The sequence below is a fragment of the Dendrobates tinctorius genome, unplaced genomic scaffold (genome assembly GCF_039654945.1).
Source record: "Dendrobates tinctorius isolate UK_male_01 unplaced genomic scaffold, ASM3965494v1 ptg000196l, whole genome shotgun sequence".
Lineage (NCBI taxonomy): Eukaryota > Metazoa > Chordata > Amphibia > Anura > Dendrobatidae > Dendrobates > Dendrobates tinctorius.
The window spans coordinates 18,783,039-18,921,009 of NW_027361863.1; the positions used below are offsets into that span (position 1 = coordinate 18,783,039).

General features: G+C 43.6%; 1 protein-coding gene across 1 annotated transcript; it reads left to right on the top strand.

Annotated features, from left to right (window-relative positions):
* The first annotated feature begins 26,020 nt into the window (after positions 1 to 26,020).
* On the top strand, positions 26,021 to 106,947 carry LOC141056094 (alpha-2-macroglobulin-like protein 1). The gene is made up of 22 exons (XM_073552751.1): positions 26,021 to 26,041; positions 26,171 to 26,308; positions 27,475 to 27,624; positions 29,522 to 29,615; positions 33,158 to 33,263; positions 35,649 to 35,874; positions 38,215 to 38,344; positions 43,356 to 43,477; positions 43,561 to 43,612; positions 46,654 to 46,743; positions 46,997 to 47,173; positions 47,259 to 47,340; positions 49,916 to 50,072; positions 84,392 to 84,466; positions 84,768 to 84,930; positions 89,442 to 89,632; positions 89,707 to 89,922; positions 98,461 to 98,573; positions 100,656 to 100,746; positions 102,874 to 102,942; positions 104,973 to 105,078; positions 106,753 to 106,947. The coding sequence occupies exons 1-22, from the start codon at positions 26,021 to 26,023 to the stop codon at positions 106,797 to 106,799; spliced, it is 2,616 nt and encodes an 871-aa protein (XP_073408852.1). The 3' UTR covers positions 106,800 to 106,947.
* The last annotated feature ends 31,024 nt before the right edge of the window (positions 106,948 to 137,971 follow it).

A 137,971-nucleotide genomic window follows, 5' to 3' on the forward strand; every position in this document is an offset into this window, starting at 1 on the left:
AGAATATGTTAGCGCTATATAAAAATAAAGATTATTATTATTATTAGTTATATTCTTGTACAGAGGGGAAGTATTATAGTAGTTACATTCTTGTACATAGGGAGCAGTATTATAGTAGTTATATTCTTGTACATAGGGAGCAGTATTATAGTAGTTATATTCTTGTACATAGGGGGCAGTATTATAGTAGATATATTCTTGTACATAGGAGCAGTATTATAGTAGTTATATTCTTGTACATAGGGGCACTATTATAGTAGTTATATTCTTGTACATAGGGGGCAGTATTACAGTAGTTATATTCTTGTACATAAGAGCAGTATTATAGTAGTTATATTCTTGTACATAGGGGCAGTATTATAGTAGTTATATTCTTGTACGTAGGAGCATTATTATAGTAGTTATATTCTTGTACATAGGAGCAGTATTATAGTAGTTATATTCCTGTATATAGGGGCAGTATTATAGTAGTTATATTCTTGTACATAGGGGCAGTATTATAGTAGTTATATTCTTGTACATAGGAGGCAGTATTATAGTAGTTCTATTCTTGTACATAGGGGCAGTATTATAGTAGTTATATTCCTGTATATAGGGGCAGTATTATAGTAGTTATATTCCTGTATATAGGAGCAGTATTATAGTAGCTATATTCTTGTACATAGGGGGCAGTATTATAGTAGTTATATTCTTGTACATAGGAGCAGTATTATAGTAGTTATATTCTTGTACATAGGGGCAGTATTATAGTAGTTATATTCTTGTACATAGGAGCAGTATTATAGTAGTTATATTCTTGTACATAGGAGCAGTATTATAGTAGTTATATTCTTGTACATAGGAGCAGTATTATAGTAGTTATATTCCTGTATATAGGGGCAGTATTATAGTAGTTATATTCTTGTACATAGGAGGCAGTATTATAGCAGTTGTATTCCTGTACATAGAGCAGTATTATATTAATTATGTTCTTGTCTATATAGAGCAGGATTATATTAGTTTTGTTATGCAAAAGGCAGTAACAAAAGTGGCAACATCCCTACACAAAGAGTACATTAATATATTATATACTTCTACTTAAGGGAAGTAGCGATATTATTGTCCATTCATAGTAGACTGACAGTCCCTGTTTCCTGCAGATTCATGTATAACATTGCTGTGTAGACTCGGATACAGTTACCAAAGTTATCTGAATGTAATAGTTAAAAATTAAGTTTAACGAGAGATGAGAGGCTTATTGTACAGCAGGAGGCTTGGAGGAGACTCTTTCTTTTGTCACTCTTTTGTCTTGGGGAGCACTGTTCTTCATTTTTGCTGAAGACTCCCATGTCAAAGAATCCTATGTACCATAACGCATTCACCTACAAATACAATGGAGAAAAAAAGTATGTGCTTTATGTGCTCTTATAAGTACACCCCTTGGGAAGGTTCCTAAATAAATAATAATTACATTGTTTGCATACAATGTGCCAGCTACATCTATTCTTCTGATCGTTTTGTCTCACAGATTATAGGTAAAAATGGGATCATGCTCTATGGACAAATAACAATTATAGCGGATGAATTTTCCCGTAAGTGCATAAAGAATATAAGATAGCAAACTGTATGTAGTAAGGTATGGTGTTGATAATAATAACGAAGAAAACTGTATGTTATTAGAGATGTCATAATAAAAATATGTAATTATGATTACATAATCGTTTATACTATATACCGTACATAGTATATAATATTAATGGAGGACCCTGTATGTGATAAAGGATATACATAATAAGGGAGGACACTGTCTGAAACAAGAAAGGGCACTATTGGTAATAAGGGGGACACTTTATGCAAGAGATAATGCCATACAAAATAAGGGAGAACACTGTATGTAATAAAGGAAATGCTTTACCAAAAATAATAAGGAATGGCCTTAAACTAATAAGCGAGAATACGGAATGTAATAAGGGACTGCACTTTATATAATAAGGGACAGCACAGTATATATTAAGGGACAATGAAGTAAAAAGCAAAGGAAGTCACTTTATGTAATAAGAGATGTGATCCTAATCTTAATAAGGTAAAGCATTGTTTGCAATAAGGGATAAGGAGAAGAGTATTTTATAAAAAAAAATATTATTCTTAATAAACGAGGACACTGTATATAATAATTGAGAGAAATTTACATAATAAGAGACAATATTGTATATAATAAGGGACAATGCTGCACATAATAAGGCAGGACACTGGGTGTAAATACAGATGATGTGATGCGTAATAATAGAGGATACTGTATATAATGGACAACACAGAAGTTAATATCAAAACTAGGAACTGAACGGAGTAGCAACAAACCACCAGATCAATATATATTATATATATATATAAATAAAACTAGCTATTAACCCGTTCTATGCCCAGGTGGCGAGCATTTTTATTGGTATGTGGTCTCCCATCCTGGTATGTGCTGCACCCCTCCTATCCTGGTATGCATGGCCCCCTCATCCCTATGCTGGTATGCATGGTACCCCTTCATCCCTATCCTGCTATGCAAGGCCCCCTCATCCCTATAATGGTATGCATGGTCCCCTCACCCCCCCCAATCCTGGTATGCATGGTACCCCTTCATCCGAATCCTGGTATGCATGGTACCCCCTCATCCCTATCCTGGTATGTATGGTCCCCTCACCCCCCAATCCTGGAATGCATGGGTCCCCTCACCCTCCATTCCTGGAATGCATGGTCCCCTCACCCCCCTATCCAGGAATGCATGGTCACCTCACCCCCCAATCCTGGTATGCATGGTCCCCTCACCCCCAATCCTGGTATGCATGGTCCCCCCTCATCCCTATCATAGGATGTATGGTACCCCATCACCCCCCAATCCTGGTATGCATGGTCCCCTCATCCCCAATCCTGGTATACATGGTACCCTTCACCCCCCTATCCTGGTATGCATGGTCCCGTCACCCCCAATCCTGATATGCATAGTCCCCTCACCCACCTATCCTGATATGCATGGTCCCCTCACCCCCCTATCCTGATATGCATGGTCCTCTCACCCCCCAATGCTGGTATGCATGGTCCCCTCATCCCCCAATCTTGGTATGCATGGTCCCCTCACCCCCCTATCCTGGTATGCATGGTCCTCTCACCCCCCTTTCCTGGGTGTGCATGGTCCTCTCACCCACCCTATCCTGGTATGCATGGTACTTTCACCCCCCAATCCTGGTATAAATGGTACCCCTCATACCCCTTTCCTGGAATGCATGGTCCCCTCACCCCCAATCCTGGTATGCATGGTCCTCTCACCCCCTATCCTGGTATGCATGGTCCCCTCACCCCCTTTTCCTGGTATGCATGGTCCCCTCACCCCCCAATCCTGATATGCATGGTCCTCTCACCCCCAATCCTGATATGCATGGTCCTCTCACCCCCCAATACTGGTATGCATGGCCCCCTCACCTCCAGTCCTGGTATGCATGGTCCCCTCACCCCCCTATCCTGGTATGCATGGTCACCTCACCCCTATCCTAGAATCATAGAATCATAGAATCGTAGAGTTGGAAGGGACCTCCTGGGCCATCTGGTCCAACCCCCTGCTCAAAGCAGGATTCGCTAAATCATCCCAGTTAGATGTCTATCCAGCCTCTGTTTGAAGACTTCCATTGAAGGAGAACTCACCACTTCTCGTGGCAGCCTGTTCCACTCATTGATCACTCTAACTGTCAAAAAGTTTTTTCTAATATCTAATCTGTGTCTCCTCCCATTCAGCTTCATCCCATTGCTTCTAGTCTTTCCTTGTGCAAATGAGAATAAAGTTGATCCTTCTACAATGTGACAGCCCTTTAGATATTTGTAGACAGCTATTAAGTCTCCTCTCAGTCTTCTCTTTTGCAAACTAAACATTCCCAAATCCTGCAACCTTTCCTCATAAGACAGGGTTTGCAGACCGGTCACCATTCTGGTCGCTCTTTTCTGAACTTGCTCCAGTTTGTTGATGTCTTTTTTAAAATGTGGTGCCCAAAATTGGACACAATATTCCAGATGAGGTCTGACCAAAGAGGAGTAGAGGGAAATAATTACTTCACGTGATCTAGACTGTATGCTTCTGTTAATACATCCTAGAATTGCATTTGCCTTTTTTGCTGCTGCATCACACTGTTGACTCATATTCAGTCTGTGATCTATTAGTATACCCAAGTCTTTTTCACATGTGCTGTCACTTAGCCCTATTCCTCCCATTCTATATATGCTTTTTTCATTTTTATTGCCCAGATGTAGTACTTTGCATTTCTCCCTGTTAAAAACCATTCTGTTAGTTGCTGCCCACTTCTCCAGTTTATTTAAATCTTTTTGAATCCTCTCTCTCTCTTCTCTAGTATTAGCTATCCCTCCTAGCTTTGTGTCATCAGCAAATTTAATCAGTTTACCCTCAATTCCTTCATCTAAATCGTTGATAAAGATGTTGAACAATACAGGGCCCAGGACAGAGCCCTGTGGTACCCCACTTGAGACATTCTTCCAACTGGATGTGCAGCCATTTACGACCACTCTTTGGGTCCGATCACTAAGCCAGTTATGAATCCACCTAACAGTTGCCTTGTCCATTCCATACTTAGTCATTTTTTCAATAAGGATTGTATGAGAGACTTTGTCAAATGCTTTGCTGAAGTCAAGATATACTATATCTACAGCATTTCCTTGATCCACCCAATCAGTAATACCATCATAGAAGGAAATTAAATTAGTCTGACATGACTTATTAGTTACAAACCCATGCTGACTCTGTTTAATCACTTCATTCTTATCCAGGTATTGACATACATGTTGTTTAATAATTTGTTCAAAGATCTTTCCTGGTATAGAAGTCAGACTCACCGGCCTATAGTTGCCTGGGTCCACCTTCTTCCCCTTTTTGAAGATAGGAACAACATTTGCTCTTCTCCAGTCTTCTGGCACTTCTCCTGTTCTCCAGGAATTTTCAAAGATTATGGAGAGGGGTTCAAAAATTTCTTCTGCTATCTCCTTCAGTACTCTGGGGTGTAATTCATCTGGACCTGGAGACTTGAATACATTTAGGTTAGCTAAGTGTTTCCTCACTATGTTTCTGTTTATAGATATCCTGGATTCTACTATTCCCTTAATAGGACAGTGAATAACAGTTGATGTTACATTTCCTTTCTGAGAGAAAACAGATGCAAAATAGGAATTTAAAAGTTCAGCCTTCTCAACATCCTGTCTTACCATTTCATCATTTTCATCCTGTAAAAATCCTATAGCATCTTTGACTTTTCTTTTACTTTTGACATATCCCCAAAATCCTTTATTATTGCTTTTGACATCTCTTGCAAGCCTCAATTCATTTTCAGCTTTAGTTAATCTGATTTGTGCCTTGCAGGTTCTGCAGACAGCATTATATTCTTCTTTAGATATGCCTCCTTCTTTCCATTTTATAAACATTTTTTGCTTCCTTTTTAGCATGTGCTTAAGTTCTGTGTTCACCCATCCTGGTTTCCTTAAATGCTTCCTATTCTTCCCTCTTTTCGGAATTGTTAACAACTGTGCTTTGAGAATTTCATTTTTCAAGATTTCCCATCCTTCCTGGACATTTTTGTCTTTAAGGATATCCAGCCATTGGATCCCTCCAATTCTCTTTCTGAATCCCTTAAAATCTGCCTTTCTGAAATCTAACCTTGACGTCTGAGTCTTCACAGGTCTTCCGCCTCTAGTTATCCAAAATTCTAAAATAGCATGGTCGCTACCTCCTAGGGTCCCAGCCACTTTTACCTCCTCAACCATTTCCTCCCTGTTTATAAGGATTAGATCCAAGGTAGCAGATCCCCTTGTTTTCTCCTTTACCTTTTGGAAGATAAAGTTGTCAGCAAGAGAGGATAAGAATTTCCTTGACCTGTTAGTTTTGCCTGAGAGAGATTCCCAACAAATGTCTGGATAGTTGAAATCTCCCATGACAACTATGTCATATTTTTTGGAGAACTTGGCCATTTGATGCATAAAGAGTTCATCCATATCTTCAGCTTGCACAGGCGGCCTGTAGTAAATGCCTACAATGGTGTCCTTTCCATTGTTCTGTCCTTGTATTCTTACCCAAACAGTTTCCACAGAACTCCCAGTCTCTGAAGCTTCAATCTCTGTGCAGATATACGCATTTCTAACATACAATGCAACACCCCCTCCTCGTTTATCAAGTCTGTTTCTTGCAAATAAGTTGTATCCTTCTAGTCTTGTATTCCAATCATGTGTATCATCCCACCAAGTTTCAGTGATTCCAATGACATCATATTTCTTTTCCTGTGTTAGTAGTTCCAATTCTCCTTGTTTGTTGCCCATGCTTTGTGCATTAGTATAGAAACATTTTAGTTTGTGATTGGTTTCTCTTTCTCCAATATTTTTTTTAATTAGATTCTTTCGTCTTTGTTCTGCTATGCATGGCCCCCTCATCCCTATGCTGGTATGCATGGTACCACTTCATCCCTATCCTGCTATGCAAGGCCACCTCATCCCTAAAATGGTGTGCATGGTCCCCTCACCCTCCAATCCTGGAATGCATGGTCCCCTCACCCCCAATCCTGGAATGCATGGTCACCTCACCCCCCAATCCTGGTATGCATGGTCCCCTCACCCCCCAATCCTGGTATGCATGGTCATTTCACCCCCCAATCCTGGTATGCATGGTCCCTCACCCCCCAATCCTGGTATGCATGGTCCTCTCACTCACCCTATCCTGGAATCCATGGTAACCTCACCCCCTAATCCTGGAATGCATGGTCCCCTCACCCCCCATCCTGGTATGCATGATCCCCTCACCCCCCATCCTGGTATGCATGGTCCCCTCACCCCCTTTTCCTGGTATGCATGGTCCCCTCACCCCCCTTTACCTGTATGCATGGTCCTCTCACCCCCAATCCTGATATGCATGGTCCCCTCACCCCCTATCCTGATATGCATGGTCCTCTCATTCCCAATCCTGATATGCATGGTCCTCTCACCCCCCAATACTGGTATGCATGGCGCCCTCACCCCCCAATCCTGGTATGCATGGTCCCCTCACCCCCCTATCCAGGTATGCATGGTCACCTCACCCTCCTATCCTGGTATGCATTGTCCCCTCACAGCCCCTAACCTGGTATGCATGGTCCCCTCACCCCCCAATCCTGGTATGCATGGTCACCTCACCCTCCTATCCTGGTATGCATGGTCCCCTCACCCCCTTTTCCTGGTATGCATGGTCCCCTCACCCCCCTTTACCGGTATGCATGGTCCTCTCACCCCCAATCCTGATATGCATGGTCCCCTCACCCCCAATCCTGATATGCATGGTCCTCTCACCCCCCAATACTGGTATGCATGGCCCCCTCACCCCCCAATCCTGGTATGCATGGTCCCCTCACCCCACTATCCAGGTATGCATGGTCACCTCACCCCCCAATCCTGGTATGCATGGTCCCCTCACCCCCCAATCCTGGTATGCATGGTCTCCTCACCCCCCAATCCTGGTATGCATGGTCAACTCACAGCCCCTAACCTGGTATGCATGGTCCCCTCATCCCCCATCCTGGTATGCATGGTCCCCTCACCCACCTATCCTGGTATACATGGTCCCCTCACCCCCCTATCCTGGTATGCATGGTCTTCTCACCCCACTATCCTGGTATGCATGCCACCCCTCTCCCCCCTATCCTGGTGTGCATGGTCCCCTCACCCCCCAATCCTGATATGCATGGTCCTCTCATCCCACCATCCTGATATGCATTGTCCCCTCACCACCCAATCCTGATATGCATGGTCCTCTCATCCCACCATCCTGATATGCATTGTCCCCTCACCCCCCAATCCTGATATGTATGGTCCCCCTTACCCCTATTAAACTGCACACATACAAAAAAAAATGTATACTCCCCTTTCTTCCCTGTGCTCCAGCGCTGTCCCATATTGCCGGAGGAGGAGTGTGGCACTGGAGTACGTGCATGCCCATACCGCGCTGTCCGGCGCCATATTGCTGAAGACACACTGTAAATGTGTCTTCAGTTAAATGGCGCCGGATAGCGCTATGCGCATGCACAATTCCGTCAACGAACTCCTGCCCCGATCTACGGCGAGAAGAGAAGCGCCGCGGCAACGCTCCTCCCAGTCAGGAAAGTATGTAAGTATGGCGCAGGAGATTGCGGTATGCATTCATTGTCTACGTGTACCGCATCTCCGGCGCCATACGCTGGGTGCCTTATTCTGTCAGGAGCCAGTCTGCGCAGGCGCATTGCGCTTGTGCAGTTTTTTAAAGGCTTCGGACAGAGTGATGCTCCCAGCGTTATATTATAGATATATTTATTATGGAAAATCACATTAAAATGAGACTAAACATGATACATATAAACATAATAGGCACAAATGGAGGAGACATAAAGGTTGGCAAGGGATAGGTTAGGGGTAGTGTTGAGCGATACCAGCCGATACTGAAAAATATTGTATCGGAATGGATTGGCCGATCTAAAAAAAAGTATCGGGTATCGCAGATTCCGATCCCGGAAGTCCCATTCAAGTCAATGGGACAGAAATATCGGAATTGAAAAAAACCCTCTCTTGCCTTGTACAGCCTGTTCGGGAGGGGGGAAGAGTGTGGGCGGACACTGTGCGTGTCTGTGTGTGCGGGCGGGGTCTGTACGGGCCTGTCGGGGGCCTGTGCCGGCCTGTCGGGGGCCTGTGCGGCTGTCGGTGGTCTGTATGGGCCTCTCGGGGGCCTGTGCCGGCCTGCCGGGGGCTTGTGCCGGCTGCCGGTGGTCTGTACGGGCCTGCCGGGGGTCTTGTGTGTGTGCAGGCATCGTCCGATAGGACTACAAGTCCCATCGAGTGATGCCTGCTACACTGACAGTGATTGACACATTAGCCAATGATGGGACAGTAGTAGTCCCATCATCCGACTAATGTGTTGAATGTAAGAAAAAAAAAAACTTACTACATACATACTACATATATACATACTACATACATACATACTACATACATACTACATATATACTACATACATACATACTACATACATACTACATATATACTACATACATACATATTACATACATACTACATATACATACTACATACTACATATATACATACTACATACATACTACATATATACATACTACATACCACATACATACTACATATATGCTACATACATACTACATATATACATACTATATACATACTACATATATACATACTACATATATACATACTACATATATACATACTACATACAAACTACATATATACATACTACATATATACAACATACATACAACATTTATACATACTACATACATGCTACATACATACTACATACATACTACATATTTACAACATTCATACAACATACATACATACATGCTACATATATACAACATACATACATACTACATACATGCTACATATATACTACATTCATACAACATACATACATACTACATACATGCTTCATATATACTACATTCATACAACATACATACATAGTACATACATACTACATATATACTACCTACATACTACATATATACTACATTCATACAACATACATATATACTACATATATACTACAGACATACAACATACATACTGCATACAATACATTCATACAATACATACATAGACATACTGTACATATAACACAGAGTACATACTCACCATTACTTCTCACTTTGATCCCCGAAGCCAGTGTCATCTAAGGAAAAATATGAAAATAACAAACCACCAAATACTCCCTGATCTGCAGAAATCCACGAGTGAGTGTCCCACGCCGATCTTCCGTGGAGAGCAGCAGCATCAGCTGATGCGACCGCTCTCTACGGGGCTCAGGAATCCAGTGTCGGGAGGTAGGTATCCTTCCGCACTGTATTCCTCTGCCACTGTAAAAAAAATAGTCCCTGGTCTCACTTTATGGCAAATGCTGCGTGGGAACTTTTTCACACAGCAATGCCAAAAGTGAGACTAGGGACTATTTTTTTACAGTGGCGGAGGAATACAGTGTGGAAGGATACCTACCTCCCGACACTGGATTCCTTGAGCCCCTAGAGAGCGGTCGCATCAGCTGATGCTGCTGCTCTCCACGGGAGATCGGCGTGGGACACGCGTGGATTTCTGCGGATCAGGGAGTATATGGCTTGTTTGTTATTTTCATATTTTTCCTTAGATGACACTGGCTTCGGGGAACAATGTGACAAGTATTGGTGAGTATGTACTCTATGTTATATGTACTGTATGTCTATATGTATTGTATGAATGTATGAATGCATTGTATGTAGTATGTATGTATTGTATGAATGTATGTATGTTGTATGTCTGTAGCATGTTGTATGTATGTTGTATGAATGTAGTATATATGTAGCATGTATGTAGTATCTATGTATGTTGCATGAAAGTAGTATGTACGTAGTATGTATGTAGTATGTATGTATGTAGCATGTATGTAGCATGTATGTAGCATGTATGTAGCATATATGTATGATGTATGTATGTAGTATGTATGTAGTATATATGTATGATGTATGTATGTAGTATGTATGTACGTAGTATATATGTATGTATGTAGTATGTAGTATGTATATAGTGTGTGTAGTATGTATATAGTATGTATGTAGTATATATGTATGTATGTAGTATATATGTATGTAGTATGTATAATATATGTAGTACGTATGTAGTATGTATGTAGTATGTATGTATGATGTATGTATGATGTATGTATATATGTAGTATGTATGTAGTATGTATATATGTAGTATGCATTTATGTAGTATGTATGTATGCAGTATGTTTTTTTTTTTTTTACATTCAACACATTAGCCGGATGATGGGACTACTACTGTCCCATCATTGGCTAATGTGTCAATCACTGTCAGTGTAGCAGGCATCGCCCAATGGGACTTGTAGTCCCATCGGACGATGTCTGCACACACACAAGACCCCCAGCAGGCCCGCACAGACCACCGGCAGCCGGCACAGGCACCCGGCAGTTGGCACAGACCCCCGAGAGGTCCGCACAGACCACCGGCAGCCGGCACAGGCACCCGGCAGGCCCGTACAGACCACCGGCAGCCGGCACAGGCCCCCGAGAGGCCCGTACAGACCCCCGCAGTCAGCACAGACCGCGCATCATGATGCGCACAGACCGCGCATCATGATGACGTCATTTCAGCAGCCAATCACAGCCATGCCAATAGTTAACATGCCTAACAGGATGTGCCCACACTTCTGATGATTCCCATTGGCTGAATCAAATCGAGCAGGCTGATAGCTTTATGGGAACTTCCGATTCAGGTATCCGATACGAAAAAAGTATCGGAAGTCAGTATCGGAATTCCGATACAGCTAATATCGGCCGATACCCGATACTTGCGGTATCGGAAAGCTCAACACTAGTTAGGGGTCTAAAATAGAACCTGGGGAACCTGAACCACAGGGGAACCAGTCATGTTTGAGGGCAACCGGAATTGAATTGGGGCCACACGATTCCATACCTTATTTACATTTTATAGCACTATATTTTAACGCATACCTGGGCCTCATATATGTGTCTCCATTGTTATGTGGAGACAAATATAAGCCGGTATGAGACAGGACATGCTATCTACTCCCCTTTGAGAAAGCAAGCACGAGAAACATGCGTCAGGGGCCGCAAGGGAGGCTGTAGTGGTCAGGACCTACTAAGGGTAAGCAGCTGTTCACGTGCTGTGGCTTTTCATGTTATTGACATACAGGTACATTCTAGTAGTATCTACATTGTCCTTCATTTGGTGTCACTTATATGTGTAACGGTCAACGTGTGACTGGACACGGCGCCTCCAGCAGGGCGAATTTATGACACACGTGACCCTGGATACAGCGCCTCCAGCGGGGCGAATTTAAATAATACCGGGACGTGCAGCCGGATACACTGCCTCCAGCTGGCGAATTTAAAAAGTACACGTAAAACTGGATACCCCGCCTCCAGCTGGCGAATTTAAACAATAAGGGGAAACACAGGAACAATTACAGTGGTGGGCCCTGTAATAGGAAATAGGGACGTGGAGACCTCCTGAGCTCCCCTGAGGCAGCGTCCCTGCACTCCTTACGTTCCCTATACAGGCTCCGCACCTGTCGCCGCACACGAACCTTATGCCCTGACTCGCCCTGAACCTAGTCCCTCGCTAGGGCATTGGCCGGTGCGGAAACTAATCCCACCACTGCACTAGATCACACATAAGGAAAGTCACAAACAGGGGAAATAGAAAACTTAGCTCTCTCTGTGCAAATGCTCCAGCACAGAGTCCAGCAACCGATTGCAGCCTTCCTCCTGAATAGCTGCCACCAAGTTCCGTCAGCGCTGCAAAGAACTCCCCTCTGTGACTCCTTCCACACCAGGACACAGACTGAGCTGAGCAATCTCTCCAGCTCCTTCCACCACCAAGGTTGGTTGCAAATGAACAACTATCACCAACCCTGATTGCATACCCTGAGACTCATTTATAGAGCCTAACACCTGATTTATAATTACAAATTAAACCTAACACTAAGGTGCGATACCACTCTCCACCACCAGGCAACTTAGAATGAAAGACACCACGTGTGATAATTCTAATGGCCACCGGGGGCAATCACGTCACACTTTGCACTTGACAAAGTAAAAAAAATTCACTTTGTCCAATTTAAAACTGTCAGATCATGACAATATGTATTTGTAATAATTATTTATCCAGCTTTCCCAGGTTTTATTTTTGACCCATAAGCTATACCTTGCCAACCTTTATGTCTCCTCCATTTGTGCCTATTATGTTTATATGTATCATGTTTAGTCTGATTTTAATGTGATTTTCCATATTAATTATTATATGTCTACTGATCTGGTGGTTTGTTGCTACTCCGTTCAGTTCCTAGTTTCGATAAGTTATTTGGAGTACTCCGCTGTTGCACTTATATTCTGTTTACACTTTGGGAGAGCTTGACCTTAATATGCTCTCAGCCCCAATACATATATCGTGCCTTTTGATTACTGTTTTAGACAGTAGATAATATGCCAGAACACTGACAAAAAATTACTTCCCTGGCTGTATGGTGTTTCCCTCGGCGTTCTCACTGCTGCCTGGTTCTCTGTGTTCTCAGCAGCGCCTAGTGAGTCCCAGCCGATAGCTGGGAAGCATCCTGTATAAAAGTCACCCTCCCCAATAGGGAGTTGCCGAAGCAACATTAAGTCGTTAGTGAGGGAGGTGTTCTAGTGGATTGTAAGGTCCTCTGGTCCTGGGGCGGCTAGTGTACTGGACCTGAAGTCCCTGGTCCATCCTTTGCCAGTTTAAACCTGTAGCCCCTGGTCCTTGCATGGCCAGTGCCTGAGCTCTTAAGCCGCTTTGGGGTACCTGAAGATGTATTCTAGACCTGAGTGTCTGATCGTGTGCCTATCCAGGTATTCGGTGTGTCCTGACTGCCAAAACCAGTCTCCAAATCAGCCCTGTCTGAGACACAGTGTCAGTAACCATTCTGTCTGAGGATCCAGAACCTAGTAGTCTGAATGGAGCCCAAGTCCTAATCCATGTCTGCAGCTTCAGTACTGGGGACTGCCTAGGGGTGGTACCTGGTAGCTATCTGCAGCCAAGCCTGACTCCACCATCAGAAGTTTCAGGTAGCCACTTATCTACACCCCTCCTAGATAAACCCAGCCCTGTGGCACAGTTGGTCCACGAACCACATGCGCCACCTGCGTGCGTGAAAAATCTCCATCAATGAATTGCACAATAACATGTGAATATATAGTTACAACCCATGGTTCCTTCCAAGAGCTCCTTCACATCTGAACTTCACCTTTACACCCCAGTATTACATTTAGCATCCTAGAATCTCAACCAATGGTCCCCAATAGAGTTGAGCGACTTTTGTTTTTTTAGGGTCGCGTTTCGTTTCGTGAAACCCGACTTTTCCAAAAGTCGGGTCGAGCAAGATCGTCCGATTATAGGGAAAAGTCGGGGTCGTCCCGAAACACGAAACCCAATGTAAGTCAATGGGGAATAAAAGTCGGCAGTGAGAGGAGGACAGGAAACACACCTACAGTGCCCATTTGAATGCCAAAAGCATCAATTCTTCTTTCTTAAGCTTGTCAACCTTAATTAACTTCATAATACAAGTTACGCACTGAAAAATGGGGGTTATTTGGCTAAAGTTGTGGGGGGGGAGGGCTGGCTGCAGGTTTTCATGTGCCCTGGGCGAAAGAGCGCCCCTTTAACACATACCACAACTCATCATGCTCCGATACGGCAGAGAAATAGCGGTATAGTACAATGAAAAATACCTCACTTTTTACATCTCATGACGAGGCCCATCTATTTCTCCATACAGAATCATTGGTCCCATATAATGTTTGAAACCGTATATGATGAGCTCCACATAATGCTACAGTATATGTTGGTCCCCATGGATGAAGCTCCACTATCTTATGGGCCCAAATAATCCTCCAAACATAATGGGCCCCATTTCTAATGCTCTAGTGTATAATGGGCCCTGTAAATGCTGCTCCAGTGTCTGATGTCCACCTTTGGAATGTTCCAGTGTATGGTGGGCCCCATCTATCATTCTCCAGAGTATAGTGCTCCCCAAAAATTGCTGTCCCAACATTGAAAACAATCAAATAAGTCTCCTCGCTAGGGAATCCCTGTACTTGTCTGGACAGGTGCTGTAGCTTGCTTAACAGCTCGCCAGCCGTTCTCACGCCCAGTATGGATTACACGTGATTGCACAAAGGTGAGAAAGGGTACCGTATCCCCAGATAACATGTATGGATAGCGTACACATTCAAAATATATGTCTCAGGAGGCAGGCTCAGACGGTGTTAGGCCCAGTATGGATTGCACGTGATTGCACAAAGGTTAGAAAGGGTACCGTATCCCTGGATAACATGTATGGATAGCGTACACATTCAAAATATATGTCTCAGGAGGCAGGCTCAGACGGTGTTAGGCCCAGTATGGATTGCACGTGATTGCACAAAGGTTAGAAAGGGTACTGTATCCCTGGATAACATGTATGGATAGCGTACACATTCAAAATATATGTCTCAGGAGGCAGGCTCAGACGGTGTTAGGCCCAGTATGGATTGCACGTGATTGCACAAAGGTTAGAAAGGGTACCGTATCCCTGGATAACATGTATGGATAGCGTACACATTCAAAATATATGTCTATACAGCATGAGGCAGGCTCAGACAGTGTTAGGCCCAGTATGGATTGCACGTGATTGCACAAAGGTTAGAAAGGGTACCGTATCCCCGGATAACATGTATGGATAGCGTACACATTCAAAATATATGTCTCAGGAGGCAGGCTCAGACGGTGTCAGGCACAGTATGGATTTGACGGCCCAGATTACACAGCGGAGGAGCAGGGAGAGGTAAAGATTGCAAATGCTGGGGCCCTTCCCAAGCAAGGGGGGCCCACTCGTGGGCGTCGGTACTGGCACTGGGCCCCTCATAGTACAGCGGTGTGTCTGACGGCGGGTGTGCACCACCACCGTCAGAGACACTTGATTGCACTATGAGGGACCCTGTGCCAGTGCCAAGAGTCGGCCTACCCACCTGTCCAGGGCAACGGCACTCGTGCGGTAGGTGGTGACCCCGGCCATGGGGGGGGAGGCAGCACAGTTAGGGAGTTTTAGAAAGTGGCATATGTTGATGTTGGACATTCAGCTGATGCAAAAGGCGAAATAGGTGAAGTACCAGGAAGAGGTGGACCAAAGCAAGCCATTTTTCTGTCACCCTATGTGTCATCAGGGGAAGGTGGGACAAAATCCTTGGAAAGCCATGCGTGGTTCATTTTAATGAAGGTTAGATCATCCACATTTTGGGTTGACAGACGGGTCCTTTTTTCTGTCAGGATTGATCCAGCTGCACTGAAGACTCTTTCCGATAGCACACTTGCAGCTGGGCAAGCGAGCTCCTGTAAGGCATATTGTGCCAATTCAGGCCAGGTGTCCAGTTTAGCGGCCCAATAGTCAAAGGGGAATGACCTGTGTGGGAGAACATCGATATGGGAGGAAAAGTAGTTTGTAACCATAGTTGACAACTGCTGTCTCCTGTCACTTTCCATCGATGCAGTATTACCAGTTGTGTGAGCGGTATTTGAAAAATCATAGAATCATAGAATCGTAGAGTTGGAAGGGACCTCCTGGGCCATCTGGTCCAACCCCCTGCTCAAAGCAGGATTCGCTAAATCATCCCAGTCAGATGTCTGTCCAGCCTCTGTTTGAAGACTTCCATTGAAGGAGAACTCACCACTTCTCGTGGCAGCCTGTTCCACTCATTGATCACTCTAACTGTCAAAAAGTTTTTTCTAATATCTAATCTGTGTCTCCTCCCATTCAGTTTCATCCCATTGCTTCTAGTCTTTCCTTGTGCAAATGAGAATAAAGTTGAGCCTTCTACAATGTGACAGCCCTTTAGATATTTGTAGACAGCAATTAAGTCTCCTCTCAGTCTTCTCTTTTGCAAACTAAACATTCCCAAATCCTGCAACCTTTCCTCATAAGACAGGGTTTGCAGACCGGTCACCATTCTGGTCGCTCTTTTCTGAACTTGCTCCAGTTTGTTGATGTCTTTTTTAAAATGTGGTGCCCAAAACTGGACACAATATTCCAGATGAGGTCTGACCAAAGAGGAGTAGAGGGAAATAATGACTTCACGTGATCTAGACTGTATGCTTCTGTTAATACATCCTAGAACTGCATTTGCCTTTTTTGCTGCTGCATCACACTGTTGACTCATATTCAGTCTGTGATCTATTAGTATACCCAAGTCTTTTTCACATGTGCTGTCACTTAGCCCTATTCCTCCCATTCTATATATGCTTTTTTCATTTTTATTGCCCAGATGTAGTACTTTGCATTTCTCCCTGTTAAAAACCATTCTGTTAGTTACTGCCCACTTCTCCAGTTTATTTAAATCTTTTTGAATCCTCTCTCTCTCTTCTCTAGTATTAGCTATCCCTCCTAGCTTTGTGTCATCAGCAAATTTAATCAGTTTACCCTCAATTCCTTCATCTAAATCGTTGATAAAGATGTTGAACAATACAGGGCCCAGGACAGAGCCCTGTGGTACCCCACTTGAGACATTCTTCCAACTGGATGTGCAGCCATTTACGACCACTCTTTGGGTCCGATCACTAAGCCAGCTATGAATGGACAGTTGCCTTGTCCATTCCATACTTAGTCATTTTTTCAATAAGGATTGTATGAGAGACTTTGTCAAATGCTTTGCTGAAGTCAAGATATACTATATCTACAGCATTTCCTTGATCCACCCAATCAGTGATACCGTCATAGAAGGAAATTAAGTTAGTCTGACATGACTTATTAGTTACAAACCCATGCTGACTCTGTTTGATCACTTCATTCTTATCCAGGTATTGACTTACATGTTGTTTAATAATTTGTTCAAAGATCTTTCCTGGTATAGAAGTCAGACTCACCGGCCTATAGTTGCCTGGGTCCACCTTCTTCCCCTTTTTGAAGATAGGAACAACATTTGCTCTTCTCCAGTCTTCTGGCACTTCTCCTGTTCTCCAAGAATTTTCAAAGATTATGGAGAGTGGTTCAGAAATTTCTTCTGCTATCTCCTTCAGTACTCTGGGGTGTAATTCATCTGGACCTGGAGACTTGAATTCATTTAGGTTAGCTAAGTGTTTCCTCACTATCTTTCTGTTTATAGATATCCTGGATTCTTCTATTCCCTTAATAGGACAGTGAATAACAGTTGGTGTTACATTTCCTTTCTGAGAGAAAACAGATGCAAAATAGGAATTTAAAAGTTCAGCCTTCTCAACATCCTGTCTTACCATTTCATCATTTTCATCCTGTAAAAATCCTATAGCATCTTTGACTTTTCTTTTACTTTTGACATATCCCCAAAATCCTTTATTATTGCTTTTGACATCTCTTGCAAGCCTCAATTCATTTTCAGCTTTAGATAATCTGATTTGTGCCCTGCAGATTCTGCAGACAGCATTATATTCTTCTTTAGATATGCCTCCCTCTTTCCATTTTATAAACATTTTTTTCTTCCTTTTTAGCATGTGCTTAAGTTCTGTGTTCACCCATCCTGGTTTCCTTAAATGCTTCCTATTCTTCCCTCTTTTCGGAATTGTTAACAACTGTGCTTTGAGAATTTCATTTTTCAAGATTTCCCATCCTTCCTGGACATTTTTGTCTTTAAGGATATCCAGCCATTGGATCCCTCCAATTATCTTTCTGAATCCCTTAAAATCTGCCTTTCTGAAATCTAACCTTGACGTCTGAGTCTTCACAGGTCTTCCGCCTCTAGTTATCCAAAATTCTAAAATAGCATGGTCACTACCTCCTAGGGTTCCAGGCACTTTTACCTCCTCAACCATTTCCTCCCTGTTTATAAGGATTAGATCCAAGGTAGCAGTTCCCCTTGTTTTCTCCCCTACCTTTTGGAAGATAAAGTTGTCAGCAAGAGAGGATAAGAATTTCCTTGACCTGTTAGTTTTGCCTGAGAGAGATTCCCAACAAATGTCTGGATAGTTGAAATCTCCCATGACAACTATGTCATTTTTTGGAGAACTTGGCCATTTGATGCATAAAGAGTTCATCCATATCTTCAGCTTGCACAGGCGGCCTGTAGTAAATGCCTACAATGGTGTCCTTTCCATTGTTCTGTCCTTGTATTCTTACCCAAACAGTTTCCACAGAACTCCCAGTCTCTGAAGCTTCAATCTCTGTGCAGATATATGCGTTTCTAACATACAATGCAACACCCCCTCCTCGTTTATCAAGTCTGTTTCTTGCAAATAAGTTGTATCCTTCTAGTCTTGTATTCCAATCATATGTATCATCCCACCAAGTTTCAGTGATTCCAATGACATCATATTTCTTTTCCTGTGTTAGTAGTTCCAATTCTCCTTGTTTGTTGCCCATGCTTTGTGCATTAGTATAGAAACATTTTAGTTTGTGATTGGTTTCTCTTTCTCCAATATTTTTATTAATTAGATTCTTTCGTCTTTGTTCTTCCTTTCCACTTCTATTAGCAGAGTTCTCAATAGCATTTGTCAGGTGTATGGCTTTTTCTGGTCTTTTGCTTCCCTTCCCATGTTGTTCTAGTTTAAAGCTCTCCTTGCAAGTGTAGCAAGGCGACTTCCAAATACATGCAGTCCACAACATTGTCATGAAACCCCTGTCTCCAACGCCACTTCTGCTGTGTGCACCACGAACACCTCTGCCAAGCTGCCCCTGGCCCGTACGGCTCGTGTGAGAACCATCACCGCTGCTGTGTGCTGGGAATGCCTCAAGCAACCGATTTACCAGAGTTGCTTGTTTATTAGCCAATATTAGGTCAAGGTTCTCCTGTGGCATGATGTTTTGTAATTTGCCTTTATAGCGTGGATCCAGGATGCTGGCCAACCAGTAGTCGTCATCGTTCATCATTTTGGCAATGCGGGGGTCCCTTTTTAGGATCCGCAAGGCATAATCTGACACGTGGGCCAATGTTCCCGGTGTCAATGATGCACTGCGAGTGCTGGGTGGAGGAGCACTTTCTGGCAAATCCACATCCCTCCAGTCACGCACAAACCCTGTACCAGACCTTGCCACGCCAACATTTTCACTTGCCCCACGAGATGCATCCTCCTCCCCTAAGTAATCATCCCCATCATCCTCCTCTTCTTCCTCCACCTCGTCCAGGAGAGGTCCCTGAGCAGACAATGGCTGAATGTCATCAAGGATTCCCTCCTCCTCTTCCTCCTCATCAACATTGGCTGCAGACGCCTGCTCCTTAAGGTGCGTCAAAGTTTGCATGAGCAGACGCATAAGTGGGATGCTCATGCTTAGGATGGCGTCGTCTGCGCTTACCAGCCGTGTGCATTCCTCAAAACACTGAAGGACTTTGCAAAGGTCTTTCAGCTTCGACCACTGCACACCTGTCAACTCCATGTCTGCTCTCAAAGTGCCTGGCCGTGTATCCTGCCACAAATGCATTATGGCCTGCCTCTGCTCGCACAGCCGCTCCACCATGTGCAGGGTGGAGTTCCACCTTGTTGCAATGTCGATAATGAGGCGGTGGTTGGGAAGGTGGAGCAATCGCTGCAGCTTCTGCATACGAACGGAGTGTACAGGCGACCGGCGGATGTGCGCGCACAGTCTTCGCACCTTCTGGAGCAGGGCTGTTAACTCCGGATAATTTTTGAGGAAGCACTGCACCACCAGGTTCAAGGTGTGAGCCAAGCAAGGTATGTGGCTGAGTTTTGAAAGGGCTATGGCTGCCACAAAATTACGGCCGTTATCACTAACTACCTTGCCTGCCTCAAGATGTACACTGCCCAGCCATGACTCAGTTTGTCGCTTCAAGTACTCGGCCAGCACCTCGGCGGTGTGTCTGTCGCCCAAACACATCATCTGCAACACAGCCTGCTGACGCTTTCCACTAGCTGCTCGATAGGGGGACACATCGTGTGCAACAGTGGCAGCTGCAGATGGAGTGCTCGTACGACTGCGCTCTGTGGACGAGCTGTCGCTTCTGGAGGAGGAGGAGGAGGAGGAGGAGGGTCGAACGCCTACAGCCAACTGTTTCCTAAACCGTGGACTAGGCAGCACTGTCCCACCACCGCTGTCCCCTGTGGACCCTGCATCCACCACATTAACCCAGTGCGCAGTGATGGACACGTAACGGCCCTGGCCATGCCGACTGGACCATGCATCAGTTGTGAGGTGCACCTTTCAGCTCACTGACTGCTTGAGTGCATGGACAATGCGGTCTTTCACATGATGGTGGAGGGCTGGGATGGCTTTGCGAGAGAAGAAGTGGCGACTGGGTAGGTCATAGCGTGGTACTGCATAGGCCATGAGTTCGCGGAAAGCTGTGCTTTCCACCAACCGAAAGGGCATCATCTCAAACGAGATTAGTTTGGCAATGTGGGCGTTCAAACCCAGTGTACGCGGATGAGAGACTGAGTACTTTCTTGACCTACTCATAGTGTCTGGGAGGGTGAGCTGGACTTGAGAGCTGCATATGGTGGAAGTAGCGGTGGACAGGGCGGACTGAGAGAGGGTTGATGATGGTGATGGAGTTGGTGTTCTTTCTGATGGCCTAGAATCAGTCTTTCATTGATATAACAGTGGGATTCCCTGACTGCTGTGGTCTTGCAACGACACCTCAACATTTGCTGCTGTGCTAACCGGTGGGCTTACAGTGGGGGAAACAATGTAGCGTTGCTGACTACCTTCGTTGTGATCAGTTGCACATGTGGCACTTGAGGTTTGGTGTTGTGTCCACGCTTGCAAGTGCATGCTGGTTAAATGTCTAAGCATGCAACTGGTATTCAAATTTTTCAGATTTTTCCCTCGGCTAAAGGTCTTTGCGCACTTCTTACAGATAACCTTGGCCTGATCATGAGGATTTTGTTCAAAAAAGTGCAACACTGCACTCTTCCTACTTTGGCAGACATTTTGCTGCCTAGCACGCTGTGATCTTTTGACCCTCTGGACAAGCTGTCCAGCAACTCTTTTGATGTTTGGAACCTGTCTTTGGAGTGCTCCGGGCCTGCCAGATAACAGCTGTTGCGATGTCGATGTCTGCTGTGGATGCTCCTCATCTGAGCTATTGGAAGAAGCACCCTCTTCCCCCAATGGATGCCAATCTGGGTCAACAACTGGGTCATCCGTCACCTCCTCTTCTATGTCATGTGCACCTTCCTCTGTGTCACCGTGTATGGTGGTATAGTGTGCGGGAAGGGGCACCTGAGTCTCATCAGGGTCAGAATCTGGCTCTGTACACTGCGAGGACAATGTAGTGCTCTGAGTGAATGTACCAGCAGAATCATCCATCAGCGGCTGTGCATCAGTGCACTCCATGTCAGATTCATCTTGGCCTGGGTAATTCACCATTTCACTTGATAATCCAGGCATGGTATGTGAAAACAGCTCCATGGAGTAATCAGTAGTATGGCCTGCGTCATCCTTCAATCTTGGTTGGGGTGAAGGACACAAGGAAAGGTGTGGTTCATGAACATGAGCCTCCAATGACGACTCAGTGCTTTTACTTTTTACAACTGAAGAAGAGGAGGCGATAGAGCTGGAGGCTGAGTCAGCAATGTAAGACAAAACTTTTTCCTGATGCTCTGGCTTTAAAAGCGGTTTGCCAACTCCTAGAAAACTAAGCGTTCGAGGCCTTATGTAGCCAGACGATGACGCAGGCTCAACACCTCCTGCATTCGGTCCTATTTTGCTCTTGCCACTACCATCAGATCCACCACCAACACCATCATTACCAGCTGCCAACCCCCGCCCAATTCCACTGCCTCTTCCACCAGCCTTCCTCATTTTTGGTAGAAATGTAGACAAAATCCAACAAACTATATAGTAATGTAAAACAAGGTACAAGGTGTCTATAGGACAGGGGAGATTTTGAATTTCTGCACACACTTTTGGACACTGGACACTTTTGGATTGTGTGAGGCCCACTGATATCTGAGCGCTATGTGACAGGCTCGATGGCACAGCTGTGACCAAAGTGACTAGAGGATAAGGGAGAATTTGAATCTCTGCACACACTTTTGGACACTGGACACTTTTGGATTGTGTGAGGCCCAATGAATATCTGAGCGCTATGTGACAGGCTCGATGGCACAGCTGTGACAAAAGTGACTAGAGGATAAGGGAGATTTTGAATCTCTGCACACACTTTTGGACACTGGACACTTTTGGATTGTGTGAGGCCCACTGATATCTGAGCGCTATGTGACAGGCTCGATGGCACAGCTGTGACAAAAGTGACTAGAGGATAAGGGAGATTTTGAATCTCTGCACACACTTTTGGACACTGGACACTTTTGGATTGTGTGAGGCCCAATGAATATCTGAGCGCTATGTGACAGGCTCGATGGCACAGCTGTGACAAAAGTGACTAGAGGATAAGGGAGATTTTGAATCTCTGCACACACTTTTGGACACTGGACACTTTTGGATTGTGTGAGGCCCACTGATATCTGAGCGCTATGTGACAGGCTCGATGGCACAGCTGTGACAAAAGTGACTAGAGGGTAAGGGAGATTTTGAATCTCTGCACACACTTTTGGACACTGGACACTTTTGGATTGTGTGAGGCCCACTGATATCTGAGCGCTATGTGACAGGCTCGATGGCACAGCTGTGACAAAAGTGACTAGAGGATAAGGGAGATTTTGAATTTCTGCACACACTTTTGAACACTGGACACTTTTGGATTGTGTGAGGCCCACTGATATCTGAGCGCTATGTGACAGGCTCGATGGCACAGCTGTGACAAAAGTGACTAGAGGATAAGGGAGATTTTGAATATCTGCACACACTTTTGGACACTGGACACTTTTGGATTGTGTGAGGCCCAATGAATATCTGAGCGCTATGTGACAGGCTCGATGGCACAGCTGTGACAAAAGTGACTAGAGGATAAGGGAGATTTTGAATTTCTGCACACACTTGTGGACAGTGGACACTTTTGGATTGTGTGAGGCCCACTGATATCTGAGCGCTATGTGACAGGCTCGATGGCACAGCTGTGACAAAAGTGACTAGAGGATAAGGGAGATTTTGAATCTCTGCACACACTTTTGGACACTGGACACTTTTGGATTGTGTGAGGCCCAATGAATATCTGAGCGCTATGTGACAGGCTCGATGGCACAGCTGTGACAAAAGTGACTAGAGGATAAGGGAGATTTTGAATCTCTGCACACACTTTTGGACACTGGACACTTTTGGATTGTGTGAGGCCCAATGAATATCTGAGCGCTATGTGACAGGCTCGATGGCACAGCTGTGACAAAAGTGACTAGAGGATAAGGGAGATTTTGAATTTCTGCACACACTTGTGGACAGTGGACACTTTTGGATTGTGTGAGGCCCACTGATATCTGAGCGCTATGTGACAGGCTCGATGGCACAGCTGTGACAAAAGTGACTAGAGGATAAGGGAGATTTTGAATCTCTGCACACACTTTTGGACACTGGACACTTTTGGATTGTGTGAGGCCCAATGAATATCTGAGCGCTATGTGACAGCCAGGCTCGATGGCACAGCTGTGACAAAAGTGACTAGAGGATAAGGGAGATTGGATTGCTTTTAAAAAAGCAGTTTGCGGAGAAGTGGGTAAACAGCAATGCAGGAATGTCAGGAAGCCTTAGAAGGCAGCCCAACAACCAACACCACTGATACACCACTATATAGCCTCCCCTTGCACTGCACACACAGTGACTGGTGTGTTGTGCATGCCAAATTGCTAGCAGCAGAAGCAGTTTTTTTTTCTTCTCAGCAGGACAAAAAAAAAAATTGGGATTGCTTTTAAAAAAGCAGTTTGCGGAGCAGTGGGTAAACAGCAATGCAGGAATGTCAGGAAGCCTTAGAAGGCAGCCCAACAACCAACACCACTGATACACCACTATATAGCCTCCCCTTGCACTGCACACACAGTGACTGGTGTGTTGTGCAGGCCAAATCGCTAGCAGCAGAAGCAGTTTTTTTGTCTTCTTCCCTGCCTAACGCTCTCCCTACAGAATCAGCAGCAACCTCTCCCTATACTAAGATCGGCAGAAGTAAGATGGCGGTCGGCGTGCACGCCCTTTTATACCCCCTGTGACGCCTACCAAAGCAAGCCAATCACTTGCATGCCCTTCTGAAAGATGGTGGTGACCCGTGCCTATGTCATCACGTTGCCCACAGTGTCCGTGGATCCTGATTGGCTGAAAAAGAGCACAAAACAAACTTTTGAAACGCGACTTTGGCGCATAAGTCGCCGACCTCGTGGCCGACCTCCTCCTAGGGTCGGGTTTCGTTTCATGAAACCCGACTTTGCCAAAAGTCGGCGACTTTTGAATTTTTTCGACCCGTTTCGCTCAACTCTAGTCCCCAACATACGTAAAATACTCATTGTATTACCTAGTAATGTTTACATGACTAGTCTAACATTACCCCTCCACTTCCTCTCCAGCGCTCTATGGATGTATCACAGTCCCAATTACTTTCACATCTGAGTTTGGATCTGCTCCCAAAATGGTGGGCTTCCTTCTGCTAAGAGATGGATTAGTGACTGCTGACAGACTGGTCTTCAATGTGGAAAAGTGCTTCCCAAATTGGGTAAGACCTTAGCTATGACTGCCTTGGATTTATCGTATAAAGCATTCTTATTTTATTTAGATCTGGGTATTTGAGGGCATCTTTGGCTCAGCTATGGGGGTCAAATAAGAAACAGTGTGTGGAAAATCCTTTCACCATCTTGGAAATGTATTGAGAAATGTTTCATGTCCCGAATCTTGAAGAAGTTCTAATTTTCCAATCCAAATCCATTATACCAATGATAATATTTTATATTTGTGCGTTATAACGCTATTAGGCTCTTACTTAAGTGTAGACATTTCATTCACAGCAGAGGGGGTTAAAGAGGTTTTACAGGACTTGTATCTCAATGACTTATGACTAGGATCAGATCTTTGGAGGTCCAACGCTCAGCAACATCACTGAGCAGCGTTTTTCATCTTCTACTGTGACTAGATATTGAGAATGTCTGGATTCTTGAAAGGAGCGGTGGTCCCACATGCTCCATCATCACCAAGAAACATATTATTTTGGTTCCAATAGCTGTTACCGAATATAATTGTTGGATATCTCAATCCAAGTTAAGTTTCTGGATCCAGTCTTGAACTTTTCTCCATGACGGGTCTACTGACTACAAAATTCTTGAAGTAAGACATTTTTGAGAATCCTGATGGAGAATGACTATTCAAAAGCTTTTATTTAATTGGGTTATATTTATAATTTTGGGAGTAAATCTTCTTCATACTTTTGTAGGCAGTGGAACTGGGCTGAAACCTCCACCGATCACTAATATGAAAGAGCAGGAACCTTCACTCGACTGCGGCTCTCCTCCATCTCTGAAGATGGGCTCATAGACTTACTTATGGAAGGAGATTAGAGCTCCAATTTTTTTTTAGCGAGATCCCCATCGATCCAAACTTCTGACACGTTATGTCAAAGTTTTACTATAATGTACTTGATAAATTTAAATTGTTTTTCAGCTATTGTGTTTAATACGTAAAGTCATAAACTTGTAGTACAGTCTGAGATTTCACTATAAGTTTCTCACTCCTTGGTGAGTACAGTCTGTTAATTTGACAGGCTTCGTTAAAATTTCCACGGAAAGTTGTCCTGCCGAAAGATAGGTTGGATCTCAAAATATGTTCCTCGGCTGGATCTGTGTGCTCAATCCGAGCTGTGGATAAAAGCAACAATGAAGACGAGTTCACTCTCGAAAAGGTAAGAAATAGTTGGAATGCTGGATGCTATGACTTCTGGCTCCCATCTCTACTGGGTGGTAAGAACCTGTGCAGGACTCACCTGTCCAAGTTGTTTGGGATTAGCTCTAGAATCGTGGGGGGAAAAAAACATGGAGGGGAAACTAATATCAGGCCCCTCTATCTGCAAGTGAGAACTTCTTATTTCCATGCTGTCTAGCTCCTTATAGACATATACCACTCATTTCATTCATAGAGGGTATTTACCGAGGACCATCAGACAGAAATTGGGAATTCACTCGCTGATTGCATAGACTTAAACAGGGGAGTCTGTCAATCAATGATTAGGACCACCCATGTGACTCCTAAGCCAAGTACAAGTAGGGATTAAAAAGGAAAAAAAAACGACAATTTAAGTTTCATTAAGAAGACAGTGATTTTTCTTGTACGGTAAAAAAAAACAACTAATTGTCAAAGTTTTGGGTCAGATTTTAATCAGTGTTTGCTCACTTTTTAGCGTCAGTGTGTCATCAGTGATTTTCTGAAATGCTAAAAAAATTGCAAAGCTTCTTTACTGCATGGCATTATTAAAAACAGACAACACGCGGATTGCACATGGATGGACACATAGACTCGGATCAAAAATGGACATGTTTACGCCTTTTTTCAGACGACTCAGCAAAAAATCATGAACACAAGAACAGCCCCATACACTATAATGGGTACTTGTCCTCCTATTCATGCAAAACACGGATAGAAGCTAAATGACTCCTTATACTGGATCTTTTTTTTCACAAGCCTATTCAAATCTGCTCAGATCCCTGAACATCATGCTGCCTGCAGAATGGACCTAGAAGGTGTTTCTCACAACATTAGAATATCATCAAAAAGTTTAATTTATTTCCGTTCTTCAATACAAAAAGTGACTCTCCTATGTTCTATAGAGTCATTACACACAGAGTGATCTATTTCACGGGTTTATTTCTGGTAATGTTGATGATTATGGCTTACAGCCAGTGAAAACCCAAAAGTCATTATCTCAGTAAATTAGAATACTTTATAACACCAGCTTGAATAATGATTGTAAAATCCGGAATATTGTCCTACTGAAATGTATGATCAGTAAATGCACGCAATACTTGGTCGGGGCTCCCTTTAATAAAAAACAATTTATTTTATATGTCTCAGTTCTTTGATATGTTTTGCCAAGATTCAATAAGAGGTGGCTATCCGGACATCGTAGATGAGGACCTATACCGCTTCTTCAAATGCTGGTGGCCTTGGTCTTTTATACGACATTTGGGAAATGATTATGTGGATGTGCGCTGCTTATTTAAGGTATGTAAAACATCTTTTCGGCATCCACCCTCTGCTCTTCCATGAGTTGCATCTTGTTTTCTGTTTTGTTTGTCCACTTTTCCCCTCATTAATCGGTCCTCTTAAGCTTGCCTTTGCACAAAAGATGAGTGAAATTTGCCAAATTTAAATCAAAAGTACTACGAAGCCTCCCATTACCCTGTAAAATGTAAATTACATTATTCTCTTTCCCTCAAACACTAATCTTCTTTTTTTTTTGTCCTGCCTGTACACACTGTACAATTTGTTCAGTGTTTTATGGCTTTCTCTTCCCTATCTCTGTGGCTAAGCTGTGACTGCTTCTCACCGTCCAGATTCACCATAAAGTGGCTGCTGCATTCCCTGCCTTGGCTTTTATACAGACTATGATGGCCTTTACTGATTAGTTGTGCTATACTATGTGATGTGATAACTGCAATACATTATGGGGAAGCCCGCCTTGATTCCTGTGATTATATTCTGTCTGATGTCAAAAATAATTGGCTGGCTATTTTAGGCAATTCGTGCAAATTGCTTAAAGAATCCCTCCCATCAAAGTTGCGTTCCTCTTAATATATTGCAGTCATAACATTATATTGCACTGTTTACTTACAATTGCTCATTTTGCCTTTCTACCTAGATAATTCTTCTCTTTTCCATTAGGTCTATGATGTCACTTGATTAAAAACTGACAATCTGAATCCTTCTAAGCTCTATGTAGAAAAAGAAGGTCAATTTTCCCTTCATGACTCATGACTCACTGCAAAAGTCCCCGGCAGGGAAGAAGAAGAAGCCTCTGGGTCAGGAGGTGAAGAGGGGAATGATAAATGCAGGGACAAGAGACTTCCTGTTTCTACATAGAGCAGAGGAATGAGAAGAATTATCTGGGTAGAAAGGCAAAATAAGCAATTGTAAGTACACAGCGCTATATACCATGATGACTGCAATATACTAAGGAGGATAAAACTTTGATGGAAGGAGGAAGAGGAGGGCTTCTTTAATTTCACCAGGTCTAGTGAATTCATATCTACGTCACACATATTTATTTTATTTATTTAACCGTCTTCGTCTAGGCCTCGAATCATGGCGGCTTGATGGATGAACGTCCTATAGAAAGATCGATCTTGTGCAAGCCTAGATAGTAAAATGTAAATAATGAAATTAAACTCAGGTCATACATTACACTTTTTCAGGTGGTGTGTTCATTTATTTACTTTTTAAATGCAGTATACGGCTATGTTCACATGTTGCATTTTTTTGTTGTTGCTTTTTAGGCAAATTTACAGCTGCGTTTCACAGTACCAGCAAAGTCTATGAGATTTCAGAAATCTCATGCACACGCATTGTTTTTTTTTTTTCCTGACTGTTTTGCCAAAGATCTGCGTTTTGCAAAATACAGCATGTCACTTCTTTTAGAATTTTGCTAGCGTTTTTTTGCAGCATATTTCACCCATTGAAAGCAATGGGCAGTGCAAAAAAGCAGGCATCGGGTTTTGCTTCGTTTTTGGTGCCAAAAAAACTGATGAAGTTGAATCACATTATTTTTTTATGCATTAAACATTGTCAACATGAACCCTCAGAAAAACGCCGCAATAGAAACACAGCAAAAAACGCAACAAAAACTAAGGAAAAAAACCAGCAATAACTAAGCAAAACTTGCTTTTTTGTCAATAGCTTACCGTAAGTGCAGCTTAAACATTGCGTTAAAAAAATTGCAAAAATGCAACGTGTGAACATAGCCTTATCTAGGTATTTTTTTTTTCTTAATTAGTTAAAAAAAAAAAAGCGATTGTAGAGCGATTGTCATATACAAGCCTTAGATTTACATGTTAGATAAGATTTTATTTTAGAATCCCTTGAAATGTTTCTCCGCTCTTTATTTCTTTGCATCTTCTACCAGGATGCTGGAGTGAAAGTGCTGACGAATTGTGAAATCGTGCAGCCGCAGAAGGAGCTGGAGCTCTGCTCTTTGCCTAAAGTTTCTGTTCCTGAGGGTCAGAGAAGTATTTTTGACTCTTATTTTTGTTGATGGCATTACATCATTATGATTTTGCATTAAGCATTGGAAAGAGTAAAATCCAGGGTGATTTCTGATCATAAATTAACCCGCTCGATAAACGACGTAAAGAGAAAAAAAAAGGTCAAAATGCCAGAATTGAGTTTTTTTTGGTCGCCGCAACATTGCATTAAAATGCAATAACGGGCGATCAGAAGATCGTATCTGCACCAAAATGGTATAATAAAAACATCAACTCGGCGCACAGAAAATAAACTCTCACCCAACTCGAGATCCCGAAAAATTGAGACGCTACGGGTATCGGAATATGGCGCAATTTTTTTTTTAAAAGAAAACAAACTTTGGAATTTTTTTTCTCCATGTAAATAAAAAAGAACCTAGACATGCTTGGTGTCTATGAACTTGGAGAATCATAATGGCAGGTCAGTTTTTAGCATTTAGCGAACATGGTATAAAAAAACCCCCCAAAAAACAAACTCTGGGATTGCACTTTTTTTTTTTTTTGCAATTTCACTGCAACTTGGAATTTTTTTTCCTGTTTTCTAGTACATGGTATGTTAAAACCAATGGTGTTGTTCAAAAGTACATCTCATCCTGCAAAAAAAACAAGTCCTCACATGACCATTTTGAACAAAAAATAAGATAAAAAAAAAAAGTTATGGCTCTGGGAAGAAGGGGAGCAAAAAAAAAATAAAAATGCAAAAAAACAAAAATTCCTCTGGTCGTTAATGGGTTAAATGCACAGAGGGCCGGAGTCACATCCACTTTCACCGACAGCTAAATTAATCAAAAAATGCAACATTTACTCTACATTGGGTCATGGGCTTTAGAATTGGGTTCATTGACCAACTTGTTGACTGTTTCCAATGGCCCTCAGCAGAATAGTGCATGCAGCTGTGAAGATAAATGCCTTATGCAAAGTCCAAAGCAACATCACATATTTAACAGGAGAGAGAAGCCAAATTACTGCCTGTTTCCCCAAAAAAAAGTACTACGGGCAAAATCTTGCTCATAGTTATAAAGTGACTTAAAGGGAACCTGTTGTGCATAGTAACCTACACACAGTGTCAGGTCGGCGGCGTTATACTGAATAAAATGATTCCTTTGTTGATGACATCCATCTGGTGCTTCTTTTTTAATCCTTATTTTTAGTTTTTAGTTAATGATATGCTCGTGTCCTAAGGCGGGGGTGCTAAAGCATGTCAGTGAATGTGAAATATATGAAATATGAATAGCAATGTGGCTTCTGAATATTAGGAAAACATTTTGAGAAGCTTAGCATAAAATTTGGCCAAATTATATCTGCCCATCAACCATTGTCAAGGTGGTCTCAAAAACACTGATGGGTTCCTACCTGTATGAATACCTCTCTCAGGCTGATGTCTGAATTCCTGGGTGAATGTGTGTGTGTGTGTGTGTGGGGGGCAGAGGAAGCCACAGCGAAACGCGCGTCGGGGCATCTGCGCTCTGGTCATGCATCCATCATGGGTAAGCTTTGTATGAGGCGGTTTTAGCGATCATTCACATGCTAATTTTGCATCTTTGGATCATTATTTAATTGGCACACTATGTGGGTTATTGTATCTATTAGTCCAACAATGGAGTTGTTTTAACTCTTTTAATAATGCCCTCTCTGCATTGCTTACACGGACATAATTTATGTAAAAATGTCATGGCTATTTAAAAAGAGTTGCACTATGCACTTTAATTTTGATGGTGCTAACCATTGCTTATATGGTTATATAGCTGCCCGCCTGTTCTTGAGTACGTTTTGTATTTTACTATTGTGGATTATTATTGGTATTTATGTAATTTTCAATAAAGACATTGATTTTCTTTACTTATATCTGCCTTTAGTTGTTTTGACCAAAGAGTTTTGGACTTAAATTAGGCTCTCTGATAGTCCTTTCATGTATCATATAGCATTTTGAGAGTATCTATGTAATAAGGAATATGTATTTCATAACCCAGTTCTCCCAAAATGTATTTCTAAGGCCGGTTTCACATTTGCGCTTTATGGCGCTGCGACGGCCTGCGCACGGCCGCCGCTAAGCCCCGCCCCCTGCCGGCTCCCTGCCTGCCCCATCCGGTCATCGCTGCCTACTAGCGCACATGGACGCTTGCGATCTGCGCACCCTATCTTTAGCATAGGGTGCGCAGATCGTGCGCTGGCCGTGCGCTAGCAGGATTTTGCCGTGCGCTGCGCACTTTTGAAGGTGCGCCCGTGCGCGCCGAAATGCAACATGCACTTCAAAAGTGCACAGCGCACTGCAAAATCCTGCCAGCGCACGATCTGCGCACCCTATGCTAAAGATAGGGTGCGCAGATCGCAAGCGTCCATGTGCGCTAGTAGGCGGCGATGACCGGATGGGGCGGGCAGGGAGCCGGCAGGGGGCGGGGCTTAGCGGCCGTCGCTGCGCCATAAAGCGCAAATGTGAAACCGGCCTAAGAGACAAAATGAGTATGCTGTAACTAAATAAGTAAAAAGCAAAAGTGCATTTAAATAACACAGAGTTCTTAGTAATACTGTTTTTCATAAAAAATAGCATAAAAGCCATCCCACCGTCGACAAGGTGACTCTGATCGGGACAGTCCTACACTGTCTAATATTAAAAACCTTACCCTGTGTCAGTTTGTGAATAAGGGCAGACAAAAGAACTGGGTCCCATCCAGTGGACACCAGTCTGTAGAAACCGTAAAATACAATTTCCAGCTCAGAAAAGGTAGGCCTCACCCTGCTTGCACAGAATGACACAGGGTAAGGTTTTTAATATTAGACAGTGTAGGACCGTCCCGATCAGAGTCACCTTGTCGCCGGTGGGATGGCTTTTATGCTATTTTTGATCAAAAACAGTATTACTAAGAACTTTGTGTTATTTAAATGCACTTTTGCTTTTTACTTATTTAGTTACAGCAGGTTTTTTTGCTCATTTTGTCTCTTGTAGGTTTTGTATGTTTTATGGCTAATGTGAACATGCGTTTATGGGCTGCATGTGTACCAACTTAGATCAAGCTCAATTTTTGTGTTTCCTCTCTGCATTTATGGGTATGTAGGAACCTGCTGTAATTTTTTTTTCCTAATATTCAGAAGCCGTATTGCTATTCATATTTCACATTGACATGCTTTAGCACGACAGAGTGCAGCCTTTTTTTTGTATAAAGTGAGGGATCTGTGACCTGTCAGCAGTCGGCATTACGGATATATAATTAGAGCACCACATATACATGACCCCCGCCTTAGGACAAAAACTAAAAATAAGGATTAAAAAAGAAGCACAAGATGGATTTCATCAGCAAAGGCATCCTTTTATTCAGTATAATGGAGCCGACCTGACACTGTGTGCAGGTTACTATGCACAATCCTGCTGACAAGTTCACTTTAACTTTGTGGAACTTTTTATAAATTATGAAAACTGTAAGATAAAGAATTTGAGATTTTCAAATTTAGAAACTCTAAATTACGCATTGATGAAATTCTATAAAGAGGCAACTTTCAATGATTTTTGCAATTTTCCATAGCAAAAAAAGAGCCGGTGATGGCACCTGAAAGTATTGTACCTGGCAGGACGGATTTGGGCAGGAAACCTCTCCCTGAAACCTGGCTATTTGACCTCGTCTCCATTGGGTCAGTACTGTTAGGAAAATAAGGCTTCCACTGCTCAAGTTTTACCATTTTTTCTCCATACTGGGATCACCATCTTCTGTAGGACTTGGGGAATAATTATCATATTTTCATGATGGTTAAATTTGAAAGTAGTTTTCTTGTTACTTATAGGAGACACGGGAGAGAGTTTTCCAGAGCTAACATGCAGACTTTTTCCTTCCCTGTAAAACTCCAGTGGGATCTCCCCAAAATGAATCAATCCTTAGAATTAGATTAGAATTAGGCTGGTTTCACATTAGCGCTTTTTAAGCGCACGGCCGGGGGTAGCTCCGCCCCCGAGCCGGCTCTCTGCCCGGCGTGCCCGCCCCTTGCTTGTAGCGCCGCCTCCTAGCGCACAGCGGCGCCTGCGATCGGCGCACCCTATCTTTAGCATAGGGTGCGCAGATCGTGCGCAGGCCGTGCGCTAGTTGCGCTTTGACCTGCGCTGCGCACTTTTGACGGTGCGCCGTGCGTGCCAAAATCCGAAAAGTTTGATTTTGGCGCGCACGGCGCACCGTCAAAAGTGCGCAGCGCAGGTCAAAGCGCAACTAGCGCACGGCCTGCGCACGATCTGCGCACCCTATGCTAAAGATAGGGTGCGCCGATCACAGGCGCCGCTGTGCGCTAGGAGGCGGCGCTACAAGCAAGGGGCGGGCACGCCGGGCAGAGAGCCGGCTCGGGGGCGGAGCTACCCCCGGCCGTGCGTGCGCTTAAAAAGCGCTAATGTGAAACCAGCCTTAGTCTGCCCTGAAACAACCATCGTTAATTGAAAGCAATGTACATTAACCCCCTTTCACGACATCCGCTGAGCGTGGAGTGGGCTCACAGGGCGGATCGTGGCTGTGTGTTACACCCAGGACCTTCCCCTAATGATCGCCGGTGGAGTGAAGCAATTGTTAACCTGTGAAATGCCACTGTCAAATGCTGATGTCCCGATCAGGACCATCCGTATCTAGGAACACCTTGACATGGTTGGGTGGCTTTTGTGTTCATTGATCAAAATGTAGGGCAGGTAAACTCCTGTTAAAATGACTTAATTTAGAAAATAATGGTAGTACATATGCTTGACTGCCATTGCATTCAAGTGGGGGACTTGTCACGCCGCTCCAACATACTCACCCGGCCTCCGCTCCCACGCCGCAGTCCCTCGCCGCCCGATGGCCACGGCGGTCACCTCTGACCGGCTCGCAGCCGACGCCGTCTCTGCATGCAATGCGCATGCGCCATAGGCCGCGCCTCCCTTCTGCTTCTTGTGCTCCGGCTGTGCCCTGACCCGGAAGCACCTTCGGACCAATGGCAGACCAGACGGGGCCATATCAGGCCGCTTCCCCCTGAGGGAGGTGCCTGATCATTGTGTTACCTTGCACACTGGGCCCTGCTTCCTCGTGTGCTCTCTGCAGCCTCTCGATTCCGTCCTCGGTGTTTCCTGAAGCAGCCTCGCAGCCCTGTCATCCGTGTTCCCTGCATAATTCTCCGTCGTGCTCCAGTGTTCCTGTTCCCTCCTCCTCCACTCCTGCGTTCCTGTTCCGTCCTACTCCAGTCCTGTTTCTGTGTTCCTGTTCCATCCTACTCCAGTCCTGCCTCCGGTGTTCCTGCTCCATCCAGCTATCCACACTCCTACAGTCCTACTCCAGTCCTGTTCCTGTTGCATCCTAATCCAGTCCTGCCTCTGGTGTGCCTGCTCCATCCAGCTATCCACACTCCTACAGTCCTACTCCAGTCCTGTTCCTGTGTTCCTGTTCCATCCTACTCCAGTCTTGCCTCCGGTGTTCCTGCTCCATCCAGTTATCCACACTCCTACAGTCCTACTCCAGTCCTATTCCTGTGTTCCTGTTCCATCCTACTCCAGTCCTGCCTCCAGTGTTCCTGCTCCATCCAGTTGTCCACACTCCTACAGTCCTACTCCAGTCCGGTCTCCTGTGTTCCGCTCCAGCCATCTCTCCACGTTCCAGCCTTACAGTCTACACTTCAGTCCCGCACTCCTACTCCAGTCCATCCTGAGCCGCCCCTCTCGGTACCGGCTACCGTGGTACTTGAACCCCTGGGCCTGCTCCTAATGGTCCCTGTATAGGGGTCGGTTCCACCTTGCAGGTTGCCGGGGGCCCCTCGGTGCCACGGTCCAGAGGGTCCACTCCTGGAGATTCCGGCTCTTGACCACCCATGCTAACAGGATTGTTCACCCCCATGTCCATGAACGGTGGAGATCCCAGCTCTCAGATCCCCAATGATCAAGGAGTCATCACCTATACTTTGCATGCAAACACCCTCTGGATTGCTTGGTTTGTTGTTCAGACTTAATGGACATACTGTCTTGCACGTATGCTTTTTTAATCATTTTTTTTCCCTTCATCTGACTTTTTTTTTCAGTGACTCTAATGAAGCAGACATATCAGTCATCGCTCCAGACACCGTCACACAATTCAGTGCCAGAGTCTTCTGCGTTGGAGACCTTGGTTTCGGCCTCTCCCCTGACGCTTGTATAACGGTCTTCAAACCCTTCGTTGTAGACTTTGATCTGCCGTGTTCCATCGTCCTAGGAGAGATCCTCGTCCTCAAAGTCAATGTCTTTAATCACCTTGATTACTATATAAAGGTGAGTTATAAAAAGAAAAGATTCCTGTAAAACATGGCCACAAGTTTCCGCTGCAGATTTCACCACAAATCTAGATCAAAATCTCTGACAAAAATTTGCCATCGATTTCGACCTGGATTTGCCGCATGATTTTCCTCCACCTGTTGGGTGAAATCTGTGATGAAAATCTGCATCTTATCTTGTGAATTTAAAATGTGCACATTTCCTCTGTAGATTTTGTTAAACTCACCCATTTTCATGGCTACAGTAATTTACTTCCAATTTTCCACCCACAAACCGAGATGCAAAATCTGCCGTATGTGGACGTACCGGACATACCCTTATAGCTAAGATTTGGATAAGTTAACACATAAAAATATTTCTCGGTGGATTTTTTTCTTCAAATCTGTATTAAAATCCAGACTTGTGAATTTTGACATGGATTAACTAAAGATTCCAAATTTTGCACTGCAAACGGTGAAATTTTCATGCAAAAATTGGTCAATTTCGATCCATTTTGTTCACCTGTGACAAACCATCCTTGCTGATTTTGGAGCAGGTTTCATATATTAATTTACATTCAAACAGGGAGTTTTTGGTGAGTTTTTGGCATTGTGTTTTTTCGAAGCGTCTTACAATTCTAGCAGAATGGATGGGATTTAGTCTCATTCCCACTATGTTTTCTTTATGGTGCAAGAAACTGACCTGCGATGTATTTTTCATATTCACATCAGGTCAATCCCTCTTGCGGGTATATATATACACGTGTTTTTAGTGCCTTTCTACTTCGGAAAAGCACTAAAAATGCATGTAATTCGCACATGACCGTATCAATAAAGTTTTGACTGCGCCAAAATACCAGGAAGAATCAAGAATCAAGCATTTAACACATTACATGGCAAAAAAATGCAGAGTAAAAAAGTAATAAAAACGCATGAAAAAGCGCAATGAATAAAAAGGCAAGTAACCTACTTTAGCTAAAAGATGCAGAAATATCTGCTACATCAAAAATTTACTAGTGATGAGCGAACGTACTGGGATAAGTTGTTATCTGAGCATGCTCGGGTGCTGAGTGTCTGCGGCGTGCTGGAAAAATATGTTCAAGTCCCCGAAGCTGCATGTCTCGCGGATGTTCGACAGCCTGTTTGTTAGGCAATCCCTGCATATGTTGGGGCTGTCAAACAGACATGCAACCACGGGGACCTGAACATATTATTCGAACACGCTGAAGTCACTCGGTTAGCACCCGAGCATGATAACGCCTTATCTGAGCAGCACATTCGCTCATCACTAAAACTTACCAAATAGTTATCCTGGGAACGCAGCCTTACATGCAGGTTGTGTTGTAGATTTGCTGTGATTTTCACCCTATGGTGAAATCCATGGTTACAATTTTGTAAAATTAATAACATGCATCATATTTAACCCCTTTCCGAAATGTGCCATGATAATACACACACGTCGGTTTCTCCCTGTTTGGTGCGGGCTCCGGCACTGAGCCTGCAAGTTTCCAGGCACATGACAGCTGATTTGTACAGCTTACATGTGCCCACAACAGCTGCAGGTGGAATCGCGATCCACCTGCGGCTGTTAGCTAGTTAAATGCCGCTATCAATCTCTGACTTACAGGAAGCGCGTCACTGGCTCCGCCCATCAGTGACCCCGTCACACGATCGCGGGTCACCGATGGGTTGGCATGACCTCTATGGTTGCCATTGCCATGGTCGGCGCTCATGGCAAGTGAGCATTTCTGCTACACACAGGCGATCTGATCATCACCTGGTGTGTAGCAGAAGCGATAAAAGTACTGCAGCTTTTAGCTTTCCACGTAGGCTATTGAAGCATGCGAAAAGTAAAAAAAAAGTTTTTAAAAATATTAAAAAAAAATATAAACGTTCAACTCACCCATCATTCGCCCATTCAAATTAAAACAATAAAAAATTACTGTAAATATAAACATATTTGGTATCGCTGTGTTCAGAATCGCTCAAACTATCAATATAAAAAAAGAACTAACCCGATTGCTAAACGGCGTAACGAGAAATAGAGTCAAAACGCCAGAATTATGTTTTTTTGGTCGCCGCTACATTGTAATAAAATGCAATAACGGGCGATCAAAAGATCTACTCCAAATTCGTATCAATAAAAATGTCAGCTCAGCACGCACAGAATAAGCCCTCACCCAACCCAAGATCCCAAAAAATGTCTCTGAAAATGGTGCCTTTTTTTAACAAATTTAGGATTTTTTTTTTACCACTTACACAAAAAACCCCCATGAAATTGATTAATATGGATGAAATCTATCATTTATGTTCTTTCCCGTAAAGTACCATTCTGTAATTTACCATTTATGTCACATAGATCCAGGCAATCCTGATAAGTTCTCGAAATTTCACGGTGCAGGGATGCCAACAGCAATGTGTAAATTCTAGTTGTATCTGTCCCAATGGAACATTGACCTTCATCTGGAATATCACTGCCATCACCACAGGTAAACGCCGCCGGGCATCTGTCTGGCACATTCTACCGGTTTATGATGGAGCTCCTATTTATAATGCTTTTCTTACATTGTAAAGACTTTGATGCAAACCATATTTTAAACTCTACTCCCATCCATACCCAGGTATTCCACGTTTGTTTGGCTTTTGGTTAGCATTGACCTGACATCTCCTAATGGAACTACTTCTTTACCATTTATCTCGGCTCAACATATCCTGAGATGAGTAGTGCAAGCGGACCAATTTTTTTATACTAACCTGAATTTGCGATACTCTGTTGGGAGATGTTTGTGTCAAGGAGGATGAAAAAAAGGGGAAAGAGATTATTCAGCTCACCAGGGGCAGTACAATTGAGGTCTCCATCAAGAGAATGCGGTGCATGGATGCCAAACCGGCAGCTGGCAACAAGCAGAGGAAAAACAAGGGGGTGTGTTATGAATGGGTCACCGAGGAGGAGAGCACAATAGGCTATGCCACCAGAACACCAGAGAGGTTGGTCGCAGTAGCAGTGGAGCGTTCCTATGTTGCCCTAGACGCCTCGTCACAGCCGGAGGACTAACTAAGCCTAAAGACAGAAAGGTGAAATCTAAACTGCCCCGGAGCAGAGCCCCAAAGGAATAGACAGCCCCCAAACATATATTGTCGGTGAGACAAGATGAAGCACAAATACAGACAGAAAATAGACTGAGCAAATGATGGGGCCCACACTGACTAAATAGGACAGGACAGAAAAGGCACTGTCTGCAATCACGCAAAAACCCTAACAATTCCAACACGACTGATGTACAAAAATACTGAGGTTTGCACAAACCTCGCCCCCACTATATCAGCACTCAGGTGTGAACTGATGGCTAGCAACACGCTAATACAGCAGGGGACTGAGCAAACAAACACAAGATACAAAAATACAGGGCAGGAGCCAGCAGCCCCTGGGGTCAAGCTGACCCCTGACAGCAAGGCAAGATCAGATGCAAAGGGTTTAGCAAATGACACTTAGCTGAAAAATGCAGGATCAAGCAGGAGACAGAAATCCTCAGTAAGCAAAGAAAGGAGCATCACCGGCAGCCACTGAGAGAAGTCTGCTCGCTTATGTAGTCCCAGTCACTACCCCCACTTCTCCAATTATCTTCTGCAGCTGTTGGGTTAACATCATGTTGACCAGCTCCACTACCAGCAGTATGCACCAGAGGGAGCCTTGCCTCAAAAGTCGGATTAAGAGAGTTCATAACAGGGGTGAAAGCATCCGCTAAATTGTGTTGAGTTAAGGCTAATTTCACACTTGCTTTTTTTTGCAGCGCGTTTTTCCCGCAAAAAACGCATTGAAAAAACGCATACAAAAGCATACAACTGCTGCGTTTTTTTCAAGCATTTTTATGAGCATGCATGAAAAAAACGCAGCGTTTTTATGCGTTTGTATGCGTTTTTAGTGCGTTTTTACCGCGTTTGCGGTTTTTCCAAACATTAGGTGGCCCCTCACACTAACCCAAACCATGACTTTACTAACCCTGACCCTAACCCTAACCCTGACCCTAAACCTAACCCTGACCCTAACCCTAACCCTAACCCTGACCCTAACCCTTAACCAAACCATACTTAACCCTAACCCAAACCCTAAACCCTAACTAACCCTAACCCTGACCCTAACCCTAACCCTGACCCTAACCCTAACCCTTAACCAAACCATACTTAACCCTAACCCAAACCCTAAACCCTAACTAACCCTGACCCTAACCCTAACCCTGACCCTAACCCTAACCCTGACCCTAACCCTGACCCTAACCCTTAACCAAACCATACTTAACCCTAACCCAAACCCTAAACCCTAACTAACCCTAACCCTGACCCTAACCCTAACCCTGACCCTAACCCTGACCCTAACCCTAACCCTGACCCTAAACCCCCTTAACTAACCCTAACTCTAACCCAAACCCCTAAATTCCATGGTTAACAAAAAAAAACGCATGTGCAAAAAAACGCATACATAAGCATGCCAATGCGCACATATGCGCACCCATAGACTTATAATGGGTGTCTTGCTGTAAAAAAAACGCATTGCGCGCGCATGCGATTTTTTGAGGCAAGTCGGACGCCCAAAAAATGCAACAGGATGCATTTTGTGCGCCCGAGCGCATACCGCAACAAAACGCATGCGCGGAAAAACGCGTACAAACGCATGTGTATGCGCACATAAGCGCATCCCATGCAAAGTATAGGGAAAAAAAACGCATGCGCTATTTAGCGCTAAAATACCGCGAAAAAAAACGCAAGTGGGAAACCAGCCTAAAACATGACTTTTAATGAGAAAAAATAAAAATTATAATAACAAAGACATGCCAAACAAAAAATGGGGGGAGTACGGGAGGGGTGGAGGGAAATTAAAGGACACGGGTGGGGTCTACGCGTTTCAAGCAGTAAAACTCATTCCTAGGCTACCTCCCCTTCTCCCCCATTTTTTGTTTGGCATGTTTGTGTTATTATATTTTAATTTTTTTCTCATTAAAAGTCATGTTTTAACTCAACACAATTTAGCGGCTGCTGTAACCCCCTCTGTTTTTCCTGTGCTGCCAAGGAGGAACAGTGGACCCAATATAGAAGAACATATTTATTTTAAAAAAACAATGCGTTTCGGAGTTGGATCAACTCCTTCTTCTGGGTGAGTTGTGTGTGCCACAACTCCGATATAAGTATGGAACCAAACGCTAGAAGGCTGCTGCTCCAGCTGTTACACTCACACCCAGCGAGTGGAGAGGAGGATCAGGTGTTGAAAAATTTTTGCTGGTGTATGGGCGTTTCAGCTTCACCTCACATTGTGCAATGAGACTCCTTGTAGAGGTCTCAATAAGCACATCACTGTTTAGCAGAGGTTTGTTCTTTCCAGCAGAGCTTCCATATCGGCATTGTGTTGCACACAGCTCACCTGAAAGGAGTTTATTCAGCTCCGAAACGCGTTGTTTTATTAAAAATTAATCTGTTCCTCTACTCATGGTCCACTGTACCTCTTTGGCAGTGCCTAGATGTAAGAAGATGAGCCAAGACAGAGTCAGTGGTTTTCGGCGCCCTTTAAGGCTGGAACTATTGGGACTGTCACCACTGTTGCCAGGGAAGGTTTTTTCTGGGGGGGGGGGACCTTCACGCTGGACAGCAGGGGGCGCAGGGAATATAAAGAGGACTGAGTGTGGGAATGGGTCAGACTTGGTGAGAAAACGACAGGAGGAAGTTGTCTCCCTCGCCACTGCTCTGACTGACAACTCCTCGCCATTCATCCCTCAGCGTAGTGACTCTAAGATTGACTGTGACACTACTGAGTTACCGCCTGACCCTGTTTTCCTGGACAGCCCTCTTCTGTCTGCAGTTGCAGATAAGCTTACTCGCTCCGTTACTAGAGACTACTCTGGAAGACCGCCCACTGCCGCGGTCTGTGAGTGTGCCCACGGTTCTTGTCCAATGCCATTCCTGAGGAATCTACACAAAGGACAGTTTCCACGTTCCAGCTCACTCAAGCCAAGCCAAACCGGATACATCAGCACCATCGGGAAACAGTGCTTCTCGTTCCTCCGTAATAGAGTCAGAGACTTTGTTCACAATCTGCAACGCCGTGGGGAAATTTTCCAGCCTTCCCCTCGCAAGAAATGCAAGCGATAAGTGACCTTGTTTTTGTATATCTTTCTCACGTGCATTGTGTTTGTGCGTAATTCCCGTCATTGCTGTTACTAGTCTTGTCTCCCTGCATGGAGTATATCTTGTTCAATTATCCTGTTCAGTAAATCCTGTTAACCCCTTCTCTGTCTTCGGTTCTCCACTGCATCCAACGAACCTCTCTCCTTTACATAGACACCACCACAATTTTTTTCTACACCTAATCTTCCTCTCCACTCGCTAGGTGTGAGTGTAATGGCTGGAGCAGCTGCATCCTATGGTTTGGTTCTATACTTACATCAGAGTTGTGCAGCACACAACTCACACAGGTGATAGATATATATCCCACCATCTTCTCGTATACCCTGCAGTATTACACAGGGACTGCTCCCTCTTTCTCTCTCTTTTCATTGCAGTTTTTTGCTGTGAGATTTTTATTGTTTTTTTTTTTGCATGCAAGAAGTTTTTCCCAAGCTTCTATCAAACTTGAAACTTGGACAGGACACGGATGGCGTCTGTGAGCCGTCCAATTTTTTTTTTTTTTTACACAAACCCATAGACTTGCATTTTCCAGTTTTTGTTGCAGACCACTGGATCCACAAAAAAACAAAACAAAACAAAAAAACGCCAATGGAAATGAGAACAGCCCAAAAGATAATAAGTGATACGAGTTGTGTCCGTGAAAAGTTTGCACAAAACCCGTATGGCAAAAACTGATCTTCTGCTGATCACTTCCATTTTGCATTGATGACTAGCAAAAGGCCTCTCTTATTATCCAAAGAGGCGTGGCTTAAATAACCATTGTTCGGCTGCAGTCAGGGAAGGAGGTGGGAAGCTTCTGCTTCAGTCAGTTGTGTTACTGCCAGACGCCGGACAGTGAGGAGGAGGAGGTGGATATGGCTGATCTCCTGCCAAGATTTCTTTATGCATTTCTCAATTTTAATTGAAATATAAGACGAAATAGAATCAAACAAAAATACGAAAATTTGGAAAATAATTATTGGAGCATATTTTTTTCCTACATTTTCAGTGTTTTGTATCCCTATAAACTATATTGCTGGGTGTTACCATTCTCCTTGTCATAGGACGCATCTCAACACTGTCCGATTCTGGCAGCACTGATTGGAAACTGTCAGCATGCAGGGACAACCACCCAACTGGTAACACCCAGGTGTCCATTTACTTCAAAATTGCCAGGAGGAGTGAAAGAGGCACAGATCTAATAAAGTGTGCTCCAAAACTCTCATTTCACATGAAAAAGAGTGATTTTACTAAAATTGATGGGTCGGGGGGGTAGAGACAAGACCCCTTTTTAAGATATGGGAGATATTTTTATCATGTATTTCATGGGTTTTTATGTGTTTGTAGGATTGATAGACATCGTTGTGAGAGTCGAAGCCGTGGCCAGCAGTGAACTCTGTGACGGGAGACCGGTACTTGTGCCCCATGAGGGAAGTATAGACATACTGGAAAGAAAACTTCTGGTCAAAGTAAGATCTTAGGAGGAGTAACGGCGGACGGATTGGAACATGATTCACATTTCCACGGTTTATTCTTCTTCTCTGTTATCTAGGCCAGAGGCGTCACGAAAGAAGATACTCAAAATGCGTACATATGTCTGAACGGTAACACTTGCATCATATATAGAGATGTCTATGTTTATACCGCTTGTTTGTGGGTTTTGAGCGGATCAGGCAGAAATTGAATTTGCCCGATCGCGCCGTTTTTTCTTGATAAATTCGATTAGCGGAGACGTTATTCTCTGCAAATTTAATGTCCCTTGTTACGCTGTTGGGGGTCTCTCCGGACCCCAGAGTGTAATACATATAGCATGTAAAAAAAAATAATAAAAATCGTTATTCTCACCCTCTGTTCACTTTTCTGACCTCCCCGCTACTCGCGGCAACCCATCCCGTCCTCCCCGCTTCATCTGACCCCCAGCTCCTCTCAATCTTTGGTCCTTTCATGCTTCACCGGACTTCTGACTTTTCGGGAGCCCGGGAGGGTCCTTCAAAGCTGCATGGGAGGTCAGTGGCGCATGTTGTGATGTGATGACACTGTTGACTTCCCGTTCGCCCGTGGAGAACCTTTCCGGAAGTCCGGTGCAGCGCGAGAGACTCAATGATTCCAGCGTCCATCAGAAGATGCAGCGAGGAGCGGACGGGTGGCGATGAGTAGTTGAGGGTCCGCCAAGGTGAGTTGAGTATATGACTTTTAAAAAATTTTTTTAATGGACTGAGGGCACATTATAGTTCAGAAAAATGGCGGCCAGTGACCTCCATTTTGTTGAATAAGCGCAGTAGTGAATTACAAAAAAAAAATCCACATTTTGACGAATGTGGATCTTTAAAAACCTCAACTAGAATTTAATTCCACTTCAAATTTATTAGCTCCTCTGTAGCAGAGAGCCTGATTCCCGTGATGTCAGCTTGCTAAAGTTTCAATACAATCATTGTTTTATCAGCAGGAGATTATCACTGCAGGACTAGGTTGTCACCTGCAAGCCAGCCAGGCTAGTCTGTGTAACCCCGCCCCCACCACTGATTGGCAGCTTGCTGACAGTGTGCACAGTAAGCTGCCAATCAGTGGTGTGGGCGGGGTTATACACAGCTCAACATTTGAGCACTGCAACATCTACAGCAGCAAAAACAGGGATTCTTTGAAAACTTCGGCCCAGTAAGTGACACATCGCCGGAATCGGGGTCTCTGCCCCTACATCATGCTGCTCTCAGATAGCATAGTAAAAACCTTCTGACAGTTTCCCTTTAAGTTTTTTTTTTTCTCTAAGCTTCCTCATAGAACTAGAGCTTAGCCAATGTCAACAAAAAAAGAAAAAAACTATGAAAAATGGTCTTACAGAGTTTTTCTGTAGTTTTAATTGTTTTTTTGTATGAAGTCACTTCATTCTGTTTCCAAATGATTTAATGAGCAAGTTTGTAGTGTTCTCCATGCTGAAAACACACTAATATAATTGGCATTGCATTTTTTTTTCATGCAAAAGAAACAATGGTAAAAAATGAGTTATGTCCAATACCGGTGCGCAGGGCCGGACTGGCCATCTGGCAATTCTGGCAAATGCCAGAAGGGTCTGTCTGGTCGTGGGCTGCCTTGTCTGCTACGTTGTTAACAGAATCGGTGTTCTCAAGACACCCATACTGTTAAGAGTTGTGACGGAGCACAAAGTCGCTGACTCCATCACTTACCCCAGGAGGCCACAGGTATCATTAGAAATATTGGTCTTGTAGTCAATCTTCCTTTCCTCCATCCAGGGTAATATTAGTAATTTATCCCATCTGGTTCATGGGGACGGCGACAACATGGGCCTGTGTGATCTCAAATGCCAGGGCTGAATGTCAGCCCCAGTCCATACCTGCCGGTGCGTTGTTCCATTGAAATCAATTGGAAATCAGTTTTAGGCATTTTTTACACAAAAAGAACTTACACTTAGACATTTTCACACTGTATTTTTTGCAGTGTTTTTTTCTGTCCAAATAAAACGTGTCCTGATTTTCGTGTGTATTTTTTTGCTGTGTTATGAGAAAAAGTGGTGAAAATGTAAAAAAAAGAACACAAAATACAGCAAAAATAATGGAAAAATGCTGCAAATAAAACACCATGCTTGCTAAAATAGAACAGTGGAAATGACTTTTACAGTCAGACGTTTCTCATTATAACATGAAGTAGAATTCACAGTCAAATCTGTGTCCCTAGTGAAATAGATCTGTGACCTGATGGGTTTGTGTACTTACTGTGACAATCTATGTCAGACTGCCCCGCTATAGAACGAGAGCTCATGAGTCCAAGTGTCTTCAGTCTCCGCTCCTCCTTCCTGACTGGCAGGTGCAGCTTGTACTGAGCAGTGTGAGAATGGCAGGGAGGAGGGACACTGGGGAGCTGTCAATCAGGCTAGAAGGGCTGACATTTGGCAATAGGGAGGACAGAGGGACACTGATGAGCTGGTAATTAGATGAGGTGTGTTTAGATTTAGCAGCAGAAGGGACACAGAGGAGCTGACAATTAGGTTGGGTGGGCAGAGATTCAGCCGCAGAAGGAAGGAGGGACATTAAGCAGCTGTCAATTAGGATAGGTGGGCTGATTGAAAGCAGCTGTGATGAGGGACACTGACTAGTCAATCAAACTAGGTATGTGAATATTCAGTAGCAGGGAGTAGAACCACTGAGGAAATGTCAATCAGGCACAGTGGTTGGAGATTCAGCAGCAGGGAGGTGGTACCTTGAGGGGCTATCAGTCGCTATCAATCAGATTATGTGGGCGGAGATTTAACAGTAGAAAGAAGGAGGGGCATTGAGGAGTTGTCATTCAACTAGGTGGGTGGAGATTCAGCAGCAGAGAGGAGAATCACTGAGGAGATGCCAATCAGGCACAGTGTTTGGAGATTCAGCAGCAGGAAGGAAGTACCTTGAGGAGCTATCAATCAGGTTTGGTGCACAGAGATTGAATTGAAATATTCAAACAGTATTTTTACAGCAAGTACACCATTCTCATCAGGTCTAAGAGATCTATTTAATAATGTATCACTTTCTATACATGGATAGAAAACTATTACCGTAAATAAGTCCTCAACTTTATTTTAATGTTGTTCTTTTTTTTTTTTTAACATTACTTTTGGGAGACGCAGTAAATCTGTCTGTTCTTCTTTTTCTAGCTACTGTTCCCAGAATAGACGGCTCATTCGCAGTTACTCTTCCAAGAGAATGGGTGCAGGATACTCAGAGCGCGTGTATTGTCGTAGTGGGTAAGGTCAAACACATCCCATCAAAGATCTAAGCGATAAATCGGTGTGTTATACAGTAAATGTATAAATTGGCCAAAGTGAAATTTACAACTTAAATCTACCTTAAAAACTTTGCAAAAACTTTCTATATCTTGGATTGATCTCGACTTCCATTGCGCTTTATACTCCGGTCACAGACCTTTAGGGGTTTGTGCCTGCAATGATTGTAATCAAGTTCATTGATAGATCCCAACGTTTCAACGTTTTGTCGCAGGGGACGGTGTCGGGATATCACTGCAAAACCTTGACAATCTGATAACAATGCCCTACGGCTGCGGAGAGCAAAATATGATAACCGTTTGCCCTATGGTAAGCGTGCTCCTGTATCTGGACGTCACCGGACAGTTGACGACTACACAAAGAGATACCATCATATCCTACCTGCAAGATGGTGAGTTACTCCTATTCTCAGACATCCTCTATAATGAAGTCCTTGTACCGTCCCCTAACTACTATCCCAATGTCGCCATCACCAGGATATGCACGACAGCTCCAATACAAACACCCGGATGGCTCATTCAGTGTATTTGGGCCAAGTTATTCAGAAGGAAGTTCTTGGTGAATATATTTCCTCTCCTCTTACTTGACTTTCTTTTCTCCTAGAATAAAAAAAAACGCAAATAAAAGCAAATTTGAAAAATTTAGCAAAATGCAACTGAAATCCCCCTTCTTCCCACTCTTCCTGACTTCTACTTAAAGCGAACCTGTCACCGGGTTTGACCGTTGTGAGATAAGGTCACCGTCTTTCAGGTCTGATATACAGCATTCTATAATAGTGTATATCTGCCCCCAACCCGATCTGAAAGGCAAGAAATACAGCTTTTATTATACTGGCGGTCTGGTCTGAGGGGTGTCGCTCTTCTTGATCCGGCGCCTCCCTTCTTCTTGTGATGACATCCTCCTCCTTCCTGCTTTGTGTGGACGACGCCTTCCTACATTATCCACACAGTCTACCTGGCATCGCGCCCCTGCGCAGGCGTACTTCTCTGCCGTAATAAAGTCCTACAAGAAGAAGAAAGTATCAAAAAATATATATACTGGACATATAGGCAATAACTCTGAATACCAAAATAACACAGGAAAGCAAAAAAAGGACATGATCACAAATATTATGACAATACCTTATTAAAGAAAAATACAAACATAAAGACGTACACGTAAAAAGTTTAACAAAACATAAGACAAGGACACATAAAAAATGGTGATAAAACAACAGGTCAGGAGAGGATGCTTGTCAAGGGGTGCTTCTCCGATACCACACAATCAACAGAGCGAGGGAAGTGTGAACAATCCCAAGACCTTTATTATAGGCAAAACTAAAAGGTCCATAAACAATCCACCACACTGAGGATACAATAGTCCAGAACACGAATGCAGTTCAGGAACAGGATGAATGTCCAAGGACATGAGAGTCCAATAATCCAGCAGACAGAGGATAAAATGGGTCCATATGCTTCCCCTTCTCTCTGACATGCCGTCTTCACACGATCATCACCACACAGGGTCTGACTTGAACAGCTCCTGTCCTCCCCAGCCCCCTCCTTATGTCCAGGGGTAGTCAGACAGGTTGGAGCGGTTTTCAGGCCTCTCAGTCCTGACAAAGGTGCCTTGGGGATTAAGGCACTACATGGGGTTCACCAAGAGGCATAGATACAATCAGGCTGCAGACAGTAAGTGAGCTAATCCAATTATCAGACTTTTGGAAGGTATGGTAATTGAGACTCTAGACAATATGGGGAATACACAGAATGATACAGGGCAACAAGAGAACACTATGGAAATCCGTAAAATATAAATAGACACAAAATGAAACCCATATAACATATCACACCATCACAAAGCTCACTAGCATCCATTTTACTAGAGGGAATGAAAGGCATATGAATGGGCTATCCATAGGACGCCAGAATAATCTAATAAACGTGTACAATAAAGAGTGGCATAAAAGTGAGGTGAATGGAAAACCTCCAAATGCTACAGGTGTATGATGTGAAAGAATAATGATGGAAATGAATAAAAATGAGTGATATATTTGATTAAGGTATAATAATACCTATGAGAAAAAGTGCAGTAGTGCATAAAGTGCCAAAATATGTATATAGGATTTGATAATATTTCATCTATATATCCCTAAGTGTATAGTGTATCCAAAGGATACATAGAAAATATTCCATGTATCGCTAGGATTTTTATTATTGGGATAGTACTTCTCTGCCCTGCAGTGTGCAGGCGCCGGGGCTCTCTCACCTTTCCCGGAACTTGTGCACAGCAGTACTTTGCTCTGCCCTCAACAGGGCAGATAAGTACGCCAGCGCAGGAGCGCGATGCCGAGGACACTTTGGATGATGTGGGAACCCAAAATCCACGCGATCCAAGCAGGAGGAGGACGTCATCGCAAGAAAATGGGAGGCGCCGGACCAAGAACATAGACGCCCCTCGGTCTGGACCTCCCGCAGGTGAGTATAATAAAAGCCCTTTTTCTTGTCTTCCAGGACAGCTTATGTCCAGTGTTATAGAATGCTGTATATCAGGCCTGAAAGGTGGTGACCGTATCTCCTATCGAACAAACCTGGTAACAGGTTCCCTTTAACTTATTAACCCACATAAAGCTTTGGACAAAATGGCCCTGATTCATCAAGATTGCCATATTCTCCGCCGCTCTTGATGAATAAGATGCAGGACTGTGCACCTCTTAATGAATGTGGCGCATCTTTAGCTGCTCTTTGGATCGGCCATATATTTCTGTTGCAATTTATGTCACTTTTATGGAGTACATGATGATGAATTTGTTGGGCCATGCACTTTTCCATGAGTTGGCCGAGTTTGCCATCACTTGTGAAAATGGCAAAATCAGAAAAACATTTTGCACAACTTCGAGTAGTGTGAACATTTTTGAACATTTCAAGCAATTTTGCACCAGAAATCTGCTGGATTATTCAGCCCTCTATGGACAGACAGGGAGTCTCGTCATCCACCGGCAGACTTTCTCCCCACCAGGATCTGGGTCATCCTATTCTCTACGCACGCAGCTTTCTATTCCATTTGTACATTGTCCGATGTTTTCCATTCTACTCTGATTTGCTCTAAGGATTTTCATCCTACTTGTCACTTACAGAACTGTCTGTGTCCCCAGGCTCACCGCATTCACGATCAAGTGTTTCTGGCAGACTTTCTCCTACATCTTTATTGATATTAATGTGATAGACGAGGCTTTGGTATGGCTGGGACAACAGCAGCAACCGGATGGCTGCTTCATCATTCGAGGGATAGTGATTCACACAAACATGAAGGTAACTCAGAGAAGAGGACACAATCCTCTCATTATGTAGCCACAATCTTGTTTCTAAAGCCACACATTAAGAAAAACAGCTGTAATCAAGGCCTAATTATTCACAATATCTCATTCAGCTCAACTGATTTTATACCTCTTGGACAGAAGCATAATTGTATTTTTCCCATTAATTTAACTGAGATTATATTACTCCACATGTAAAAGCATAGAACTACTATAATACTGCCCCTATATACAAGAATATAACTACTATAATACTGCCCCTATGTACAAGAATATAACTACTATAATACTGCTCCTATGTACAAGAATATAACTACTATAATACTGCTCCTATGTACAATATAACTACTATAATACTGCCCCCTATGTACAAGAATATAACTGCTATAATACTACCCCTATGTACAAGAATATAACAACTATAATACTGCTCCTATGTGCAAGAATATAACTACTATAATACTACCCCTATGTATAAGAATATAACTACTATAATACTGCTCCTATGTACAGGAATATAACTACTATAATACTGCCCCTATGAACAAGAATTTAACTACTATAATACTGCTCCTATGTGCAAGAATATAACTACTATAATACTACCCCTATGTATAAGAATATAACTACTATAATACTGCCCCTATGTACAAGAATATAACTACTATAATACTGCCCCGATGTACAAGATTATAACTACTATAATACTGCCCCTATGTACAAGAATATAACTACTATAATACTGCCTCCTATGTACAAGAATATAGCTACTATAATACTGCTCCTATGTACAAGAATATAACTACTAAAATACTGCTCCTATGTACAAGAATATAACTACTATAATACTGCCCTTATGTACAAGAATATAACTACTATAATACTGCCCTTATGTACAAGAATATGACTACTATAATACTGCCCCTATATACAAGAATATAACTACTATAATGCTGCTCCTATGTACAAGAATATAACTACTATAATACTGCCTCCTTTGTACAAGAATATAACTACTATAATACAGCTCCTATGTAGAAGAATATAACTACTATAATACTGCCTCCTATGTACAAGAATATAACTACTATAATACTCCCCTATGTACAAGAATATAACTACTATAATACTGTTAGGCGTCGGATTCCTGCAGCTGCACAGCAGGAATCCAGAGCCATCCAGCTGTCTCCCATTCCTTTCCGACCGCTCAGGGACCTGCACGGCAATTTCGGCGATCCAGGCACCCTGCTCAGACCAGCTGTCTGGGTCTGGAAGTTGCTGCTACCTCTGGACCAGTAATGGCTATACTTGCTATGTGTGAATGGTGACGGATGTATGATTCTGGTGACTGACTCATTTGAAACTCCTTCCCTCTGATATTACACATGTGGATAGGGAACTAGAGAGATAGTCAGTGGCAAGCTATAGGCCACAGTGCATACCACACCTCTGCACTAGCGTCCGATGGTGTCACGCCTCACGGCACTATTGTATAGCAGCAGTAGTTACCGCCGCCCTGCAGTTAGCAGCACTTACCGGCGTCCGCGGTTGCGACGCCGCACGCACGGTAGGTCAAGACGGACACCGACCTCTGTCTTGGGCCGTGTCCTGTGACCATATACCGTGTGTGCACGCCAGCTGAGACCTGTGAAGCTAACAGGCTCGGCGTTTATGCTTTATTTGTACTAAAGCGCCTCTAAGAGTTTAACAGAGTCCGCTCTGCGCACCCCGGGTGACGTTTAACCCGAGTGCAGTATACCGCCATATAAGCGAGTCCGCCATTACTCAGCAGCGGTTGTTACACCTACTGCACAGTGGACCCTAGGGCAGCGAACACACTTCCTATTATTTATATCTAGTGCGTTCTGCCGTCCCTAACATTATACTAGCGCCAGGGTCTGGCTAGTAATGGCGGACCTGCAGCAGCTGCAGCGGTACATTCGGCAGCAGGAGAGCAGGTTAGCGGCTATCGAGGTCTCCACCTCAGCTTCGAATGTTACGGTAGCCGCTGCTCAGTCAGTCACAGAGGCTGTCTCATGCGTGCCCACACTCATGCCTATACCGACAATATCTTGCCTCCCGCTCCCCGACAAGTTTTCGGGTGACAGCGCCACCTGTATGGGATTCGTGAGTCAGTGCTCTATCCAGCTTGAGTTACTGGCTGCACAGTTCCCTACAGAGCAGGCTAAGGTGGGTTTTATTGTTTCTCTTTTACCTGGCAGGGCATTAGAGTGGGCTACGCCATAGTGGGAGCGTGATGATCCCGTGGTTCAGGGGGCTGCTCAGTTCCTCGCGGCTCTGAAGCAGGTATTTTTGGGACCACGGATCACGCACGACACCTCTCTGCAATTATTGGCCCTAATGCTGGGGTCTCTCTCGGTCAGCCATTATGCCTTCCGATTCCGGACATTGGCTTCCGAACTAGAGTGGCCCGATAAAGCACTCATCCCTGTGTTTTGGAGAAGGTTAGCAGAGCATGTCAAAGATGCTCTAGCAACCAGAGAGGTCCCCACAAGTCTGGAGGAAGTGATTGCCTTCTCCACCCGCATTGATCTCCGGTTTATGGAGCGCGGGCTGGAACGTGCGCAATCCAGACGAAGGGTTAACTTGGCTCCCACCCTCACCGAGCCGCTAAGATCTTCCGCTCAGGAGCTTACATCCTCCGAACCTATGGAGGTGTCTCGCACCGGCTCCAAGCCACGTAATGTGCGAAGCTTCGCACGTTGTTACCGGTGCCGGCAGTTTGGTCACTCGGCTAGTGGGTCGCCCTCCCAGGGCTGTGGGGTACTCGGTACCGGGCCGGTGTCAGCGGGATGTGTCACAGCAGCGGTGACCTGGTCCGTGGCCCTGGGCGCCCAAGTAATGGGGGAATTGAATGGTTTGAATGCGGGTAATTGAATGAATAGTTCGTGACGCCACCTGTGGTGTTCAGGAAGTGAGATGTGAAGCCGACGCTGCATGCACATCCTCTGGGACTGGTGGTGTGTTGCAACCAAGATGGTGAAGCTCCCCACAGGTGGAGCTGTAGTCCCAGGGCAGTGTAGATGTAGGGGTATAGGAGAGGCACAGGCGGTGTAGAAGTTGGTACCCAGATGTAGTGGTACAGGGTGTGTTGGCTCAGGAATAAATGGAGGACACCAGGGCTTGTAGTTCCAAAGCTCTATTCAGTCTGTAGTGTACTCAGGTGCCTGCCTCCATGCCGTGTCCTCCGGGTCAGGGACTCAGTCAACCTCCAGGAGAGATGGAATGCTCCCTTCCAACACTCCACCAACATGTGCCTTTCTGAACGTCTCCTGTTATAGCGCCTTTTGTGTGAAGCACTCCTAGTATTGAGTTACACTGGAGTTACTCCTGACAGATGTTCCCAAGAACTATACTTGAACGGCAGACAGCTCTAGCCTGCTTCGGGGACCCCTTGCTCCTGAGTCCCGGCTCACTATCAATGTTGCTGTTGTGCCCCAAGTCTGAGGTGGGAGTAGTGCATTTACAGCCCACTATTCCTTCGGTGTCTGCTGCAGGATCATTAGTATCCATACAACCTCGGGGACCGGGCCCCGGTCTTGCGCTTAGAACTTCTAGGCAGGGTTCTCTCCTAACCCACGTCCTCTTTTCTCTTTTACTCCTACGTTCCGTACTAGTCGTCTTATGGAAGATCAGGTTTCTGTTCAATGTCTTTCTCCTTCTTTCCTTTCCCGTGCCTGCAGACCCAGGTCACTGAGATCTGCTGCAGCACCTCCTTCCTCCATCCCTCTCCCAGGGATCTTCTCTCCTTCCTCCTCACTGACTGACTGACCTGAAATTCTAAACCTTCCCACTCTTTTATGTATTGTAACTCCACCCGCCTCCCAGCACATTTCGTGTTCCAAGCAGGGAGCCACCAAAAGTGCTCTGCTACACTCCAAGCACGGAGCCGCAATGTGGCTTTGCTGAACTACTGTGTTGTGTGGGATGCAAGTGTTGGAGTGTGGTCAGGAGCCTCCAACTCACCTGGAAGGTGGGGTACCACACCTCAGGAGGAGGTGCTGTACCTCTGTGGCAACTGAATCCTCAGGGGCGCCACACTAGCATGTGTCCTCTGCGGTCGGAAAAACGATCACGTCCAGTGGTCGTAGGTGGTGGCCAGACAAATATGAAACCCTTCTCTCCCAAACCGGTATTCCGAGGGACATTAGATAGTGGAGCCTCCACCTGGGAGGTAGAGGTTACCGTGGATTCCGGGGTTTAGGGGAACTTTATGCCCTCGACCTTCGCCCAGAAACTCGCTATTCCACTGGTGTTACTGCCCCAACCTCTGACCATCAGGGTGGTTAATGGTGCACCTTCTCAGGTGACCCACCAGACAACCCCACTCGGGCTCTCAATCTCACCCTCTCATTGTGAGATTCTGTCCTTGTTCATTTTGCCAGATTGCATCGACCAGGTGCTTCTCGGAGTTCCCTGGCTCCGTTGTCACTCCCCTCATATTGATTGGGCTTCGGGGAATATACTGGGTTGGAGCAAGGACTGTGAGGGAAGGTGCCTGAAGGGCAGTGTTCAGGTAGCTTCCACTGAAGTGCCCGCGGATCTCTCCGCGCTTCCTAAACCTTACGACCAGTACGCGGACATCTCTTAAAAAATCTGCGGAGACACTCCCGCCGCACCGTCCTTACAATTGCCCGATTGATCTTCTGCCAGGAACGGAACCTCCTAGAGGCTATGTGTATCTGCTGTCACTACCTGAGACAGAGGCTATGTCTCAATATATCCGGGAGAACCTGGCCAGAGGTTTTATCAGAAAGTCGATGTTGCCGGCTGGTGCAGGGTACTTCTTCGTGCAGAAGAGCGGAGAGTTACGTCCCTGCATTGACTACAGAGGTCTCAACGCCATTGCAGTTAAAAACAAATACCCTCTCCCGTTGATCTCTGAGCTATTTGACAGGTTGCGAGGGGCCCGGATCTTTACGAAATTAGATCTACGGGGGGCGTACAACCTGATCCGCATTTGCGAAGGAGACGAGTGGAAGACAGCCTTTAATACCAGGGATGGCCACTATGAATATCTGGTCATGCCCTTCGGCCTTTGTAATGCGCCTGCTGTCTTCCATGATTTCGTCAACGATGTCTTCCGCGATATGCTCTCCACCTCGGTGGTGGTCTATCTGGATGACATCCTCACCTTCTCGCCAGATTTGACCGCCCACCGGAGAGATGTCTGCAGTGTCTTCGACCGTCTGCGGGCGAACTCTCTTTTCGCCAAGCTGGAGAAGTGCCAGTTTGAGCAGGAGTCCTTGCCATTCCTGAGCTACATCATCTCGGCCCAGGGGTTGGCTATGGATCCTGCCAAACTGCAAGCGGTAATGGACTGGCAGGAACCACACTCACTCAAAGCGGTGCAGCGCTTACTAGGGTTCGTCAACTATTACCTCCAGTTCATACCTCACTTCACACTGGTAGCTCCTTTGGTTGCTCTCACAAAGAAAGGAGCTAATCCTAACGCTTGGTCTGAACAGGTCTCCAAGGCCTTCTCGTCTCTAAAATCGCATTTTACTGGCGCTCCCATCTTACACCGTCCCGATGTGGATAAACCGTTTATCCTGTAGGTGGATGCCTCTTCCATCGGTGCAGGAGCAGTCCTTTTCCAGAAGGATGCTCAAGGTCGGAAGCATCCCTGCTTCTTCTTCTCTAAGACCTTCTCACCGGCGGAGAAGAATTACTCCATCGGGGACAGGGAGTTGCTAGCAATGAAGTTGGCCTTTTCCGAGTGGAGACATCTCCTGGAGTGAGCCCGGTTTCCCTTCCAGGTGTATACGGACCATAAAAATCTGGTCTATTTACAAACGGCCCAGCGCTTGAACTCTCGTCAAGCTAGGTAGTCGCTCTTCTTCTGCCACTTCCGCTTCACCTTGCACTATCTCTCTGGAGAGAAGAACGTCCGTGCGGATGCTCTCTCGCGCTCGGTGGTCTCAGCGGAAGAAGGGGAGGCTGAGCCACGGTTAATTCTCCCTCCGGAGAGCTTTACGACTGTGGCTCCAGTTGCTCTTGAGTCAGTGCCACCGGGCAAGACCTTTGTGCTTCCTCAGCTACGGCCGAAGTTTCTTGCCTGGGCACACGCGTCCAGGGTGTGTGGTCACTTTGGCAATAAGCGGACCACAGAACTCCTGGCAAGGTCGTATTGGTGGCCGCACATGGCTCGAGACACTGAGGAATACATACAAGCATGCGTCTCGTGTGCACGGAACAGGTCCTCTAGACAGAGGCTGGCTGGGTTATTGTACCCTTTGCCGGTGGTGGATAGACATTGGGAGATGGTTGGCATGGATTTTGTAGTTGGCCTGCCCAAGTCTGGTGGCAGTATGGTCATCTGGGTGGTCACCGACCATTTTTTTAAAATGGTGCATCTGGTGCCACTCGCACGGTTGCCTTCCGCTCGTGGTCTTGCCACACTGTTCATAAAACATGTATTCCGTCTGCATGGCATGCCGGACAAAACTGTCAGTGATCGAGGTCCCCAGTTCGCGTCCCGGTTTTGGAGGGAGCTCTGCAGCCTACTCAGCATTGAGCTAAACCTGTCCTCCGCTTACCATCCCGAGACGAACGGCTTGGTTGAGAGAGCCAACCAAACCTTGGTCACGTACCTGCGGCATTTCATCTCTGCCAGGCAGGATGACTGGACATCCTTGCTATCATGGGCTGAATTTGCCCTGAATAATTCAGTGGCTGATTCCACTGGTCAGATGCCGTTCCTTTTAAATTACAGCCAGCATCCGCGCATCCCTGTCCTGATGCCAGTGTCCTCCGCTGACTCCAGAGTGGCAGACTGGGCAGTGGAGGCTCGCGACATTTGGGATCGCACTCAGGATGCTATTCGTGCCCTTAAAGAAAAAATGAGGGCATTCGCCGACACACATTGGCGACCCGCTCCAACCTTTTCCCCCGGCGACTTGGTGTGGCTCTCTGCTCGAAACATCAAGCTGTGGGCCGAGTCCTCCAAGTTTGCGCCGCGATACATCGGACCTTTTAAGGTTCTCGAGCGAATCAGCTCGGTGGTCTACCGCCTGGCTCTTCCTCCACATTTAGCCATTTCTGACGTTTTCCATGTGTCCCTTCTCAAACCTGTTCACATGGCCCGCTTCTCTGAGTCATCTGCCGGGTCATCAGACTTGTCTTTGGACGAGTTTGAGGTTAACGCCATTGTGGGAGGCAGGATTGTGCGTGGCAAAAAGTTTTATTTGGTGGACTGGAAGGGTCATGGTCCAGAGGCCTGGACCTGGGAGCCAGTGGAGAACATCCACGCTCCGCTCCTGATCACGGCCTTTGAGCGTAGCAAGGCTCAGCAGTGGGGGGCCCTAGGAGGGGAGGTAATGTTAGGCATCAGATTCCTGCAGCTGCACAGCAGGAATCCAGAGCCATACATCCAGCGGTCTCCCACTCCTTTCCGACCACTCAGGGAGCTGCACAGCAATCTCAGTGATCCAGGGACCCTGCTCAGACCAGCTCTTTAGGTCTGGATGCTGCTGCCACCTCTGGACCAGCAATAGTAGCGCAACCTGCTTTGCAGGAAACCACTCCAGAGTAGTGTTGAGTAGAGTTGAGCGATACCGTCCGATACTTCAAAATATCGGATCGGAATGGATCGGCCGATCTTAAAAAAAAATATCGGTATCGCCGATGCCGATACCGGAAGTCCCATTCAAGTCTATGAGACTTCCGGTATCGGAATTGGAAAAACCCTTTCCTGCCCTTGTACAGCCTCTCGGGGGTCTGTACGGGCCTTCCGGGGGTCTCTGCTGGCCTGCCGGGGGGCTGTGCCGGCCTGCCGGTGGGCTGTGCGGACTGCCCGGGGTCTGTACCGGCCTGCCGGGGGGCTGTGCCGGCCTGCCGGGGGGCTGTGTGGACTGCCCGGGGTCTGTACCGGCCTGCCGGGGGGCTGTGCCGGCCTGCCGGTGGTCTGTGCACCCTGTGGGGGTCTGTACCGGCCTGCCGGGGGGCTGTGCTGATGTCCGGGGGTCCCACACAGCTTTTACCATAAAGTGAGACTAGGGACTTTTTTTTTTTTAAGTGGCGGAGGAATACAGTGCGGAAGGATACCTACCTTCCGTCATTGGATTCCTGCAGCCTGTAGAGAGCGGCAGCATCAGCTGATGCTGCAGTTCTCTACCCAAGATCGTCGTGGGACACACTCGTGGACTGCTTCGGATCATGGGTGAGTATTTTTGTGGTTTGTTATGTTAATATTTATTCCGTAAAAGACAATGGCTTCGGGGAACAATGTGACAAGTATTGGTAAGTATGTTACTCTTTGTTATATGTACTGTATGTCTATGTATGTATTGTATGAATGTATTGTATGTAGTATGTATGTAGTATGTATGTAGCATGTATGTAGTATGTATGTAGCATGTAGTATGTATGTAGCATGCATGTAGTATATATGTAGTATGTATGTAGCATGTAGTATGTATGTAGCATGCATGTAGTATATATGTAGTATGTATGTAGTATGTATGTAGCATGCATGTAGTATGTATGTAGTATGTATGTAGCATGCATGTAGTATATATGTAGTATGTATGTAGCATGTAGTATGTAGCATGCATGTAGTATGTATGTAGCATGTAGTATGTATGTAGCATGCATGCAGTATGTATGTAGCATGCATGTAGTATATATGTAGTATGTATGTAGTATGTATGTAGCATGTAGTATGTATGTAGCATGCAGTATGTATGTAGTATGTATGTAGCATGTAGTATGTATGATGCATATATGTAGTATGTATGTAGCATGTAGTATGTATGTAGCATGCATTTAACACATTAGCCGGATGATGGGACTACTACTGTCCCATCATTGGCTAATGTGTCAATCACTGTCATGGTAGCAGGCATCGCCCGATGGGACTTGTAGTCCTATCGGACGATGCCTGCACAGACCCCCGGACATCAGCACAGCCCCCCGGCAGGCCGGCACAGCCCCCCGGCAGGCCGGCACAGCCCCCCGGCAGGCCGGTACAGACCCCCACAGGGTGCACAGACCACCGGCAGGCCGGCACAGCCCCCCGGCAGGCCGGTACAGACCCCGGGCAGTCCACACAGCCCCCCGGCAGGCCGGCACAGCCCCCTGGCAGGCCGGCAGAGACCCCCCGGAAGGCCCGAAATGACGGCGCATCATGATGCGCACACACCGCGCATCATGATGACGTCATTTCGGCTGTCAATCAACTTTGAACTTCCGATTCCGATGCCCGATATTGAAAAAATATCCTCATTTAGTCGGCACTACAAAGTGGGCGACTCTATTGGGATATATATTTGGTTCCGTATGGTGTTGTTTTATACACATATATACTACATGCATGCAACATACAAATATACTACATATATACTACATGCAACATGCATACTACATATATACTACATGCATGCAACATACATACAACATATATACTACATGCATGCAACATGCATACTACATGCATGCAACATACTACATATATACCACATGCATGCAACATACTACATATATACCACATATATACTACATGCATGCAACATACATATATACTACATATATACTACATGCAACATGCATGCAACATACATACAACATATATACTACATGCATGCAACATGCATACTACATATACTGCATGCAACATACTACATATATACCACATGCATGCAACATACTATATATCACATATATACTACATGCAACATGCATACTACATATATACTACATGCATGCAACATACATACTACATATATACCACATATATACTACATGCATACTACATATATACCACATGCATGCAACATACATATATACAACATATATACTACATGCATGCAACATACATATATACAACATATATACTACATGCAACATACATACTACATATATACTACATGCATGCAATATACATGCATACTACATATATACCACATGCATGCAACATACATATATGCAACATATATACTACATGCATGCAACATGCATACTACATATATACCACATATATACTACATGCATGCAACATACATATATACCACATGCAACATACATACTACATATATACTACATATATACTACATGCATGCAACATGCATACTACATATATACTACATATATACTACATGCATACTACATACATACTACATATATACCACATATATACTACATGCATACTACATACACTCACTGGCCACTTTATTAGGTACACCATGCTAGTAAGGGGTTGGACCCCCTTTTGCCTTCAGAACTGCCTCAATTCTTCGTGGCAGAGATTCAACAAGGTGCTGGAAGCATTCCTCAGAGATTTTGGACCATATTGACATGATGGCATCACACAGTTGGCGCAGATTTGTCGGCTGCACATCCCTGATGCGAATCTCCCGTTCCACCACATCCCAAAGATGCTCTATTGGATTGAGATCTGGTGACTGAGGAGGCCATTTGAGTACAGTAAACTCATTGTCATGTTCAAGAAACCAATCTGAGATGATTCGAGCTTTATGACATGGCGCATTATCCTGCTGAAAGTAGCCATCAGATGTTGGGTACATTGTGGTCATAAAGGGATGGACATGGTCAGCAACAATACTCAGGTAGGCTGTGGCGTTGCAACGATGCTCAATTGGTACCAAGGGGCCCAAAGAGTGCCCAGAAAAAAATCCCCACACCATGACACCACCACCACCAGCCTGAACCGTTGATACAAGGCAGGATGGATCCATGCTTTCATGTTGTTTACGCCAAATTCTGACCCTACCATCCGAATGTCGCAGCAGAAATCGAGACTCATCAGACCAGGCAACGTTTTTCCAATCTTCTACTGTCCAATTTCGATGAGCTTGTGCAAATTGTAGCCTCAGTTTCCTGTTCTTAGCTGAGAGGAGTGGTACCCAGTGTGGTCTTCTGCTGCTGTAGCCCATCTGCCTCAAAGTTCGACGCACTGTGCGTTCAGAGATGCTCTTCTGCCTACCTTGGTTGCAACGGGTGGCAATTTGAGTCACTGTTGCCTTTCTATCAGCTCGAACCAGTCTGCCCATTCTCCTCTGACCTCTGGCATCAACATGGCATTTCCAGCCACAGAACTGCCGCTCACTGGATTTTTTTTCTTTTTCGGACCATTCTCTGTAAACCCTAGAGATGGTTGTGCGTGAAAATCCCAGTAGATCAGCAGTTTCTGAAATACTCAGACCAGCCCTTCTGGCACCAACAATCATGCCACGTTCAAAGGCACTCAAATCACCTTTCTTCCCCATACTGATGCTCGGTTTGAACTGCAGGAGATTGTCTTGACCATGTCTACATGCCTAAATGCACTGAGTTGCCGCCATGTGATTGGCTGATTAGAAATTAAGTCTTAACACACAGTTGGACAGGTGTACCTAATAAAGTGGCCAGTGAGTGTATATACCACATGCATGCAACATACATATATACAACATATATACTACATGCATACAACATGCATACTACATATATACCACATATATACTACATGCATGCAACATACATACATACTACATATATACTACATGCAACATACATACTACATACATACTACATATATACCACATGCATGCAACATGCATACTACATATATACTACATGCATGCAACATACATACTACATATATACTACATGCATACTACATATATACTACATATATACTACATGCATACAACATACATACTGCATACAATACAATCATACAATACATACATATAGACATACAGTACCTATAACACATACAGTACATACTCACCATCACTTGTCACTTTGATTCCCGAAGCCATTGTCATCTGTGGAATAAATATTAAAATAACAAACCACCAATATACTTACCCATGATCCGCAGAAGTCCACGAGTGCCCCACGACGATCTTGGAATCCAATGATGGGAGGTAGGTATCCTTCCGCAATGTATTCCTCCACTGTAAAAAAAAGTCCCTAGTCTCACTTTATGGCATTGCTGTGTGAGAAATTTCCCATGCAGCTTTTGCCATAAAGTGAGACTAGGGACTTTTTTTTTTTACAGTGGAGGAGGAATACAGTGCGGAAGGATACCTACCTCCCGTCATTGGATTCCTGGAGCCCGTAGAGAACGGTAGCATCAGCTGATGCTGCTGTTCTCCACGCAAGATCATCGTGGGACACTCGTGGACTTCTGCGGATCAGGGGTAAGTATATTGGTGGTTTGTTATTTTAATATTTATTCCATGTGACCCAGATAAGCAGGAGGATCAGGAGGCAGTCAGCACCCATACTTCTCAGGAACCAGTACCAGGCTCTCACGCAGGAAAACGATGAAGAAATACATCAGGATAAGACTTTGCCCACAAACAGCAACCTTGTACGCCTTCAGAGTCCTCCTGGATGGAGAAAGAAAAATGTTGTGAAGAAGAAACGGAGAGTGGTGGTCATGGGGGATTCCCTGTTGAGAGGAACAGAGGCCGCTATCTGCAGACCGGATATAACTTCAAGAGAAATGTGCTGTCTTCCTGGTGCAAAAATTAAAGATGTGTCTGACAGGATATCAGGACTCTTCAGACCTACAGATGACTACCCATTCCTGCTACTACATGTGGGGACAAATGACACCGCAAGAAATGACCTGGAAACCATCTGCAGAGACTTTGAAGACTTAGGCAAGAAAGTGAAAGAACTGGGAGCGCAGGGGGTCTTCTCTTCCATCCTCCCAGTGGATGGCCATGGAACAAGGAGGTGGAATAAGATTCTGCAGGTCAACAGCTGGCTACGTCGATGGTGCCGTCAGCAACGATTTGGATTTCTGGATCACGGAGTGAATTACCTTTACGATGGACTACTTGCTAGAGATGGGGGTGCACCTTACGAAGACTGGAAAACATGTATTTGGAAGTCGCCTTGCTACACTTGTAAGGAGAGCTTTAAACTAGAACAACATGGGAAGGGAAGCAAAAGACCAGAAAAAGCCATACACCTGACAAATGCTATTGAGAACTCTGCTATTAGAAGTGGAAAGGAAGAACAAAGACGAAAGAATCTAATTAATAAAAATATTGGAGAAAGAGAAACCAATCACAAACTAAAATGTTTCTATACTAATGCACAAAGCATGGGCAACAAACAAGGAGAATTGGAACTACTAACACAGGAAAAGAAATATGATGTCATTGGAATCACTGAAACTTGGTGGGACAATACACATGATTGGAATACAAGACTAGAAGGATACAACTTATTTGCAAGAAACAGACTTGATAAACGAGGAGGAGGTGTCGCATTGTATGTTAGAAACGAGTATATCTGCACAGAGATTGAAGCTTCAGAGACTGGGAGTTCTGTGGAAACTGTTTGGGTAAGAATACAATGACAGAACAATGGAAAGGACACCATTGTAGGCATTTACTACAGGCTGCCTGTGCAAGCTGAAGATATGGATGAACTCTTTATGCATCAAATGGCCAAGTTCTCCAAAAAATATGACATAGTTGTCATGGGAGATTTCAACTATCCAGACATTTGTTGGGAATCTCTCTCAGGCAAAACTAACAGGTCAAGGAAATTCTTATCCTCTCTTGCTGACAACTTTATCTTCTAAAAGGTAGGGGAGAAAACAAGGGGAACTGCTACCCTGGATCTAATCCTTATAAACAGGGAGGAAATGGTTGAGGAGGTAAAAGTGGCTGGGACCCTAGGAGGTAGCGACCATGCTATTTTAGAATTTTGGATAACTAGAGGCGGAAGACCTGTGAAGACTCAGACGTCAAGGTTAGATTTCAGAAAGGCAGATTTTAAGGGATTCAGAAAGAGAATTGGAGGGATCCAATGGCTGGATATCCTTAAAGACAAAAATGTCCAGGAAGGATGGGAAATCTTGAAAAATGAAATTCTCAAAGCACAATTGTTAACAATTCCGAAAAGAGGGAAGAATAGGAAGCATTTAAGGAAGCCAGGATGAATGAACACAGAACTTAAGCACATGCTAAAAAGGAAGAAAAAAATGTTTATAAAATGGAAAGAGGGAGGCATACTTAAAAAAGAATATAATGCTGTCTGCAGAACCTGCAGGGCACAAATCAGATTAGTAAAGCTGACAATGAATTGAGGCTTGCAAGAGATGTCAAAAGCAATAATAAAGGATTTTGGGGATATGTCAAAAGTAAAAGAAAAGTCAAAGATGCTATAGGATTTTTACAGGATGAAAATGATGAAATGGTAAGACAGGATGTTGAGAAGGCTGAACTTTTAAATTCCTATTTTGAATCTGTTTTCTCTCAGAAAGGAAATGTAAAATCAACTGTTCTTCACTGTCCTATTAAGGGAATAGAAGAATCCAGGATATCTATAAACAGAAACATAGTGAGGAAACACTTAGCTAACCTAAATGAATTCAAGTCTCCAGGTCCAGATGATTTACACCCCAGAGTACTGAAGGAGATAGCAGAAGAAATTTTTGAACCCCTCTCCATAATCTTTGAAAATTCTTGGAGAACAGGAGAAGTCCCAGAAGACTGGAGAAGAGCAAATGTTGTTCCTATCTTCAAAAAGGGGAAGAAGGTGGACCCAGGCAACTATAGGCCGGTGAGTCTGACTTCTATACCAGGAAAGATCTTTGAACAAATTATTAAACAACATGTATGTCAGTACCTAGATAAGAATGAAGTGATTAAACAGAGTCAGCATGGGTTTGTAACTAATAAGTCATGTCAGACTAACTTAATTTCCTTCTATGACGGAATCACTGATTGGGTGGATCAAGAAAATGCTGTAGATATAGTATATCTTGACTTCAGCAAAGCATTTGACAAAGTATCTCATACAATCCTTATTGAAAAAATGACTAAGTATGGAATGGACAAGGCAACTGTTAGGTGGATTCATAACTGGCTTAGTGATCGGACCCAAAGAGTGGTCGTAAATGGCTGCACATCCAGTTGGAAGAATGTCTCAAGTGGGGTACCACAGGGCTCTGTCCTGGGCCCTGTATTGTTCAACATCTTTATCAACGATTTAGATGAAGGAATTGAGGGTAAACTGATTAAAGTTGCTGATGACACAAAGCTAGGAGGGATAGCTAATACTAGAAAAGAGAGAGAGAGGATTCAAAAAGATTTAAATAAACTGGAGAAGTGGGCAGCAACTAACAGAATAGTTTTTAACAGGGAAAAATGCAAAGTACGACATCTGGGCAATAAAAATGAAAAAAGCATATACAGAATGGGAGGAATAGGGCTAAGCAACTGCACATGTGAAAAAGACTTGGGTATACTTATAGATCACAGACTGAATATGAGTCAACAGTGTGATGCAGCAGCAAAAAAGGCAAATGCAATTCTAGGATGTATTAACAGAAGCATACAGTCTAGATCACGTGAGGTCATTATTTCCCTCTACTCCTCTTTGGTCAGACCTCATCTGGAATATTGTGTCCAGTTTTGGGCACCACATTTTAAAAAAGACATCAACAAACTGGAGCAAGTTCAGAGAAGAGCAACCAGAATGGTGACCGGTCTGCAAACCTTGTCTTATGAGGAAAGGTTGCAGGATTTGGGATTGTTTAGTTTGCAAAAGAGAAGACTGAGAGGAGACTTAATAGCTGTCTACAAATATCTAAAGGGCTGTCACATTGTAGAAGGATCAACTTTATTCTCATTTGCACAAGGAAAGACTCGAAGCAATGGGATGAAACTGAATGGGAGGAGACACAGATTAGATATTAGAGAAAACTTTTTGACAGAGTGATCAATGAGTGGAACAAGCTGCCACGAGAAGTGGTGAGTTCTCCTTCAATGGAAGTCTTCAAACAGAGGCTGGACAGACATCTGACTGGGATGATTTAGCGAATCCTGCTTTGAGCAGGGGGTTGGACCAGATGGCCCAGGAGGTCCCTTTCAACTCTATGATTCTATGATTCCACAGATGACACTGACTTCGGGGATCAAAGTGACAAGTGATGGTGAGTATGTACTCTGTTATATGTACTGTATGTCTATATGTATGTATTGTATGAATGTATTGTGTATAGTATATATGTATGTTGCATGCATGCAGTATATATGTTGTATATATGTATGTTGCATGCATGTGGTATATATGTAGTATGTATGTTGCATGCATGTAGTATATATGTAGTATGTATGTTGCATGTAGTATATATGTAGTGTATATGTATGTTGCATGCATGTAGTATATATGTTGTATATATGTATGTTGCATGCATGTGGTATATATGTAGTATGTATGTAGTATGCATGTTGCATACATGTAGTATATATGTAGTATGTATGTTGCATGCATGTGGTATATATGTAGTATGTATGTAGTATGCATGTTGCATACATGTAGTATATATGTAGTATGTATGTTGCATGTAGTATATATGTATGTTGCATGTAGTATGTATGTTGCATGCATGTGGTATATATGTAGTATGCATGTAGTATATATGTGGTATATATGTAGTATGCATGTTGCATGCATGTAGTATATATGTTGTATATATGTATGTTGCATGCATGTAGTATATATGTAGTATGTATGTTGCATGTAGTATATATGTATGTTGCATGCATGTAGTATGTATGTTGCATGTAGTATATATGTATGTTGCATGCATGTAGTATATATGTTGTATATATGTATGTTGCATGCATGTGGTATATATGTAGTATGTATGTAGTATGCATGTAGTATGTATGTTGCATGTAGTATATATGCATGTTGCATGCATGTAGTATATATGTGGTATATATGTATGTTGCATGCATGTAGTATAAATGTAGTATGCATGTTGCATGCATGTAGTATATATGTTGTATATATGTGTTGCATGCATGTGATATATATGTAGTATGTATGTAGTATGTATGTTGCATGCATGTAGTGTATATGTAGTATGTATGTTGCATGTAGTATATATGTATGTTGCATGCATGTAGTATATATGTTGTATATATGTATGTTGCATGCATGTGGTATATATGTAGTATGTATGTTGCATGCATGTGGTATATATGTAGTATGTATGTTGCATGCATGTAGTATATATGTAGTATGCATGTTGCATGTAGTATATATGTAGTACATATGTATGTTGCATGCATGTAGTCTATATGTGGTATATATGTTGCATGCATGTAGTATATATGTGGTATATATGTAGTATGCATGTAGTATATATGTAGTATGTTGCATGTAGTATATATGTAGTATGCATGTTGCATGTAGTATACATGTTGCATGCATGTTATATATATGTTGCATGCATGTAGTATAAATGTAGTATGCATGTTGCATGCATGTAGTATATATGTTGTATATATGTGTGTTGCATGCATGTGGTATATATGTAGTATGTATGTAGTATATATGTTGCATGCATGTAGTGTATATGTAGTATGTATGTTGCATGCATGTAGTATATATGTAGTATGCATGTTGCATGCATGTAGTATATATGTAGTATGCATGTTGCATGCATGTCATATATATGTTGCATGCATGTAGTATAAATGTAGTATGCATGTTGCATGCATGTAGTATATATGTTGTATATATGTGTGTTGCATGCATGTGGTATATATGTAGTATGTATGTAGTATGTATGTTGCATGCATGTAGTGTATATGTAGTATGTATGTTGCATGTAGTATATATGTATGTTGCATGCATGTAGTATATATGTTGTATATATGTATGTTGCATGCATGTGGTATATATGTAGTATGTATGTTGCATGCATGTAGTATATATGTAGTATGCATGTTGCATGTAGTATATATGTAGTACATATGTATTTTGCATGCATGTAGTCTATATGTGGTATATATGTTGCATGCATGTAGTATATATGTGGTATATATGTAGTATGCATGTTGCATGCATGTGGTATATATGTAGTATGTTGCATGCATGTAGTATATATGTAGTATGCATGTTGCATGTAGTATATATGTATGTTGCATGCATGTAGTATATATGTAGTATGCATGTTGCATGCATGTAGTATATATGTTGTATGTATGTGTGTTGCATGCATGTGGTATATATGTAGTATGTATGTAGTATGTATGTTGCATGCATGTAGTGTATATGTAGTATGTATGTTGCATGTAGTATATATGTATGTTGCATGCATGTAGTATATATGTTGTATATATGTATGTTGCATGCATGTAGTATATATGTAGTATGCATGTTTCATGTAGTATATATGTAGTACATATGTATGTTGCATGCATGTAGTCTATATGTGGTATATATGTTGCATGCATGTAGTATATATGTGGTTTATATGTAGTATGTTGCATGCATGTAGTATATATGTATTATGCATGTTGCATGTAGTATGTATGTATGTTGCATGCATGTAGTATATATGTTGTATGTATGTATTTTTTTTTTTCTTACATTCAACACATTAGCCGGATGATGGGACTACTACTGTCCCATCATTGGCTAATGTGTCAATCACCGTCATGGTAGCAGGCATCGCCCAATGGGACTTGTAGTCCCATCGGACAATGCCTGCACAGACCCCCGCTGCCTGCACAGACACCTGCAGTCGGCACAGACCACCGGCAGTCGGCACAGACCACCGGCAGTCGGCACAGACCACCGGCAGTCGGCACAGACCACCGGCAGTCGGCACAGACCACCGGCAGGCTGTCACAGACCCCCGCAGCCTGCACAGACCCCCGGACAGTCGGCACAGACCTCCGGCAGTCGGCACAGACCCCCGGGCAGTCCGCACAGACCCCCGGGCAGTCCGCACAGACCCCCGGGCAGTCGGTACAGACCCCCGGGCAGTCGGTACAGACCCCCGGGCAGGCCGGTACAGACCCCCGGGCAGTTGTCACAGACCCCCCGGAAGGCCTGAACTGACGGCGCATCATGATGCGCACACACCGCGCATCATGATGACGTCATTTCGGCAGCCAATCAGAGCCACAACAGTGGCTCATTGCATTATGGGAACTTGCGATTCCGATATTGAAAAAATATCGGTACTCGGTATTGGAATTCCGATACAGCGAATATTGGCCGATACCCGATATTTGCAGTATCGGAATGCTCAACACTACTCCAGAGGCTAAGTCCTCTCGCCGCGCTACTGGTCATGCCCACGAGACGATCTCCCAGTGGAGATTGGGGGTCACATGCTCAGGTCCTTGTCCTGATCTGACTGGCCCATCTCAGAGGTCTGGAGGGTCCTGGAAGCGCATGGCTATAAAAGGCCCGCATGGCCGCTCGCCCATGCGCTAGTATAGGCTATACTTGCTATGTGTGAATGGTGATGGATGTATGATTCTGGTGACTGGCTCATTTGAAACCCCTTCCCTCTGATATTACGCATGTGGATAGGGAACTAGAGAGATGGTCAGCGCCAGTCAGTGGCAAGCTATAGGCCACAGTGCATACCGCACCTCTGCACTAGCGTCCGATGGTGTCACGCCTCACGGCACTATTGTATAGCGGCAGTAGTTACCGCTGCGCTGCAGTTAGCAGCACTTACCGGCGTCCGCGGTTGCAACGCCGCACGCACGGTAGGTCAAGACGGACACCGACCTCTGTCTAGGGCCGTGTCCTGTGACCATAAACCGTGTGTGCACGCCCAGACCTGTGAAGCTAACAGGCTCGGCGTTTAAGCTTTAGGGCCTCTGTGAGTTTAACAGAGTCTGCTCTGTGCACCCCTGTGACGTTTAACCCGAGCGCAGTATACCGCCATATAAGCGAGTCCGCCATTACTCAGCAGCGGTTGTTAAACCTGCTGAACGGTGGACCTCGGGCGCGAACGCACTTCCTATTATTTATATTTAGTGCGTTCCGCCGTCCCTAACAAATACTGCCCCTAAGTACAAGAAAATAACTACTATAATACTGCCCCTATATACAAGAATATAACTACTATAATACTGCTCCTATGTACAAGAATATAACTACTATAATACTGCTCCTATGTACAAGAATATAACTACTATAATACTCCTCCTATGTACAAGAAAATAACTACTATAATACTGCTCCTATGTACAAGAATATAACTACTATAATACTGCCCCTATATGCAAGAATATAACTACTATAATACTGCTCCCTATGTACAAGAATATAACTACTATAATACTGCTCCCTATGTACAAGAATATAACTACTATAATACTGCCCCTATGTACAAGAATATAACTACTATAATACTGCTCCTATGTACAAGAATATAACTACTATAATACTGCCCCCTATGTACAAGAATATAACTACTATAATACAGCTCCTATGTACAAGAATATAACTACTATAATACTGCTCCTATGTACAAGAATATAACTACTATAATACTGCTCCTATGTACAAGAATATAACTACTATAATACTGCCCCCTATGTGCAAGAATATAACTACTATAATACTGCCCCTATGTACAAGAATATTACTACTATAATACTGCTCCTATGTACAAGAATATAACTACTATAATACTGCCCCCTATGTGCAAGAATATAACTACTATAATACTGCTCCTATGTACAAGAATATAACTACTATAACACTGCTCCTATGTACAAGAATATAACTACTATAATACTGCCCCCTATGTACAAGAATATAACTACTATAATACAGCTCCTATGTACAAGAATATAACTACTATAATACTGCTCCTATGTACAAGAATATAACTACTATAATACTACCCCTATGTACAAGAATATAACTACTATAATACTGTCCCCTATGTACAAGAATATAACTACTATAACACTGCTCCTATGTACAAGAATATAACTACTATAATACTGCCCCTATGTACAAGAATATAACTACTATAATACTGCTCCTATGTACAAGAATATAACTACTATAATACTGCCCCCTATGTGCAAGAATATAACTACTATAATACTGCTCCTATGTACAAGAATATAACTACTATAATACTGCCCCTATGTACAAGAATATAACTGCTATAATACTGCCTCCTAGCTGTGAGGTTGTGTGTCTGTGGTTCTCCTCATGTCTGGAGCAAGCCCAGGGAGGGGCCACCCTGGGCGGGGAAGCTCCGCAAGCAAGGCCCTGGCTTCCAGGCCTACACTGGGAGGAAACTCCCAACCTTCTCATGTGGATGGAAAACCTAGAGTTGCCTCTGGGGAAAATAAACCTCAGAATGGAAGTCCCAGCAGCATGGAGAAAGATCATGCATTGAAGTTCAGCACAGGAAAGAAACAGGAGAAAGCTTTGTCTGTGTGCAAGGATATTGCAGTTAAACAGTCTGCCGGTCAAGTCAGTGTCCAGAGACCGGAAGGAAATCCCAGAAGGCATCTTCTGCTGAGAACCTGAGTGCTGGAGGGCAGGTGGCTGCACAGAAGGCGAGGCAGAGTCCATCACCAGCTTCAGGTGTGCAGCTCACTCCAGGCAGACACAGACGGACATCTATGGAGAAGCAAACACTCCAGGAGAACCTTCAGCTGAGACATGTGGTGACCAGCATGGCGAGCTCTGGACGCACGAGGTTGCAGGCTGGTGACAGCGGTAAAAGTGCTGCAGAGGCTGGAACCACAAAACCAGCGACATTAAAAACCAACGTGTCAACCCCTAAAGCAAGACCCCAGAAGGAGCCGCCGCGTACCCCAGAGCTACAGCTGGCAGAGGAGATACCAGGACTGGTCAGGAGGATGGGTGAGTTGCAGCAGCAGAGGAATATTCTGCAAATGGAAATTGACTGCATTTACAAATTGAAGGCTGCTAATCCTGGGGATCACTCTGTATATGACCAGAGACTGAATGCACTGGGGGTGGAGCTGGCGACTGTGGTGCGGGACATAGACTGTGTGCTGGCGAGGATGGGGCCCCTGGCAGAGACATATAGGAACCAGGAGCGGTTTAGGTCCTGCGCGCAGGACTCTGCTGGTTCCCGCACAGACATTGTCCCAGGGGGGACCCGGCCGTAGATACGGCCGGTGCTGCAGCCCGCTAGCTTCTGTTTTAAGGAGGGTCAGATACTGCACCAGCAGCCGCAACTACCTGCAGCAGACCCCAAGCAGGAGCAAGAGGCTCAGATCCCAGCGGTACCACAAGTCCCAGCATGCCCAGCACAACAGCAAGACAGTGGACATGAGACTGCATCTACTGTTGGTGTCCAGGAGAGCACTAATTCTGGGGATATTGATACTGTTCATGTGGGGTTGGAGGCTGAAGGGGGTACAGAGACTGTGGTGGACTTTGCGCATCCTGATGATGCTATTGAGATTGATGATGATGATGATAATAATGTGCAAAATGTCTGTGATTTCCCCCCTTTGGTTTCCAGCACACAAGGTGCAACAGGCCCCTCCGCTGCAGATCCTCGCCCTGTCAGTCAGCCAGTGTGGCCCCACAGGTCCCTCCCAGTAATGTTTGGAGCCGCGGCGCCAATTACATCGGGCAGGCTTTCAAAAGGAGGAATGTGGTGCGGTTCAGGCACAGAGGTGCCAAGGAGGACCTGCTGGAGAGGAGGCTGGTGGTCAGGGAGCTTCTGTGCTGCCAGATGGGGTTTGCGCCGGTTAATATCTTGGCGTTCATCAATCTGCCAGACAGACAGGGCTATGATATCAGCTTTAAGCTTATGTCTGATCTGGACAGATTCTGGGCCAATTTCCCCAAGTTCAGGGACGCTGATGGCTGGAATAAGTTCAGCTTCATTCCAATATCTAAGCCGGATACCGCCACGGTTAATATCATCTTTTGGAATGAGGCTGTTCCCCCGCAGGACATTGTGGTGTGGCTCCGGAGGCATTGTGACCTTGTCTCCGACCTCACCAAAAACAGGGATGAGGACGGTATATGAACCGGTGGATGGAAGGTGCTGGTGAAACTGCGCCAGCACAACAACATCACGGCTCACTTACCCAACTCCTTCTTTATCGGGAGGGAGAAGGGGGTTTGCTTCTACCCTGGGCAGCCACGAAAGTGTTTTAAGTGTGGTAAAGTGGGTCACCTGGCAAACACCTGTACCGTGGTAAAGTGCAGCCTGTGCGGGGAAGTCGGCCACTTAGCGGCAGATTGCCAGAACATCAAGTGCAACCTCTGTGGGCAGATCGGCCACCCTCACAAGGACTGTCCTGATGCCTGGCACAATATATGCAAGCTCCTTCCTGATGAGGAGTTAGTGACAGGGACAGAGGCTCAGGAGCAGGAGGCTTTAATGTCAGGGACAGTACTGACCAGGTCAGAGGTCCACCAGGGGTCCGCTCAGGTAACATCAGAGCAGCTTTGCACAGAGGGTACAGAGGGTACAGAGGGGGAGCATTGAGGTCATCCCTCAGGTCCAGCAGCCACATGTAGCCACCACTTCAGTATCACCATCTCTAGCTGAAGAAAGTGGCTGTAATCAGGTAAAAAGGAAAAAAAAGGACAAGGCCTCCCGCAAACCTGAGGAAGAGTATGTCACTAGCCAGGGTGGCAGGAAAAAAGTCCAGAGTTCGGCAGGTGTGATGGTCGTGTCCAGTAAGTTTGATGTTTTGCCTGAGTCTGATGGGGACTTGGAGGAAGAGATAAAAAGAATAGAGACTGAGTATGACAGGGACGTAGCGGACCATCTCCCTACAAAACGGAAGCCCGTGCCTGCTGACACTGAGATACAGTCTGACATGGAGACTGGTGGAAGTTAGAACATCTGTGATCCAGACTTATGATGGTGGCTTTTGCATCTCTGCTCCTCTGTTGTGGCATTGTGATGGCGGATTTCTCATTAAAAATAACATCCAGTAATGTGAACAGCATTAAGGTGAGGAGGACGAGGCACGCTGTCTATGACCATCTCCGATACCTGGACGCAGATGTCATCTTTCTGCAGGAGACGCGGCTGATGACTCAGGGGCTCATGAGGGAGGCTGAGAGGGAATGGCGGTCTGGTCCCTCTTTTTGGTCACTGGCTGTGGAGCCGTACGCCGGGGTCGCCATTCTGTTTAACACCAGGGATGTGACAGTACATAGGATGACGGAGGTGGTTATGGGAAGGTGTCTGGTCCTGGAAGTCACTGTCCATGGGAGGCGACTCCGGCTTAGTAACATCTATGGGCCACAGACGGTGACTGACAGGATACAGTTATTTAATGATGTCAAGCCTTATCTGTTCACCTCTCTTCCAGTGATAATGGCGGGGGACTTTAATGCCATACTGACATCAGGTGACAGCTCCTCAGGTACAACCGTGACGAGGGATGGTAGGATCTTGAATAACATAGTCCTGCAGGCCGGATTAGGGGACGTCTTTAAACGGGGAGGTCGAAAGCCAAAATTAACCTATTCCTGCTCAAATAGAGGCAGTAGAATAGATCTGGCTTTTGTAAGTCCCATGGAAGTCATTGGTGCCATGAGTGAGAGAGTCGTCCCATACTCAGACCATCTTGCCCTATATTTCTGCCTGGGGTCCACTAAGCGAGCTGATGTTGGTAGGGGGTTATGGAGACTCAATTCCAGCCTCCTCCATGATGTCTCTGTCCAGAGTTGTGTCCACTCCCTTTTGCAAGGTCTTCTACAGAGAGTGGACTTCTATGACAACATGGCCGACTGGTGGGAGGACGTCAAGGATGATATCAGATACCTCTTGAAGAGACTGTCAGTTAAGAAAGGCAGGAGTAAGTATAGCCAGTACCTAAGGCTGTGCAAAGAATTGGAGTCACTCTATTCGGAGGGCGGGGGTAACAAAGAGAAGATTGACCGGCTGAAATCTGAGATAAGGCAGTATCAGTACAGCAGGTATACCTCCTTGGTTCTTGAACGGGATTATGGGGTCTTGGGGGCACCTGATCCCTTTGAGAATTGCCGGGAGCGGGTGGCCAATAAATTGGTCACAGGTCTCATTGACTCCCAGGGTGTATTGCAGGAATCTCGGGAGGGTATCCTGGGGGTTGTGAAATCTTATTATACTGACTAGTTTCAGAGGAAGGCTTTGGATAAACATAAAATGACTCAATTCTTCGAGGCAACTCCAACGCCTGATACTAATGATCAGGACTTTTCTCCTTTGACAGCAGAATTAACGGTGGAGGAGGTTAAGGAGGCTATTGATAAGTTACATCTGAAGAAGGCACCAGGTCCGGATGGTATAACAGCAGAATTTTATAAGAACTTCAGAGACCTCCTGGCTCCAATTCTTGTGTATGTTTGCAAAAATTGTCTAGAAAATCACCTGATGCCCCCCCATCCATGAGAGTGTCCTCATTAATTCTGCTGTCTAAAGGTAAGGAGCCAAGCGACATCAAGAACTGGAGGCCAATTGCCCTCTTGAATGTTGACAGGAAGATTCTGGCAAAGATCCTGTTTTCTAGGTTAGTCTGTTTGTCCCCGGCACTGTTGGCAGGCTCTCAGTTTGGCACGGTAAAAGGGCGGAACATCTCTGGAGCAGTCATCTCGATACGAGAGATGTTGGAGAGATGTAAAGCTCTGCGGTGTGGGAGATATGTTGTCAGTCTGGACCAGGCTAAAGCCTTTGACAGAGTTGATCATGATTATCTGTGGGCCACTTTGTCAAAGTACGGTATTCCAGGACAATTTGTGGATTGGCTGAAGACTTTGTACAGAGAGGCGGTGAGCTTTCCTCTGATTAATGGTTGGCAGGGTGGCACTTTTGGAGTTGAGGCGGGGGTGAGACAGGGCTGCCCGCTGAGTCCACTCCTGTATGTTTTTGCCATAGACCCGTTTTTGAGGTCACTGCAGGAGTGTAACTTTTGGGGGGTGCCGGTCCCCCACTGCTGGCCTCTGAAGGTGGTTGCCTACGCGGATGATGTGACGCTGGTGATATCTAATCCTCATGAGGTGCAGATGTTGTCTGCGGCCATCAGAAGTTACTCAGGGGTCTCCGGGTCTCTGGTCAACCTTGAGAAAATTCAAGCTCTGTGGACATTGCAATCTGACCCAGACTTTGATCTGCCGCAGTTTGTTAAGGCCTCCACCCATATTAAGATCTTAGGGGTTAAATTTGGAAGGGAAGATAATGCCAACCTAAATTGGGAGGAAAAATTGGAGAAGGGAAATGCAAAGGTTCAGCGATGGAAGAACTGGAGGCTGACTTACAGAGAAAGGGTTGCTATGTTGAAGACTTACCTGGTCCCCGTCTTCTTGTATGTCTGTCGTTTTTCCTTTGCCAGAATCCTTCTCGGCGAGGCTCCTCAGCCTGTTCTTCCAGCTCTTGTGGGGGAACAGGATGAACCTGATAAAGAGGGGAATAACGTACATACGGCGGAGTGAGGGCGGGCTGGATATGTTAAATCCAAGGGTTTTCTTTGACTCCTTGTTTCTGAAAGTAAATAGAATATAACTACTATAATACTGCCCCTATGTACAAGAATATAACTACTATAATACTGCCCCTATGTACAAGAATATAACTACTATAATACTGCCCCTATGTACAAGAATATAACTACTATAATACTGCCCCTATGTACAAGAATATAACTACTATAATACTGCCCCCTATATACAAGAATATAACTACTATAATACTGCACCTATGTACAGAATGTAACTACTATAATACTGCCCCCATGCACAAGAATATAAATACTATAATACTGCCCCCAATGTGCAAGAATATAACTACTATAATACTGCCCCTATGTACAAGAATATAACTACTATAATACTGCCCCTATGTACAATAATATAACTACTATAATACTGCCCCTATGTACAAGAATATAACTACTAAAATACTGCCCCTATGTACAAGAATATAACTACTTTAATACTGCCCCTATGTACAGGAATATAACTACTATAATACTGCCCCCTATGTACAAGAATATAACTACTATAATACTGCCCCCTATGTACAAGAATATAACTACTATAATAATGCTCCTATGTACAAGAATATAACTACTATAATACTGCCCCCTATGTACAAGAATATAACTACTATAATACTGCCCCTATGTACAAGAATATAACTACTGTAATACTGCCCCCTATGTACAGGAATATAACTACTATAATACTGCCCCCTATGTACAAGAATATAACTACTATAATACTGCCCCCTATGTAAAAGAATATAACTACTATAATAATGCTCCTATGTACAAGAATATAGCAACTATAATACTGCCCCCTATGTACAAGAATATAACTACTATAATACTGCCCCTATGTACAAGAATATAACTACTATAATACTGCCCCCTATGTACAGGAATATAACTACTATAATACTGCCCCCTATGTACAAGAATATAACTACTATAATACTGCCCCCTATGTACAAGAATATAACTACTATAATACTGCCCCCTATGTACAAGAATATAACTACTATAATACTGCTCCTACGTACAAGAATATAACTACTATAATACTGCCCCTATGTACAAGAATATAACTACTATAATACTGCCCCTATGTACAAGAATATAACTACTTTAATACTGCCCCTATGTACAAGAATATAACTACTATAATACTGCCTCCTAGCTGTGAGGTTGTGTGTCTGTGGTTCTCCTCATGTCTGGAGCAAGCCCAGGGAGGGGCCACCCTGGGCGGGGAGGCTCCCCAAGCAAGGCCCAGGCTTCCCGGCCTACACTGGGAGGAAACTCCCATCCTTCTCATGTGGATGGAAATCCCAGAGTTGCCTCTGCAGGAAATAAACCTCAGAATGGAAGTTCCAGCAGCATGGAGAAAGATCCTGTGTTGAAGTTCAGCACAGGAAAGAAACAGGAGAAAGCTTTGTCTGTGTGCAAGGATGTTTCTGTTAAACAGTCGGCCAGTCAAGGCAAACAGTGTCCAGAGCCTGGAAGGAAATCCCAGAAGGCATCTTCTGCTGAGACCCTGAGTGCTGGAGGGCAGGTGGCTGCACAGAAGGTGAGGCAGAGTCCATCATCAGCTTCAGGTGTGCAGCTCACTCCAGGCAGACAGAGACGGACATCTCTGGAGAAGCAAACACTCCAGGAGAACCTTCAGCTGGGACATGTGGTGACCAGCATGGCGAGCTCTGGACGCACGAGGTTGCAGGCTGGTGGCAGTGGTAAAAGTGTTGTAGAGGCTGGAGTCACAAAACCAGCGACATTAAAAACCAAGGAGTCACCCCCTAAAGCAAGACCCCAGAAGGAGCCGCCGCGTGCCCCGGAGCTACAGCTGGCAGAGGAGATACCAGGACTGGTCAGGAGGATGGGTGAGTTGCAGCAGCAGAGGAATCTTCTGCAAATGGAAATAGACTGCATTTACAAGGTGAAGGCTCCTAATCCTGGGGATCACTCTGTATATGACCAGAGACTGAATGCCCTGGGGGTAGAGCTGGCAACTGTGGTGCGGGACATAGACTGTGTGCTGGCGAGGATGGGGCCCCTGGCAGAGACATATAGGAACCAGGAGCGGTTTAGGTCCTGCGCGCAGGACTCTGCTGGTTCCCGCACAGACATTGTCCCAGGGGGGACCCGGCAGCAGGTACGGCCGGTGCTGCAGCCCGCTAGCTTCTGTTTTAAGGAGGGTCAGATAGTGCACCAGCAGCCACAACTACCTGCGGCAGACCCCAAGCAGGAGCAAGAGGCTCAGATCCCAGCGGTACCACAAATCCCAGCATGCCCAGCACAACAGCAAGACAGTGGACATGAGACTGCATCTACTGTTGGTGTCCAGGAGAGCGATAATTCTGGGGATATTGATACTGTTCATGTGGGGTTGGGGGCTGAAGGGGGTACAGAGACTGTGGTGGACATTGCGCATCCTGATGATGCTATTGAGATTGATGATGGTAATAATAATATTGTGCAAAATGTCTGTGATTTCCCCCCTTTGGTTTCCAGCACACAAGGTGCAACAGGCCCCTCCGCTGCAGACCCTCGCCCTGTCAGTCAGCCCAGTGTGGCCCCACAGGTCCCTCCCAGTAATGTTTGGAGCCGCGGCGCTCCGTCCTTTACCTCCGGCGCCAATTACACCGGGCAGGCTTTCAAAAGGAGGAATGTGGTGCGATTCAGGCACAGAGGTGCCAAGGAGGATCTGCTGGAGAGGAGGCTGGTGGTCAGGGAGCTTCTGTGCCGCCAGATGGGGTTTGCGCCGGTTAATATCTTGGCGGTCATCAATCTGCCAGACAGACAGGGCTATGACATCAGCTTTAAGCTTATGTCTGATCTGGACAGATTCTGGGCCAATTTCCCCAAGTTCAGGGACGCTGATGGCTGGAACAAGTTCAGCTTCATTCCAATATCTAAGCCGGATACCGCCACGGTTAATATCATCTTTTGGAATGAGGCTGTTCCCCCGCAGGACATTGTGGTGTGGCTCCGGAGGCATTGTGACCTTGTCTCCGACCTCACCAAAAACAGGGATGAGGACGGTATATGGACTGGTGGATGGAAGGTGCTGGTGAATTTGCGCCAGCACAACAATATCACGGCTCACTTACCCAACTCCTTTTTTATCGGGAGGGAGAAGGGAGTTTGCTTCTACCCTGGGCAGCCACGAAAGTGTTTTAAGTGTGGTAAAGTGGGTCACCTGGAAAACACCTGTACCGTGGTAAAGTGCAGCCTGTGCGGGGAAGTCGGCCACTTAGCGGCAGATTGCCAGAACATCAAGTGCAACCTCTGTGGGGAGATCGGCCACCCTCACAGGGACTGTCCTGATGCCTGGCACGATATATGCAAGCTCCTTCCTGATGAGGAGTTAGTGACAGGGACAGAGGCTCAGGAGGAGGAGGCTTTAATGTCAGGGACAGTACTGACCAGGTCAGAGGTCCACCAGGGGTCCGCTCAGGTAACATCAGAGCAGCTTTGTACAGAGGGGAGCATGGAGGTCGTCCCTCAGGTCCAGCAGCCAAATGTAGCCACCACTTCAGTATCACCATCTCTAGCTGAAGAAAGTGGCTGTAATCAGGTTAAAAGGAAAAAAAAGGACAAGGCCTCCCGTAAACCTGAGGAGGAGTATGTCACTAGCCAGGGTGGCAGGAAAAAAGTCCAGAGTTCGGCAGGTGTGATGGTTGTGTCCAATAAGTTTGATGTTTTGTCTGAGTCTGATGGGGACTTGGAGGAAGAGATAAAAAGAATAGAGACTGAGTATGACAGGGACGTAGCGGACCTTCCCCCTACAAAACGGAAGCCTGTACCTGCTGACACTGAGATACAGTCTGACATGGAGACCGGTGGTAGTCAGAACATCTGTGACCCAGACTTATGATGGACGCAGATGTCATCTTTCTGCAGGAGACGCGGCTGACGACTCAGGGGCTCATGAGGGAGGCTGAAAGGGAATGGCGGTCTGGTCCCTCTTTTTGGTCACTGGCTATGGAGCCGTACGCCGGGGTCGCCATTCTGTTTAACACCGGGCATGTGACAGTACATAGGAAGACGGAGGTGGTAATGGGAAGGTGTCTGGTCCTGGAAGTCACTGTCCATGGGAGGCGTCTCCGGCTTATTAACATCTATGGGCCACAGACAGTGACTGACAGGATACAGTTATTTAATGATGTCAAGCCTTATCTGTTCACCTCTCTTCCAGTGATAATGGTGGGGGACTTTAATGCCATACTGACATCAGGTGACAGCTCCTCAGGTAGAACCGTGACGAGGGATGGTAGGATCTTGAATAACATAGTCCTGCAGGCTGGATTAGGGGACGTCTTTAAACGGGGAGGACGAAAGCCAAAATTAACCTATTCCTGCTCAAATAGAGGCAGTAGAATAGATCTGGCTTTTGTAAGTCCCATGGAAGTCATTGGTGCCATGAGTGAGAGAGTCGTCCCATACTCAGACCATCTTGCCCTATATTTCTGCCTGGGGGCCACTAAGCGAGCTGATGTTGGTAGGGGGTTATGGAGACTCAATTCTAGTCTCCTCCATGATGTCTCTGTCCAGAGTTGTGTCCATTCCCTTTTGCAGGGTCATCTACAGAGAGTGGACTTCTATGACAACATGGCCGACTGGTGGGAGGACGTCAAGGATGATATCAGATACCTCTTGAAGAGACTGTCAGTTAAGAAAGGCAGGAGTAAGTATAGCCAGTACCTAAGGCTGTGCAAAGAATTGGAGTCACTCTATTCGGAGGGCGGGGGTAACAAAGAGAAGATCGACCGGTTGAAATCTGAGATAAGGCAGTATCAGTACAGCAGGTATACCTCCTTGGTTCTCGAACGGGATTATGGGGTCTTGGGGGCACCTGATCCCTTTGAGAATTGCCGGGAGCGGGTGGCCAATAAATTGGTCACAGGTCTCATTGACTCCCAGGGTGTATTGCAGGAATCTCGGGAGGGTATCCTGGGGGTTGTGAAATCTTATTATACTGACTTGTTTCAGAGGAAGGCTTTGGATAAACATAAAATGACTCAATTCTTGGAGGCAACTCCAACACCTGATATTAATGATCTGGACTTTTCTCCTTTGACAGCAGAATTAACGGTGGAGGAGGTTAAGGAGGCCATTAATAAGTTACATCTGAAGAAGGCACCAGGTCCGGATGGTATAACAGCAGAATTTTATAAGAAATTCAAAGACCTCCTGGCTCCAATTCTTGTGGATGTTTACAAAAATTGTCTAGAAAATCACCTGATGCCTCCATCCATGAGAGTGTCCTCATTAATTCTGCTGTCTAAAGGTAAGGAGCCGAGCGACATCAAGAACTGGAGGCCAATTGCCCTCTTGAATGTTGACAGGAAGATTCTGGCAAAGATCCTGTTTTCTAGGTTAGTCTGTTTGTCCCGGCACTGTTGGTAGGCTCTCAGTTTGGCACGGTAAAAGGGCGGAACATCTCTGGAGCAGTCATCTCGATACGGGAGATGTTTGAGAGATGTAAAGCTCTGCGGTGTGGGAGATATGTTGTCAGTCTGGACCAGGCTAAAGCCTTTGACAGAGTTGATCATGACTATCTGTGGGCCACTTTGTCAAAGTACGGTATTCCAGGACAATTTGTGGATTGGCTGAAGACTTTGTACAGAGAGGCGGTGAGCTTTCCTCTGATTAATGGTTGGCAGGGTGGCACTTTTGGAGTTGAGGCGGGGGTGAGACAGGGCTGCCCGCTGAGTCCACTCCTGTATGTTTTTGCCATAGACCTGTTTTTGAGGTCACTGCAGGAGTGTAACTTTTGGGGTGTGCCGGTCCCCCACTGCTTGCCTCTGAAGGTGGTTGCCTACGCGGATGATGTGACACTGGTGATATCTAATCCTCATGAGGTGCAGATGTTGTCTGCGGCCATCAGAAGTTACTCAGAGGCCTCCGGGTCTCTGGTCAACCTTGAGAAGAGTCAAGCTCTGTGGACATTGCAATCTGACCCAGACTTTGATCTGCCGCAGTTTGTTAAGGCCTCCACCCATATTAAGATCTTAGGGGTTAAATTTGGGAGGGACGATAATGCCAGCCTAAATTGGGAGGAAAAATTGGAGACTGGAAATGCAAAGGTTCAGCGATGGAAGAACTGGAGGCTGACTTACAGAGAAAGGGTTGCTATGTTGAAGACTTACCTGGTCCCCGTCTTTTTGTATGTCTCTGTCGTTTTTCCTTTGCCAGAATCCTTCTCGGCGAGGCTCCTCAGCCTGTTCTTCCAGCTCTTGTGGGGGAACAGGATGAACCTGATAAAGAGGGGTATAACGTACCTACAGCGGAGTGAGGGCGGGCTGGATATGTTAAATCCAAGGGTTTTCTTTGACTCCTTGTTTCTGAAAGTAAATTTTGGGAGCATGGATTCAAACAGTGGCTCCCTGTGGGCGAATAGTATCAGGTATTGGATATTGCCTTTTGCGGAATCTTGGGTGCGAGGCGGCAGTCTCAAGAGGAGGAGGAGGACAGGTGACCACCTCCCCCAGTATCTGGAATATGGTCTGAAGTGTGTCAGGAAGTGGGGACTGGAGAAGTCCTACATTGAGAGTAATACGAGGAAAGATCTGTGTTCTCATATATGTAGGACTTTCTTCTACTCTCCACTGGCCCTAAGAGATTGTGCCACCAGGACCCTTCAGGACAGTCTCCGATTCCTCAACGGGAGGCGACTTCCAGCAAAGTTTTTTGACATTGCTTGGCTGTCGCTACATGGGAAGCTCTTTGTGAGGTGGAACTTAAAATATTTAAGTGTTTCGGATCGGAACTGTCCCCTTGGTTGTCAGTAGGAGGAAACCATGGAGCATTTTATTTGTGATTGCTGGGGAGGTAGGGAAATATGGACGGAAGTATCGACCAAACTGAAAATCCCCAGACTGCTGTCCCTGAAATACCCTGACATTATCTATGGTGTCCCATCCACTGACGGTAACATCGACAGGGGGACAATGTACCTGATCATTACCACCATTAAGTATTACCACTGGCACATGAGAACCCGAGTGTCTCTCCACAGCGAGCCCTTCCATCCCGTCACTGCAGCCACAAAGATACTGTCCGAGCTCAGATGGATAAGAGCGATAGAGATAAAGAAAAGTCAGAGTAATGAGAAACTATGGAGGAATGTGTCTGTGGGATCATAACATGATCGTGTTACTAAAAGTGTTTATTTCATATTCTTCCTTCCACAGGAGTGAAATCTAAGTTACCTTTATTCCTAATGTATTAATTTAGTTCTATAATTATTGTCTGATGCATTCATGAGAATTTATGTTTTGTATTAAGGAAGAATTCTGTTTATTTTAATTGTATTTGTTGGTTTTATACAATAAAAATTGCCCCTATGTACAAGAATATAACTACTATAATACTGCCCCCTATATACAAGAATATAACTACTATAATACTGCCCCCTATGTACAGGAATATAACTACTATAATACTGCCCCCTATGTACAGGAATATAACTACTATAATACTGCTCCTATGTACAAGAATATATCTACTATAATACTGCTCCTATGTACAAGAATATAACTACTATAATACTGCCCCCTATGTACAGGAATATAACTACTATAATACTGCCCCCTATGTACAGGAATATAACTACTATAATACTGCTCCTATGTACAAGAATATAACTACTATAATACTGCCCCCTATGTACAAGAATATAACTACTATAATACTGCCCCCTATATACAAGAATATAACTACTATAATACTGCCCCCTATATACAAGAATATAACTACTATAATACTGCCCCCTATGTACAAGAATATAACTACTATAATACTGCCCCCTATATACAAGAATATAACTACTATAATACTGCCCCCTATATACAAGAATATAGCTACTATAATACTGCCCCCTATGTACAAGAATATAACTACTATAATACTGCCCCCTATGTGTTGTTGCATGAATAGCCTTTTATGAGAACCAGTAATACGTTTGTACATTTTAACTTCAATAACAGAATTTTAATAAACCTATAATGAAATGAGAGCCTGATATAAAGTTCCCCATGACGGTGATATGAATATATTGTATCCGTTCCAGGGTGGGGTGGAAGACGATGTGTCACACAGCTGTTATATCGTAATGGCTTTCTTGGAAGCTGGGAAGCTGCCGACTGTGAGTAAAATGAAGAGCACGTGCCCCAGATTCTTGGCAGGGAGGGTAGCGCAGAAGTGTGGGACAGGGGAATACATCCACATTACATTATAGGGTCATAGTGAAAACATTGGTTTGCATTCCCACTAAAAAGGATGACGATTGAGACCCTTTTTTTTTTTTTGTTCAAAATGTCACTATTGTTAATGTCATTCAGTTGCCCCCATTCCCCATCATGTTGTAGGATCCAGAATACATAGGATATAATAATAATAATAATAATAATAATAATAATAATAATAGTGTCTCCTTTATCTACCAGGACCCTATAGTGGCTCAGGGGCTCTTATGTTTGAGAAACCTAGCACCGAGCATAGCGAATCCGTACACCATGGCGCTGATGGCGTACACCTTTGCACTGGCTGATGAACTGGCAATCAAGCAGATGCTTCTGATCAAACTTTTTCTGGTTGTCGTGTCCTCAGGTAATGTCATCAGGGTCTGTGGGCTGCGGGGTATAATGTATGATGGCAGTCATAGATTTGTAGTAGTGAATGGCCCTATGGGGTCGCTGTCCAGATGATTACGCCATTCCCATCAATGTTGTGATTGAAAGCGTGTTTCTTCTTCTTTCCTGAGTTATGGAACTGTTAGTTGGGAAGGACATGGGATTGGACCTCCGGAACCAACTCGGGATCTCGGTATGGGAATCATTTTGTAATTGCATATTATACACCCCCTCTAGGTGATGTGCAACAATCATGGCACAAACAGTAGTATTGCCATAGAGCCTTCCGTGTTTTTAGGACGTTTTCACACAATGATACTGTGGTAGTGTGGCATTTCTGTCTGAATTTGTGGGGGGGGGGGGAACTTTTCAGTCGGTAGCATCAAAATGGATCCATTAATATGTTAAATCCGCAGAATATTACCGTAGTTCATGTTGTGGATTTGTTGTGAATTTTCTTTATCGAGTTGAGTTATGAACTCTAAATCCACAAAAAACCTGACTGCTGTGGATAATGGAAAGTCCAGAAAAAGTTTTTTTCAAAAAGTGGAAAATGTGTGTGTGTATATGTATGTATGTATGTGTGTATATATATATATATATATATATATATATATATATATATATATATATATATATATATATATATATATACTGCTGTAGGGGAACATAGATTGTCTAAAACCGGAAAACACCTGTAACTCTGAGAGTTCCTTTGACTGGCCCCTGCTAGTCTTTATGTGTCTGTTCCCTGCTAGTCTTTATGTGTCTGGTCCCTGCTAGTCTTTATGTGTCTGTTCCCTGCTAGTCTTTATGCGTCTGGTGCCTGCTAGTCTTTATGCGTCTGTTCCCTGCTAGTCTTTAGGCGTCTGGTCCCTACTAGTCTTTATGTGTCTGGTCCCTGCTAGTCTTTATGCGTCTGGTCCCTGCTAGTCTTTATGCGTCTGGTCCCTGCTAGTCTTTATGCGTCTGGTCCCTGCTAGTCTTTATGCGTCTGGTCCCTGCTAGTCTTTATGCGTCTGTTCCCTGCTAGTCTTTATGCGTCTGTTCCCTGCTAGTCTTTATGCGTCTGTTCCCTGCTAGTCTTTATGCGTCTGTTCCCTGCTAGTCTTTATGCGTCTGTTCCCTGCTAGTCTTTATGCGTCTGGTCCCTGCTAGTCTTTATGCGTCTGGTCCCTGCTAGTCTTTATGCGTCTGGTCCCTGCTAGTCTTTATGCGTCTGGTCCCTGCTAGTCTTTATGCGTCTGTTCCCTGCTAGTCTTTATGCGTCTGTTCCCTGCTAGTCTTTATGCGTCTGTTCCCTGCTAGTCTTTATGCGTCTGTTCCCTGCTAGTCTTTATGCGTCTGGTCCCTGCTAGTCTTTATGCGTCTGGTCCCTGCTAGTCTTTATGCGTCTGGTCCCTGCTAGTCTTTATGCGTCTGTTCCCTGCTAGTCTTTATGCGTCTGTTCCCTGCTAGTCTTTATGCGTCTGGTCCCTGCTAGTCTTTATGCGTCTGGTCCCTGCTAGTCTTTATGCGTCTGGTCCCTGCTAGTCTTTATGCGTCTGGTCCCTGCTAGTCTTTATGCGTCTGGTCCCTGCTAGTCTTTATGCGTCTGGTCCCTGCTAGTCTTTATGCGTCTGGTCCCTGCTAGTCTTTATGCGTCTGGTCCCTGCTAGTCTTTATGCGTCTGGTCCCTGCTAGTCTTTATGCGTCTGGTCCCTGCTAGTCTTTATGCGTCTGTTCTCCTGTGACAATGTCTCCTTCCTTGTGACTAATCCAATTAGAGATGTTGAAACATTATTGCAGAAGGCCGGTTGTACAAAGGGGATCAGGCAAAGCTTTCCCGGAAGCGCCATGACAGGAGTGTATAGTTTTTTTTTGTATTTTACTTATCTACAGTAGCAAAATCTGTAACCAAGTTCTGCCACATGGGAACAAGTTTTTTTTACCACAAAGTTGACTTTTTGTGACACCTACAGGTGAGGTCAGCACATCTGTGAATGCATGATGCCATCAAAGACATGTAGACCCCACATATCAGCAGCACTCCTGAGGCCCTACAGTGCCTTGCAAAAGTATTCGGCCCCCTTGGAACTTTTCATCCTTTTCCCACATATCATGCTTCAAACATAAAGATAACAAATGTAAATTTTTGGTGAAGAATCAACAACAAGTGGAACACAATTGTGAAGTTGAACGAAATGTATTGGTTATTTTAAATTTTTGTGGAAATTCAAAAACTGAACACTGGGGTGTACAATATTATTGTACAATATTATTCGGCCCCTTTAACTTAATACTTTGTTGCGCCACCTTTTGCTGCGATTACAGCTGCAAGTCGCTTGGGGTATGTCTCTATCAGTTTTGTACATCGAGAGACTGAAATTCTTACCCATTCTTCCTTGGCAAACAGCTCGAGCTCAGTGAGGTTGGATGGAGATCGTTTGTGATCAGCAGTTTTCAGCTCTTTCCACAGATTCTCGATTAGATTCAGGTCTGGACTGTGACTTGGCCATTCTAACACCTGGATATGTTTATTTGTGAACGATTCCATTGTAGATTTTGCTTTATGTTTAGGATCATTGTCTTGTTGGAAGACAAATCTCCGTCCCAGTCTCAGGTTCCAGGGGGCCGAATACTTTCGCAAGGCACTGTATATAAGGACACTGACACCACCAGGTCTCACTGTAGGCACCATGCATTTTTCTTTGGACTCCTCACCTTTACACCATACTGTTTTGAAACCATCAGTTCCAAAAATATTTATCTTGGTCTCAACCCTCCAGAGTATAAAGTCCCAGTATTCTTCATATTTTTCATCATGGACCCTGGCAAACAGTAGGGGGCTTTTTTGTGCATGGACTTTAGGAGCGGCTTCCTTCATGGACATGCATTGGTGATGGGAAACACCTCAACCACATTCGGCTTTCTAATTCTTTAGTTAACTGCAGTGAACTTGCTTGTCAACTTTTTTTACCACACTTCTCATCAGAAGATGCTCCTGTTTAGGTCGTAACGTCTGTGGTCACCTGGATGCCTCTGTGAGATTGTTGCAGTTTTAGCCACCGCCATGCTTCACTGTAAACATTATCAAGCCTTTGCAATGTTTCATTGCTGTCAACTCCAAGCTACCACCATACTTCACAGTAGGCAGCATTGATCCATCGTCATGCTTCACTGTAGGCATCAGTAAACCATCAGCAGTATTCTCTGTAGGCATCACCGAGCCTTCACCATGCTTCACTGTAGTCATCTCTGAGTCACTGCCATGTTTCCCTGTAGGCATCTATAAGCTAATTCCTCTGATTTGCTTCTTCTGACCCTGAAAACTTATGCTTCACTGTATACCTCCGAACACTGCTATGCTTCACTATAGGGTCAGTGTAGGGAATGAGCCACTGCTATTCATCACTGTACCAAACTGCCACCAAGTTGCATTTTAGTGAGGTTGTCCTTTTCAGCATCTGCTTCATTCTTCCTTTTCCAAACATACCGCTGACCTATAAGCCTGAAAAGTTCATGTTTTGATTCATTGGTTAACATAAAAGAGCGGCTAAACTTGTGTGGCTTATTTATATGGTTTTGAACATATTGAAGGTGATTCTTTGTGTGCTTTGGGTCAGTAGAGGTGGCGTCTTGGAATTCGGGCAAAGGGACCTTCAGCGTTTAATATGCACCATACTATGCACACTGAAACCTGATCACCTACCTCAGGTGGTTTGTAGTTACTCAAAAACTTTGAACAATGTCCTTCTCAGGAATCTGGTGGCAGAAAGTGATGGCTTCCTCTTTCTGCTGCATCCAGGTAGTTTAGCTTTGCAACCTCTGCATTCAGCTGTATCTTTAGGAACATTCCATGAACCTGAATCCTGATCTTCTCTTAACTTTTTGTACCTCTCTCTTGACAACCGAAGAATATTAGCAACCAGGAGGCCATATCCCATGAGGAATGGGCTAAGATTCCACAGGAACGGTAGTAGATGCTGCTGTCTGGAAATGCATATTCAGATCACGACAGCCAGAGGGTCAGCAAGTGATAACAGCTAGAGAGGGTCTACTAAGTATTAAACACACTGGTCATGAAGGGTGTGTACACTATTATGAGACTGTAGTAGTCAGTAAAAGTGGCATTTTGTGCTGAATTTGGAGAAAGCATTTGTTATAGTAGTTGTGTTGAGCAACTGTATTTGCTTTGTTCTTGTTTCATTAGTTTATTGCAGAAAATTTGTACATTTTGCTAATAAATCTTGGGGATAATTTTGATGGAAACTGTAGGTTAAAATTTATAGCGATACTTGCATTAAACCACTGTAGAATTCTACATGATAGATACGGAAAATTGACTGTGGATTTAGGTTCGCAGTACTTGTTTTTTTTTTGTCAGGTGAGAAAATGTAGGAAATCTTCCATTTTTGTAGTGGTGGGTTGGAATAAAGTATTTTTTGCCCATGTCGTCACATATATTATTCCTGTTGTTGATGACCACGTGGCATGTCTCTCACTCAGGAGACGACTTGTACTGGACGTACTCTCTTCAGAACTATCAAGGCACCGCCAGCGTGGAGTTAAGCGCATACATTGTGCTGGCGTTAGTTACTGGCACCGCGGTTCCGGCAAGTGACGTCGCTAAAGCCTATCGAATTGTCAGTTGGTTGATCAAACAGCAGAGTCCCCAGGGGGGATATGGCTCCACGCAGGTAAAGCTTCCAGAATGTTCAGTGTCTTTTGCGCCATCTTCTACTTTTACAGTATTAATTTTTGCCTCTCACAGGACACAGTCGTTGCCATTCAGGCTGTGACCAAGTTCCTCGCTTTAACGTCCAACCCGAGAGGTTCTTTGGTCATTACGGTTTATAACGGCAGAACAGTCGTGGTGACATTCAGGGTGGATGAAACCAATCGTCTTCTCCTCCAGAAGTCGCCACTACCAAACATCCCCGGGAAATACAGGCTTTTCGTCGAAGGAAATGGATGCGTTCATGTTCAGGTGACTCATGAAGGGTTTCGTATATGGATTTGTGGGTCCCAAGCACTGACCCCCCCCCGAGGGGTCTATAAGGAAAAAGTGCCACAGCAACCAATCACAGCGCAGCTTATATTGTACCAGAACTGCTTAAAAAAAAATGAAACCCGGGTTCAGTTTTCATAAATGAGGCCTAAGGCTAGTTTCACACTTGCTTTTTTTTGCTGCGCGTTTTTCCCGCAAAAAAACGCATTAAAAAAACGCATACAAACGCTGCGTTTTTTTCAAGCATTTTTATGCGCATGCAGGAAAAAAACGCAGCGTTTTTGTGCGTTTGTATGCGTTTTTTGTGCGTTTGCGTTTTTTTACAGACTTTGGAAAAACCCCCAAAAAAAGAAAAAACAACCATTCAACAACACACAAGACCAATGGGACTTCATTGTGGGTGTGGTATGTTAATATATAGACCCTGTCTACAGTATTCTTCACATTTGCTTGATTCTTCTCGTGACCATGGATCTGCGCTGGAAGAGTTTTCACTTCAACTTGGATTTGGACATCGCGATGGCTCAGGCGTATGCAGTTGCTTGCCATGAACAAAGGAAGAGAGAGAGGCAGCGAAGACGGCGGCGTATGTGGATACATCCGATTGTTGAACTCCGGGAGAGCCGTGGGGCATACCACACCCTCTACAGCGAGCTCCAGTCAAACCCGGAGAAATTTACAGATTATATCCGGATGTCCCACGAAAGTTTCATGGATTTGCTTGCTCGTGTCCAACAATCCATCCGGAGACAGGACACACAGCTCCGTCGTGCGATTCCTCCTGAGGAACGGCTACTGGTGACATTACGGTATGTTTTAAAAACCAAGGGGTACGGTCTGATGTTTTTTTTTTAAATTTAGTATTCAAAACCTTGGGTAATTAGTTTTCGTGAATGTACTAATATTTTATTTTATAGTTTTTTAAAATAATATACAGAAATATTAATTTTACTTCTTTGTCTGTTCACAGATTCCTGGCGACTGGAGAAACCCTATCTTCACTACACTTCCAGTACCATATTGGAATTTCTACCTTGTCTGGAATTGTTGCTGATACCTGCCGGGCTCTCTGGAATGTTCTTTGTCCAGAATTTATGCCCCTGCCCACCGCTGAAAAGTGGATGGAAATTGCTGACAAATTCTGGACAGTATGCAATTTTCCCAACTGTTTGGGAGCTGTTGATGGGAAACACATACGGATCATCAAACCCCAAAGAACGGGATCTGAGTACTATAATTACAAAAAGTACTTTTCAATAGTACTCATGGCGATTGCGGATGCCGGATGTATGTTTGTAGCAGTGGACATTGGAGCATTTGGCCGTGGTAATGACTCACAGGCTTTTAAAAACTCAGACATGGGCCGGAGGTTGTATGGCAACCAATTTAATTTCCCTATGCCACGGCCTCTTCCTCACACCGAAGCTCCGCCACTGCCCTTTGTAATGGTTGGCGATGAGGCTTTTCAAATGTGCGGAAACTTACTGAAACCCTACTCCAGCCGGGACTTGGACCACACCAAAAAAATATTTAATTACAGGCTGACCAGGGCCAGAAGAACTGTCGAGTGTGCTTTTGGGATTCTTGTCTCCAGATGGCGAATTCTGGGCACGGCCATTAATCTTAAACTTGAAACAGTCGATGAGGTGGTGAAGGCCTGTGTGGTTCTACATAACTTTGTGATGGCTAAAGAGCACCCGACCTTTGAACTGGACGATGATGCTCCTAACCCATTGCCTGAATTCACTCAGCACACTCTCAGGTCATCCGTTGAAGTTGGCCAAATGAGGGACCAATTTGCGGCCTACTTTATTTCTGATGTAGGACGGGTGCACTGGCAAGATGAAATGGTGTAATGTTTTTGTTTGTTTATGGTAATAAAAAACCTTATTTGATACCATTACTGAGTGCACTATATTTTTTAAACTCCAATTAAATAAAAATATATTGGAACGAGCAAAGCTGCAGGCCATGAATCGGGAAACCAATTTTTTTCAAGAGAAAATTGTGCAACTAGTTGAAAAAAAAGTATGTGATTTTCTCAAAACACAACCCTCAAAACCCAACCCCAATGAAAGTCCATGGGGAATACAAGTCAGCATTGAGTGGATGAATGTAATCTGCTCCATTCCAACTTACAAGTTATTACACTAGGCCTTGGAATGACTATACTAGGCCGTGGTATTTCAAATATGAGTATAGTAGGCCTTGGGGCTACTAGTATAGTCATATGTGAAATACCACGGCCTAGTATAGTCATACCAAGGCCTACTCGATTTTTGCCAACTAGGATCTTGTTTCACGAAAAACAAACTGGTGAAACTTGACAAGTTTCAACAGTTTGTTTTTCATGAAACCAGATTCTAGTTGGTAAAACTCGAGTATTACACTAGGCCTTGTAATGACTACACTAGGCCGTGGTATTTCAAATATGAGTATAGTAGGCCTTGGGGCTAGTAGTATAGTAATATGTGAAATACCACGGCCTAGTATAGTCATACCAAGGCCTACTGTAATAACTCGATTTTTAACAACTAGCATCTTGTTTCACAAAAAACAAACTGGTGAAACTAGAAAGAAACTTATTTTTTAGACAAGTTTCAACAGTTTGTTTTTCATGAAACCAGATTCTAGTTGGTAAAACTAGAGTTATTACACTAGGCCTTGGAATGACTACACTAGGCCGTGGTATTTCAAATATGAGTATAGTAGGCCTTGGGGCTAGTAGTATAGTAATATGTGAAATACCACGGCTTAGTATAGTAATACCAAGGCCTACTCGATTTTTACCAACTAGGATCTTGTTTCACGAAAAACAAACTGGTGAAACTAGAAAGAAACTTATTTTTAAGACAAGTTTCAACAGTTTGTTTTTCATGAAACCAGATCCAAGTTGGTAAAACTCGAGTTATTACACTAGGCCTTGGTATGACTATACTAGTCCGTGTTATTTCACATATGACTATACTAGGCCTTGGGTTGGTTTTTAACATGTATTTACCCATCAGTGTGTGTGAGCGGCGCAAACAACATTAATGAAACTTTGTAATGGTGAACCACAAATGTAAATTTATTTTTAATCACAAAAATAAACCAAAAAATTATTTTTTCCGGTGTTTGGGGGCAGATGGTTTCAATTTGGGGGTGTGCAGGGAATATGCAACACTTGCAGTTGAAGACGGTGTTTGAGGGGAAGGGGCAACAAAACTTGTGGGGGAAGGTAGTCCAGTTAAGGGAATTAAACTAGGAACACTTGGAGGAGAGGAAATCTGTTCAGGTACATTAGTTGTAATGGCATGTCGCCGTAGGCTTGTGTGCCTGGACCGACTTTGGCCCAATGCCCGCCTTGATAGATTTCGCCTTGAACTAGGGGCAAATATTGAATGTAGGTCCCCCGTCTGCTGGTGTGGCTGCTGCTGCTGCTGAGGTGGCTGCTGCTGCTGCTGAGGTGGCAGCTGCTGCTGAGGTGGCTGCTGCTGCTGCTGAGGTGGCTGCTGCTGCTGAGGTGGTTGCTGCTGCTGCTGAGGTGGTTGCTGCTGCTGCTGAGGTGGCTGCTGCTGCTGCTGAGGTGGCTGCTGCTGCTGCTGAGGTGGCTGCTGCTGAGGTGGCTGCTGCTGCTGCTCTTCGTTGGCAGTGCTCGTCCTTGCAGGAGGACTGGTGGCGGCAGTGATGGTCCAGGTTTGCAGAGTGGTGGTGGCAGGGCTACTACATGTTGTTGTAGCGGCAGGGCTGTTCCATGTTTGCCTAGTGGTGGCTGAGCTCCACGCATGCATGGGAGTGGCGGTGGTGCTCCAGACAGGAGCAGCGCTTGCCATGGTGGTGTCGGTGAAGTGACCAGCTGCACTCAGACTTGTGGTGGTGTAACGGTGGGTGTCCTGGCTTTGAATAGAGGTGTCCGTGCAGTGGTATGCAGCACAAGTCGGTAGTGAGGTGAAGCGAGTCAATGGTGGCACAGGTGGAAATGACACCACTGACTGCTGACCGTACCGATTATGCTGCATAGCCTGCAAGAAAGCATTGTTGCAGGCCTGCAGCACATTCAGCTGTTGCTCAGGACTAAGGTGTTCCGCCATGCCCTTTTCAATCTTACTAAAAAAATGGTGTGCTGGTCTGTTGAGGTCGGCCTCCAGACGGTCAAGGCGCTGTTCTACAGAATTGAAGCGGTGTTCAAAGTGGTTAAAACCACGTTCCATGAGTGCAAAACCGCTTTCAACTCTGTCGGACAGTGACTTGAGGCTGGAATTAAAGGCCTCGCTCAAATGCATAAACTCGGGCAAGACATTCCGGTCCAAGGCCCTCTGCCGCTGGCGGGTAGTGCCCGCATAACCAGTGGCAGAGACCTGGGACAGGGGAACACCTGATGGCCCAGCTTCCTGGTCACCAGCTGTGTGTGTGGTTGACCTGCAAGGTGCTTCCTGGCTGTCGGATGGCTGGGACGGGTCAGAGGACGTCCGAGGAAGGACCGCTCCAGGGCCAGGTTGCAAGGTGCTGCTCCAGGTGCTGTGGAAGAAATGAAAATCATTACTACCATGCCTTTACAAGAAGCATCAGCTGTGGATTAGAAAAACACAGATTAATAAAAATAAAAACCCAAAATTTATAATACTTACGATCTCGTGGCAAGGACCGGTCTTAGGAACTGCAACGCGTGATAGTGACGGTATCTAGTTCTGGTCCTTGACGCAGATCCACTGCGAACCTGGCCCTCAGCACGAACATCACTGTTGAAGCGGTCCTTGATCGAACGCCAACGTGTTCGGACTTTGTCCACTGTTGTTAAAAAAAAAAACAGTGCCGTCAAGGACAACAGTCAATGCGGCACAATATAGCAATACAATACTCAAAGCAGTCACTGTAGACCCCGATGACACTGTTGGGTTTCATGCTAGAATACACCTAGCACGAAACCCAACAGTGCCGTCAAGGACAACAGTCACTGCGGCACAATGTAGCAATACAATACTCAAAGCAGTCACTGTAGACCCCGATGACACTGTTGGGTTTCCTGCTAGAATACACCTAGCACGAAACCCAACAGTGCCGTCAAGGACAACAGTCACTGCGGCACAATGTAGCAATACAATACTCAAAGCAGTCACTGTAGACCCCGATGACACTGTTGGGTTTCCTGCTAGAATACACCTAGCACGAAACCCAACAGTGCCGTCAAGGACAACAGTCACTGCGGCACAATGTAGCAATACAATACTCAAAGCAGTCACTGTAGACCCCGATGACACTGTTGGGTTTCCTGCTAGAATACACCTAGCACGAAACCCAACAGTGCCGTCAAGGACAACAGTCACTGCGGCACAATGTAGCAATACAATACTCAAAGCAGTCACTGTAGACCCCGATGACACTGTTGGGTTTCCTGCTAGAATACACCTAGCACGAAACCCAACAGTGCCGTCAAGGACAACAGTCACTGCGGCACAATGTAGCAATACAATACTCAAAGCAGTCACTGTAGACCCCGATGACACTGTTGGGTTTCCTGCTAGAATATGCCTAGCACGAAGCCCAACAGTGCCGTCAAGGACAACAGTCACTGCGGCACAATACAGAGCAGGGAAATACTCACTAAACGCCTTTTTGGAGGATGCTGTGGCGCTGTCCCAGCCATCCATCAACGCTGCGGCCACCTCATTCCATAGCCGCCGGGTCACCACAATGTCCTTGTGCAGCCGGTCACGGCTGTCCCACAACGGCGAACGCTCCTGGACCAGGCTGATGAGCTGCTCATTATCCAGGTAGACGTCTTCATCCCGTTGTGGAACCTAGACAAAACACATTCATTAGAATAATCAAATTTAAATTGAATAAAAAGTTACAAAAAAAGAAACATAAAAAAGAGTAAAAATAGAAGATAAAAAATAAAGAACATTACAAATCATTTGATACATACATTCCGTATCACCACCGGGACTTGGCTTCGCTGCTCCTGCTCTTCACCCTCACTAGTCCCGTCCGCAGAAGATGATGATGACGATGTCTTAAAAAAGTTGAAAAAAACGTAAGAGATTTGGAGAAGCAGCAGATATACTTACCAGATGCACGAAAATAATCACCTCACGGTCTGCTTGCGCCAATTCCTGCCGCGATGGGGAATACTCGGATTCTGAAGACATACTGCATGTAAAAATAATAAAAATCATTAGTACATACATAATTTAAAAGGACAGGCATATAATGTAATATACTCACATTCTTCGCTGATAGAAGATGGGTTCCTTGTTGACTGTCTGCTCTCCAATCTGTCAGTGTAGTAGTGGCAGAGTTTTGGCAGGCACCTCCTTTATATAGACTTTTTTTTTTTGACTTTAGAAGATTATAACTAGTACAACAAGTGGACACCACCAAAAAAACGCAGCGCTAAAAAAACGCTTACATGCGCATGCCAGTGCGCACGTATGCGCATCCATAGGCTATAATGGCCATTTTTAGCGCAAAACGTGCGCATACGTGCTCATGCGCTTTTTTGCAGGGCCAAAAAATGCAACATGCTGCGTCTGGAAAATACAAACGCACACCCCAAAAAAACGCAGCGCATGAAAATCGCATACGTGCGCATGCCAGCGCGCAGGTATGCGCACCCATGTTAAATATAGGGGAAAAAACGCATGCGCACGTAAGCGTTTTTTTCCAGCGCAAAAAAACGCAAATGTGAAACCAGCCTTAAATGTGCTTTATACAGAATAAAGCCTCATTCATCACATCTGTCACACGGTAAACCGATCGTCCATAGCAACCAATCACAGCACTGCTTTTATTTTACCAGAGCTGTTTAAAAAATGAAACTGAACTGTTAGTGGTTACTCTGGCAAAATGAAAGATGAGCACTGATTGGTTGCTATGAGATACAAAGAGAGTTTTCCTTTTAGATCATTTTGATTGAATGGGGCCTATTTTTCTTGTGAAGATTGCACCGGATGACACTTCTCGAGTGTCATTTATCAGAACTGGTTCACAGTCAGTGTCCTTGTTGCTAATAGTATTCAATCAGAGTTCAGTTTTCATTTTACCTGCCCTGTGCCCGCAGTTCACCTGCCCTTTGCTCGCAGTTAACACCCTGGGCCCAAAGCTCACTCACCCTGGGCCTCCAGCTCACCTATCCTGGGCCCGCAGCTCACCTGCCCTGTGCCCTCAGTTCTCACCCGTCCTGGGCCTGCAGCTCACCCGTCCTGGGCCTGCAGCTCACCTGCCCTGTGCCCTAACTTCTCACACCCTGGACATAAAGCTCACCCCTCCTGGGCCTCCAGCTCACTCACCCTGGGCCTCCTGCTCACCTATCCTGGGCCTGCAGCTCACCTGCCCTGTGCCCTCAGTTCTCACACCCTGGACATAAAGCTCACCCCTCCTGGGCCTCCAGCTCACTCACCCTGGGCCTCCTGCTCTCCTATCCTGGGCCTGCAGCTCACCTGCCCTGTGCCCTCAGTTCTCACCCGTCCTGGGCCTCCAGCTCACCCGTCCTGGGCCTCCAGCTCACCCATCCTGGGCCTACAGCTCACCTGCCCTGTGCCCTAAGTTCTCACACCCTGGACATAAAGCTCACCCGTCCTGGGCCTCCAGCTCACCCACCCTGGGCCTCCAGCTCACCTGTCCTGGGCCCACAGCTCCCCTGCCCTGGGCCCGCAGCTCACCTGCCCTGCCCTCAGTTCTCACACCCTGGACCCAAAGCTCACCCATCCTGGGCCTCTAGCTCACCCATCCTGGGCCCGCAGCTCACTCGCCCTGTGCTTGCAACTCATCTGCCCTGTGCTGGCAGCTCGTCTTCCCTGTGCCTGCAGTTCCCACACCCTGGACCCGCATCTCACCCGTCCTGAGCCTGCAGCTCACCCACCCTACCACCGCAGCTCTTGCCTTGTCCTCCACTCTTCGGATCGGTTTTCAGTGTGGGTCTTCTGGCAATAACTTCATCTCATGTGGTCACATGTCAAAAGATCCAGACAAACTCATCCGAAGCGGTCCGAGGACCATTTGCGGAGCAGTGGCAGCAGGACTGATGAGAGGTGCGCCTGACATGGGTTCTTATAATCCTTTTTAAAGTGTTTTTTTCATCTCTTCATGTCCCTCAAAAATAATCAAGAAAAATGACATCCAGGAGACTATCCGTCATTTTTCTGGATTCAAATGAAAGAGAATCTCTTAAATGTCGGATTCCAATGAATCTGGAGAGATGAGAGGACTGAGCTAAAGGCAAAGTCAGGACAGATCTAGGCCGGGAACAGAAGGGTAAATGTCGGATCCAAAACCTGTATTAGAAGGTGAAGTCAGAAGGTCAAGAAAGGGATGGTGTAAGTGAAGTTGGGCCTCAAGACTCAGCCCAAGGGCACATAACCAGGCACTGCGATACTGGAGTGATTTCCTCTTTAGGTCTAGGTTTTGAGCACATTACAAGTAGAGGTGATACATGGTGGCTGCAATGTTTAGTAGACTCTTAATTTTCCTTTTAATTTAACATTTTTTTTTACATTTCTATTATATCAGTCACCTCCTGACCATTATTTCTTACAGAGCATCGCAAAATACAATTTGGAACCAGTGAAAGTCCGATCGGCATTTACTATTGATGTCAGAGTTTTCGGTGACTGGAATTCTTGTATTTTTACTATTGTTATAACAGTCAGGTAAGCTTTATATTGAAATATAGATGAACCACACAAATATAAATAATTCCACTGCGCTAAAAGATGAGCAAAATCCTACAACAGCAACAGCAGGCAACTAATACCAGAAAATATGTGGAGAAAAGTGCAAATTGGTCAAATTAGTTGTGATCGATCACTCAGTTTATCTATCTATCTATATACAGTTGTGGCCAAAAGTATTACACCCCTGCAATTCTGTCAGATAATACTCAGTTTCTTCCTGAAAATGATTGCAAACACAAATTCTTTGTTATTATTATCTTCATTTAATTTGTCTTAAATGAAAAAACACAAAAAGAATTGTCCTAAAGCCAAATTGGATATAATTCCACACCAAACATAAAAAAGAGGGTGGACAAAAGTATTGGCACTGTTCGAAAAATCATATGATGCTTCTCTAATTTGTGTAATTAATAGCACCTGTAACTTACCTGTGGCACCTAACAGGTGTTGGCAATAACTAAATCACACTTGCAGCCAGTTGACATGGATTAAAGTTGACTCAACCTCTGTCCTGTGTCCTTGTGTGTACCACATTGAGCATGGAGAAAAGAAAGAAGACCAAAGAACTGTCTGAGGACTTGAGAAACAAAATTGTGAGGAAGCATGAGCAATCTCAAGGCTACAAGTCCATCTCCAAAGACCAGAATGTTCCTGTGTCTACCGTGCACAGTGTCATCAAGAAATTTAAAGCCCATGGCACTGTGGCTGACCTCCCTAGATGTGGACGGAAAAGAAAAATTGACAAGAGATTTCAACGCAAGATTGTGCGGATGTTGGATAAAGAACCTCGACTAACATCCAAAGCTGCCCTGCAGTCCGAGGGTACAACAGTGTCAACCCGTACTATCCGTCGGCATCTGAATGAAAAGGGACTGTATGGAAGGAGACCCAGGAAGACCCCACTTCTTACCCCGAGACATAAAAAAGCCAGGCTGGAGTTTGCCAAAACTTACCTGAAAAAGCCTAAAACGTTTTGGAAGAATGTTCTCTGGTCAGATGAGACAAAAGTAGAGCTTTTTGGGCAAAGGCATCAACATAGAGTTTACAGGAGAAAAAAAGAGGCATTCAAAGAAAAGAACACGGTCCCTACAGTCAAACATGGCGGAGGTTCCCTGATGTTTTGGGGTTGCTTTGCTGCCTCTGGCACTGGACTGCTTGACCGTGCGCATGGCATTATGAAGTGTGAAGACTACCAACAAATTTTGCAGCATAATGTAGGGCCCAGTGTGAGAAAGCTGGGTCTCCCTCAGTGGTCATGGGTCTTCCAGCAGGACAATGACCCAAAACACACTTCAAAAAGCACTAGAAAATGGTTTGAGAGAAAGCACTGGAGACTTCTAAGGTGGCCAGCAATGAGTCCAGACCTGAATCCCATAGAACACCTGTGGAGAGATGTAAAAATGGCAGTTTGGAGAAGGCACCCTTCTAATATCAGGGACCTGGAGCAGTTTGCCAAAGAAGAATGGTCTAAAATTCCAGCAGACCATTGTAAGAAACTCATTGATGGTTACCGGAAGCGGTTGGTCGCAGTTATTTTGGCTAAAGGTTGTGCAACCAAGTATTAGGCTGAGGGTGCCAATACTTTTGTCTGGCCCATTTTTGGAGTTTTGTGTGAAATGATCAATGTTTTGCTTTTTGCTTCATTCTCTTTTGTGTTTTTCCATTTAAGACAAATTAAATGAAGATAATAATACCAAAGAATTTGTGTTTGCAATCATTTTCAGGAAGAAACTCAGCATTATCTGACAGAATTGCAGGGGTGTCAATACTTTTGGCCACAACTGTATGTATTTATCTTATTAATCTATTATCTATTATTCTTCTATCTATCATTGCTGTTGCCCGTTCACAGTATCCCTTTGCACAGTGGCGCACCCGACCACCAATGCTACGCTGCTCCATTGTCAATCATGCGACCTGCTACGGTTCCCTGCACAGTCAGATGGCCGGGTGCGCAACTGGGAAGGAAAACCATGAAGGCCCCTTCATTCTCCTCATCGGAAGGTTGTCCCTGATGTCATATCATTAAAACATGACCTGTAATTTCTTTTGCCACAGTTACATTGGACCAAGAAATGTGACTAATATGGTCCTCATTGAAGTGGGAATGCTGTCAGGATTCATAATATCGGGCCAAACAGAAAAAAGGGTAATAAAACAGCACTGGTACCTTGATTTGCTTCCATAATTAGGAAGATTAGGGCAGAGATGAATGGAGAGGACAGGTTATATACTGGAGATTATATGTGGTGAGGTATCAGGAGATTAGGGCAGAGATGTATGGAGAGGACAGATTATACACTGGAGATTATGTGTGGGGAGGTATCAGGAGATTAGGGCAGAGGTGTATGGAGAGGACAGGTTATATACTGGAGATTATATGTGGTGAGATTAGGGCAGAGATGTATGGAGAGGACAGATTATATACTGGAGATTATGTGTGGTGAGGAATCAGGAGATTAGGGCAGAGGTGTATGGAGAGGACAGATTATATACTGGAGATTATGTGTGAGGAGGTATCAGGAGATTAGGGCAGAGATGTATGGAGAGGACAGATTATATACTGGAGATTATGTGTGGAGGTATCAGGAGATTAGGGCAGAGATGTATGGAGAGGACAGGTTATATACTGGAGATTATGTGTGAGGAGGTATCAGGAGATTAGGGCAGAGATGTATGGAGAGGACAGATTATATACTAGAGATTATGTGTGGTGAGGAATCAGGAGATTAGGGCAGAGGTGTATGGAGAGGACAGATTATATACTGGATATTATGTGTGGGGAGGTATCAGGAGATTAGGGCAGAGCTGTATGGAGAGGACAGATTATATACTGGAGATTATATGTGGTGAGGAATCAGGAGATTAGGGCAGAGATGTATGGAGAGGACAGATTATATACTGGAGATTATATGTGGTGAGGTATCAGGAGATTAGGGCAGAGATGTATGGAGAGGACAGATTATATAGTGGAGATTATGTGTGGTGAGGAATCAGGAGATTAGGGCAGAGATGTATGGAGAGGACAGGTTATATACTGAAGATTATATGTGGTGAGGTGTCAGGAGATTTGGGCAGAGATGTATGGAGAGGACAGGTTATATACTGAAGATTATATGTGGTGAGGTGTCAGGAGATTTGGGCAGAGATGTATGGAGAGGACAGGTTATATACTGGAGATTATATGTGGTGAGGAATCAGGAGATAAGGACAGAGATGTATGGAGAGGACAGGGTATATACTGGAGATTGTGTGGGGAGGTATCAGGAGATTAGGGCAGAGATGTATGGAGAGGACAGGTTATATACTGAAGATTATATGTGGTGAGGTGTCAGGAGATTTGGGCAGAGATGTATGGAGAGGACAGCTTATATACTGGAGATTATATGTGGTGAGGAATCAGGAGATTTGGGCAGAGATGTATGGAGAGGACAGGGTATATACTGGAGATTATGTGTGGTGAGGAATCAGGAGATTAGGGCAGAGATGTATGGAGAGGACAGCTTATATACTGGAGATTATATGTGGTGAGGAATCAGGAGATTTGTGCAGAGATGTATGGAGAGGACAGCTTATATACTGGAGATTATGTGTGGTGAGGAATCAGGAGATTAGGGCAGAGATGTATGGAGAGGACAGCTTATATACTGGAGATTATGTGTGGTGAGGAATCAGGAGATTAGGGCAGAGATGTATGGAGAGGACAGGTTATATACTGGAGATTATATGTGGTGAGGAATCAGGAGATTTGGGCAGAGATGTATGGAGAGGACAGCTTATATACTGGAGATTATGTGTGGTGAGGAATCAGGAGATTTGGGCAGAGATGTATGGAGAGGACAGGTTATATACTGGAGATTATGTGTGAGGAGATATCAGGAGATTAGGGCAGAGATGTATGGAGAGGACAGTTATAGACAGTGGATTTTTGTAGATTGACATGATGGTGGATTAGGGGAATGCAAAACTGTTAGTTTGGAGGCCACTGATGGGGATATTTCAGTACGGATGTTGTGAGGACATGTACAAGAAGTTTAATTATGATCTTTAGGAAACATTGAATTGGTGACATATTTTGGGCTGCAGGTGATTGTACGGTCCGAAATTTGTGATCTAAAGCAAGATGCAGAATCGGATTTTACATGTGTGGCTTTCCCCTTCTCGAGCATGCACTGACAGCAGAGTCATAGATTGGGGAAAATTGGTAAAGAAACCACAAAGCAACCAAATGCGGTAAAAATATATATTTACATTCCAACCTTCGTTTCTTTTACAGCTCCTGAAATTAGATGTGGTGAAGAAAGTTTCCTTCCAGAAAGACGTTTGTGTCATTTACCTAGACGAGGTGAGTGAATGTCCCGTCATGTGAGAAATGATTGTATGGTGAAGTAAGGAAAATCACGTGTTGGTTCCTTATGTGAATGGATCGTCCAGGGTTGGACTGGCCCGCCAGAGAATTGGAGAATCCTCCGGTGGGCCCTGACTTCTCCTTTAGGAGAGTTCATAGTGCAAACCTTGCAGCTGCTATTGGCCCCTTGAGTGGGGGAGAAAGGTGGGCCTTCAGGATCAAATCCTCTGGTGGGCCCAATGTTCTTCAGTCTGACACTGATCATCTCTCTGACCACACGGCGGACGATCCATTGGGGGTGATTAACTGGTGACTGTGCGTTTCTTAAAGTATAGGATTCCATTTAAATAAATACAGAAAATATGATGACAACTTAGTCATCATAATGGCCACCCAGTTTTTGCTAACGTGTGTGTCTCTAATGGCTTGTCATAACAGCTAGGAGACTGCAGAAGATCGCCGCGCTGATCATCACGAGACTCCTGCGAATGCCAGCCTGTGTCCGACGTTCATAGCAGATCGTCATTTCTGCTATACGTTACAATACTGAAGCCCTGCTACGTGTAGTGCAGGCGACTGGATGAGTGCTGCCTCAGGTCTCCTAAGGGGACTATTAAAATACAGTAAAAAGTGAAACAAAAAGTTATAAAAAAATTTAAAAAACCCCACAAGTTCAAATCACCCTCCCTTTGCCCTATTAAAAATAAAACAATATAAAATTAAAAACACACATATTTGGTATTGCTGCATACTGAAATGCCTGATCTATCAAAATATAAAGTAAAATAATCCGAAGGTAAATGGCGTAATGCGAAAAATATCAGAAATCCAGATTTACGGTACATTTGTTTTGGTCGCTGCCACATTGCAATACCAGGCGATCAAAACATTGTATCTACCCCAAAATGGTACCAATAAAAATGTCAGCTTGGCGCTCAAACAATAAACCCTTACCTAGCCCCAGCTCTGAAAAATGAGAACCTTACAGGTCTTGGAAAATGACAGCAAAAAATAATAAACTATACATGTTTAGTATCTGCGTACTTACACTGACATGGGGAATCATGTTTCCAGGTCAGTTTTCCCATATGGTGAACATGATAAAAAAAAAGCCAAAAAACAATTGTGGAGTTGCACTTTTCTTTTCAATTTTACCACTCTCGGAATTTTGTTTCCGTTTTCTAGTACACGTTATGGCAAAATAAATGGTGTCATTGAAAAGTACAACTCATCCCTCAAAAAACAAGCCCTCACATGGCTATACTGACATTAAAGTAAAAAAAAAAAGGTTATGGCTCTTGGAAGAAGGAGCGTTAATAACGAAAAACGGAAAATTGCCTGGTGGTGAAAGGGGTTAAGAAACGTGGGTCTTAACACATACGTAATTTCATAAATGGCAATATTACGTATTCAGGGGAAACCAAGCGCTTCATAGAGAAACGTAATAAAAGTATCAGTAGTTTGGTATGTTATGGGTTGGAAAAAGCGACCTTGCCCAGAAAGGGGAGGCGATTGGCGCCAAAAATTACGGTATTAATGCAAGAAATGTATTGGATTCTGCTGCTAAACACCAAACATCCTAATGGGTTAAATGATAGAAATGATGCAGGTGTTTCCTAAATGAATTAAACACGTTATGAGCTTGTTCACATATGATTGGTTCTTACTGATTTTAATTATAGTCACAGATTAAGGGGCATTATCGCTATGACTAAGGGTGCGCCATACACCGGACAGGCGTCAGAGGGTTAACAACATGGAACTGCACATGTGATTTTTTTTTTAACTAATATATCAATAAAGAAGATCCTGTTTTTTTTTTATCTCTCCTGGGAATGCCAATTCCTTTCCCTTGAATTTTCATGTGCCTGGTTAAAGGCTACAGATCCACTTCTTGGTACATTTGCTGCTTCTCATATTATGGGAATGATCAATTAATTTCTTAATTTGTTGATCAGTGCCACTTATTGAAAGTTGCCTGATTTACTGCTGTTTGCATAACATCCATCTTCTTTATCTGTCTTAAGCTCTATTTAGAAGAACAATATGAATTCTCCATATCAATAAAGCAGGAGATCTGTGTCCGCGCTTTGGAACCAGCAAATATTAAAATATACGACTATTATCTGTCAGGTAAGAAACCATCAAGAAGTCAAAAGGGGTCTCGGCTTTGGACAATTACCACTTGTTAGATGAATTCCTTACAAAAAAAAAAAGCTAGACCCAAAGTAATAATCTGTTGAGATTCCTGGTACTATACATCTTGTTTCGCTGCAGTGCCTCCTCAGGGGGCATTAAATATTACACAGTGTCCATTTACATCTATAGGAAGTCTGTGTAAGGCAAGACAGGACCGGTCCTCCACTGTTAGACACTGTTTGTATCTAACCAAAAATGAAGGCCCAATTCATGTTCATGCCGATGTTATGTGAGGGAGTGTGGTGGATTGCATACACCTCTTAATGAGAAAGGTGCATCTGAAATGTGGCGGGGTGTGTGCTTGATTTTGTGCCTCGTGCCAAGGAGTAAGATTTCTAGAGTAAGGAACCCCACATCTCATCATGAATTAGATGAGCTGTAGCGTCACTCCACAACTCTTCCCATTCGGGCTGAAACTGGCATAAAAATGCCAAAAGTGTTGCACATTTTTGTGCAACCTCGCATTGCGCAAAAATTTTGCGACTTGACAAAGTTTTTTTTTATGACAGATTTCAGACAAAAAGACTTTCATGAATCGAGGCCTAAGACTCTTGAAAAGAGGATTTGCTGCTATGGATATCTTCAGATTTTCTGCAAAAAATCAATCCATTATGTAAGGGTCACAAAAATGTAAACTCACCACTAGCAATGATGGAATCTACCAAGAATCAAATTTCCCAAATCACGTGGATCTTATAGGGAAATTTGAATTGAGGCACAGTTATTTGATGCAAATTGAATGTTCTCCGGACCCCAGAGCATAATAAACGAGGATGTAAAAAAAAAACAAGACATCAATACTTTCCTCCCCTCTCACCTGCCGGATGTCCACTCAGCCTGCCGCCAAGCCCTCAACGCCTCTTCTGTTCCTCTTCTCTTGTCGTGCTCACCTTCTTTAGCCGCTTCACTCCTGGCTGTGGTTTCAGGCACATCTAGTCCTCTGATGACACCGCGTGCCACGTTGTGATGTCACTCAGGCTATGCTCACCGTAACATCATTGCATCACGAAGTGTGCAGTGACGTTAGAGGCTCAGTCCACGCCTTTCCTCCTATCACAGGTCTTTGGTCTCCATCCATCCAGTCCTGGTCCAGTCTTCTCCTCCTCCAGCTCTGCATAGGCCTTGTAACGTCATGGCGTCACAGAAGGACGCACTTCATAGGCCTAATCAGTGACAATGCCTCACTAGACATCACCATCCCATGACGTCGTGATATTGTGAGGCTTGGTCAGGGCTTGAGGGGCTGAAGACCAGACCGGCCAGGGACTGCACAGGAAAGATGAGTCTTGTGAATTGGTGAAAGTTGAGTATAATAAACCCTACATATATTATGCTCTGAGAAGCCTGAAAATTGCATTTCCCAGTTGAATCTAAGTGAATGTAATGAATTTGCATTTCAGCCAAGTTACGCATCCCTACTGGCAACCAGTTGACATCCTGTCTGGATGTGGACCTAGGGACATGTGTCATGGCATCCCTTTCAGTTCTACTGATTAGTTGAAAATCTCTGCAGAAGTTTTTGAGACCCAGGTCCTTTTATGTGAAGCTTTTTAATATTCTGGCGCTGCTATACTGATGTATTGTCTTTTTTTCTTTATTTTACTACAGAGGAAAATGCTGAAACTTCGTACAATGTTCCAGACGGTAATCTGTAATACTTCCCTTCCTGGATATAATGGGACAACATTGTAGTGACTGGGACTGTAGTGATGATATAAGCCTCGGCTCGGTCTGTGGGTGAATACTTGTAAAGTGACTATCTATACATGATGGATCGAAATAAAACTGCATTTTTACTGCAAATGTTTGTGGAACTCTTTAAGAACTGTACTGAATGATAGGCAATGGCTTAAAGGGTTAGCCAGAGGCAGGAGTATGAATTGAACCAGAGTCTTAAAGCCTTGGGGGCCCAAAAGGTACCTATGGTCCATAAAGGAAAAACATTTTTTTTAAAGACCCATAATAGTTGGAGATTTTGTTGTGGGACCCTTGAGCTTTGGGTTATGCCACCTTTCCCTACTTGCTAAGTTATCACCGCTCCACAAAATGGAAAATAGCTTGCTGAGGGTCTGACCAATGGACCCCATTGATCCAGAAAATAAGGCTCTAATGCTTCGTAAGACTGAAGAAGTGGCTGCGTATGTAAGCCAGAGCTCCATTTATTGACTGCGTGTCATGGAGATAGTCAAAATATAGCGATTGGCTATTTCTGGCAGACTTACAGACAATGAATAGAGCAAGGATGCCCATGCATGGCCCTGAGGTTGAGTGAATCGAATTCACTATGAGATTCACAAAAAAATGCTAATTGGGCATAATCCAAATTTTTTAGCGATTTTGCTGGATTTTTTTCTCATAAGGCCTGGAAAGGGTTACAAAATACAAAAATACTACACTAATTTCACCTCTCACCTGTCCCGCACGATCATCTGCTGGCTCTCCCGTTCTTGTCTTCTCTTCAGTCTTCACCGTTTGGTGCTCAGTAGGTCTCACACATCATGTCATGATGACAACGCGCAAGCCCTAATGAATGCCAAAAAGTGAAGGCTAAAGAGAAGACCAGAGCCAAAAGGATGATGGGAGACAGTGGAAGAACGGATGAGTGTCCCCTATATTATTTTTCCGGTTCCTCATGCACCTTGAAAAACCTTGACAGTTACAGAGTATATAAGAGATGTCTATGGGGTATTAAAATCATGGAGAAAACTAGGATTTCAAGGATCAAAGAGGAATAATATATCTGGAAAATTTTTAGAGAGGAAAGGAAGTCAAACAAAATTGTCAAATCATGAAGGCTCCGGAAGAGAGGGATGCTTGGGTTGGAATTTAGAGTATCAAATCCAGAAAAAGTATAAAAAGTTTTTAATTTACTTAGAAAGGATGGCATATGGTTCTTGAATGTTTAGGAGGATGTGAGTTGGGATTGCGAATGCTTTGCTGGTTACACTTTTAGCAATTTGCAAAGGAAGATTCGCTCACCAGCACTGCAAGCTTCAAATGTTGGCAGCTTCACAGGACAAAGGAAAACCATAGGATTCGCGGACCATCAATCCACTCTCCAGTGCAGGCAGCAAGAGGCACAGGTAATGGTGCTCAGTTTACAGAAGGCAATGACTCATAATCCAGAAGGAGAAATTTAGCAGCACTCGATATGATAAATACTCATATGAGGCCTTGAGAAAGCATGTGTTCACATGATAAGGCATTGCCCGACTGGGACTCTGTTTTCCCTGCTATGTCTATTCAAGCTAAAATAAAAGTTAGCACCTGCGTGGTATCGAGTGCCTCTAAATTTCTCCTTCTGACTTTTGATAATTTACTTAAAATTGGAGGAAAACTATGGGGTTTAGTTGCAGAGGGTGTGGTGTTAGCAGTCTCGTCGGGCCTTGTTGCCAAAAAGATCTCTGTCAAAAGACAACAGTGTTGTAAATATCAAAAAGTATGTCAGAAACCTGGTACAGATCAGTCAATTTGCACAATCAATTGGCTTGGCTACCTACTCCACATCATGAAAACCAAGGAGCCCACCAGACAGGTCAGGGATAAAGTTGTGGAGAAGAGTAAAACAGGGTTAGGTTACAAAAATAGCCTACGCTCTAAACATCTTACGGAGCACTGTTCAATCCATCATCCAAAAGTGAAAAGATTATGGCACAATTGCAGACTTACCAAAGCATGGTCATCTAAAACAGCCTAAGAAAGGAGAGCACTAATTAGAGAAGCAGTCAATTGGTCCATGGTCACTCTGGAGGAGTAGAGATGAACAACTCAGGTGGGAGAATCTGTTCACAGGACAACTAATAGTTGTATACTATGCAAGTCTGGCCTTTATGGAAGAGTGGCAAGAAGAAAGACATTTTTGAAAGCAAGCTATAATTAGCCCTATTTGCAGTTGGCCAACAGTTATGATGGGAGAACAGCTAGCATGTGAAAGAAGGGGCTTTGGTCAGATGAGATTAAGGGATAACTTTTTGGGCTAAATGCAAAACAGTATGTGTATCATAAAAAAAAATACTGCAATTCAACTTGAAAACACCATCTCCACCATCAGACATGGTGGTGGCAGCATCATGCTGTGGGGAGGCTTTTCTTCTGCAGGGCAGGGAAGCTGGTCAGAGTTGATGGAAAAATGGATGGAGCTAAATACAGGGCAATTCTGGAGGAAAAGGTTGCAAAAGGTTTATATCAAAGCATATTTATGTGTGTAAACAACCCAGTCACAGATCAGAACAAAATCTCATTGAGACTCTGAGGCTGATTTGAAAATTGCTGATCTCAGACATCTCCATCCAATTTCAATTAACTAGAGCGAGTGTGCAAAGAAGAATGGGCAAAAATGTCACGTCTAGATATGCAAAACTGGCAGAGACAGACCCCAAAAGACTGCAGCCATAATTGAAGCGAAAGGTCGTCCTACACAGTATTACGGTAACTCATGGAGAATAAATACAAATGCAATTCACAATTGTGAGACTTACATAATTTTCTAATTATTTAAAAAAATATATCAGTTCCTTATTAACCCCTTTCCTACACTAGACGTACTATTCCGTCCATGTGACCTAGGACCTAAGTCCCAAGGACGGAATAGTACGTTTAACGCGATCAGCGGCGCTCACGGGGGAGCGTCGTTGATCGCGGCCGGGTGTCAGCTGATTATCACAGCTGACACCCGACACTATGTGTCAGGGGCGGTCCTGACACATTAACCCCCCGGCACACTGCGATCAAACATAATCGCAGTGTACCAGAGGATCAAGGAAGCATCAGCAGGTAGGGGGCTCCCTCCGTACTTCCCTGAGACCCCCGCAGCAGCGTGATGTGCAGTGCTGCTGCGGGGCCTCCTTATCTGCAGGTCCCCGGATCCAATATGGCAGCAGGCACCTTCGGGGGCCTGCAGGGAGGCGGCTTCCTCAGTGCCTGCAGAGCGCTGATCTGTCACAGCGCTGTGTGACGTGACAGATCAGCGATCTGTCACATGACAGTTATGTCCCCCCCTGGGACAATGTAATAAAGTAAAAAAAAATGTAAAAATTTATAAAAAAAAGCGAAATAAATTTAAAAAAAATATTCCCTAATAATTTCATTTTTTGAAATAATAATAAAAAAAAAATAAAAGTACACATTTATTATTGCCGCGTCCGTAATGACCCGCCCTATAAAACTATCCCTCTAGTTAACCCCTTTATTGAACCCCTTAAAAAATAAAAATAAAAAACAAAGCAAAAAATAATGCTTTATTATCATACTGAAAAACAAAAAGTGCAATAACGCGAATAAAACCTCTTTATCAATTTTACCACACACCGAACGGTGTAAATGCCCTCCCAAAAGAAATTCACTGGTTTTTGTTCATTCTGCGTCCCAAAAATCGGAAAAAAATCAATCAAAAGATGTCACGCGCCCAAAAATAGCACCAATAAAAACGTCAACTCGTCCCGCAAAAAATAAGACCTCACATGACTCGGTGGGTCAAAATATGGAAAAATTATAGCTCTCAATATGTGGTGATGCAAAAACTATTTTTACAATAAAAAGCGTCTTTTAACGTTCGACAGCTGCCAAATATAAAAACCGCCATAAATAGTAAATCAAACCCCCCGTTATCACCCCCTTAGTTAGGGAAAAATAATAAAATTAAAAAAAAAAAAAATTTATTTCCATTTTCCCATTAGGGCTAGGGTTAGGGCTAGGGTTAGGGCTAAGGTTAGGACTGAGGTTAGGGTTAGGGCTGAGATTAGGGCTAGGGGTGTGTTGGGGTTAGGTTTGGAGTTAGAATTGGGGGGTTTCCACTGTTTGGGCACATCAGGTGCTCTCCAAACGCAACATGGCGTCTGATCTCAATTCCAGCCAATTCTGCGTTGAAACAGTCAAATGGTGCTCCTTCCCTTCCGAGCTCTGCCATGCGTCCAAATAGTGGTTTACCCCCACATATAGGGTATCAGCCTACTCAGGACAAATTGGACAACAACTTTTGGGGTCCAATATCTCCTGATACCCTTGGGAAAATAAAAAATTGGGGGCAAAAATATCATTTTTGTGGAAAAAAAATGATTTTTTTATTTTTATGGCTCTACGGTATAAACTTCTGTAAAGCACTTTGGGGTTCAAAGTGCTCACCACACATCTAACTAAATTCCTTGGGGGGGTCCAAAATGGGGGTCACTTGTGGGGTTTCAACAGATTAGGCACATCAGAGGCTCTCCAAATGCGACATGACACCCGCAGACCATTCCATCAAAGTCTGCATTCCAAAACGTCACTACTTCCTTTCAGAGCCCCGACGTGTGCCCATACAGTAGTTTTCTCACACATATGGGGTATCAGCGTACTCAGGACAAATTGGACAACAACTTTTGGGGTCCAATTTCTCCTGTTACCCTTGGGAAAATAAAAAACAATTGGGGACTAAATGATAATGTTTGTGGAAAAAATGTGATTTTTTTTTTATTTTCACCCCCTGGCATTAAAAACTTCTGTGAAGCACTTGGGGGTTCAAAGTGCTCACCACACATCTAGATAAGTTCCTTTGGGGGTCTGTTTTCCAAAATGGTGTAATTTGTGGGGGTTTCCACTGTTTTGGCACATCAGGGGCTTTCCAAACGCGACATGGCGTCCGAGCGCAATTCCAGCCAAAAAAGTCAAATGGCGCTGCTTCCCTTCCAAGGTCTGCCATGCGCCCAAATAGTGGTTTACCCCCACATGTGGGGTATCAGCGTACTCAGGGCAAATTGCACAATAACATTTGGGGTCCTGTCACCATTGGGAAAATAAAAATTGGGGTGAAAAGATCATTTTTGAGGAAAAAATATGATTTTTTAATTTTACAGCTCTACGTTATAAACTTCTGTTAAGCCCTTGGGGTTTCAAAGTGCTCACCACATATCTAGATAAGTTCCTTGGGGGTCTAGTTTCCAAAATTGGGTCACTTGTGGGGGGTTTCCACTGTTTAGGCACATCAGGGGCTCTCCCAACGCGACATGGCGCCCGATCTGATTTCCAGCCAATTTTGCAGTGAAAATGTCAATCGGTGCTCCTTCCCTTCCGAGCTCTGCCATGCACCGAAACAGTGGTTCCCCCCCACATATCAGGTATCAGCGTACTCAGGACAAATTGCACAATAAAGTTTTCAGTCCGATTTCTCCTGTTACCCTTGGTAAAATAAAAAAAATTGAACCTGAAGTAATTTTTTTTGTGAAAAAAAGTTAAATGTTCATTTTTTTTAAACATTCAAAAAATTCCTGGGAAGCACCTGAAGGGTTAATAAACTTCTTGAATCTGGTTTTGAGTACCTTGAGGGGTGCAGTTTTTAGAATGGTGTCACTTTTGGGTATTTTCTATCATATAGACCCCTCAAAGTGGCTTCAAATGTGATGTGGTCCCTAAAAATAAAATGGTGTTGTAAAAATGAGAAATCGCTGGTCAACTTTTAACCCTTATAACTTCCTAACAAAAAAAAATTTTGGTTCCCAAATTGTGCTGATGTAAAGTAGACATGTGGGAAATGTTATTTATTAAGTTTTTTGAGTGCCATATCTCTGTGATTTAAGGGCATACAAATTCAAAGTTGGAAAGTTGTAAAATTTTCGCCAAATTTCCATTTTTTTCACAAATAAACGCAAGTTATATGAATGAAATTTTACCATTAACATGAAGTACAATATGTCACGAGAAAACAATGTCAGAATCACCGGGATCCATGGAAGCATTTCAGAGTTATTACCTCATAAAGGGACAGTGGTCAGAATTGTAAAAATTGGCCCGGGCATTAACATGCAAACCACCCTTGGTAGTAAAGGGGTTAATATAACTGCTATAATTCTGACCATATGTACAAGAATTTAACTACTATAATACTGCTCCTATGTACAAGAATATATGGAAACTACTATAATACTGCCCCTATGTACAAGAATATAACTACTATAATACTGCCCCTATGTACAAGAATATAACTACTATAATACTGCTCCTATGTACAAGAATATAACTACTATAATACTGCCCCTATGTACAAGAATATAACTACTGTAATACTGCCCCCTATGTACAAGAATATAACTACTATAATACTGCCCCTATGTACAAGAATATAAATACTATAATACTGCTCCTATGTACAAGAATATAACTACTGTAATACTGCCCCTATGTACAAGAATATAACTACTGTAATACTGCCCCTATGTACAAGAATATAACTACTATAATACTGCTCCTTTGTACAAGAATATAACTACTATATTACTGCTCCTTTGTACAAGAATATAACTACTATAATACTGCCCCTATGTACAAGAAAATAACTACTATAATACTGCTCCTATGTACAGGAATATAACTACTATAATACTGCCCCCAAGTAAAGGAATATAAGTACTATAATACTGCCCCCTATGTACAAGAATATAACTACTATAACACTGCCACTATGTACAAGAATATAACTGCTATAATACTGCCCCTATGTATAAGAGTATAACTACTATGATACTGCTCCTATGTACAAGAATATTACTACTATATTACTGCCCCCATGTACAAGAATATAACTACTATAATACTGCCCCTATGTACAAGAATATAACTACTATAATACTGCCAACTATGTACAGGAATATAGCTATTAAAATACTGCCCCCTATGTACAAGAATATAACTACTATAATACTGTCTCTATGTACAAGAATGTAGCTACTATAATACTTCTCCTATGTACAAGAACATAACTGCTATAATACTGCCCCCTATGTACAATAATATAATTATTATAATACTGCTCCTATATACAAGAATATAACTACTATAATACTGCCCCCTATGTACAAGAATATAACTACTATAATACTGCTCCTATGTACAAGAATATAACTACTATAATACTGCCCCTATGTACAAGAATATAACTACTGTAATACTGCCCCCTATGTACAAGAATATAACTACTATAATACTGCCCCTATGTACAAGAATATAAATACTATAATACTGCTCCTATGTACAAGAATATAACTACTGTAATACTGCCCCTATGTACAAGAATATAACTACTATAATACTGCTCCTATGTACAAGAATATAACTACTATATTACTGCTCCTATGTACAAGAATATAACTACTATAATACTGCCCCTATGTACAAGAAAATAACTACTATAATACTGCTCCCTATGTACAGGAATATAACTACTATAATACTGCCCCCAAGTAAAGGAATATAAGTACTATAATACTGCCCCCTATGTACAAGAATATAACTACTATAACACTGCCACTATGTACAAGAATATAACTACTATAATACTGCCCCTATGTATAAGAGTATAACTACTATGATACTGCTCCTATGTACAAGAATATTACTACTATATTACTGCCCCCATGTACAAGAATATAACTACTATAATACTGCCCCTATGTACAAGAATATAACTACTATAATACTGCCAACTATGTACAGGAATATAGCTATTAAAATACTGCCCCCTATGTACAAGAATATAACTACTATAATACTGTCTCTATGTACAAGAATGTAGCTACTATAATACTTCTATGTACAAGAACATAACTGCTATAATACTGCCCCCTATGTACAATAATATAATTATTATAATACTGCTCCTATATACAAGAACATAACTACTATAATACTGCCCCCTATGTACAAGAATATAACTACTATAATACTGCCCCTATGTACAAGAGAATAACTACTAAAATACTGCTCCCTATTTACAAGAATATAACTTCTATAATACTACCCCCTGTGTATAAGAATATAACTACTATAATACTGCCCCTATGTACAAGAATATAACTACTATAATACTGCCCCTATGTACAAGAATATAACTACTATAATACGGCCCCTATGTACAAGAATATAACTACTAAAATACTGCCCCTATGTACAAGAATATAACTACTATTATACTTCTATGTACAAGAATATAGCTACTATAATACTGCCCCGTATGTAGAATAATATAACTACTATAATACTGCTCTTATTTACAAGAATATAACTACTATAATACTGTCCATATGTACAAGAATATAATTACTATAATACTGCTCCTATGTACAAGAATATACTATAATACTGCCCCTATGTACAAGAATATAACTACTATAATACTGCCCCTATGTACAAGAATATAACTACTATAATACTGCTCTTATATACAAGAAGATAACTACTATAATACTGCTCCCTATATACAATAATATAACTACTATAATACTGCTCCTATGTACAAGACTATAACTACTATAATACTGCTCCTATGTACAAGAATATAACTACTATAATACTGCCCCTATGTATAAGAATATAACTACTAAAATACTGCCCTTATGCACAATAACATAGCTACTATGATACTGCTCTTATATACAAGAATATAACTACTATAATACTGCTCCCTATGTACAATAATATAACTGTTATAATACTTCTATGTACAAGAATATAACTACTATAATACTGCCCCCTATGTACTGTACAATAATATAACTACTATAATACTGCTCTTATTTACAAGAATATAACTACTATAATACTGCTCCCTTTGTACAATAATATAACTACTATAATACTGTCCCTATGTACAAGAATATAACTACTATAATACTACTCCTATGTACAAGAATATAACTACTAAAATACTGCCCTCTGCACAAGAATATAACTACTAAAATACTGCCCCTATGTACAAGAATATAACTACTATAATACTGCCTCCTAGCTGTGAGGTTGTGTGTCTGTGGTTCTCCTCATGTTTGGAGCAAGCCCAGGGAGGTGCCACCTTGGGCGGCAAAGCTCCCCAAGCATGGCCCAGGCTTCCAGGCCTACACTTGGAGGAAACTTCCAACCTTCTCATGTGGATGAAAATCCTAGAGTTGCCTCTGGGGAAAATAAACCTCAGAATGGAAGTCCCAGCAGCATGGAGAAAGATCATGTGTTGAAGTTCAGCACAGGAAAGAAACAAGAGAAAGCTTTGTCTGTGTGCAAGGATGTTGCAGTTAAACAGTCGGCCAGTCAAGGCAAACAGTGTCCAGAGGCTGGAAGGAAATCCCAGAAGGCATCTTCTGCTGAGAACCTGAGTGCTGGAGGGCAGGTGGCTGCACAGAAGGTGAAGCAGAGTCCATCACCAGCTTCAGGTGTGCAGCTCACTCCAGGCAGACAGAGACGGACATCTCTGGAGAAGCAAACACTCCAGGAGAACCTTCAGCTGAGACATGTGGTGACCAGCATGGCGAGCTCTGGACACACGAGATTGCAGGCTGGGGGCAGCGGTAAAAGTGTTGCGGAGGCTGGAGCCACAAAACCAGCGATATTAAAAACCAAGGTGTCATCCCCTAAAGCAAGACCCCAGAAGGAGCCGCCGCATGCCCCGGAGTTACAGCTGGCATAGGAGATACCAGGACTGGTCAGGAGGTTTGGTGAGTTGCAGCAGCAGAGGAATCTTCTGCAAATGGAAATTGACTGCATTTACAAGGTGAAGGCTGCTAATCCTGGGGATCACTCTGCATATGACCAGAGACTGAATGCACTGGGGAGGCAGAGCTGGCGACTGTGGTGCGGGACACGGACTCTGTGCTGGCGAAGATGGGGCCCCTGGCAGAAACATATAGGAACCAGGAGCAGATTAGGAACCAGGAGCAGTTTAGGTCCTGCGCGCAGGACTCTGCTGGTTCCCGCACAGACATTGTCCCAGGGGGGACCTGGCAGCAGGTACGGCCGGTGCTGCAGCCCGCTAGCTTCTGTGTCAAGGAGGGTCAGATACTGCACCAGCAGCCGCAACTACCTGCAACAGACCCCAAGCAGGAGTAAGAGGCTCAGATCCCAGTGGTACCACAAGTCCCAGCACAACAGCAAGACAGTGGACATGAGACTGCATCTACTGTTGGTGTTCAGGAGAGCACTAATTCTGGGGATATTGATACTGTTCATGTGGGGTTGGGGGCTGAAGGGGGTACAGAGACTGTGGTGGACATTGCGCATCCTGATGACGCTATTGAGATTGATGATGATGATGATGATAATAATGTGCAAAATGTCTGTGATTTCCCACCTTTGGTTTCCAGCACACAATGTGCAACAGGCCCCTCCACTGCAGACCCTCGCCCTGTCAGTCAGCCCAGTGTGGCCCCACAGGTCCCTCCCAGTAATGTTTGGAGCCGCGGCGCTCCATCCTTTACCTCCGGCGCCAATTACACCGGGCAGGCATTCAAAAGGAGGAATGTGGTGCGGTTCAGGCACAGAGCTGCCAAGGAGGACCTGCCATACTGGAGGCTGGTGGTCAGGGAGCTCCTGTGCCGCCATATGGGGTTTGCGCTGGTTAATATCTTGGCGGTCATCAATCTGCCAGACAGACAGTGCTATGATATCAGCTTTAAGCTCATGTCTGATCTGGACAGATTCTGGGCCAATTTCCCCAAGTTCAGGGACGCTGATGGCTGGAATAAGTTCAGCTTCATTAAAATATCTAAGCCAGATACCGCTGCGGTTAATATAATCTTTTGGAATGAGGCTGTTCCCCGCAGGACATTGTGGTGTGGCTCCGGAGGCATTGTGACCTTGTCTCCAACCTCACCAAAAACAGGGATGAGGATGGTTTATGGACCGGTGGATGGAAGGTGCTGGTGAAACTGCGCCAGCACAACAATATCACGGCTCACTTACCCAACTCCTTCTTTATCGGGAGGGAGAAGGGGGTTTGCTTCTACCCTGGGCAGCCACAAAAGTGTTTTAAGTGTGGTAAAGTGGGTCACCTAGCAAACACCTGTACCGTGGTAAAGTGCAGCCTGTGCGGGGAAGTCGGCCACTTAGCGGCATATTGCCAGAACATCAAGTGCAACCTCTGTGGGGAGATCGGCCACCCTCACAAGGAGTGTCCATATGCCTGGCACACAGAGGCTGGACAGACATCTGTCTGGGATGATTTAGCGAATCCTGCGCTGTGCACTTTGGAAGGTGCGCCGAGCGCGCCAAAATGCAACATGGTGCGTTCGGCGCACACGGGCGCACCTTCAAAAGTGTGCAGCGCACGCTAAAATCCTACTAGCACACAGCCAGCGCACGGTCTGCGCACCCTATGCTAAAGATAGGGTGCGCAGATCGCATGCGGCCATGTGCGATAGTAATATAAAAGAACTTGGCACTCAGTGAGTGCCAAGTACTTTTATATTATTACGTGGGCTGGAGACCCTACTTGTGCACCTACTACCATTCATTTGAAGAGTGCCTTGTTGCTTCTATTACGTGTGCGATGATAGGCGGCGATGACCGGAAGGGGTGGGCATGGAGCCGGCAGGGGGCGGGGCTTAGCGGCACCGTGCTCTGCATGGAAAATACGCTAGTGTGAAACTAGCCTTAGCCTTAATGTCAGGGACAGTACTGACCAGGTCAGAGGTCCACCAGGGGTCCGCTCAGGTAACATCAGGGCAACTTTGCACAGAGGGTACAGAGGGGAGCATTGAGGTCGTCCCTCAGGTCCAGCAGCCACATGTAGCCACCACTTCAGTATCACCATCTCTAGCTGAAGAAAGTGGCTGTAATCAGGTAAAAAGGAAAAAAAGGACAAGACCTCCTGTAAACCTGAGGAGGAGTATGTCACTAGCCAGGGTGGCAGGAAAAAAGTCCAGAGTTCGGCAGGTGTGATGGTAGTGTCCAATAAGTTTGATGTTTTGTCTGAGTCTGATGGGGACTTGGAGGAAGAGATAAAAAGAATAGAGACTGAGTATGACAGGGACGTAGCGGACCATCCCCCTACAAAACGGAAGCCCATACCTGCTGACACTCAGATACAGTCTGACATGGAGACCGGTGGTAGTCAGAACATCTGTGACCCAGACTTATGATGACGGCTTTTACATCTCTGCTCCTCTGTTGTGGTATTGTGATGGCGGGTTTCTCATTAAAAATAACATCTAGTAATGTGAACAGCATTAGGTGAGGAGGACGAGGCACGCTGTCTATGACCATCTCCGATACCTGGACGCAGATGTCATCTTTCTGCAGGAGACGCGGCTGATGACTCAGGGGCTCATGAGGGAGGCTGAGAGGGAATGGCGGTCTGGTCCCTCCTTTTGGTCACTGGCTGTGGAGCTGTACGCCGGGGTCGCCATTCTGTTTAACACCAGGGATGTAACAGTACATAGGATGACGGAGTTGGTTATGGGAAGGTGTCTGGTCCTGGAAGTCACTGTCCATGGGAGGCGACTCCGGCTTATTAGCATCTATGGGCCACAGATGGTGACTGACAGGATGCAGTTATTTAATGATGTCAAGCCTTATCTGTTCACCTCTCTTCCAGTGATAATGGCGGGGACTTTAATGTCATACTGACATCAGGTGACAGCTCCACAGGTAGAACCGTGACGAGGGATGGTAGGATCTTGAATAACATAGTCCTGCAGACCGGATTAGGTGACGTCTTTAAACGGGGAGGTCGAAAGTCAAAATTAACCTATTACTGCTCCAATAGAGGCAGTAGAATAGATCTGGCTTTTGTATTTCCCATGGAAGTCATTGGTGCCATGAGTGAGAGAGTCGTCCCATACTCAGACCATCTTGCCCTATATTTCTGCCTGGGGGCCACCGAGCTGATGATGGTAGGGGGTTATGGAGACTCAATTCTAGCCTCCTCCATGATGTCTCTGTCCAGAGTTGTGTCCACTCCCTTTTGCAAGGTCATCTACAGAGAGTGGACTTCTACGACAACATGGACGACTGGTGGGAGGACGTCAAGGATGATATCAGATACCTCTTGAAGAGACTGTCAGTTAAGAAAGGCAGGAGTAAGTATAGCCAGTACCTATGGCTGCGCAAAGAATTGGAGTCACTCTATTCGGAGGGCAGGGGTAACAAAGAGAAGATCGACCGGCTGAAATCTGAGATAAAGCAGTATCAGTACAGCAGGTATACCTCCTTGGTTCTTGAATGGGATTATGGGGTCTTAGGGGCACCTGATCCCTTTGAGAAATGCCGGGAGCGGGTGGCCAATAAATCAGTCACAGGTTTCATTGACTCCCAGGGTGTATTGCAGGAATCTCGGGAGGGTATCCTGGGGGTTGTGAAATCTTATTATACTAACTTGTTTTAGAGGAAGGCTTTGGATAAACATAAAATGACTCAATTCTTGGAGGCAACTCCAACGCCTGATACTAATGATCTGGACTTTTCTCCTTTGACAGCAGAATTAATGGTGGATGAGGTTAAGGAGGCCATTGATAAGTTACATCTGAAGAAGGCACCAGGTCCGGATGGTGTAACAGCAGAATTTTATAAGAAATCCAGAGACCTCCTGGCTCCAATTCTTGTGGATGTTTACAAAAATTGTCTAGAAAATCACCTGATGCCTCCATCCATGAGAGTGTCCTCATTAATTCTGCTGTCTAAAGGTAAGGAGCCGAGTGACATCAAGAACTGGAGGCCGATTGCCCTCTTGAATGTTGACAGGAAGATTCTGGCAAAGATCCTGTTTTCTAGGTTAGTCTGTTTGTCCTCGGCACTGTTGGTAGGCTCTCAGTGTGGCATGGTAAAAGGGCGGAACATCTCTGGAGCGGTCATCTCAATACGGGAGATGTATGAGAGATGTAAAGGTCTGCGGTGTGGGAGATATGTTGTCAGCCTGGACCAGGCTAAAGCCTTTGACAGAGTTGATCATGATTATCTGTGGGCCACTTTGTCAAAGTACGGTATTCCAGGACAATTTGTGGATTGGCTGAAAACTTTGTACAGAGAGGCGGTGAGTTTTCCTCTGATTAATGGTTGGCAGGGTGGCACTTTTGGAGTTGAGGCGAAGGTGAGTTAGGGCTGCCCGCTGAGTCCTCTCCTGTATGTTTTTGCCATAGACCCGTTTTTGAGGTCACTGCAGGAGTGTAACTTTTGGGGGGTGCCGGTCTCCCACTGCTTGCCTCTGAAAGTGGTTGCCTACGCATGAGGTGCGGATGTTGTAGGCGGCCATCAGAAGTTACTCAGGGGTCTCCGGGTCTCTGGTCAACCTTGAGAAGAGTCAAGCTCTGTGGACATTGCAATCTGACCCAGACTTTGATCTGCTGCAGTTTAAGGCCTCCACCCATATTAAGATCTTAGGGGTTAAATTTGGGAGGGAAGATAATGCCAGCCTAAATTAGGAGGAAAAATTGGAGACCGGAAATGCAAAGGTTCAGCGATGGAAGAACTGGAGGCTGACTTACAGATTAAGGGTTGCTATGTTGAAGACATACCTGGTCCCCGTCTTCTTGTATGTCTCTGTCATTTTTCCTTTGCCAGAATCCTTCTCGGCGAGGCTCCTCAGCCTGCTCTTCCAGCTCTTGTGAGGGAACAGGATGAACCTGATAAAGAGGGGTATAACGTACCTACAGCGGAGTTAGGGTGGGCTGCATATATTAAATCCAAGGGGTTTTTTTGACTCCTTGTTTCTGAAAGTAAATTTTGGGAGCATACATTCAAACAGTAGCTCCCTGTGGGCGAATAGTATAAGGTATTGGATATTGCCTTTTGCAGAATCTTGGGTGCGAGGTGGCAGTCTCAAGAGGAGGAGATGGACAGGTGACCACCTCCCCCAGTATCTGGAATATGGTCTGAAGTGTGTCAGGAAGTGGAGACTGGAGAAGTCCTACATTGAAAGTAATACGAGGAAAGGTCTGTGTGCTCATATATGTAGGACTTTCTTCTACTCTCCACTGGCCCTAAGAGATTGTGCCACCAGGACTCTTCAGGACAGTCTCCGATTCCTCAATGGGAGGCGACTTCCAGCAAAGTTTTTTGACATTGCTTGGCTGTCGCTACATGGGAAGCTCTTTGTGAGGGGGAACTTAAAATATTTAAGTGTTTCGGATCGGAACTGTCCCCTTGGTTGTCAGCAGGAGGAAACCATGGAGCATTTTATTTGTGATTGCTGGGGAGGTAGGGAAATATGGACGGAAGTATCGACCAAGCTGAAAATCCCCAGACTGCTGTCCCTCAATTACCCTGACATTATCTATGGTGTCCCATCCACTGACGGTAACATCGACAGGGGGACAATGTACCTGATCATTACCACCATTAAGTATTACCACTGGCACATGAGAACCCGAGTGTCTCTCCACAGCGAGCCCTTCCATCCCGTCACTGCAGCCACAAAGATACTGTCCGAGCTCAGATGGATAAGAGCGTTAGAGATAAAGAAAAGTCAGAGTAATGAGAAACTATGGAGGAATGTGTCTGTGGGATAATAACATGATCGTGCTACTAAAAGTGTTTATTTCATATTCTTCCTTCCACAGGAGTGAAATCTAAGTTACCTTTATTCCTAATGTGTTAATTTAGTTCTATAATTATTGTCTGATGCATTCATGAGAATTTATGTTTTGTGTTAAGGAAGAATTCTGTTTATTTTATTTGTATTTGTGGGTTTTATACAATAAAAATTGCCCCCTATGTACAAGAATATAACTACTATAATACTTCCCCCTATGTACAAGATTATAACTACTATAATACTGCCCCTATGTACAAGAATGTAACTACTATAATAATGCTCCTATGCACAAGAATATAACTACTATAATACTGCCCCTATGTACAAGAATGTAACTACTATAATACTGCCCCTATGTACAAGAATGTAACTACTATAATACTGCCCCTATGTTCAAGAATATAACTACTATAATACTGCCCCTATGTACAAGAGTATAACTACTATAATACTGCCCCTACGTACAAGAATGTAACTACTATAATACTGCTCCTATGTTCAAGAATATAACTACTATAATACTGCCCGTATGTATAAGAATATAACTACTATAATACTGCTCCCTATGTACAAGAATATAACTACTATAATACTGCCACTATGTAAAAGAATATGGATACTATAAAGCTGCCCCCAATGTTCAAGAATATAACTACTATAATACTGCTCCTATGTAGAAGAATATAACTTTTATAAAACTGCACCCTATGTACAAGAATATAACTATTATAATACTGCTCCTATGTACAAGAATATAACTACTATAATACTGACTCCTACTGTATGTACAAGAATATAGCTACTATAGTACTGCCCCCTATGTACAGGAATATAACTATTAAAATACTGCTCCTATGTACAGGAATATAACTACTATAATACTGCTCCTATGTACAAGAATATAGCTACTATAATACTGCTCCTATGTACAGGAATATAACTACTATAATACTGCTCCTATGTACAAGAATATAACTACTATAATACTGCCACAATGTACAAGAATATAACTACTATAATACTGATCCTATGTACAAGAATATAACTACTATAATACTGCTCCTATGTACAAGAATATAACTACAATAATACTGCTCCTATGCACAAGAATATAACTACTATGATACTGTCGCTATGTGCAAGAATATAACTTCTATAATACTGCTCCCTATGTACAAGAATATAACTGCTATAATACTGCTCCTATGTGCAAGAATATAACTACTATAATACTGCCCCTATGTACAAGAATGTAACTACTATAATACTGCTCCTATGTTCAAGAATATAACTACTATAATACTGCTCCTATGTACAAGAATATAACTACTATAATACTGCTCCCTATGTACAAGAATATAACTACTATAATACTGCCACTATGTAAAAGAATATGGCTACTATAATGCTGCCCCCAATGTTCAAGAATATAACTACTATAATACTGCCCCTATGTAGAAGAATATAACTTTTATAAAACTGCACCCTATGTACAAGAATATAACTATTATAATGCTGCTCCTATGTACAAGAATATAACTACTATAATACTGACTCCTACTGTATGTACAAGAATATAGCTACTATAGTACTGCCCCCTATGTACAGGAATATAACTATTAAAATACTGCTCCTATGTACAGAAATATAACTACTATAATACTGCTCCTATGTACAAGAATATAACTACTATAATACTGCAACTATGTACAAGAATATAACTACTATAATACTGCCCCTATGTACAGGAATATAACTACTATAATACTGCTCCTATGTACAAGAATATAACTACGATAATACTGCTCTTATGTACAAGAATATAACTACTATAATACTGCCTCCTATGTACAAGAATATAACTACTATAATACTGCCACAATGTACAATAATATAACTACTATATACTGATCCTATGTACAAGAATATAACTACTATAATACTGCTCCAATGTACAAAAATATAACTACTATAATACCGCTGCTATGTACAAGAATATAACTACCATAATACTGCCCCCTATGTACAAGAATATAACTACTATAATACTGCCACAATGTACAAGAATATAACTACTATAATACTGATCCTATGTACAAGAATATAACTACTATAATATTGCTCCTACGTACAAGAATATACTGTAACTACTATTATACTGCTGCTATGTACAAGAATATAACTACTATAATACTGCCCCCTATGTACAAGAATATAACTACTATAATACTGCCAAAATGTACAAGAATATAACTACTATAATACTGATCCTATGTACAAGAATATAACTACTATAATACTGCTGCTATGTACAAGAATATAACTACTATAATACAGCTCCTATGTACAGGAATATAACTACTATAATACTGCTCCTATGTACAAGAATATAACTACTATAATACTGCCACAATGTACAAGAATATAACTACTATAATACTGATCCTATGTACAAGAATATAACTACTATAATACTGCTGCTATGTACAAGAATATAACTACTATAATACTGCTCCTATGTACAGGAATATAACTACTATAATACTGCTCCTATGTACAAGAATATAACAACTATAATACTGCCACAATGTACAAGAATATAACTACTATAATACTGATCCTATGTACAAGAATATAACTACTATAATACTGCCCCTACGTACAAGAATGTAACTACTATAATACTGCTCCTATGTTCAAGAATATAATTACTATAATACTGCCTGTATGTACAAGAATATAACTACTATCATACTGCTCCTATGTACAAGAATATAACTACTATAATACTGCTCCTATGTTCAAGAATATAATTACTATAGTACTGCCTGTATGTACAAGAATATAACTACTATAATACTGCTCCTATGTACAAGAATATAACTACTATAATACTGCTCCCTATGTACAAGAATATAACTACTATAATACTGCCACTATGTAAAAGAATATGGATACTATAATGCTGCCCCCAATGTTCAAGAATATAACTACTATAATACTGCTCCTATGTAGAAGAATATAACTTTTATAAAACTGCACCCTATGTACAAGAATATAACTATTATAATACTGCTCCTATGTACAAGAATATAACTACTATAATACTGACTCCTACTGTATGTACAAGAATATAGCTACTATAGTACTGCCCCCTATGTACAGGAATATAACTATTAAAATACTGCTCCTATGTACAGGAATATAACTACTATAATACTGCTCCTATGTACAAGAATATAGCTACTATAATACTGCTCCTATGTACAGGAATATAACTACTATAATACTGCTCCTATGTACAAGAATATAACTACTATAATACTGCCACAATGTACAAGAATATAACTACTATAATACTGATCCTATGTACAAGAATATAACTACTATAATACTGCTCCTATGTACAAGAATATAACTACAATAATACTGCTCCTATGTACAAGAATATAACTACTATGATACTGTCGCTATGTGCAAGAATATAACTTCTATAATACTGCTCCCTATGTACAAGAATATAACTGCTATAATACTGCTCCTATGTGCAAGAATATAACTACTATAATACTGCCCCTATGTACAAGAATGTAACTACTATAATACTGCTCCTATGTTCAAGAATATAACTACTATAATACTGCTCCTATGTACAAGAATATAACTACTATAATACTGCTCCCTATGTACAAGAATATAACTACTATAATACTGCCACTATGTAAAAGAATATGGCTACTATAATGCTGCCCCCAATGTTCAAGAATATAACTACTATAATACTGCCCCTATGTAGAAGAATATAACTTTTATAAAACTGCACCCTATGTACAAGAATATAACTATTATAATGCTGCTCCTATGTACAAGAATATAACTACTATAATACTGACTCCTACTGTATGTACAAGAATATAGCTACTATAGTACTGCCCCCTATGTACAGGAATATAACTATTAAAATACTGCTCCTATGTACAGAAATATAACTACTATAATACTGCTCCTATGTACAAGAATATAACTACTATAATACTGCAACTATGTACAAGAATATAACTACTATAATAATGCCCCTATGTACAGGAATATAACTACTATAATACTGCTCCTATGTACAAGAATATAACTACGATAATACTGCTCTTATGTACAAGAATATAACTACTATAATACTGCCTCCTATGTACAAGAATATAACTACTATATACTGATCCTATGTACAAGAATATAACTACTATAATACTGCTCCAATGTACAAAAATATAACTACTATAATACCGCTGCTATGTACAAGAATATAACTACCATAATACTGCCCCCTATGTACAAGAATATAACTACTATAATACTGCCACAATGTACAAGAATATAACTACTATAATACTGATCCTATGTACAAGAATATAACTACTATAATATTGCTCCTACGTACAAGAATATACTGTAACTACTATTATACTGCTGCTATGTACAAGAATATAACTACTATAATACTGCCCCCTATGTACAAGAATATAACTACTATAATACTGCCACAATGTACAATAATATAACTACTATATACTGATCCTATGTACAAGAATATAACTACTATAATACTGCTCCAATGTACAAAAATATAACTACTATAATACCGCTGCTATGTACAAGAATATAACTACCATAATACTGCCCCCTATGTACAAGAATATAACTACTATAATACTGCCACAATGTACAAGAATATAACTACTATAATACTGTTCCTATGTACAAGAATATAACTACTATAATATTGCTCCTACGTACAAGAATATACTGTAACTACTATTATACTGCTGCTATGTACAAGAATATAACTACTATAATACTGCCCCCTATGTACAAGAATATAACTACTATAATACTGCCAAAATGTACAAGAATATAACTACTATAATACTGATCCTATGTACAAGAATATAACTACTATAATACTGCTGCTATGTACAAGAATATAACTACTATAATACAGCTCCTATGTACAGGAATATAACTACTATAATACTGCTCCTATGTACAAGAATATAACTACTATAATACTGCCACAATGTACAAGAATATAACTACTATAATACTGATCCTATGTACAAGAATATAACTACTATAATACTGCCACTACGTACAAGAATATAACTACTATAATACTGATCCTATGTACAAGAATATAACTACTATAATACTGCCCCTACGTACAAAAATGTAACTACTATAATACTGCCCCTATGTACAAGAATGTAACTACTATAATACTGCTCCTATGTACAAGAATATAACTACTATAATACTGCCCCTATGTACAAGAATGTAACTACTATAATACTGCCTCTATGTACAAGAATGTAACTACTATAATACTGCCCCTATGTTCAAGAATATAACTACTATAATACTGCCCCTACGTATAAGAATGTAACTACTATAATACTGCTCCTATGTTCAAGAATATAACTACTATAATACTGCCCGTATGTACAAGAATATAACTACTATAATACTGCTCCTATGTACAAGAATATAACTACTATAATACTGCTCCCTATGTACAAGAATATAACTACTATAATACTGCCACTATGTAAAAGAATATGGCTACTATAATGCTGCCCCCAATGTTCAAGAATATAACTACTATAATACTGCCCCTATGTAGAAGAATATAACTTTTATAAAACTGCACCCTATGTACAAGAATATAACTATTATAATGCTGCTCCTATGTACAAGAATATAACTACTATAATACTGACTCCTACTGTATGTACAAGAATATAGCTACTATAGTACTGCCCCCTATGTACAGGAATATAACTATTAAAATACTGCTCCTATGTACAGGAATATAACTACTATAATACTGCTCCTATGTACAAGAATATAACTACTATAATACTGCAACTATGTACAAGAATATAACTACTATAATACTGCCCCTATGTACAGGAATATAACTACTATACTACTGCTCCTATGTACAAGAATATAACTACGATAATACTGCTCTTATGTACAAGAATATAACTACTATAATACTGCCTCCTATGTACAAGAATATAACTACTATAATACTGCCACAATGTACAAGAATATAACTACTATATACTGATCCTATGTACAAGAATATAACTACTATAATACTGCTCCAATGTACAAAAATATAACTACTATAATACCGCTGCTATGTACAAGAATGTAACTAATATAATACTGCCCCCTATGTACAAGAATATAACTACTATAATACTGACTCCTACTGTATGTACAAGAATATAGCTACTATAGTACTGCCCCCTATGTACAGGAATATAACTATTAAAATACTGCTCCTATGTACAGGAATATAACTACTATAATACTGCTCCTATGTACAAGAATATAACTACTATAATACTGCAACTATGTACAAGAATATAACTACTATAATACTGCCCCTATGTACAGGAATATAACTACTATAATACTGCTCCTATGTACAGGAATATAACTACTATAATACTGCCCCCTATGTACAAGAAAATAACTACTATAATACTGCCCCCTATGTAAAAGAATAGAACTACTATAATACTACCCCTATGTACAAGAATATAACTACTATAATACTGCCCCCTATGTACAAGAATATAACTACTATAATACTGCCCCCTATGTACAAAAATATAACTACTATAATACTTCCCCCATGTACAAGATTATAACTACTATAATACTGCCCCTATGTACAAGAATATAGCTACTATAATACTGCTCCTATGTACAAGAATATAACTACTTTAATACTCCCCTATGTACAAGAATGTAACTACTATAATACTGCCCCTATGTACAAGAATGTAACTACTATAATACTGCCCCTATGTTCAAGAATATAACTACTATAATACTGCCCCTATGTACAAGAATATAACTACTATAATACTGCTCCTATGTGCAAGAATATAACTACTTTAATACTGCTGCTATGTACAAGAATGTAACTAATATAATACTGCCCCCTATGTACAAGAATATAACTACTATAATACTGACTCCTACTGTATGTACAAGAATATAGCTACTATAGTACTGCCCCCTATGTATAGGAATATAACTATTAAAATACTGCTCCTATGTACAGGAATATAACTACTATAATACTGCTCCTATGTACAGGAATATAACTACTATAATACTGCTCCTATGTACAAGAATATAACTACTATAATACTGCAACTATGTACAAGAATATAACTACTATAATACTGCCCCTATTTACAGGAATATAACTACTATAATACTGCTCCTATGTACAGGAATATAACTACTATAATACTGCCCCCTATGTACAAGAAAATAACTACTATAATACTGCCCTCTATGTACAAGAATAGAACTACTATAATACTACCCCTATGTACAAGAATATAACTACTATAATACTGGTCCCTATGTACAAGAATATAACTACTTTAATAGTGCCACTATGTAAAAGAATATGACTACTATAATGCTGCCCCTATGTACAAGAATATAACTATTATAAAACTGCTGCTATGTACAAGAATATAACTACTATAGTACTGACTCCTATGTGCAAGAATATAGCTACTATAATACTGCCCCCTATGTACAGGAATATAACTATTATAATACTGCTCCTATGTACAAGAATATAACTACTATACTGTAATACTGCAACTATGTACAAGAATATGACTACTATAATACTGCTCCTATGTACAAGAATATAACTACTATAATACTGCTCCTATGTACAGGAATATAACTACTATAATACTGCTCCTATGTACAAGAATATAACTACTATAATACTGCCACAATGTACAAGAATATAACTACTATAATACTGATCCTATGTACAAGAATATAACTACTATAATACTGCTCCTATGTACAAGAATATAACTACTATAATACTGTCGCTATGTGCAAGAATATAACTTCTATAATACTGCTCCCCATGTACAAGAATATAACTGCTATAATACTGCACCCTATGTACAAGAAAATAACTACTATAATACTGCCCCCTATGTACAAGAATATAACTACTATAATACTGCCCCTTATGTACAAGAATATAACTACTATAATACTTCCCCCTATGTACAAGATTATAACTACTATAATACTGCCCCTATGTACAAGAATATAACTACTATAATACTGCTCCTATGTACAAGAATATAACTACTATAATACTGCCTCTATGTACAAGAATATAACTATTTTAATAGTGCCACTATGTAAAAGAATATGTCTACTATAATGCTGCCCCTATGTACAAGATAACTACTATAATACTGCCCCTATGTACAAGAATATAACTATTATAAAACTGCTGCTATGTACAAGAATATAACTACTATAGTACTGACTCCTATGTACAAGAATATAGCTACTATAATACTGCCCCCTATGTACAGGAATATAACTATTATAATACTGCTCCTATGTACAAGAATATAACTACTATACTGTAATACTGCAACTATGTACAAGAATATAACTACTATAATACTGCTCCTATGTACAAGAATATAACTACTATAATACTGCTCCTATGTACAGGAATATAACTACTATAATACTGCTCCTATGTACAAGAATATAACTACTATAATACTGCCACAATGTACAAGAATATAACTACTATAATACTGATCCTATGTACAAGAATATAACTACTATAATACTGCTCCTATGTACAAGAATATAACTACTATAATACTGTCGCTATGTGCAAGAATATAACTTCTATAACACTGCTCCCTATGTAGAAGAATATAACTGCTATAATACTGCACCCTATGTACAAGAAAATAACTACTATAATACTGCCCCCTATGTACAAGATTATAACTACTATAATACTGCCCCTATGTACAAGAATATAACTACTATAATACTGCCTCCTAGCTGTGAGGTTGTGTGTCTGTGGTTCTCCTCATGTCTGGAGCAAGCCCAGGGAGGGGCCACCCTGGGCGGGGAAGCTCCCCAAGCAAGGCCCAGGCTTCCCGGCCTACACTGGGAGGAAACTCCCAACCTTCTCATGTGGATGGAAATCCCAGAGTTGCCTCTGCAGGAAATAAACCTCAGAATGGAAGTCCCAGCAGCATGGAGAAAGATCCTGTGTTGAAGTTCAGCACAGTAAAGAAACAAGAGAAAGTTTTGTCTGTGTGCAAGGATGTTTCTGTTAAACAGTCGGCCAGTCAAGGCAAACAGTGTCCGGAGCCTGGAAGGAAATCCCAGAAGGCATCTTCTGCTGAGACCCTGAGTGCTGGAGGGCAGGTGGCTGCACAGAAGGTGAGGCAGAGTCCATCATCAGCCTCAGGTGTGCAGCTCACTCCAGGCAGACACAGACGGACATCTCTGGAGAAGCAAACACTCCAGGAGAACCTTCAGCTGAGACATGTGGTGACCAGCATGGCGAGCTCTGGACGCACGAGATTGCAGGCTGGTGGCAGCGGTAAAAGTGTTATGGAGGCTGGAGTCACAAAACCAGCGACATTAAAAACCAACGTGTCAACCCCTAAAGCAAGACCTCAGAAGGAGCCGCCGCATGCCCCGTAGCTACAGCTGGCAGAGGAGATACCAGGACTGGTCAGGAGGATGGGTGAGTTGCAGCAGCAGAGGAATCTTCTGCAAATGGAAATTGACTGCATTTACAAGGTGAAGGCTGCTAATCCTGGGGATCACTCTGTATATGACCAGAGACTTAATGCACTGGGGGTAGAGCTGGCAACTGTGGTGCAGGACATAGACTGTGTGCTGGCGAGGATGGGGCCCCTGGCAGAGACATATAGGAACCAAGAGCGGTTTAGGTCCTGCGCGCAGGACTCTGCTGGTTCCCGCACAGACATTGTCCCAGGTGGGACCCGGCAGCAGGTACGGCCGCTGCTGCAGCCCGCTAGCTTCTGTTTTAAGGAGGGTCAGATACTGCACCAGCAGCCGCAACTACCTGCGGCAGACCCCAAGCAGGAGCAAGAGGCTCAGATCCCAGCAGTACCACAAGTCCCAGCATGCCCAGCACAACAGCAAGACAGTGGACATGAGACTGCATCTACTGTTGGTGTCCAGGAGAGCACTAGTTCTGGGGATATTGATACTGTTCATGTGGGGTTGGGGGCTGAAGGGGGTACAGAGACTGTGGTGGACATTGCGCATCCTGATGATGCTATTGAGATTGATGATGGTAATAATAATAATGTGCAAAATGTCTGTGATTTCCCCCCTTTGGTTTCCAGCACACAAGGTGCAACAGGCCCCTCCGCTGCAGACCCTCGCCCTGTCAGTCAGCCCAGTGTGGCCCCACAGGTCCTTCCCAGTAATGTTTGGAGCCGCGGCGCTCCGTCCTTTACCTCCGGTGCCAATTACACTGGGCAGGCTTTCAAAAGGAGGAATGTGGTGCGGTTCAGGCACAGAGGTGCCAAGGAGGATCTGCCGGAGAGGAGGCTGGTGGTCAGGGAGCTTCTGTGCCGCCAGATGGGGTTTGCGCCGGTTAATATCTTGGCGGTCATCAATCTGCCAGACAGACAGGGCTATGACATCAGCTTTAAGCTTATGTCTGATCTGGACAGATTCTGGGCCAATTTCCCCAAGTTCAGGGACGCTGATGGCTGGAATAAGTTCTGCTTCATTCCAATATCTAAGCCGGATACCGCCACGGTTAATATCATCTTTTGGAATGAGGCTGTTCCCCCGCAGGACATTGTGGTGTGGCTCCGGAGGCATTGTGACCTTGTCTCCGACCTCACCAAAAACAGGGATGAGGACGGTATATGGACCGGTGGATGGAAGGTGCTGGTGAAATTGCGCCAGCACAACAATATCACGGCTCACTTACCCAACTCCTTCTTTATCGGGAGGGAGAAGGGAGTTTGCTTCTACCCTGGGCAGCCACGAAAGTGTTTTAAGTGTGGTAAAGTGGGTCACCTGGCAAACACCTGTACCGTGGTAAAGTGCAGCCTGTGCGGGGAAGTCGGCCACTTAGCGGCAGATTGCCAGAACATCAAGTGCAACCTCTGTGGGGAGGTCGGCCACCCTCACAGGGACTGTCCTGATGCCTGGCACAATATATGCAAGCTCCTTCCTGATGAGGAGTTAGTGACAGGGACAGAGGCTCAGGAGGAGGAGGCTTTAATGTCAGGGACAGTACTGACCAGGTCAGAGGTCCACCAGGGGTCCGCTCAGGTAACATCAGAGCAGCTTTGTACAGAGGGGAGCATGGAGGTCGTCCCTCGGGTCCAGCAGCCACATGTAGCCACTTCAGTATCACCATCTCTAGCTGAAGAAAGTGGCTGTAATCAGGTTAAAAGGAAAAAAAAGGACAAGGCCTCCCGTAAACCTGAGGAGGAGTATGTCACTAGCCAGGGTGGCAGGAAAAAAGTCCAGAGTTCGGCAGGTGTGATGGTTGTGTCCAATAAGTTTGATGTTTTGTCTGAGTCTGATGGGGACTTGGAGGAAGAGATAAAAAGAATAGAGACTGAGTATGACAGGGACGTAGCGGACCTTCCCCCTACAAAACGGAAGCCTGTACCTGCTGACACTGAGATACAGTCTGACATGGAGACCGGTGGTAGTTAGAACATCTGTGACCCAGACTTATGATGGCGGCTTTTGCATCTCTGTTCCTCTGTTGTGGTATTGTGATGGCAGATTTCTCATTAAAAGTAACATCCAGTAATGTGAACAGCATTAAGGTGAGGAGGACGAGGCACGCTGTCTATGACCATCTCCGATACCTGGACGCAGATGTCATCTTTCTGCAGGAGACGCGGCTGACGACTCAGGGGTTCATGAGGGAGGCTGAAAGGGAATGGCGGTCTGGTCCCTCTTTTTGGTCACTGGCTATGGAGCCGTACGCCGGGGTCGCCATTCTGTTTAACACCGGGCATGTGACAGTACATAGGATGACGGAGGTGGTAATGGGAAGGTGTCTGGTGCTGGAAGTCACTGTCCATGGGAGACGTCTCCGGCTTATTAACATCTATGGGCCACAGACAGTGACTGACAGGATACAGTTATTTAATGATGTCAAGCCTTATCTGTTCACCTCTCTTCCAGTGATAATGGTGGGGGACTTTAATGCCATACTGACATCAGGTGACAGCTCCTCAGGTAGAACCGTGACGAGGGATGGTAGGATCTTGAATAACATAGTCCTGCAGGCCGGATTAGGGGACGTCTTTAAACGGGGAGGACGAAAGCCAAAATTAACCTATTCCTGCTCCAATAGAGGCAGTAGAATAGATCTGGCTTTTGTAAGTCCCATGGAAGTCATTGGTGCCATGAGTGAGAGAGTCGTCCCATACTCAGACCATCTTGCCCTATATTTCTGCCTGGGGGCCACTAAGCGAGCTGATGTTGGTAGGGGGTTATGGAGACTCCATTCTAGCCTCCTCCATGATGTCTCTGTCCAGAGTTGTGTCCATTCCCTTTTGCAGGGTCATCTACAGAGAGTGGACTTCTATGACAACATGGCCGACTGGTGGGAGGACGTCAAGGATGATATCAGATACCTCTTGAAGAGACTGTCAGTTAAGAAAGGCAGGAGTAAGTATAGCCAGTACCTAAGGCTGCGCAAAGAATTGGAGTCACTCTATTCGGAGGGCGGGGGTAACAAAGAGAAGATCGACCAGTTGAAATCTGAGATAAGGCAGTATCAGTACAGCAGGTATACCTCCTTGGTTCTTGAACGGGATTATGGGGTCTTGGGGGCACCTGATCCCTTTGAGAATTGCCGGGAGCGGGTGGCCAATAAATTGGTCACAGGTCTCATTGACTCCCAGGGTGTATTGCAGGAATCTCGGGAGGGTATCCTGGGGGTTGTGAAATCTTATTATACTGACTTGTTTCAGAGGAAGGCTTTGGATAAACATAAAATGACTCAATTCTTGGAGGCAACTCCAACACCTGATATTAATGATCTGGACTTTTCTCCTTTGACAGCAGAATTAACGGTGGAGGAGGTTAAGGAGGCCATTGATAAGTTACATCTGAAGAAGGCACCAGGTCCGGATGGTATAACAGCAGAATTTTATAAGAAATTCAAAGACCTCCTGGCTCCAATTCTTGTGGATGTTTACAAAAATTGTCTAGAAAATCATCTGATGCCTCCATCCATGAGAGTGTCCTCATTAATTCTGCTGTCTAAAGGTAAGGAGCCGAGCGACATCAAGAACTGGAGGCCAATTGCCCTCTTGAATGTTGACAGGAAGATTCTGGCAAAGATCCTGTTTTCTAGGTTAGTCTGTTTGTCCCCAGCACTGTTGGTAGGCTCTCAGTTTGGCACGGTAAAAGGGCGGAACATCTCTGGAGCAGTCATCTCGATACGGGAGATGTTTGAGAGATGTAAAGCTCTGCGGTGTGGGAGATATGTTGTCAGTCTGGACCAGGCTAAAGCCTTTGACAGAGTTGATCATGACTATCTGTGGGCCACTTTGTCAAAGTACGGTATCCCAGGACAATTTGTGGATTGGCTGAAGACTTTGTACAGAGAGGCGGTGAGCTTTCCTCTGATTAATGGTTGGCAGGGTGGCACTTTTGGAGTTGAGGCGGGGGTGAGACAGGGCTGCCCACTGAGTCCACTCCTGTATGTTTTTGCCATAGACCCGTTTTTGAGGTCACTGCAGGAGTGTAACTTTTGGGGGGGTGCCGGTCCCCCACTGCTTGCCTCTGAAGGTGGTTGCCTACGCGGATGATGTGACGCTGGTGATATCTAATCCTCATGAGGTGCAGATGTTGTCTGCGGCCATCAGAAGTTACTCAGAGGCCTCCGGGTCTCTGGTCAACCTTGAGAAGAGTCAAGCTCTGTGGACATTGCAATCTGACCCAGACTTTGATCTGCCGCAGTTTGTTAAGGCCTCCACCCATATTAAGATCTTAGGGGTTAAATTTGGGAGGGACGATAATGCCAGCCTAAATTGGGAGGAAAAATTGGAGACCGGAAATGCAAAGGTTCAGCGATGGAAGAACTGGAGGCTGACTTACAGAGAAAGGGTTGCTATGTTGAAGACTTACCTGGTCCCTGTCTTTTTGTATGTCTCTGTCATTTTTCCTTTGCCAGAATCCTTCTCGGCGAGGCTCCTCAGCCTGTTCTTCCAGCTCTTGTGGGGGAACAGGATGAACCTGATAAAGGGGGGTATAATGTACCTACAGCGGAGTGAGGGCGGGCTGGATATGTTAAGTCCAAGGGTTTTCTTTGACTCCTTGTTTCTGAAAGTAAATTTTGGGAGCATGGATTCAAACAGTGGTTCCCTGTGGGCGAATAGTATCAGGTATTGGATATTGCCTTTTGCGGAATCTTGGGTGCGAGCCGACAGTCTCAAGAGGAGGAGATGGACAGGTGACCACCTCCCCCAGTATCTGGAATATGGTCTGAAGTGTGTCAGGAAGTGGGGACTGGAGAAGTCCTACATTGAGAGTAATACGAGGAAAGGCCTGTGTGCTCATATATGTAGGACTTTCTTTTACTCTCCACTGGCCCTAAGAGATTGTGCCACTAGTACCCTTCAGGACAGTCTCCGATTCCTCAACGGGAGGCGACTTCCAGCAAAGTTTTTTGACATTGCTTGGCTGTCGTTACATGGGAAGCTCTTTGTGAGGGGGAACTTAAAATATTTAAGTGTTTCGGATCGGAACTGTCCCCTTGGTTGTCAGCAGGAGGAAACCATGGAGCATTTTATTTGTGATTGCTGGGGAGGTAGGGAAATATGGACGGAAGTATCGACCAAGCTGAAAATCCCCAGACTGCTGTCCCTGAAATACCCTGACATTATCTATGGTGTCCCATCCACTGACGGTAACATCGACAGGGGGACAATGTACCTGATCATTACCACCATTAAGTATTACCACTGGCACATGAGAACCCGAGTGTCCCTCCACAGCGAGCCCTTCCATCCCGTCACCGCAGCCACAAAGATACTGTCGGAGCTCAGATGGATAAGAGCGATAGAGATAAAGAAAAGTCAGAGTAATGAGAAACTATGGAGGAATGTGTCTGTGGGATCATAACACGATCGTGTTACTAAAAGTGTTTATTTCATATTCTTCCTTCCACAGGAGTGAACTCTAAGTTACCTTTATTCCTAATGTATTAATTTAGTTCTATAATTATTTTCTGATGCATTCATGAGAATTTATGTTTTGTATTAAGGAAGAATTCTGTTTATTTTAATTGTATTTGTTGGTTTTATACAATAAAAATTGCCCCCTATGTACAAGAATATAACTACTATAATACTGCCCCCTATGTACAAGAATATAACTACTATAATACTTCCCCCTATGTACAAGATTATAACTACTATAATACTGCCCCTATGTACAAGAATATAACTACTATAATACTGCTCCTATGTACAAGAATATAACTACTATAATACTGCCTCTATGTACAAGAATGTAACTACTATAATACTGCCCCTATGTACAAGAATGTAACTACTATAATACTGCCCCTATGTTCAAGAATATAACTACAATACTGCCCCTACGTACAAGAATGTAACTACTATAATACTGCTCCTATGTTCAAGAATA

Coding starts and splice junctions, on each gene's coding strand:
- LOC141056094 (XM_073552751.1), top strand. CDS start 26,021: ATGTCAAAGTTTTACTATAAT. Junction 27,625..29,521: donor ATGTGCGCTGCTTATTTAAG/GTATGTAAAACA, acceptor ATCTTCTACCAG/GATGCTGGAGTGAAAGTGCT. Junction 50,073..84,391: donor TGATTCACACAAACATGAAG/GTAACTCAGAGA, acceptor TATCCGTTCCAG/GGTGGGGTGGAAGACGATGT.